The 144179-nt window shown below is 46.4% G+C and overlaps 3 protein-coding genes and 1 non-coding gene across 5 annotated transcripts; 3 read left to right on the top strand and 1 right to left on the bottom strand.

Moving 5' to 3' along the window:
- Nucleotides 1-4178: 4178 nt before the first annotated feature.
- Nucleotides 4179-4312, top strand: LOC118592628. Its single transcript, XR_004946096.1, has one exon. It is a non-coding gene; the product is annotated as a small nucleolar RNA SNORA70 (small nucleolar RNA).
- Nucleotides 4313-27524: 23212 nt separating this feature from the next.
- On the top strand, nucleotides 27525-33325 carry Sod3 (superoxide dismutase 3). The gene is made up of 2 exons (XM_036201012.1): nucleotides 27525-27663; nucleotides 31671-33325. The coding sequence occupies exon 2, from the start codon at nucleotides 31687-31689 to the stop codon at nucleotides 32431-32433; it is 747 nt and encodes a 248-aa protein (XP_036056905.1). The 5' UTR covers nucleotides 27525-27663; nucleotides 31671-31686; the 3' UTR covers nucleotides 32434-33325.
- A 4530-nt stretch (nucleotides 33326-37855) lies between these two features.
- On the bottom strand, nucleotides 37856-128153 carry Ccdc149 (coiled-coil domain containing 149). 2 transcript variants are annotated; one of them, XM_036200501.1, is made up of 13 exons: nucleotides 127803-128153; nucleotides 100069-100230; nucleotides 97046-97084; nucleotides 81636-81743; nucleotides 67920-68036; nucleotides 66958-67130; nucleotides 66248-66320; nucleotides 64832-64916; nucleotides 62155-62299; nucleotides 55717-55793; nucleotides 54214-54246; nucleotides 48974-49090; nucleotides 37856-40180 (listed from the first exon to the last, which is right to left on the bottom strand). In XM_036200501.1, exons 1-13 carry the CDS (start codon nucleotides 127848-127850, stop codon nucleotides 39750-39752), a joined length of 1608 nt encoding a protein of 535 aa, XP_036056394.1. In that variant the 5' UTR covers nucleotides 127851-128153; the 3' UTR covers nucleotides 37856-39749. The 2 variants fall into 2 exon arrangements, with proteins under 2 accessions (XP_036056394.1, XP_036056395.1); XM_036200502.1 differs by lacking the exon at nucleotides 54214-54246.
- Nucleotides 128154-141902: 13749 nt separating this feature from the next.
- LOC118592603 (cytochrome b-c1 complex subunit 6, mitochondrial-like) lies at nucleotides 141903-142204 on the top strand. Its single transcript, XM_036201719.1, has one exon. The coding sequence runs from the start codon at nucleotides 141903-141905 to the stop codon at nucleotides 142173-142175; it is 273 nt and encodes a 90-aa protein (XP_036057612.1). The 3' UTR covers nucleotides 142176-142204.
- Nucleotides 142205-144179: the final 1975 nt, after the last annotated feature.

Here is a 144179-nt window from a genome sequence, read left to right as displayed (position 1 = left end):
AAAGTTGTGAAATGAATCAATTTTCCCTAATGATGTTCTTATATGAATACAGACATGGTCACTTTTATTTCTTCCAAACAATTTCTAACCAAGTATTCACCAAGACTATTTCAAGGCTATTGTCCCACGGAAATATGGAAGTAGTCATAACTTAGACATTGATTTTTGAATTGAAGCAATTAATAAATGGAAGTTGGGCCAGTGTTTGGAAGATACAGACAATATTTGAAAGGAGCTAATAGGGATTTCTGACACCTCCTAGTTTCTCTTTGGGAGTCTTAATAAGTGAGAATTCAGTACTTGGACTCATGATTCTGATGAGGAGTAAGAGTCCAGGGGTCAAAAGCATGGGCCAGATCCTGGTCCCGTCTGTCACAAAACATACCACTGTCACTGAGGTTTAGTAGCTCCATCTCAACATAGAGGATAAAAATCTACCTTGTAGGGTTGGGGAGATGGCTCAGCTGATAAAGTACTCGCTGGGCAAGAATGGTGACCTGACATGGTGGTGTGGCTCTGTCATCCCATTGCTGGGGAGGGAGAGGCAGGAAGAGCACCAAGGCTCATTGGCTAGTCAGTCTAGCTATCGGAATTAGAGCGCTTTGGGCTCAGTGACAGACTCCACCTCAAAAAATAAAGTGGAGAGCAATTGAGGAAGACACCTGAAGTCAACATCTGGTCTATATACACAGAGAGGGAAGGAGGGAAGGAAGCGAGGAAGGAGGGAGGGAGGAAGGGGAGAAAGAGAGAGTACATTTTTAAAAAATTAACTTGCACAATGGTTAAGAGAATGGATGAGATTGTCTGTGATGACCCAGAGCAAATTTTCTGTCAATGGTAAGTTGGCGTCAGGATGGGCAGAACCCACACACAAACGTCAGAACGATTTGTGGGAGTCATGAAACAGTGTCTCCTTGGCCGACTCTCCAGAATAGGCAGGGAATGCAACAGACAAGTTGTGTTGAAAGAAACAAAAGCACTAACCAGATTTAAGAGAGGGGGCGGGGCAGAGGCAGGGTTAGACTGAGCTACGGAGGCTCTGGCTGTAGCGTGAACGGGTTCTCTCCCAGGACCAGAGTGATAGAGCTTTACAGCAGTTACATGAGAACAACTTTGGACTTTGTGGTGCCTTTAAATATGGTTTAAAATTGCAGTACCCAAAGCTGGTGAGGTCGTAATCGATTGCCATGCCTGTAAGCTCGTGGTGGCAAACTATCTTTCTTGTAAATAATTTGGCTATGAGGATTAGAAGTTAAACAAATATTTGTTCTTTTTCGCTTCGTCCTTATTGTCCTTACTGAAGGAAAAGGAAGGAGGTGATCGCTTTTATCACACACATTGGAGAGGAACCCCTCTCTCGAAAGCAGCTGCAGTGACTTAAAGGCTTTTTAAGAAGGCTGTGTAGCAACGTGTCCCAGTTGCTTGGTGCATAAAAAGATTACCTTAAAACATAGCAGCTTGAAGCAATCATTTTGCTTTGTTCACAGGTTTTTTGGTTTTTTTTTGTTTTGTTTTTTTTTTAAGCAGGAACTTAGAAGGAGTTCAAGCTCCTGCTTGGAGTGTGTCAAGGACTGTGTTTATATCTCCAGCATGGCTGTAGTCACTGGGCAGCTTGACCTGTCTCTCTGTCCATGCTGCAGTCATTGGAAGCTTGACCTGGCTGGCTGTCCACGGTGGCTCACAGATGTTTCAGCTGGACAGCTGTCAACTGCAAGCTTAGCTAAGACATGGCCAGAGCTCTTACCTTCAGCCTCTCTGACATGGCAGCTTCTGCTGGTCGCTTACCCAGATTTGGTTGCTCCCAGGGCTGCTGCTTGAAGACTATTATGGCTGTTGTTGATCTCATCTAGAAAGCTGTGTAGCATTATGTTCTTCTGGTCACAAGTGTGTCACTAAGCCTGGCCAAAACTAAAAAAGAGGGTAAACTTCACTGGCCAATGGGAAGACTGGCAAGGCAATGCAAGGCCTTTTCAAACATTGCTTAGGTGGGGCTAGAGGGATGACTCAGTCCTTAAGAGTACTTCCTACTCTTCTTAACCCAGCTCTAGGAGAACTAATGCCTTCTTCTGGCCTTTGTGGGGCACCTGCATACATGTGCACATGCTACATATATGTGTGTGTACATATACATATATGTGTATATACACATAATTAAAGCAAAAATATTATAGTAACACCCTTATACTTCTTATAAGTTTTAATTGAAAACAAAAGAACTTTTCCTTTTTCCTCTTTACTTTTGTATTTGCAGCTCTCTTTTCTATTTTCCAACTTTAGTAGTTTTCTCGTGTGTGTGTGTGTGTGTGTGTGTGTGTGTGTGTGTGTGTGTGTACACAATGTATGTTGTGCATGTGGAGTTCAGAGGACAAGTCAAAGGAGTTAGTTGTCTACATTGACCACGTGGATCCTACGGATCAAAATTAAGCCATCAGACTTGAGGGCCAGCATCTTCACCTACAACCATCTCGTTGGCCCATCTTTTCTCCTTTTACTGTTGGCATCTTCCACGAGCTGCCTGGATACTTCCTTTTAGGGGACCACAGAGTTCATTTGGTACATTTTCTACTTCCCATACTGCAGGTGATACTTTTGTTGAACTTTCTCCCACTGTATAACAAAGATCTCCTTTGCCTACAATTCTTGTAATGTTTCTCCGACTTTCCCAGAAGCTTTCAGCTCTCTCAACCTTTGCCTGCAGTCTGATCTCAAAGATGACGCCATGTGCTTTAATTTTTTTAATTATAGTAACGCTTCATTTGCAGATACCAAAATTCACTTTGGTTATTATCACCATGTGAAAATTTTTCTCCAAGTGTACTGGCTTAAAACAACCATTTTATTTTGCTGGTAATTTTGAGCTTCTGAAATTTGAAAAGGGCTCAGCTGAGCCTCTCTCCATTGAGGTCATTCATGCAGCAGAGGCAAGATGTCAGCTGGGGCTGCAAATATCAGCTGAGTTGACGGGACCGGCAGTGTGAGATGGCCCACTCCTACAGTCAGAATTTTATGCTGGCTGTCAGCTTATGAGCCCGGCAGTCCAGCACTATGCTGGCATGCAGACTCTGTGGCTAGGCGGTCTCAGGACAGTCAGCCTTCTTCTGCAGTGCTGATATCCCCTGAAACTAAGGCCCCAAAAGAACAGGCTGAGACTCGGTGGCATTTTCTGGCCTGCGCTTGAAACGTAAACAGCATCTCTTTGCTGTGTGGTATTGCTTACAGAGTGGTCACAAAGTCATCCCGGCTTCATGGGTACCACTTCTCAAGAATTTGTACAACCAAGGTTAAGGAGAGTAAGCAGAACAGAATCCCATGTATCCTGTGTTGAAATGATAGATACAGATAAAAGGCTGGAGAACAATGGGTGGAAGTACAAACAATGTAATTATTCTGTTGTTATAGATGATTTTTCTCTGCTTGTTTTATAATTTAAAAAAGGAAAGATGGGGGAAATGCATGTCTTAGAGATTCTATATTTCTTATTTATCACCCAGGCTCCATTTTCTGTGCTATCTTTACTGTAACTGTGAGAATCCTTTCAAGCTGGCTTGGGGGATTTAGCATTGGGGTGCCTTGAAACATGGAGAATTCAACTGTTGGGACACGCGGGCAGCTCTGGCCCTAGTGGGGGATGGGCTGCACTGTAGACTGCGGGCTATGCCACACCGCTTCAAGGATCCTCTCCTTCAGGGTCAGGAGGACGCCTAAAGGTGAAATCTATGTCCTCGCAGGAGCAGGACCTCCCAAGCATTGTCACACTCCGCTGCCCTCCAGTCCTGTCTGCTCTATAAAACAATTAACAGGAGAAATAGGTCAAACAATAGAGGTGGACAGGGGGACCAACCTGTCCGAGCAGAATGTGCTTACGTTCAGCCCCGGAGGCAACAAGGAGTCAAAGCCAGCTATGTGTGTCATTATATATGCCAACCCTCACCTACTTTGCTCTCCATACTGTGACATCCAGAGTGCTTTATTGACCTGTTTATAGCAGGCCTTGGGCAGCAGCACAGGACAAGGGCCTATCATGGGCTGCACCGTGGCCCCATATTCACATACTGAAACCTTCATCCTAATGTGACTAATTCAAAGATAATGTGTTTTCAGAGGTCTTCCAGGTTAAGGGTGCTTCTATGCCTGGGCCCTTATCCAATAACCCTGACATTGTTATGAGATGAGGAAGACAGCAGGCCCTTAGACCAGCCAGGTCCCTTTCTTATAGGAGCCCGGAGTGCAGCAGTGGCAAACAGCAGCCTGCTCAGCTGTGTATCCATTCTGCTACTTGTGCAGGTTGTCTCACGTGACCTTGGAGACAGCCTTTCCCAGTGGCTGCTTCCATGTCTGATCTCATGCTGCTCCTAATCTAAGCTCTGGCAGGTATGTGGGGGTGCCTCTGGGATGCTCCAGAGTATAGTGGCCTCTGTTCCCATCATCACATCCACCCACAGCAAGCCATAGAAGAAGGAGCGTGTGACTGAGGCTCCATGTGGGGCCTGTAGAGTTTCCACATCCCAAAGTGAGTTTTACCAGGGATGAATATGCAACCAGGAGGCCTAAGTGGACACAGTGGTGCACACCTGTAACCTCAGCGCTTGGGAAGACAGGTGGACACAGTGGTGCACACCTGTAACCTCAGTGCTTGGGAGGACAGGTGATTTCTGAGTCAGCCTGGAATGAATGATTAGATTCTGTCTGAAAACAAGCAAACAAACAAGCTGAAAAGTGGCTCTGGGATTTCTGTGTTTGTAATCTCACACTGCCCTGGAAAAAGGTAGCCTTGAACTCCTGAGGGACTCCACTGTGCTTCCCATTCCTATCCCCACCAATAATTCCCACTGCTTATACAGACAATTATAAAAAGAGACAGTGTACAGACGGAAGCAAGGCCATGTGAGGACTCTAGAAGGAAGGCATCTACAAGCTGAGGAGAGGGGCAGCAGGAGAAACCAACTCTGCTGACATCTTGTTTGGATTTCCAGCCTCCATTTCTGTGACTAAATAAGTCCCCTGGCCTCCTCTATCCTGTTTGTGTGTTTTGTCAGGGCAGTCTGAGCTCTCCTACTGTCCCTTTGGCATGCCTTCAGCAGCTACTTAGCATTTTCTTTGCTTTCTAGCATAAGCCATTATTGTCACTTAATTCTTTCTTGCCCATGGTAGGCAGACTGGTGATCCTCTCTGAAAAGCTAGCTGCCTTGTAAACCTCCAAACCCATATTGACAGTATTCAGTTCGTCCAGGAATGCCTTCCATGAGTACCAAGAAGAAAGTTTTTGAAAAGACACTTTTGTGTTCTTGCCCATTGAAAGAAGCATTGAAAAGATTCATAATTGAAATTTGAGAAAATGAAGATTTGTTTCTAGGGTGAGAACGGTTTGCTTCTCTCTGTCTCTGCATAGCACAGATAAGCGGGAGTGGTCCAGCGTTGCCATGGATGGGTTTAAAGTGGACAGTAGAGGAATTCCTGGATGTCTGCAGTGAGGCACATGCAGGAGCTGAGGGGATGATGATGCTTATAGCACATTCTCTGATCTCCAAGGTCTGCCACAGAAACAGCTTCTCACCAACATGGAGGGCCAAAGAGATGACCTCAGATATGTAAAGGCATTTTTGTGGTGCTGGCAAATAAATCAGAGGACTGATTTATTAACCCAACTGGTAGTTACATTTGTGTTTTAATTGATTCTTATGTGGATACATAAATGGAGCCCTTACGAATTTGTGTGTGCCATCCTAGGGGGAGGCCATGCTGATGGTCTCTGTATTATTCCATATATATATATATATGATACCAAAGGAATATAAAGACTAGTTTTAAAAGGAGGAAAGAAAAGTGACCCAGAAAGGATGAATCTGATTTAATAATACTTACTCCAAATGGAAGAGATGAAATCCAAAAGGAAAAAGGCAGCAGGGAAGCTGGAAGTCTTAAGAAGCACACCGAGTGGTCTAGGGCCGTCACATCTGTGCTTGCTGACCTTCCTTTCCACATGCACACAATGTCAGCAGGAAGCTGCAGTTGGAGAGCTTGAACACACTGGTGCTGGGCCTGAAGCTGATGCTAGACACTGTAGACCAGACAGCAAGGTAACTGGGAGAGCATTGGACCAAGGGGACCTCCTCCAGGCTTCTTGGGGACTAACTTGTTTCCTATGTGTGCTGGTTGGCCTTGGCTGTCAACTCAGGCTTGGGTTCAGAGGTATTTAGAGTGGTTGGGCCTTACATGAATGTTTGTGGGGACTGACATGTGTGATGGACTGAGAATGGCCCCCATAGGCTCATCTGTCTGAATTCATGGTCCCCAGTTGGTGAAACTGTTTGGGAAGGATTAGAAGATGTGACCTCCTTGTTGGAGGAGATACGTCACTGGGGGGTTGGCTTTGAGGTTTGTGCCATTCCCACTCTCTCTCTCTCCCCCACTTCTCCTTCCCTCCCCCTGCCATGCTTGTGCATCAAGATGCAAGCTCCTAGCTACTGTTCCAGTGCCATGACTGCCTGACTGGTACTACGGTCCCTGACATAATGGTCATGGAGTCTAACCCTAGGAAACCGTAAGCCCTAGATAAACTCTTCCTTCTGTAAGTTGCCTTGGTCATGGTGTCTTATCATGGCAATAGAAAAGTAACTAAGATAACATGTGAGCAAAGGGAGATATTGACCCTGAGCAAGGGTGGCACCATCCAATGGGCTGGAGAAGGAGAAGGCAGTATGAGCCCACACCAGTCCCCTTTCTCCTGTACATGCCTGCAGCAGCTGGCATTGCCCAAAGACTTTAGACTCCAGCTCTGTTTGCTTTTCAACATGGATTCAATACCAGGACCTCTCCAGGGGGTTTCCAAGGGTTTCAGCACTGCATTAGAACTGTTGAGGCAAATGGCTTCTTGGAGTGAGTAGCTGCAGTGATCTCTGTGTCTCCAGCATACACACTGTCACTTTTGGTCTAGCCATCACCCTGTCATGTGAACCAATCTAACAAATCCCTTTTGTAATATACACATGTACTTTATTGGTCTATTCTTCTAAAGAACCCTGTCTAAGGCAACTTGAGAGCCACCAAGCCCTTCCAGCTTAGATTTGTGCTTAACTCACAAGTTCCACATGCCTTTTGCTCTTTTTCAATGTTTCATGATTGGGGTTTCTCAGAACCTTCCAGAAGTCCTGACCACAGTGTTTTGTGTAACAATTAATAGCTAGGGGTTTTATTTAGTTGTTTAGCTACAAGACTTTGAAACTTTGAAGCTATGTGTGCTGAGGTAAGCTATTACCTTTATAGGGCTCAATGGGACTAATCACACACCCTTGTGGTAAGTGGGGCTTAGGAATCATCTACCTAAACCTGGACGATGCCAGGTCTGGGTCTCACTGAATTGATGTCCTGATTTCTGATCCCTTGTGGAAATAGGGATGACGGATGCATCTATGTTTTCAGATTAAATGGTTGTAAGGAGACCAGCACTCCTTTCTTGGAGCTCAGACAGATTTCGGGAGTCAAACCACAGCAGAATGCCACAGCTTGCAGACAGCAAGGTGAATAGGTCCAAGTGACACAATCTGAGCCTTTGAGAGATGTCAGGCACAGGATAGAAATAGTTGGAAATGCTGGCTGTCCTGATGAAGGGCCAGGAATGTAGTCCCTCTGTGACTGTTTAACTTGATGGAACACACATGCAAGGATCACTATGTGATGGCTTAGAGCCCATCCAAAATGGTGTAGCTGGCTCTGGTGCTGAAGCCAAATCCCTTTGTTGATGACCTGGGAAATCTCTGCAGTCTTTTCATAATGGAGAGAAGCAAAAGGTGGCTGTCCATCATTTCCCCAGCACACCACAGAGTCTATCAAATGGCTAAAACTCTTTTTGCCACCAATCTTTCTGAATTCTGAGTCTTGCAGCTGAGGCTTAGTCAAGGCAACAGAGAGAATCATTTTGTATGACCTACTGTGCCAGGAATTAATGTTTTAGCTTCTGGATCCTGGGAAAGTCTGTGAAGTTCCCAAGGGAGATAGAGAGCTGGTGAGAGCAAGGTAGGTTTATGTCAATGAGTGTTTAGCAAGCAGTATGGAAATAGGCCAATGTCTTCCCAAGCCCAGTACCTGGGTGCATGTCGGTCCTCCCTGCACATAACACACCTGCAGTCTGCACAGGTGGCCTCCCTTGTCACTCCTGACAGGATTCAAAAAGAGATCTGTAGCTGGGATGAGAATAGAAGAGTGGCATGTCTCCACTCTTGACCCGCATCCCTCCTGCACGAACAGAGAAGCCAAGTGAAGAGACCCCCACATGCTTGGCCCTTCTCCTTGCATCTGCAAATGAGACAAGTCTCCACACCATGCTCCCTGCCTTAACGACATGACATGCCTTACCTGAAAATAAAAGATTAACTCATTTTTAACTGCAGCCCTTCTGCTTCTGGGCCAGTCTGAATGTGAGTTGATTTGTTAGCTGGCAAAATGAAACTATTTTCATAAACACGGTCCCCTATTCACAGTCTCCACAAACCCACCCATTGCAAACTGAGGCTGACTCAGTCTCTCTCTGATTCTCAGCAGCCCCAGATTCTGCCAACAGCTGCTTCCACAGCTTCAGAGTGGCTTTGAATTCTGAGAACCAGAGTGTCACATGTAGTCACAGTGAGGTCCAGTGGGACTCTTCAGACCTCCCATGCTGTCTCTAGGATCTGGGTCTGTTTACTGGGCTAAGAACTTCAAGTGCACACCTCGGTGGTATCATGGTTATGCCTGCTCATCAACTTGATGTGGTTTAGAATAACCATGGAAACGATCTTCTAGCCATGTCTGTGAGGACGTTTCTGGATCGGGTTGGGGTGGAAAGACCCCCACTGTATCTGAGTGTCATCCTTTCTTGACTTGGCTCCTGGGATGAATAAGGAAAAGGGGAGCTGAGCACTAGCATTCACTTCTCTCTGCTTCCTGAATTTGGGGACAATGTGACCAGCTGCCCCACTTTCCTGCACCATGGCTCAAAAGCCTCCATCCCTAAGCTGTTTTGTGTCAGACATCTTACCACAGCAACCAGAAAAGTGACTAATAGAGATGCTCTCCAGTTCTTCTGTGGTTTGGGATTCAACTCTTCAGGAAACGCAGTCAATGTGATAGACCACAGCATAGAGCAGGGGTGGATTCTAAAGTCAACTTCCATTATTTAGTGAAGGAAGTAAATCCCATTGTTAGGATCATTGACTTTACAGAAGTCACTGCCATAGGAGAGGGGAGGTTAGGCTGCTCTCTCTGTTTTCAATACTATAGAGGTGCTTTTCGAGAAAGGCCAGGAAGATGCTCACTGCCAATCTCTTCGAGGTCTGAATTTGGACCCTGGAGTTTTTCAAGAGGATGAATGGAATTAGATTTTCCTTTATTTCATTAAAAATTACATTACATTCATTCATTCATTCATTCATTCATTCATTCATCTATTTGTTTAGTGTGTGTATGCCTGTGTACCATGGTTCATGTTTGATGGTCAGAGGACAATATGAGGGAGCCAACACTCTTCTTATACCTTGTGGGGATCAAACTTGTGTCTTCAGGCTTGGCACCAGGCCCCTTTCTCTGCTAAGCCATCTTGCAGGCCCAAATTTTCTTAAAGGAATACAGTCACAATTTAAGATCAACCTTCTCCTATCAGTCCTAGTGAATCTTCCTGTACAATCAAAGGTCTCTGCTGCTGACTGAAAAGAGTTGATTATCTTCCAATAAAAGCGTCTACTGGGGTTGGGGATTTAGCTCAGTGGTAGAGTGCTTGCCTAGCAAGCACAAGGCCCTGGGTTCGATCCTCAGCTCCACAAAAAAAAAAAAAAAAAAAAAAAAAAAAAAAAAGGAAAAGTATCTACTTCAGGGGCAATGGAAATTAAAAGAAACGAACAAACAAAACCAACAACAACCTTATCTTCTCATAGTCCTGAATTTTAATGAAGTCTGTGGGATCCAGACACACGTCAATGGCTGCTCCTCAGGAGCAGCTGACATTTTTGGAGAGAGTCTACTTGTAACTAAACAAGAAACATAAGCCCAAGGATCATGCAACTGAACCATCTTTACTCCAGAAAGATGCAGCTGGATTTTCCCAAAGAGTTGCTAAGTTGTGATAATTAATGTCATGTGTTCAGTTAGCTGACCCATGGTACTCAGATGCTTGGCCAGACATTACTCTGAGTGACACTGAAAGAGAGAGAGACAGAGGCACAGGTGTATGCATGCACAGACTTGTACAAAGCCTGGGGAGGGCATCAACAGCCCTCTGTCACTCTCTACCTTATTCTTTGGGACAGAGTTTCTCATGCTTATTGTCCCAGTAATCCTCCTATTTCCTCCTCTCCCTTAGGCCTGGAATCACAGCTGAGAGTAGCCATGCCCCGTTTTTGTTTTTTTGTTTTTTGTTTGTTTTTTTGTTGTTGTTATTGTTTTTTTTTTGTTTTGTTTTGTTTTGTTTTGTTTTGTTTTTTTAATGCAGGTACCAGAGATCTGAACTCAGGTCCTCGTGTTTGCATAGCAAGTGTTCTAACCCACTGAGCCATCTCCCTAGCCCTGACAGATGGCTTTTTTATTTGGACTGCAGCACTGATTCTCACTAGCCCTCTAGCTTGTGAAGGCCCTACTCCGCAAAACGGATTTAGCAGTATCTAATTCCTTAAAATCAATCTCCTTTTATTTATATGCACACATTCCCTTGGCTCTGTTGCCCCAGCTGACCCTGACAGATGTGTGACACTCTGAGGCCTTCCTTGTAATCTTTCCTCAGCCCTGCCTGGACAGTGGACTCTCCACAGCTCTCTGAAACACAGATGCCTGGGCACCTGCTTCTAGATAGCTTGGCTGGATAAATTGTAGCTGTGGGCTAGGGAATTAAGATTTTAAAGGCTTCCTAGATCATTCTCAAGTACAAGCACCATTGAGAAATAATGTCTGGAATTTTAAAATCTGCACAAGAATGGAGCTAAAACACATTAGCCTATTTCCTAATTAGCCAGTCCCTCTGCTGTTGGGTTTTGCCTTGATGTGTCTCTACAGCAGGGCCACAATGTGTCAAGTATGTTTTTTTTTTCCACACTGTTGAACTAGAAAAGCTCTTTAGTTCATCCTGTGTGAACGATGGTACTTTATATTGACACTAATTCCTATCTTCCAGAAGAAAAGCATGCTTTTCTATTTCGTTTCCACATTTGATGACAACCCTTTGATGTTGGCAAGTGGCTAGTTAATTTACATCAGCTTTACTCAGAAGGAAAGTGGGACAGAAACAGTGGCCTGCTCCACACAGCATTCGCTCTAAGAGCCAGAATGTCCAAGGAAAGGAATAAATCACCTTTTAAGAATGTCTTCCCTGGTGACTCTTAAGGTGTCGTGAAGCCTGGTCTACTGCTGTATTTGCACATGAGCAAAATGATACACACATGAGGTTATCCATTAAAGCCTAGTTTGTGGAAGACAAGACTGGAAGCCAGCTAAGTGTCTGCCATCAGGGACAGGTTAAAGAATTATAGTACATCCTAAAGTGGTGTGCTGTGCACTCATAAAAATGAATGAGGCAGTTCCTCCTGCTCAGATATGGAAAGATCTAGCAGTTCACCACAGCCAGCTTGGATCCAGTCACGAGGATATTTTACTAGTGTTTCTTCCTAATGTTGCAATCAGTGGTCTTGCATGGCTTGAAGCCAGCCAGCACTGGGAGTTATCCCAGGGGAATTTGCACCTCACAAAAGAAGGTTGTTAAGCATTTACTAGCACACCACTGGAAAGAACTCTAAACCCCACTGTCAGGTGAGTAAAACAAAGTGTAGTGTGCCCTCAGAGGGGGAATTTATGTGCTGAGACACACGTGAGAACTTGGGGTGTCCATCAGTTGTGGAGCATTCTCTTAGTACTTATGAGGCCCTAGGTTTGGCTCCTAGCACTGCAAAAAAGACAAACACACATGCACACCCCACACCGACTTCTCAATATTTAAACATAAATTAGCATATAACCTAGAAATTCCATTCACAGATATATAATCACGAGAATCACAAGCTTGTAATCACACAGAAAAATTGTTCACAAGTGCTCATAGGAGCATTATCCATAACAGCAATAGGATGGAAATGTCCATCGGTGGATGAGGGAGTAAATAGATTGCGATACATATGCCTAGTAGAATATCAATCATCCCTATAAAGGAATGAAGTGTTAGATGAACAAGCGAGACATGGAAAGACAAATACTGCATGCTCTCACTTAGATGTAGAAGCCAAAGTTTATCGTGAAGACACAGAGACTAGAGCAGTGTTTACCAGAGTCAGGGAAGGTTTTGGAGGAGGCAGGGATGGCGACAGGTGGGCCCAGTTGAATAGAGGAATAGCACCCAATATTCCAGTGCACAGGAGGATGGCTACAGTTGACAACAGTCAATTAAATATTGTAAAGAGATAATAAGGGTTTTGAGTGTTCTCAACACAAAGCAATGGCATGTGTCTGAGGTGATACGTATGCTAATTGTCCTCATCTGATTGTTACACATTGTAGCTATGTCTCAAAATGTCACACTGTACTGCATAAAATGTATAATCACTATGTGTTAATTAGAATATATTAATAAAAATGAGTGAGGTATTGATGAATGCTCCAACTTGAATGACCCTCAAAAACATGTTGAGAACTGTGTTTGGTGCATGCTCATTTATAATCCCAGGTTGAGGTCATCCAACTGCGAATTCAAAGCCTGATGGACTGCACAGTGAGTATGTATCTTGGTGGTTTTATTGGTTTGTTTGTGTTGTTTAATTGTTGAGAAAGAGTCTGGTCATGTAACCCTGACTGGCTTGGACCTCACTATGTAGACCAAGCTTGCCTCCAAGAGATCCACCTGCCTCTGCCTCCCTGGTGCTGGTCAACATGACCAGTAAGAATTTACTTTAAACAAACTAAAATAAAACCAAAACCATCATCAGCAACACACACACACACACACACACACACACACACACACACACACACTTAAACAAACAACAAGTTAACCAAGAAGCATCCCACTCCAAGGAAAGCATGGAATGAAGGAATTTAGACACCAAGGATCACTCATCATAATGCCCCTTGCATACAATGAACCCATAATAGGCAGGCCCGTGGGGAAAGCAAGCAAGGATGGGCAGAAGTGGGGAGGAGGGAGGAACAGGGAGTCGTTACTCAACGGGCAACTTTGCCTTCTGTAGTTTCATTTCCAGGATGATAAAAATGTTTTGATACTAAGAGAGAGGGGTGAGGCAGTGTTATGCAAGCACCAAAGGCCACTGAACTGTATACTTTAGAATGGGGAACTGCGTGTTGCATAAACTTTATCTCAATTAACAAAGCAAACCCCCAAACCTCAGGCAGGCTGTGAATAGAAACCGATAAAGTGTCTCTGGAGAATAGTAGGTACCTAAAAGATGAGGCAAGGGCAACTTTTTTTTTAATACAACTTTTTATTTATTCGAATCTTTAGCCATGTATATAAAAGGGGATATAAAGGTTTATTAAGACCAGACATTTCTTCTATAAAGCCCAAGATAAATGAGTAAAGCATAAGTTAATTGGGTTGGATAGTTGGGTCCATGGGTAAAGTGCTTGCTGCCCAAGCGTAAGGACCGGGGGGGGGGGGCACTGAAGTGTACTTCTGCAACCCCAGTTCTGGGGACTGGCAGATCCTAGGGATTTGCTGGTCAGTCTGTCTAGTTTATTCATGGAATCCAGGGTTAGTAAGAATCTCTGTCTCAAAATATAGTGTGGAGAGGTAGTTGAGGAAGACATCTCAACATCAACCTCTGGATGCCACACGTATACATGTGGGTAAATGCTTCTGTACACCACTGTGCATACACATGGCACACACTAAGGAATGAGTTGAAGGCAACTCACAATTCATTTAGAATCTGTAAATGGAGGCTCTCCTCCACAGACTCTCACTGGCTGGCCCTCTATTGTCTTATTCAATAAGGTGGGTGCATCTTTGGGAGGCTGGATTGACACGGCCCTGTGAGCAGTGGATGCCAGAAAATTTCAAGGATGACTTGGTGGCAGATTCAGCTGAGTTGATCCAGGAGACACTCCAATGTCCTTGGGTAGGCCTGGGCCTTCTCTCTGAAACGGTTTTCCTCTGTAATATGGGGGATGGTCAGACCTATTTCTGAAACTAGTTTGACAATCGACGGGGATAGCATATACATGTGTCCATCACTTGGCAGCCACTCATCAATGTGAAGATACTTTCCAGGACAGAGGTGGGGTGGGGGATTGTGAGACTGCCTGAGTGGGAGGTGCTACCCAATGACATATGGAGGTTTGTTTGGCTGACCGAGTGCTAACAAACGCGCTACAGCTGGATCTTATGGTCCTTCCACTTCTTCTGCTTTTATAAACCCTGACTGTACCACTGAAGTGGAGAAAGAATAAAAAAAGAAAAAGAATTAGACTCTTAGGGGTCACTAAAGCTGTGATTTATTGAGTGCTTATCATGGGCCTCATATTTTAAAGGCATTATTTCCAACTCTTGCAATAGCTCTGGAAGCAATATATTCCAGTGGTCATTTATGGGGGCTCAGAGAGTTGATGGCAGCTACTCAGGGTTTGGGGACTACTGGTAAGTGCTGAAGCAGGGATTTGAACCCAGTGCTGCCTAATATTCTGCTGTATCACACTCCTCTTGTAAATCACCCAAGTCGAGACTGCTGGTTTACATGGACTTAGAACATCCAGGGGATCCAGATGACAGCTGGAAGAGGCACACACATAAGATTGACTCTACCCTCACCTGTAAGGATCCCCCACTTCTGTGTCCCTGCCACTTTGACAGCGAGCTCACCACCTCCTGTGACAGCCCATTCCATTTTTAGATGACTCTAATTACTAAGGAGACTCATAATGTGCTGTTTGCCAATCACGTTCACCTGCTATTTTCATTACAACTTCATATGCCCCGATGAGGCCATCATTAAGAACCCCATTACCTCCAGGACGGGCAATAAGGCCTCTAACACCATCACCAAGCCAAGTCTCAAGCACTGGCAGTGCAGACAGAGCCAGGAAGGGGCTGTTCATGGCACCTTCAAATGAGTCTACGACAGGTGATTATCTCTTCTGAGGGAAGATTAGTCTGGATGGGATGTATTGTCACTCGGGGCAGGGGTATAGAATAGATAGCAGAAGTCTAAAATAATCAGAGTCGTGCACGTCTGCAGCACAATTCCTTGGTTAATTGAAACGCTTAGGAAAAGCAGTGGAGGTTGATTTCAGCTTCCTCCTGGTTTTCAGCCTCTCTGGCAGTTTTCTGTGAAGGACAGTCAGTCCTCAAACAATCCAGCATGAGCTCATGTCGCCAGCTTGCTGCACAGTGAACTTTCTGTCAGATCTAACAACTAATAACGGAGATTAAAAATGGAAAGGGCTGCGAAAGGGGGAACCCAAGGTCTCCCGAATGTGTGAGCCACTCATCTGGTTCTCCTCAGGGGAAACTAACCCTGTCTCTGCGATTGCGTGAACCGCAGGGAACTGAAGGATGCCGGGTCAGAGGAGTGACGGGGCTCTCCCGGGATTTCAGGTGGCAAATAGGATTGAGAATCTTAGCTTTAATGAAGACAACAGAAATCACATAATTAACACGCACTGTTAACACCTCATTAGTCTCCCGGGGCTTAAGTTATGCTAAAAATAATCAACACATTTTGTTTAAATAAGGCTCTGCTACAGGTGGCCACGAAGTCCTCCTTGGCCACAGCAGATCGAGAACATTCCCCTAAATTTACTTCAAAATGCTCCCAGAAGGCTTTGCCTTCAGTCCAAGGAAAGGATTATTAAAAAAAGGATGTGGAAGCATGGAGAAGAAATGAGTGAGTTATCTCGACGTCTTTGTGGCTCTGAGTTTGACTCTGAAGACTTATGCAGCCTGGTTTTACAACCCACGTGTATGAAAGCGGAGCTGCCTCTTCAGTGGCTCCACTGGAGTTTTGATGTGGGTCTTGAGCGAAGCTGGAAAGAGGCAGTTTTGCCCCGTGCATTCTCGATTTTTCTGGGTGGGATTCTCAGCACTGGATCCCACAGCATTTGTTTCTATGCCCCATTCCTCCTCATCTGAGTTTGGCCTCTGATCAAGAGGATTGTAAGGAAATGGAGTGATGCTTCTAGATTTTGAAGTTTGGGTTTTAGTTTTTAGTTTTAGGTTTTAGCCTGAGACCTTTGGAGAACTTTGAACCACTAAGGGAGTCATAGTTCCTGTTGGCCAGACCAGTTCTCAGGAGAGGCCTTGGAGGATAAGAGGGTACATGAGAGAGAGCCACGGCCTCTATTTTTCTGAGGCCAAAGCCTCTAGCCAATAGATACAAGACCAAAGCTACATAAGACCAATGAAGTCCCTGCTAGCCGGAATCTTAAAGCACGAGAAAAAGATGGCTAAAGCTGGTTATTTAGAAGCTGCTAAGCTTGGGGTGAGTGTGGTAAAAAGAAAATTAACCAAGGCACCTCTCCTCTGGCTAGCCCTTCTCTTTGCCCCTTTCACTCACACATGGCCATCTCTTAGGTGCAGAAGGCTTGGCTCACCCCTCCCATAGCTCCTATGTTGAAACCCTAACACCCAACTGAAGGGATTTGGTGGTGAAGGCTGTGAAAAGTTAGTCCTCCCTACCATGGTGGAATGTGCGTCCTTGGATAAAAGGAAAGACAAGTCAGAATTCCCTCTGTCTGTCATTCAATGACTCAGAAAATGGTACCTGTTTTTCCAGAAGGGCCTGTAGTGACACTTCCATCTTGGCGCAGGCTTCCAGAACTTTGAGAAATGAGCATCTAATGCTGACACGGTGTGGCCTGTGGCCTTGTCCTATAATGGACTAACCCAAGACATCACCTCAGTGCATACTTCCAAGCCTTCTGCTAACAGTTTTGGGAAAATTGTGTCTAGGTGTCCACACATTATGATGGAAAGTCTCTTGCACTTCTTGGAAAAGTAAGGCGATTGTTGGGAATGTTGGATGACAGTCCAGACTTTTGGGTCTGAGCTAAGAGAGAAACACAATGTTGTTGTTTTTTTGAATTTTTTCTTGTTCTTGCTTTTTCTCTACATGAAAATAGGGACACCACCTACTCCCATGGCTCGCTGCAAAACCCTGTGCTTCAAGGCTGGCTGTGCTGGTCAAGGGAAAGATGGTCCTAGCTTTGGCCATTGCACGATCCTACAAAGTCATGGCTAGCTCTGAAGAGAATTTCCCAAGTAACCTTCAGCTGAAAAGCATTGTGTTCATGCCCAAACCACAGCTGATACAGAATGCTTCCACTCTTGAGCTGAGAATTGCAGCTTGTTCGGAGAAATTGGCCATATGCCTCGATGGAAGAAAAGGAAAAGGGATCCTTTTGAAGGCACACTGAAGGATGTTTACACAGACCTGAGCAATAGCCTAGCAAAGGTAAAGAGGTATTGTTGGTGAGACTCTTCTTGGAATGCAGAAAACTGGGACTGAATGAATAAATGTGTGCATGTGGGGGTGGGGTGGGTGAATGGATGGGTAGGCAGATAGATGGATGACTGTGATGAGCAGAGAGAATACAATATACCCATGTGTGTGTTTTGTATATGGCTGAGAACAGGAGGAAGTCTGTAAATGCTGAAGAAGAAGGATGACAAGGGATGAGAAGGTCCAGACAAAAACATTTCCTGTAGCTGAGCCTTATTAAGACTTTCTGCAATTTGTCTAGATCAGAAACACACACAATTTGACTTCACTGTTGCTGGTGGCAATGGTTGGAGTTTGGAACCTTTCTGTTCTTGGGTAATTATGAGCACTTTAATTCTGTGAGATAAGCCTGACTATCTCAACTAATCTCGCTGTCTTTATACACTCCCAAATTAGAGAACTCTCAGAGTACATTAAAGTCCTACAGGTAAACATCAGAACCAGTGTGGAAGCCAATGCTCGCCGCTTCCCTCACACTCTCCCTCCTTCATTCTTAGCAAAGGAAACTCCATTTTGTTCTGAGAGGAAAAGGAGGCTTGCCCTGCCAGACTCTTGTTTGTACTGACGCCCTGTGATTAATTCCTGGCCACAAGACATCAAAACATCTGGGGGACAGGATGTTTCCCTTCCTTTATCCTCTCAGAAATGGAATGCCACATCTGGGTGTGTAAAAGAGTGTTCCCCTGAAATTAGGAGGCTACCTGAGAGAGGCCAAAAGTCAATGTGCCGCCAGTGTGAGCCCTGCTGGCCCAACAGGGCTCTCCTACCGGCTCCAGACTTTTTTTAAATGTGACATTCATCAAGTGTCTCAGAAACTTCTTGTCATAGTTTCCATTATTTTCAGCCAAAAGCATTCCTGGCAGACATTCCTGGGTTGATCCTATTGTAAACTGCAGTCTGGGATCTGGTGCCCAGAGTGGGAAAAAGAAAAAGCCTTCTTTATTGAATATTGCCTTTAAAAAGGCCGATTCCTCCCAAGGGTAAGAAAAATTGTATTCTTTTGGGCCGCAAATCCTGGCTGGAACCAAGTTTTTTAATCAAACCACAGAGTAGGAAGTCCAGAGGTTTTTGGTTTTCTGGTTTTTTTTTTTTTTTTTTGGCAAAAATATGCAGAAACATCTGGGCTTCGAAGACCTTCTTCCTTCCCTTCCCCTTCCCAACCATCCTGGGCTACTGCCTTGTGCCAACTGAACTAGATTCCTCAGGGACTTTCCTTGGGGGCTCCCTCTGCCCTGAGCCCTGTGGTGAAATATGGAAGCCTGAATGAAACGTTAGGAAGGAAAGGCTGTCGAGTTCTGCATCTCGCCCATGTTCTATAAATAATCTCCCAAGTGTGAAACGTCTCCAAACGGGATGATGATGACCACCATGGTGATGGCAGTGGGAAGAGTGGAAGCCCGGGACACTTGTTGGCTGCTGTTTGTGAGAAAACAAGGCTTGGTTTCTTTTCCAGTCTCCTGGCATTTAAGTTTCCAAATGAATGGTTGGATTTATTCACCCCCACCCCCAGTCTCATAACAGGAAGCAATTGAAGTGCTTGACGTGACTCAACAACCCATGTGAAGAAATGAAACACGTTAACAAATCCTTCCTTGCTGCCCTTGGAGCCCACCAAGCTACCTTCAGGGCACCTAAGGGCAGTGCTGAGGGAATCCCAAACTCTCACCAAGTGGGAAGAAAGAGACTCGGATCCATGAACTAACAAGACTCAGTCGTGGACTGCCATCACAAATAGCCGCCTTTTCAGTGTGGGACTGATGTTCTTAGGAGTTTTCAGAGCCAGTGCCTCGCTGAGAACAGACATAAAAATGGAGGACAGGGTCATGTGATCATCAGAGCCTCAGATAAACTGGCATATCTCAACAGGACAATGCAAGAGTCTGGCAGGTACTTGGGGACCTGCTGATTTTGGTTCACCCTCAGGAGTGAATTCACCGGGGACGTGCATCTGCTGGCTCGCAAGCCAATCTGGGATTCCATGTCGGATGCATAGAGGACTCAGTCTGCAACGCGTCAGTCACACAGAAGACAGAGCAGAGCAGGCTCGGCCTCTTTCTTTGTGGTGGGCATCGCCATTCCGCCATTCCGCTATCCCCGTGTGATTCCTGTGAAACTGGCCTCACCCACTCCTGGTCACACAGCAAGATTCCCTCCTCAACAATACAAACAGCTTCCAGGAGACTTAGCCTAGGGTTGTCAAAAATGGCGGAAGGCCTAGAGCTATTTAAATAGACGATCCTGGAGTTTTCGATTGTGTGAACCAATGACATCTCCCTTTCTGATGAAGTTGGCTTGAGTTTAGTGTACTATCCCCAGCCGCTTCAGCAGAGCCAGCTAACTAACACAAGAACAAAGGTTCTGGTGCTGAAAAAAGGAAACAGACATCTATACAGAAATTCACCTGTAGGTTGGGGATGGCTCAGCGGGTAACAGAGCTTGCTGTGTAAGCTTGAGGACCTCAGTTTGGTTTCACCAGAACCCAAACATCTGGGCATGGCAGTGCACACTATCCCAGCACTGGGCTTCTCATTTGTTCAGAATTATTAGGAGGATTGTTGTGGACTGCTGGCTGCTAGCCTAGTTCCATATTCAGTGAGATAGCATGTCTCCAGGGAATAAGGAGGAGAGGGATAAGGCCCCCAGTGTCCCCCTGGCCTCCGGGTGTCCGTATTTGCATTCACCAGTTTCTACATCAAGCCTGAGAGCTCTCTTTTCACCAGCCCAATTTATAATTACCGTAAAAGAAAACAGATACCGAAATTACACAATGTGGTGGTTGCTATGTGCTAAGCACTTCCTTTCCTTACATACATTAGCTCATTTAATTATGAAATTCCCTCATTATGTTGGTTAATTCAATTACAATCCAGTGGTGGTTTTTTGTTTTTCTTTTTTTCCTTCTTTTTAAATCCGTGGGAACAATGTGGCTTGGAGTACATATATGAATGCTATGTAAGAAGTGCCAAGTTGGTTACCTGAAGTCAGGAGGAACTCACAGACTTGTTTCAATGAGATGTCCCCAATAAGTCTCTGGCATTTGAAGATTTGGTCCCCAGATGTTGGCTGTTTGGGAAGGATTAAAAGTGAAGTGTTGCCTTTTTGGAAGATATATGCCTACTGCCATGCTCCCTGACATCATGAGGATGGACTCTACCCCTTTGCCCCTGGAACAGTAAGACCCAATAAACCCTTCCTTCTATAACTTGCCTTGGTCATGATGTTTTGTCAGAGAACAGAAAAGTAACTAAGACACTGTGTGTTAATGTATGTGTGTGTTCATGCATGTGTGGGTGTACCTATGTGTTTGGCGTGTGTATTATGTGTACACAGATATGGGGACCAGTGGTTAACCTTAGGTATCATTCCTTAGAATGCTCCCCACCTTGTGTTTTTGAAATTCGAACTCTCTCTGGGACCTAGGACTCACTGATTTGTCTAGGCTGACTGGCCAGCAAGTGCTAGGCATCTAACTGTCCCTGCTTCCCCAAAGCAGGGATTTTAAGCAAGCACCATACCATGTTGGCTTTTTTATGTGGGCTCTGGGAATCAAACTCAGATCCCCATGCTTATATTGCAAGCACCTAAGACTGAGCTGTCTCCACAGTTCCTGATCCCAGACTTTTGAGATCTCCACCAGAGACCTCTGAAGTGTGAGTCCAGCTGACACCCTTGGGAACTGGTTAGGGACTCTCTGCAAGACAGCCATCCCACCAATAAATAAGAAGGCTTTGTTCAGCCTTGAAAGATGTTTCCTCATTGGAAGTGTGATCTCAAATTCTGCAAGACTGAATTGTAAGGACCAATGGCTCATAATACAGAATTCCATTTGACTAAATTGCCTGGAAAGGATTTGAACTTGAGATCATCTTCATACTAATGAGGCCAGCCCAACCTCTGCCTATCTTCCTGTTTGGCTCATGTTTACAAGATGTCCTGCTTTTCAGATTCCCCCCCCCCATTTTTTTTTATTATATTTGTGTTTTAATTTTACACATCAGCCATGGGTTCCCCTGTCTTCCCCCCTCCTGTCCCCATCGCCACCTTTCCCCCAGCCCCTCCCCTCCATTCCCATCTCCTCCAGGGCCAAGACTCCCCTGGGGATTCATTTAAACCTGGTGGATTCAGTCCAGGCAGGTCCAGTCCCCTCCTTCCAGGCTGAGCAAAGTGTCCCTGTGTAAGCCCAAGGTTCCAAACAGTCAGCTCATGCACTAAGGACAGGTCCAGGTCCCACAGCCTGGGTGCCTCCCAAACAGTCCAAGCCACTCAACTGTCTCACTTATCCAGAGGGCCTGATCCAGCTGGGGGCTCCACAGCCTTTGGTTCACAATTCATGTGCTTCCATTCGTCTGGCCTTTTGTCACCATGCTGTTTCCAATCCTGGGCTCAACAATTCACACTCCCACAGTCCCTCCTCCTCGACAACTGGACACACAGAGCTCCACCTGGGGCCTGGCTGAGGATCTCTGCATCCACTTCCATCAGTCACTGGATGAGAGTTCCAGCCTGACCGTCAGGGTGTTTGGCCATCTGATCACCAGACTAGGTCAGATCAGGCTTTCTCTCGACCACTGCCAGCAGTCTACAGAGGATGCATCACTGTGGACCTCAGGGGACCTCTCCAGCACTTTGCCCACTCCTGTTCTCATGTGGTCCTCATCCATCATGGCCTACCATTCCTTGTTCTCCCTTTCTGTTCCTGATCCATCTGGGATCTCCTGCTCCCCTAAGCTTTCTTTCCCTCAGACCTTGCCCTTCATTTCTCCCACTCTCGTCCAGGTTGTTCATGTAGATCTCATCCATTTCTCTGTCATTGGGTGATCCCTGTGTCTTCCCTAGGGTCCTGTTTTCTAGATTTTTTTGAGGTATAATTTATAAGCAGTGACACACATGATCTTTGATGCATAAGCATTCAAAATGTGGGATGGCTCCATATCTCTCTCTCTCTCTCTCTCTCTCTCTCTCTCTCTCTCTCTCTCCATACCCATCCAAGGAAGCCATTACTCTGGTTTTACCAGCAGTTAGCGCAGGTGCTTATCCTCCACCATGATATAAGTGAAAAAGAACTAAGCATTCTGAACTGCAAAGCCATCCCTCAGCCCCCTGCTAAAACCTTTTAATAGTTTTAGCATATAAAATAATACGCTTTCTTTCTCATCTCTTATCAGCCATTTTTATTTTCTCTCTCTTCCTTTAATTAAGCTTACTTGACTTTTTAGCAGTTTTATTAGCCTTTAAAAATCATCTACCGTGGGCTTTTAAAATTATCTATCACGATTTTCTGTTTGGTTTATGTTTTATGTTTCTGTTTGGCTTATTGGTTTATGTGATGTTTGCATCTATGTATATATTCATTTACTGTTGTTCCTTAACAGGTTTCCTACTTTTTAAATATAGGTATACATATTAAAGTTGTGTATCTCCCCCTAAGAACTGTTTTGGGTCCGCCTTGCAGGTTTGGATGTGTTGCTTTCATTATTTTCATGTAGGAATATTTTCTTGTTTCCCTGTGGCTCCTTCTGTTGGAAGGACATCATTTGGTTTCCATGTATTTGGGGATTTCTAGACAGCTCGTTGATTTCTATCTCAGTCTCTTTGCCATAAGGTGACACCTCTTAGGCCTTAATGAAGCTAATGTTTTGGCCTCGCATAGGATCTGGTGTGATGAGCACACTGTAACCTTGAGAACTAACTCCTTATCTCACAATTATTGGGAATATATCCAGTTGTGTGGATGGATAGCTTATTCAGTTCATCTATATTCAGGTTGTTTTTTGTATGAACTACTAAAAGCTTTTTTTTTTTTTCCTTTATGTTCTATTCTGATTTTGGATTTTGTCCTGTCTTTAGTTTTATGGGTTTTCACTTAATATATTCCAAGCTTTATTACTGCGTATCTAAAATGTTGAGTGTTCTGATGCCTTTCTAGTAAGCCAAAGACCGTTTCTCTTCTTCCAAATGGAGTGTTCCGTGCAGTTATTTTGAAGAAACAGGCACAGTCTTAGATATGCGCATACTTTCCCACCCCATTCTGTTCTATTGTTTACAACTGGCAGCACACAAAGAAACAGAGCTCTTGCGCTCTCTCTCTCTCTCTCTCTCTCTCTCTCTCTCTCTCACACACACACACACACACACACACACACACACACACACACACACACGCTACTCAGAACCCACCAGGAACTTAACTTGGAGGGATTTTCATCTCGTGTTCCCTGGTCAAGAAAAGCCTTTCATTTCTGTTCTCCTGTGCATGAGTGTTTCTCCTCGAATGGCCACCATTGGAGGGACAGGTGACATGCTCACAGTGTAAGGGAACTTGCCAGGATATCACATGCACCAGCGTGCAAGCCACCCCTCACCCACAGGCAGTGCTTTTAAGTGTTGCTTAGCCAGTGCCTGGCACTTAAAGGGCGGCTAATAAATGTTAGTTATTATTTTACCTCTATTCAGAAGAATGGGGTTCGTTCCCTTCCTGTCGACCTTGCCAGCAAGGAGCCTCTTTGCCCTCGATTATCCACATGTGGTTAGACCAAATGACAGAGTCCAGGACTGATGTTCAGAGTATCTGTTCAGCTTCTCTTCCTCAGCGGGGATTCTGGGCAAGCTCCAGGCAGGCAGGGATCTCTTGAAGTTTTCTCTGGTGTGTCTGAAGTGCTCGGGTTGGGTAAACTGTCACTGCATACCACCTGCACTTGGAGGGAGGTGATCTGAGCTCCCTGGCTTCCAAGGTTACTGAAACACCACCTGCTGATGAAACTTAGCTCCTAGAGAGGTCCTTTACAGCTGGTATTCCAGCATCCAAGTACAAAGGTCCTGAGCAGAGAGCCCTCTTCTCCAGGGGTGGGAAGGGCGCTTCCTGATGTTTCTAATTCTGAGCCTTACAGCTTGCACGAGACCTGTCCTGTTATATACATTAACAGTCTGAGGGGTCAGGAGTGGTTCGGAGTCGGCTCTGCAGAGCTTACTTACCACTTATTTGTACCTTTTTGCTCATCTCTGCACCAGACTGGTGGTAACCAAATGTAATGATTAAGAGGCCAGGCTTAAGAACCAGGCCAGATCTTGGATTAGGGTTTTTTTGTTTGTTTGTTTGTTTTATTTTTTCTATCTAAAAAAATGACTCTTTTTAATTTTGTTGGGCTAGGACTTGAACCCAGAGCAAACTAGGCAAGCACGCTTTCTCTGTTCTACCTCCCAACCCTTAAGAAAATAACTTTTTGAGAGCTGTGTAACCCAGACTGGCCTAGCATTGCAATTCATCTGTCTCAGTTTCCTGAGTGACTGGGATCATAGGTGTGTGTCACCGGGCCTATTTTATAAATTTAAATCCTGACTTGGCCATTTTCTAGCCTTGTATCTTGAACCCATAGTTTTCCCTTTTATGAACCACAAGTCCTTATCTATAAAGTAGATAGACTAATATCTACATTACAAAATGATGGCAAGCATTAGCCATGATACTCATGATACTTTCTCATACTATGAGAAGGTTCACATAACAAAAGCAGTGCTTCAGGTATGGCTAGAAGCTGGGTTCCACCAGGTCCCTGTTTCACTGTACTTTCATTGTATTTTCTTTCGAATGGGCCTTGTCCTCAGACAGGATCTCCCTTGGTGGAGTACAGTGACCATGGTTTCTTTCCGGTTTCAAGTCAGGAAAGAGAGGAGATATCTCTTTTAAGAGTCTCAAGCAAAGCCAGATGTGATGGTACATGCCTTTAATCCCAGAACTCTGGAGGCAAAGGCAGGCAGACCTCTGCGAGTTCTAGGCCAGCCTCATCTACAAAGACTGTTACACAGGGAAATTCTGTCTCAGGGAGGGGTTGGGGGAGTCTGTATCCCAATCAAGTATCTTGGAGTCTCATTGTCCCAGAATGCATCATGTCTTGACCATGACAAGTGGTGCCCAGGCCATCAGCTTAGCATTGCATCTAGGAGTAAAGTTGGCTGTTAAGAAGGGAATGAGATCATGATATCCAAGGAAAGGGAATGAATGTTACAAGGATGGAGTAAGAAAAGGCAATTTTCTCTTAGAGTGCATAAAAAGAAAGTGAATCGGGACTTTACACTAATCCTAGAATCCCAGAATGAAGGAATGCATCTTAAGCCTTGAAAGAAATAAAATGAGGCTCATGAAAGATAATGCCACTTGAAACAGTAGCTGGGAGCTTATGCAAGAATTACTTCAAGGACTGAATGAAAATAAGGACTTAACAAAGTGAAGGAAAAAGCCATGAAAAGAAGCCAAAATCTGGAAGGGTGGCTATGTGTGGGTAGGTGACTGTGAGTAGTGGGTGGTTGTGGGTGACTCTGGGTGGTGGGTAACTGAGGGTGACTCATGGCTATGGGTGGTGGGTGGCATCTCATACTCTGTAAGATCATTGGTGGAGACCAGCTACTCCCAACAGCAGATGCAGAGCTCAAGACTGAGCTGCTCTTTCCAGACCTATCTGCCTTCAAAAGTAGATGAGGACAGACAGGCCAGAATCCTCAAGTCCCGAGAAGGTCCCTTCTCATCTTTGAGAGTAGCTGCCCCTGGACACAGGCCTTTCCAATGGGTCCTTCAGCAGAGCAGTGATCTCTGAACACAGTAGCCCAGCAGACCCATCTGTATTTAATTAAACCCAGTGCTTCTAGGGGCCTCCACCTGAAGTAGATTCATAAGCTCCGGGTAGAGCCCGGAGGACACGTCACCAAACAACTTTCTGTATCTGTCAGGCACGGCCACTGGAGGTGTGTGAGTGTGTGTGGGGTCCTGTCCCTCTGTCTATATCTGTACCATTGGCACCTCTGTTTTCTAGGGCACGGACTTGTGAACCTCAAGTCTCCAGTGTGGGACCTGGTGAGGGGCACGCACCCACTAACCATTTGTTGAAGGAATTCAGGGAGACAGGCAGCAACAGGGTGACTTTTCCCGTGGTGGGGGTGGGGAGCTTTTCAGGGAAAGAGAGCCATCTGTTCAGAGAAGGAGCATCTGTGCTGGAGAAGAGTTCACGATAACAGAGGAAACAATGACCCTGGGGTTAAAGGCTCCTGACATATCCATTCCACGTACAGTTTTTAAAGGGACTTCTTGGGCTGGGGCTCAGTTGGCAGAGTGTTTGCCTGGCATGCACGAAGGCCTGTGTTTGGTCCCCAACAACACATAAACATGGTGGTGCAGTTCTGTCATCCTAGCAACTGGGAGCTAAAGACAGGAAGGTTAAGAGTTCAAGATCATCCTCCGTTACATAGCAAATTGAGGCTAGCCTGGGACACATATGACCCTGTTTCAAAAACAAACAAACAATCCTCCTCGGTCACTTTAATACAACAGTGACACCAGTCATGTCACTGTTCTGGTCATTATTTGACTCACTAGCGTCATTATGAGAGCTAGACACTGGGTTTACTCTTTTGATTCTCCCGGGGATGGGAGCTATCCATTTCCCAGGCCTATTTCACAGATGCTGAAAGGGAGGTAAAGGGAGCACATGGGGAGCAAATAGCAAGGCTGTGAAGGCACACTCCCATGCCTGCTCCACACCCTGTGTGGTGGCACAGTTCTGGAGAGAGTGTCACACTCAGCTGCCAAGTGCCCATGTCTGTCTTAAACACATACCAGCATCCAGCAGCAGAAGTCAACAGCTGAGGGAGTCGGGGGACCAAGAAAAGGCCCTTCCATAAAGAGACCATTGTACACCTCTCCAAACAAGCTCTTTTCTTTCTCCTTTCTGCTCCCCTGCCGCGTTCTGAAGGTCACTGACTGCGTCCGTCCGCACGAGCCAGGGAAATCACGAAAAGGCGTGCTTGCCAAGGGGAAGCAGCATTGGGAAAGGATCTGGGAGGTGGGGACAAGAAGAAGAAGTGGAGGAGGAGGGGGAGGCAGGAGGAAGAGGAACAGGAGAAGGAAGAGGGGGAAGGAAGGAAGAAGAGGAAGAAAAGGAGAAGGAGGAAGAAGAATAGGACGAGGAAGAGGAGGGGGAGGCGGCAGCAATTTTACCACAAGGGACAGACAGCCAGGCTGCCTGTTCTTGTCTCAGCCAGCCCAATGACCTTCTTCCCTTTTGCTGACCACTCCCCGGGGCTGGCCTCCCTGCTGCTCACAAACAGCCAGCCAGCCAGCTCCGGGGAGGCAACCCACAGGCTCTTCCTCAGGCCCCTAGCTGGGTGCTGCTCCCCCACTTCGCCAGAGGGAAAGCGCTCTTGGAGAGCTTGACAGGTGCGTGCCAAACTGAGCTTAATTTCATTCTTTGAGGAGCGTGCCTCTTAAGAGCTGGAAACCGGGCTGGGGCAGCCGGCACTTGTTGGAAAAGTTCAGTCATGTTCTTGGGAGAGAAACCCAGTCTAGTGATAGGCCTGGCTGCTCTCGAGTGGGGAGAGTAGGGTCATGGGAAGAGGGAGAGGAAGTCGATGGGAAGAAGGCTTTCTCCTTTGGCCTGCAGTGGCTGGTCCAAGAGGCCTTTAATGCTATAAATGTCATGGGATGAAGCCTGTCTTTGGTCACTCCGTGGCTTGGGTATTGGAGTTATGGAGGGTGAGGATGAGCAGGTACCCTCAAGAGTCACTTGCTTTGGAAAATCCTAAGTCCCAGGGTTTTGTCGGCTCCGGCTGACAGCAAAGGCTCCTTCTAAAGAGAAGCTGACGGGTGAAAATACTCAAGGAGAGGAGACCTCATGAACAAGGAGTCCAGGTTTACCTGGGGGTAAGGAAGCATGTTCTTTATTAAAAGAAAATGTCTTTTTAAAATTGTTCACTCTGAGAAAAGCCCACAAACACTCTCTGGTTGGATTTTGCTCTGGGCTTTGAAGGGAGAATTCCTGAAGCGAAGCGTAAGCACAGAACATGCCTGAGTGACAGGCTGCCTCAGAAGAGGATCCCTGTTCGTCCTGGGAGAGCTTAAGGCCAGATGCACAAGGCTGCTCCTGCACTTCTCTACCCACTCCCCAAAGCTTCGAAAGGAATGAGTTTCTAGATGTCACTTTTTCAGTGTCCCCTGAGACCTACCATGCTTACTCCTTCTCAAGCCTTTTCTGGTTACCTCCTCCTTCCTTGGCCTCCACAACATCTCTCAGCCGATGGTCCTCACAGCTCCATCAGCAGCCTTTCTCTGGTAGCCATGTGCTGCCCTTTGCCAAGAACTTGCTCTGTACGAGAGCCCTATTTGAAAACTGGGCAGTGTGGTTCTGAAGTGGGGCCTGAGAGACAACCATTCACTTTCAGATCTTGCCCTGAGCTCTTCAGTGAATGTGTAACCTTGAGAGATAGGCTCAACTCCGTGCCTCTGCTTTCTGCCCATTGTATCCATCTCATAGAGTACCTGCCAGGGTTCAAACCAGGGGACTGAGGGCTCAGTCAGCAAAGCGCTTGCCACATAAGCATGAGGACCTGAGTTCGATCCCCAGCATGCATGAAAAAGCTGGGCACAATGATGGTGGACTGGGGAGCTTGCTGGCCTATCAATCTAATGATCTACACACACACACACACACACACACACACACACACAGAGAGAGAGAGAGAGAGAGAGAGAGAGAGAGAGAGAGAGAGCGCCACACACGCACACACACAGGCATGCGTGCACCATTGTGCACACATACATATGTATGTCTACAATTCACATGTACCAAAGGCTTTTCACAGTGCCTGGCTCAAGGATTCAACTGGAGATTTCAGTCTTCCTTTTGAAGCCTGGTAGGCAGCAAGCTCCCCAGAGGTAGGTATGCCTGTGTCTACTTGCAGATGAGAAATGGGCTCAGAGAGAAAGCAGGGCCATGGACAGTTTGCAGCTCACCACACCGCTCCTGAGCACAGAAACAGCAATGGCAGATAACCTTAGAGTGCGTAAGTGGTAGTCAAGTTTTAGATTCATGGGGCGAGTTCCCGAATCCATTCTTATAATCACCATACTAAATTGTCCTTCCATAACAGCTCTGGAAAGAACCCACAGTCCATTCATTTTTAAATGGCACCTATTCAGGGGTTGAAGAAGGGATCTGAAAGCGCAGATGACCTTCAACTAGCCCCTTGGAGGGATCATTAATCCCTTAGGGCAGGTTTTAAAATGTGAAAGTATCCCCTTTATAAATATCTGCCTTGACCCTCACCATGGCCTTCTGTAGCAGAACTGGCCTTATTTTACAGGTAAGGAGCCGAGGCTATGGACTGTAGCCCTACAAAGTCACAGTACAGTCACCCCCCCCCCCCGACCTTGGGTTGTATACCTCAGACAACCTCAGACAGAAATTATAAAACTTAAAGGGATAAAAGGCCACCCTCTATCTGTAATGAACATGCGCAGGCCTTTCTCCAGGTAACGGCTCTTTACACAGCATTGACCCTGGTGACTGCACTAAGGCATCCAGGCATGTTTTAAAGTGCACAGGACCATCTGAGCTGCTTCTATGCACGAATCTTGCTATCTTACACAAGGGACTTTGGGCATCCATGGATTTTGGAATCCATGAGGCACTTTGAAATCAATCACCCACATATCGAGTGAATTGGCTGTGTTGTAACTGAGGATGATTTCTGTACCTTTCCATTATTTTGGGGCACCGGAATATTTAAACTTTAAAAAAAACCAGAGACCAGTTAAGCCGTTCTGAATTAGAATCTCTTGGGTTGGGGGTGGTTGGGCTTCTTGGTTTTAGAAACCAGAATCCAGGCTGCCCAGGGTAAAGCAAAGATGGGGAGTTTGGATGGGTGTGGTGGTCCACCTGTGATCTCCATGACAGGGAGGAGGAGATAGGGAATCCCTATCTGGTTAGCCAGACTAGCCAGAAGGACGACAGCAAGCCTCAGGCTCAGTGAGAGACTCTGTCTCAATATATAAGGTGGAGAGAAATCGACAAAGATGCCTGATGTCAACCTTGGGCCCCTACACACACACACACACACACACACACACACACTCACACAAAGAGAACCTGAGATTCACTCAACACTAACCCAATCTCCTGGCCTCTTCCAAGTACCAGACCTGAGCTTCCAAACATCTGTCCAGACCCCTGGATGGGGATGTCCCCACCACTGCACACAACGTAGCCCACTTCCTCTTGGGCCTGTTCCCCACATGTTCTCTTTGGGACACCTCAGCCTCTGGCAAGCACTATTCCTCTTTCTCCCTTTTGCCATGGCTACCACACCTATGGCATTCTCTGTTTGCCAATTCCACTTAGTAACAGCTGCCATAGTTTCTGTCTTGGCTTCCTCCAGTGGCCCCCTAACTAGTCCTAAGAAGGCTGTGCCTCTCTGGGTCTGGGTCTGTCTCTGTCCCTAGACTATACCTATTGCCTTTCCCCAGTCCTCAGTGTCCAAAGCCCAGCCCTCATCCTTCCTTATGTTAGATTAGAACTTGAACTTTTTGAAACATATGTATTTGTACATATTTATGGGATGGATGTGATATTTTAGATCTGTATACTAGCCCCACCCCTACTGGGAGTGGACATGGCTTCTTCAGTGTCCCCAGCACGAGGCTTCAACTACCACCTTAGCATTGTGCTGGAGTGGCATGAGGACCCGCCTGTCTTCACCCTTGTCTTCATTCAACAACTAGGCATCCTGCTGCCTGGTGTGGACCTAGGAGATGGACAGGACTAGACAGGCAGTGGGCACAGTCTAGGGGCAGACAGAAACACACAGACCCAGAGACAGACATAGGCCGAGGACCAGTTAGGAGACCATGGCAGGAACTTAAGAGAGAAGCTGTAAAGAAAAAGGAATTGCTACCACCATAAGCTCCAAATCAGCCGAGTGGAGGTGATCAGGGTGCAAACACTTCAGAGAGAGGGTTCAGTTCCAGCAAGAACCAAGATGGCAGGGGCAGTCTCCTGCCTGCCTGCCAGAAGAACTTGGGAAGAGCCTGCCGGGAGATCAGGCAGGGAGGTGAGAGGCGCTAGATCTGGAAAGACAGAGAAGGCCCCGAAGACTCCTAACTTGGCTGTGGAGACAGGACTTGAGAGGATTGTCATTTTGTGTGACTCAGATCTCTGTGAGTTTCTGAACGTAGGGGTTAGGCACCCTGCAAATATAGCCAATAACCCTGTGCCTGGCACCCAGCAAGCCCTGGAGACACGTTTGTAAAAATAAATAAGCATGGGGAAAGTCCCGGGCAGTCCCTTGTGGGGGCTGTGGGCTTAGGATGTGATAATGATGTCTGTGAGACTGGACATTTCAAGTGACTAAGGCTTGCTTTCCCCTTATGTGTATGGGGACGTCCCGCAGGTGCAGAACCTCAGCCATGCTGGCCTTCCTGTTCTGTGGCTTGCTTCTGGCGGCCCGTGGCTCTGTCTCCTGGACCTTGCCGGATCCTGAGGAGTCCAGCTTCGACTTAGCAGAGATCAAACCAGACCTGGCTGAGAAGATAAGCGACACCCACGCCAAAGTGCAGGAGATCTGGTTGGAGCTGGGACGACGGCAGGAGGTGGATGCCAAAGAGATGTACGCAGTCTGCCAGGTGCAGCCATCAGCCTCGCTGGCCACCGATCAGCCGCGGGTCACCGGCCTGGTCCTCTTCCGGCAGCTGTCGCCGGGCGCCAGGCTCGAGGCCTTCTTCGATCTGGAGGGCTTCCCCGCAGAACCGAACGTCTCCAGCCGCGCCATCCACGTGCATCAGTTCGGGGACCTGAGCCAGGGCTGCGAGTCCACCGGGCCGCACTACAACCCTATGGCTGTGCAGCACCCGCAGCACCCGGGCGACTTCGGCAACTTCGCGGTGCGCGACGGCCGCCTCTGGAAGTACCGCACCGGCCTGGCCGCGTCGCTGGCCGGCCCGCACTCGATCTTGGGCCGCGCCGTGGTGGTCCACGCCGGCGAGGATGACCTGGGCCACGGCGGCAACCAGGCCAGCGTGGAGAACGGCAATGCCGGTCGCCGGCTCGCCTGCTGCGTGGTGGGCGCCAGCACCCCCGCGGCCTGGGCTCGCCAGACGCAGGAGCACACCGAGCGCAAGAAGCGGCGGCGGGAGAGCGAGTGCAAGGCCGCTTAAGAGTCACTCCGGGCAGCCCACCCATGCCGTGCCGCTCATAGATGCCTCTGCGCGCTTCAGTCGCCTCCACGCATCCCAGACAGATGCCTTCCAGACATCTCAGGCGCCTCTGAGAGTCTCACATGCTTCCACTCACCCCCCAGGCACTTCTGTATGGCCCCAGATGCCTTCACGAACCTCCCCCTGCCCCCAGTCACCTCTGCACTCCCCAGATGCCCGCCTCCACCCCCCACCTCATCCCATGGCCTAGACACCTAACCCAGGAATCCTTTCATGTCCTAGACATTTCCACAGACCTGGAACTAACTCCTTTGTGCTCCCAGATAGCTCCATATGATGGAGGTTCCCCTCCATGCTGGACACTCTACCTTAAGGGCCCTATGTGTCCAGACAATCACAGATGCTCCTACAATCCCCTTTGAAACAGTCTTTGATTCTGTTTGCTCCCAGAGAATCCCCCCCCACTCCCATCACCTCCAAGATCGCACGTGCTCAGATACTCTCTTTCCACTCTGGGGACTTCCCAGTCAGCACCGTTGAGAATACTCCCCCGCAGGTGTACCGAAATACGCCCCCCCACACACACACACATACACATACACATATACCCTACTTCCTCCAGCCCTTCCTTTCTCTTCTATCCCCTAACACAAGAGACTTCTCTCTTCCCTAGGGACCTCTTCTTTCCTCCTTTTGTTCTTCCTAGGTGCTCTGAGATCACCTTGCCTCACACACACCTAGGGTTCCGCGGCTCAATTCACCTCCTGGGGTGCCCTTGGTTCTGTTTCCAGCTGTTCCCCATATAGTGCCTGCACCCCAAGGAGATCAGCTCCTGGGAGGGTATTTGGCAACCTGTGTGTTGCACATTAAAGCACAGCAATTCAGTCCTTCACTGGCCTTTGGGTATTTTTTTTTTTTTTTTTTTTTTGAGACTAATTGGCTCAGTTCTCCTTCCCCCAAAATATCCCTGAGTCTTTGCAGGTCTTCTCCTGCCTCCCCAGTCCTGCAGGGAGAAGGTTCTATCATCAATTGCTATGCCTTTTGGAGGACTGAGGCTTAACAGCCATTCAAGGACATTTAAATGTGTGTGTGTGTGTGTGTGTGTGTGTGTGTGTGTGTGTGTGTGTCTTCTTTACAAAAAAGATATCGACACAACCCAGAGCCAGAAAATAGAGAGGGAGGGGATAAAGAAAAAACAAAACGAAACAAAACACTTCATGTGCTGTGAAATGAGTCCCAGGCTGGAGCCCCTAGCCTGGTGAGAGTCGGGTAAGTATTGAGGTGCCCAGGCATGCAGCTCCCCAGATGTTAGAGAACTGCCTGAGAATGTCGTCTACCTCTACAAACCCAATCTGAGTGTCTGTGTTAGCCCATCTCCCAGCAGAGGCTTCCCAACCAGGTGCTGCAAGGCCACCTTCACTTCTCCCAGACCTCAGCGCCGAGACAAACTGAACCACAACCAGAAGCCCTTTCCCCTGTGCAGAGCTTGACCCCGTTGTCTCCATATTGCAGGTTGTGCAAATGAGATGCCAGTGACATGGGGACCCACGATGGAGAGGCATGAAGTCCATCTCCAACCACGTGATGGCCAACTCAGAATCCTGGGGGAAGCTAGGCTTGGGATCAGCAGGTGCTTCTCACGGCTTCCCTTCTGTTCCTTCTTGGGTCCCCGAGCACCCTAGCAGACCCAGCCTGTATTTGTTCTGTGCGTTCATGGAGTTCACAACTCTCCTGAGAGCTAAGAAATGCCAGGAAAATCCCAAGCGAGCAAATTGCAGGCCACTGAAAGAGCAAAGGAGTAGCAACAGCATCTAGCTGGCAGTTTGGGCTCCCGTAGAGCTCTGCCACATGTTTCCAAGCTGTATGACCTGAACGAATGCCAGAACCCATGTGAAAACATGGTCAGAAATGCAGGGTTGTTTTGAAGCCTAAATCGGGTGTTGTTCATGAGAGGTGCTTAGCAGAGCATGCATATTTAATACAGATCCAGTTAGTCTATTAACAGCTGCCGATAAAGCCAGACAAAGCTACCCCTAACAATGGATCCAGACACCTTGTGAGGTAGCAAGTGTCATGTAACGAGAAGGATTTCAGTAAATGAGAGGTAGCCACCTGAGGTTTCTAAGAAGCGTTTCTACAGCCAACCAACCAGAGGCCACAGGAGTCAGCTCTGCCTTTTCAGCTTTGGCGGGGAGGGCACTGAAGAAGAGAAGATCGGGAGCGGTGAGGCAGACATCTGGTTCTTGGCACAAACCCCTGTGTGCCACCAAGACCGCCCACTGGACTCTACTTGATCCCTGGCTTCTATTTTTACTCCCCTCATCTTAGAGATCGGGCTTGTGGATCTCTTTATGTTTGCTGTTTTGACTTCCTGGCCGGCTTGCTAATCAGTTTGCCGTTTGACTCACAGGGTTTGCGTCCATTGCTGGGACTTAAACCCACACTTGTTTTGATTTCTCTCTGTAAAATTAGAAGCATTTGATGTAATGGCTGCACCTACCCACAGCTGGTAAAGCAAGAATAATGCTCGATCCGGCATAGCTTACACACAATGTAGACAATAATTAGGGATGCTATCTTTAGATGTTAGGGTAAGCTGTTTTTCAGAATGGCAGGGATGTTTTTAATCCCCCCCCCCTGAGTGGGGCTTATTAATGCATATACACAAAAATACTAAAAAATTTAAGAAAATAGAGCAAATCAGTGAGTGCTCTAGCCAACTTAAAAGCGTGCGGGAAATAAACCAACTGAGTTTAGATCTGCTGTTTGGACAAAATGCATAAAATCTTTACATCCTTTGTAGTTTTCACTACTGCCATATGATCAAAGCATTTCAGGTGGCAGATTGTGAGGAGTAAGTTGCTACAGAATGCTGGAAGCAAAGCCCAGCCTGGCCTTGGCCTTGGGGAAGGTTGGGGGAAGGGTGGTAGAGAGAACTGCAGACCATTAATCCCAAAGTCAGCAAAGAGAACTGTGTGCACGATGGATGTAGGGATGAGGGCATGCACTTGCCGTGATGCATGTGATGTGTGGAGCTCAGAGAACAACTCTGAGGAATCCATTACCCAGGTTCTGGGCACTGAAGTCTGGTTGCCAGGCTTGCACGTCAAGCACCTTTGCCCACTGAGCCATAGAGCTCACCTTCTCTTCCTTTTTCTCCTCCTCCTTCTCTCCACTTCTTCCTTTTACACATATGGTGTGTGTGTGTGTGTGTGTGTGTGTGTGTGTGTGTGTGTGTGTGTGTGTTCCAAACTCTGGAACTCACTGTTTTGGCTAGTATAGCTATCTGGCTCCTCAGAGTCTGTCTGTACCTCCCAAAGGCTTATATGACAGGAGACTGCCACACCCACCCAGATTTTACATGGATGCTGGGCATCCAAACTACAATCCTCAGCTGCACAGCCAGCTCATAACCAGCACTGAACCATCTCCCCAGCCTCCAGGCTTCTTTATTTCAGGTAACTGTGGCACAAGATCGAGTTAAATATGATACATGATGATGGAGGAGCCCAGCTCTCTGTGCAAACAAGTTACTCTTTCATTAAACGAAACTACAAAACAGCAAGTAATTTTATAAAAACAGAACTGTGTACTTAAGGTGATTTAATGTTGTATGTGCACGTCCATGCATGTGTGTGGTCAGAAGACAATCCGAGAGGTTACTCCTTGGGCACAGTCCATTATTTTTATTGTTTTGAGACAGGGTTTTGACAGCCTGGAATCCACCAAACAACTAATGGGGTTGCCCAGTGAGCTCCAGGGACCCACCCATGTCCATCTCAATACACTGGGCTTACCAGTGTGTACCAAAACGCCTGGATTCTTGTGTGTGTGTGTGTGTGTGTGTGTGTGTGTGTGTGTGTGTGTGTGTGTGTATGTGTGTGTGTGTGTGTTTTCTCACTTCCCTGCTGGGGCTCAAACTCAACTCCTGCCTAACAGGCAAGCCCTGTACTCACAGAGCCATCCTGGCCTCAGCTCAGATTCCCTCCCGACACATTCCCAAACTCACACAAGACCGGCCAAAGTGAAACTTCTCAGTGTTATATGCACTTGCCCTCCACACAGCCAAAAGAAAACATTGTCATTTAGTGAGAGGTGTAAATTGCCCCCATGCTGTGTCTTGGTATTTTGTTTTTGTGCAACCAGACTCCAGAGAGCCCCAGCCTTCCTGCTTTTCTTGCTTTTCCCTCTAATTAGACCCTCTCCCCAACTCCTGTTGGCTCTCTCTGATCTTACACTGCTCTGTGTTCCGCTGCTGCCTAGGGCAAAGACTGCATTCAAGTGTGAGTTTGTGGCCACCCTTTGACTTTTGGGCAGCCTACCTGCTGCCTCCGGAGGGAGTGCTCAGAATCAGGAGGGAAGGATGCTTCCAAACACACTTTCCAGAACAGTCCAGCAGAGACCTCTGAAGAGGAGGGTGGTACCCAGGCATTCACAGGGCTACACAGTGAGATATATATAACAAAACAAGAAGGACAAAAAACAAGTTGACACTGTAAAGTGACAGACTTATATTAATGCGAAAGTAAAATGACCCTTTCATGCCAGACAGGGAAGCCGGTACAGGTCATCTCAGGGCAGGACTGTAGTAAGAAGCCACTGTGTCGAACGCCACTAAGAGGGCCCTTACTAGAACCTGGTATTGTGATGGATGATGGGAGTGTGTGAGGAAGCCAAGAAGGAACCTACACTAGATCAGTTGACTTGGGTTCTGTGGGGAGGAGGCTCTAGCAGGGACCTCCTGGCTAGCAGGGGCTCAGAGGGAAAAAAGGCTAGGAAACACAGCAGACCGTAATCAGGGAGGAGGGGAGAGGACATGGTCTTTCCCTTCCAAACAGCTCCATGAAAAAGATATGCAGGAGTCCAGTCTACTTCATTGCTCACTTTGCTGCCTAAGATGGGGTTTTGTTTTGTCAATTTCTCTCTTAGTGTCTTCCTATCTAGGGACAACCCAGAGGGAAGACCTCGGTGAGTCTTTAGCCATCACAATAATAAAAATCCATCCCAGCTAGGTGTTTAGACAGAGGCATGTGATGTTGTGTGACCAGTAAAGTATGACAGAAACCCGTTTTCCTTCTCCTTTGCCATGTAAAACATGTTTATACATTTGTGGGAGAAATATCCTTGTGCCTGAACACAGTGTAATACTAGGTGATGTCTGGAGCTGTCACAACCATGAATGCAAAACAAAACAAGAAAAAAATGAGAGATGGATACCCAGATCCCTGGAAAATTCTTGAACGAAATAGTTCCAAGATGCTCAACATCCAAAGTCTTGGCCTCACGATAGAGTTCATTACCTTATAGTTTAAGTTCCTCTAGTACGAGCTGTTACTGGGAATATCATGATGGACACAAGATGGTGGGGTTGGGGAGAGAATGCCACAGCTAACTCTCTTAAAAAGACCAAAGGAAACCGTAGTTAGTGGCTAGAACTTTCTTTATTGTCTGGAGGAGGAGAATCCTTTTGGGTGGGCACAGCAGAAGTGGCGATCTATGTTGTCAAGGTTACACATGTAACAACATCAGCTTATTGGCTCTGATTCCATCTAATAACACAGGTCCCTCCCAATGGGCTCAAGTTATGGACCCCTGTCATCCTGGTTTCCTAAAGCAGAGACCCTGGGGCTCACTGCAGTTTCTTGCCCTACTAGACTGTGCCAGAGTTTACTATAAACCCCTCTCTCCTGAAACTGATGAATGGCCCCTGTTGGATGTGTGTCCAAGCCAGAGCTTCTGGGAGGTGCAAATGTTTATTTTCTTTTACTGAGTCACATCTGGCTGCATTTCCCTTGGCAGCCCTGGTGTACTATGCAGCAATACTGACCACATGTAGCCAAACACATACCGCCACCTGAGGCCCCTATCCAGCAAAAAAGGCACCTTCGGGACTACTGGCCTGTGTTGAACTCATAGCCTCAGGGCTTCCTCCTCCATGTGGCTGGCCTTCATGGGGAAGGGACAAACTGAAATACAGTGGGATGAATAGAACACTGGGACCCTGTCTAAAGGTATCTCCTTGTCCCTGGGAGTCCCAGGACACAGACAGGTTTTAGGATGAATGGAAACACGTACCATCTCTGAGCTTCCCTTTCTAGCTGGAGTTTCCGAGATCTGGCTCTCAGAGGTGGTGTGAGCTTGGGGATCTCTGCCACCTCACATACCTGGGGAAAGGAACTGAGCCCAGCTCAAAGGACAGTCTGGGCTCAATGGCCCTGCAAATTTCTGTAGCTTATCTTCACTCTGTGAGGAAGTAGCAGGCAGAGTGGTCTACTCCCTCCTCCCCCATTGGACCTTACTCTTGGTGTACAGTGGTCAAGGCTGTAATGAACTCATCTTTGATCCTTCCCTATTAGGCCGCAAGTTCAGAGTCCTGTGTACTGTAGAACTCTAGTACCTGGAGGCCCAGATGCAACATTCTGTTGATGGAGTGAGTGGTTCAGGGTTTCAGGTGGTATGGGGAAATGGGATGAAGCTAAACAGTGAGCTTCTCCCAGAACCAACTATCCCCATTATCCTGTGCAGCTTGGGCGGGATAAAGACAGCTAGTATTTCTAACATTGTGTAAATAACAATAATAACAACAAATCAGAATGCCATTAGGAAGTTCCTTCCCCTGGCAGCTCCTTGTTACCCATCCCTTTAGGCCATCGAAAGCTCCAGACCTAGGCTAGAACCCTTAGATCTGTACTCAGTCAACAAATAGCCTGACTTTCCCAGCCTGCTCTGGTCCCTCCTACCTACCATTGTAAAACACTGGGTGCCAAGAACATCTACTTCTAGGGGATCCTCAGAGACCCCTCCATGACAAAGTGCAGCCATGGCCCCATGAATGCATTTCATTCCATTACATCTTTCTTCCAGCCACCCAGTTATTCCCAAGACTGAGACCCAGGGGGAAAAAAAAAAAAAACCAAACCCTTTCTTTCCCAGCTTGCCCATCACTTTGATGGACAACATTAAATGCTAATAGAAAAACATCTTCTCTCTAATAAAACAAATGCTGACAGGAAGAGATGTGGAAAGGGGAAAGGCAGCCATATGGCAACTACGATTCTTGTGCCTGGCCGTGTTCACAGCAGCACGTCTTTGGCAGACAGAGGTGACACCAAGTAGCTCACAGACCAGCATTTAATAAATCAGACAGAGCTGGCACCATCGGGTGCTCCCAGCTTGTAGCCAGATCAGAGCGTTTTCTCATTTGCAGACAGGAAGGTGTTTTAGGCAAAAGTGGTTGGATGCCTTTTCTGAGCCTTCAGCCTTTCCTCACCATCCCTGGGGCCATCAGTGTGTCACCCAGCCAGTCTCTCTTTCCCTCAGGTTTGCACAGTGCTTCTTGTGTCTCCGCCCTCTGAGAGCCCTCCATTACCATCCACACTGGATGCTTTGGCCTCTGGCTGCATGGAAGGCAAGTGGTCCTGGGGAGTTGTGGTGCACTTTCCCTGGGAGGCCAGGCTAGGTGGGGACAGGCCCGGCTCACACCTCTGTTCTTCCATGGGAGCGTCCCTTGTGACCTCCTCCAGGTCTGCAACCTCCTGTCCATCAGTCAGTTGAATGGCCTCCTTTCCCACTGTGTTTACGTCCTCTGAAGGTATCTGGGGTAACGGAGGATGAGGAGAGCATGAGCTCTGGTTCCTGTTGCCCAGCTGTGTTGGGGAGCTGACAGCAGGCTTCCCAGCATCCTCAGGCACTGTCAACGCCTCAGCAGCTACACAGCTTTCATCTGTCTCCTGCTTCTGAACCTCCCCTGAAAACAGACAGAGGACAGCATCAACCCTCTGGCAGCAGGTTGGCCTCACCTTTCTCTCCTGTCAGCTCCCACCCAGCCACCTGCCTGTGGCCCTTAAGGACCAATAAATAGCCTGTTACTCTTCCCTCTTCCAGGCAGGGCACTGGAGCCCAGGGGGATGAAGGACCCATGTTTAGAAGCCAAGTAAGCACCTTCTTAAAACCTCTGCCTTATTGCCAAGGTACCTCATCTGTCCATGGAAGACTAAATCTGAGGACAAAGGCTGTCTTTTGGAAGCTGAGGAAATACCTAGGTCCTTTAGTGACAAACAGAGATTCCAGCTGCCTTCAGGGCAGGAGGAAAACTTGGGGAGATTTAGTGTCATCCCCATCCTCATTCTCCATCAGCACCTCCCAGTCTGAGGGGAATACACCATGTTTGCCCGGCTTCAGAGAAAAGACTATGTGCAAACAGCTTCTCCCTCCCTCCCTCGGCACCAGACTCTTGGCCTTAAATACCTCTACCAATCGGAAAGTCTAGAGGAGCAGTACGCAGGAGGCAGAATGCAAGGGATGAGCACTGGGTGCTATTACCTTGTCCCCATCTCCCTACTCACTTGCTTTGTGATCACAACTTGTCTGGCCTCGGTTTCTCAGAGAAGTGAATGGGGGGACTCTAATGTCCCTCCTTGACCTAATAAGTAATGGTGGCATTAGGTCACCACTAGGGAAGAGGAAACAGCTCTTAGTACCAGGATATGTGTATTTAATACTAGGCTGTGGGTTTTCCCTAAGCTAGAATGTGCTGGGACCTCAGGAACAGCAGTGATGAAGGGCATGGAAGACGCAAAGCTGGGTGAGTCTGGCATGACTTGGTGCAAACACAAAGGCCCCGGGACTACTTCCTGGTACTCCTGACTGGAACTACACCATAGTTAGGCCTGCTGTTGGACACACACAGGGACGTTCTTGGGCTGACAGCCGGTTGGTGGAAGACTGGCAAGAGGAAGAACACATATTCCTTCCATCTTCCCATGTCACACCTGTTCAGGGAGCCTTGCTGATTCCAGGTTAGTTTTGACACTGCTCACTTTCTTTGCAAGGTCCTACTGGTCAGCTCCTGATGACCTGCTGCCTCCGTTTCCGAGGTTGGCTCACCCACATGTGTCCTTCCAGCCATGTAACACACCTGTGATAGGTTTATTGTCAACTTGTCTGGCTGAAGAGGTAGCTAGGACTTAGGAGATACATCTGTATGTTTGTGGAGCCTTTTTTAGAGAGCATTGATGTATAGGATAGTGACTGGAAAGGAAAGACCTGGCCGGAATGTAAGGGGCACCTTCCAGCTGGCAGCCCAGATAATTAACAGAGCCCGAGGAAGGCAGCATAGTGGGAGTGCAGCTTACATCAGCTGATATCAGGCTTTCCAGCATAGATCAATACTAGCAACTCTCTAGAAGCTTCCAAGCATTACAGCTCCAGCCTGGGACTGCTGAGGCATCCTGCTTTCTGCACCGAGAACCTGGTCTTCTGCCTGTCTGCTGTTGGACTACCAGTTCCTGTAGTCTAGAGGAAAGCCTATCCAATAATCCCTTTTATCATTCATATATGGACCTTTTCTTGGTTTTGCTCCTCTAGAAAGCCCTGACTAAAACAATACCCCTTAGGTCTCTGCACAAACCATTCCGTTTCCTCTAGCTCTAAAGTGCTGGCCAGCTAGGACCTACTGGGTGCCCCTTTCTGCTACGAGCTGCTCTGTACACATGGCATGCTTTATCTTATTGTCAAACTTTGGTCCATGAGATCAGCAGCCTCCACTGACTTGTCCACAGTGTCTGAACATCATCTGAACATTCAAGAATATTTTCAAAACAGAACTTAACTTTTATTTTTGAGTAGAAACGTAACATGTGTGGGGAGAACTGGAGAGGCCTCCTTTACTGTGACAAACACTGAGATAATCATCTTACAAAAAGGGAGAGGCTTTGCATGTGCTGGGGTTGGGGGTGTTAGTGGGAATTGAACCTAGGGCCTTACACAAGCTAGGCAATCTCTCTACCACTGAGCCACATCCCTATCCCTCGGATTTGGGCTCACAGTTTCAGGGGTGCTAACCCATAATAAGCTGTCTGTTGCTTTGTGCTGGCAGCTTGTTGCCATGGAAGCACAAGGTGAAGCAAACTCACCTGGGACCAGGAAGGAAAAAAAGAAACAGTGTGTGTGTGTGTGTGGGGGGGGGGTTCGGGTCCCACTAGCCTCTTCAAGGGTGTGCCCAAACACCTGATGACCTTGCGCTAGGCCCCACTTTGTAATCATTCCACTGATTTCCATTCCCAATTTTGATTAATGTCTTGGGTCTGTCGCCAACCCCTGCCTTGTGAGGTCTGTAGCACTCAGGTCCTAACTTCTCCATTCAGTCCCCCTCTGTCTCTTCTGTGGCATGTGTTTCCACCAGCCACAGCCTCCTCCCTGGCCAGTTCTGCCTGTGGTTTCTACAATAGCCGTTTTCTTCTGGTTCCAGTCCATCCACTTCTAGGTGCACACAGATTACTGGCTTGTTTTGTGGCTTATAATGAATGTCCACCAACTTAGTGGCTTTAAAACACACATCTATTTCCTTATAGCTCTGGGTGTCAGAAATCCTCTGTTGATCTCCTGGGCAGATCAGAAGCGCAGATCCTGGATAACTAGGGCACAATTCATTCCCCACTGACCCCAGAGTTTGGTGGTCTCTTGGTTTGTGGCAGAATTCTTCCAATGGCCATCTCCACAGCCACATCATCTGGCTTGTCTATGTGGGCCATTGCTCTCTCTTGCCTCTGTCTTGTAAGATGATCCCTTTAGGACTCAGCTGTACAATCCAGGATCATCTTCTCACCTCACTACCCACAGATGAATTCCATCTGCCAAGTGCTTTCATCATGGGGGATAAAGCTAATTGGTTCCAGTGGACCCCCCAAATAAACATCCTTTAGCCCTCTCCATACACATCCCCTCCTCCTCATTTCCTTTGTTGACCTGCTGTCTACTCTAGTTCTCTAAGTATACCTTTCTGTGTATCTGTCCTGGTTCCTCTTCCTTCATTCCATCCAGTTATTGGCAATCTAACTCCCGCCCATGAGGACATCCCTCATGCCTGCTCATTACATTTCCCATAGGAGATGTAGACTCATGACTCTAGTGTCCGGTTGGATCCACCCCCATCCCACCCCCACCACCTCCTGGAGAATCTGCTGTTACATTCCAGGAATGGCTTCCCCACTACCACCACCACCACTACACCACACACACATACACACACATGTGTCTCCTCCCAATGGCTGTCTCAGCACTGCCTTGTGATCACATGGACTTCAGGACTTCAGACTTCAAAACCACATAAGTGTTCTTCCTTATCTTCTCCACCATTTGTGAAATGTAAAGTCCCAGCTCTGTCCTTCAGCACGGCAGATGGAACACTGTGTCTCTCCAGATTCGTGGGTGGAAGCCCCCTTCCACATCCCCAATTCAAAAGGGGACATTTGGAGGTCAGACTCTGGGAGAGGTTTAGATGCATCATGGATATGGGTCATTCACCATGGCTTCAGTATCCTCATAAGAGGAGACCAGAGCCTTATCTTTCTCCAGCATGTGAGCCCACAGCCAAGAGGGAAGAATGCCCTGACTAGACACAGAGTGTACTGACACCTTGGTCCTCCAAGCCTTCAAAACTATACACACTGCATAATGCAGCCAGATTGCTCGGCTCTGTTCTACAAACCCGTGAAGACTGAGACTCAGGGACACGCTTCTGGCAGCTCTCACTCTCGCCCTTCCATGGCATCGGTCACAGCTTGGCTGTCTAAGGCCTCCCTGCACCAGCCTCTCTGGTCTATGTCCTCTGGGTTCAGGGAGATGGGTCCCTTGCATCTCAGCAAACAGGTGCATGACACAGGAAACAATTGCAGCCAGACCTGGATTTCAGACAGGGGCCAAGGGTATCCACTGTGTATGAGGCTAAAACACGAATTTGACAGCATTCCTTATGGAAGTTAGATGTGTTATAGATTTTAAAATACAAACCTATATCATTGGATACGTTAGGTAAACTATAACACGAAAAGTGGGTATAATGTGAAAAGGTTGAGTTAAAAATGCAGCTTAGAATTTCTGCAATATGTGATCATTTATTATACCTGTGATCCATTTTTAACACAATGCATGAAAGTATTAATGAGCATAAATGGTAGGGGGTAGGGGTTTTGAATATGTCTATTTAATTAAATAAATATTCATTGGGGAAGCACTTAGCTACCTAGTATACATTCAAAGGTTTAAGAAACTTTGAAATAGCTATAAGGTTGATGGAATCTATCTGTAGATTTCAAAACAGTTGGTGGAGAGGCTTTTGAATGGCCCCGCCACGTACAGTACGGCAAGTATCTGAGGTGGTGAATGTACCAACTGCTCAGATTCGGTCTTTATACATTATGTCCATGTGTGACATGTCACATGGCATCCCATAAGTCATAACTAAGTACAGTTATTATATGCCAGTTTAAAATATTCTTAAAATGTCTGAACTTTGTTAAAGCAGAACTGAAGAACCCCAGAAGAAACTAAACTGAACCAGAAGCTCTACAAGGCTTAAGTGATACCGCCAAGGTGAAGAGGGTGGCTCGCACAGAAGGAAGTGATGCTGTGGGCGGGAAACACTAGAGCTACTGGGAGGAGACGACCGGCTTCACCTGAGCAAGGCAAGCCTTGCCTACCTCTTCCTTCTAGTTCTCCTGATTCAAATTTGACTTTTCACATTTGAAAGGAGCCATCTCATTTTCCACAACCTTGTGGATAACCACAGAGGAACCGCAGGGACAGACTCTTAACCAATTTTGTTTTTTTCTCTCTCATTTTTCAAGTCCGTATTCAGTCATGGACACCTTGCGTCACTCTTTTCCACAGGTCTTATCCTGGAAAACGAACCCAGCACTTGTCTTTATAATAAAACACATGAACACATATATGAGTAAAGCAAGCCTTGAAATGGAAAGACAAAATTGCCTGTTGTGATCTGTTCAGTCACGATAACAGCGTGTACGGTTCCCAATAGGGTCATCCTTTAATCTACACTGCCAAGCCAGGGGCCTCCCTACAGCTTTGCCATTCTGATTGGGTCTATGGGCTTGCACATGGGAGCTTGTTAGAGCTCCAGGGTCTCAGGCTCCACCCCTCATCGACTGGTTTCAGAATGCACATTTTCATAAGATCCCAGGTGATGGAAGGGTGTTCCCATTATAGTGTGAGAAGCACTGTGACCTTGACACACAAGTCTCACTGTGTCTTCCTCTGTGTGGAAAACCTTCAAAGGCTGCAGATTCTGGGGAACAAAGGCTGAGCTCGTCACCTAGTGCTCATGCGTTTATGATCCAACACCCGCTTCTCTTTGTATCTAACATCCCAACTCCTCACCTTGTATCCGTCCAGCCAGCCACGTGGGTCCCTTTGGTTATGGCATCTCTCCTATGGCCATTGTTGATTCCCTTTCTCCCTGGAGCTCTCACTCCCTTCTCCATTCCAAGGGGAGCCTTTGGGGGGCAGCCCAGCCCCCACCTCCTCCATGAAGATTAAATCTGGCCACAAGCCCTATTCCTTGCGACAGGTACCCCACGAGGCGGTCTGGACCTCCTGAAACTTAAGAGCTTTTTTTTTTTTTCCACCTCACTTATATCGAGCTACCTTAAGCACGAAGTCTTGCCTGATTAATTTTTTAACTTTGCCAATGTTTTATGGCAGAGACTCAATAAATATCTTACTAAGTGCTTGAATATATGGACTTATACATGTATTCATGAAAAAGTGAATCTATTAGCATACATCCTAAATACCATACATCACTTTATGAAAGCAACTTAAATTTATAGTATTCGTTTTAGGGTATATTCAGGTGACTACCCCCAAAACTCCTCGAAATGGTACTTTCTGCAAAGAGACAGAGATGTCTAACTCCTACAAATGTTTAGCTACATCCGAGGCAGCTCAGGGAAATAATCCCATCAGTTTTGAAGCAGCAAATGAAAATGCTTACAGCGGTTGTGGAGGGCGGGAGAAACAGAGTCAAAGCCGAGCGCGCTCCACGGAGTGGGGAAGTGTTATTCAAAAGGAGCGAATTATGGGGTTTCCTGCAGCTACATTTTCCACCAGTGTGAGATGAATAAACTCCTTCTGGAAATTACTCTCTTGAAATTACTTCTCCTGAGACAGTTAATAGTATATTCTGGTGCCCCTGAAAAATTAATTAACCTTCCTCAGAACAGTCTCACCCCTAAACCCCTGGCAGTGTGTTTTTACTGTGGGTCAGTCGAGACCTTTGCCACCCTCATTTACATCGAAGGGGAGCTGGTCTAAATTATGCCAGGGCCTTTTGGTTATTGGTGCTTCGCCTTGTGCTATTTCCTTATATGATATTCCAATCCTGTCTAGATGTGTGAATCTTGTCACCATCTATCTTCCCCACCCCACCCCTTCTCTTCCTCTCCTTCCTTCTCCTCCTTCTTTACCCCCTCCTTCTTTAATGAAAAGCCTTTGAGGTTACCAGGGAAACATTTTTTAGTTTAGACTTTTGTTCAGGGGATGAGGAAGATAGTCCCACTGTTATCACTGTAGGCTACGGTGCAGCCACAGGAAAGGGATAATGGACACCCAAAGAGGATGATAGACACCAGAAGGAGATGGTAGACTCCTGAAGAGGATAACAGACACTAGCTGTGGTTCTGTTGTCTGCTCCTATTTACTTGGCTTTTCCTGAGAGAGGCTAGATAGCACATCTTAGGATCAGAACAATACACATTCTGGAAATCGGGATTGTGGGTACAGCAGGCTTTACCAACCCCCTTTCTCCCTGTGTTTCTCTAGAAGGCACCCAAACAGCAGGCTTAAGTCAATTATTAGTACACACAGAAAACTCCTTAAATATGTGACAGCCATCATGCCTTCACTAGGACCTCTGATCCTTTGCTATGGGAACCAAAGCTCTTTGGATGCTAAGATTCTGGGGCATTGATTCAAGCCATCTGTGGGAAGCTTCACTTTTACTTACCGACTCTCAGCGCTGACATCTTCATAAAAGACTTATGAATTAGCCAAAAGTTAGAAAATATTATTGCAAATAATAGTAATTATTCTGGGTTGCTGTCACAAACAGAATTAATTATCATTAATACTTATTAGTCACAATACACACATCAATAAGGATGAGGCAAATGCTTCGTGACAGAGTAGAAAGAAAAATATTGTTTTTTTTTTTCTCTAAAAGATGAAGAAGAAATAGTGTCGTAGAAAAGATTGTTAGTCCCCTAAAAATATGTCCCCCGCTCATAGGCCCAAAGGGGACATTTGTCATCTTTTGTTGGCTGGCTGGCTGGCTGGGCTTTGTTGTCCTCCTGAATGTGGCAGCTTTCAGTAGGAATTAATCAGGCCACAGCAGTGATGAGGCCATTGGGACACTGACAGCCTCTCAGAGAATGTGTCCTTGTTCCCACCCAGAGCTGGCTCAGGACAGACAGAACAATGCCCGCTGATGATGGGACTCTGGAAGCTATCATTTTGAAGCAATCCCTCACTCAGGCTGCCCTTGTGAAGATCAAGACAGCTAGAGCTCATTTCAGTACATCAGGCCCAGGCCACCCAGAAGAGTCAGAGGCTTTGGTGCTGCACGAGGACACAGGCTACCAGCATGCCATGACCACTAGCCACAGTACAAGGCCACAGTACACTGGAGGTCAGTATTACAAGCAGCACTTGCTACAGGCTGTAATGACCCAGTTCTGCCAGGGTAAGGGGCTGTATCCAGCGATTCTCCCATGGGTACCTGAGAATGTTACTTTTGAAAACCTGGTAATGTCTTCTACTTTTACTGCTCTTACCCTGTGATGAGCGATCTTAACAGTTAGAAGATGCTGGGTGAACCTTTGCAGGCTCCAACTCTGGTGGGCAGAACCACCTGTCTATCCCAATGAGTCCTACATTGGTCCACTAATGCTCTAAGTTCTAAGCTGGGAGCTGGTTGGCTTCACAGGATGAACTAAATGATAGAGCTGGTCAGTCTGTCCTGCTAAAAGGTCATCCAATCATCAGGGGAGGAGGGTGGGTCAGTCACACTGTGGAGCTGAGAGTTAGTCAAGACAGCTAAGTGTAACTTGGAAACTCTGAGCAGGGTGAGAACAGGACAGCAAGGTATCACCATGGGTATCATCATCCTACAGCAGACGGATGAACATGGGGACTGAGCAAGGATGGATTGGAAGGTGGGGAGTTCTGGAGAGGAACTTCCAATTTCACAGTGAGTGCCCAGCCTGGGCCACAAGTGGGAGGCCCAAGAAACCCTGCAGAAAGACTTTGACTACAGGTTGGATGTGGATGGAGAAGAGATACTGGTAGGAGTCAATGACTATAAGGTTTCAAGCTTGAGTAACCAAAAAAAAAAAAAAAAGAGGAACCAGGAAGAGTTGGTGATGTCACATCAAAGAAGCCCACAGACTGCTGAGAAAGTTCAGGCTCTGAGAAATAGGAGATTATAGGTGCAGATAGAAGTGCATGCTCATGCTCCTGAGTGTGTGTGTGTGCTTTTGTGTGTGTGTGTGTGTGTGTGCTTTTGTGTGTATGTGTGTGTGTGCTTTTGTGTGTGTGTGTGTGTGTGTGTGTGTGTTTAGGTATAGGGTGAGAATGTCTTCATGGAGTCCCACAGTAGCTAGAGGAGGAGGTGCTACTGGGCTGTGGCATGTGCTCTGTAGAGGGTCCAGACCAGAAAGAAAGAGCAAATGTGAGAGACACTTACCATCCCTGGGGCTCTCCTTGTTCTCAGTGGGCTGTTCCACAAACTTCAACAGTGGGGACCTTGACCTCTGTATAGTGGGAAGAGTCTGGTCACTGAACAGTATAGTGTCCTTGCCCCCTATGAGGAAGATGGGAAAGTTGGCTTGTCATGTCACTGGTTTAGCTGGGTAACATTTACAACCCATCACAGTTTTTATTGTTAACATGAAACACTGTAGAATCACCTGGGAAGAGAGTCTTAGTGAGGGGCTGCCTTGATCAGGTTGGCCTTGGGTACTATTTTGACTACACTGATTGAGGTGGAAACACCAGCTCACTGTGGGTGGGACCATTCCCTAGTCAGGGGATTTGGGGCTGTATAAAAGAAAATGAGCTGAGCAAAAACATGCACACAGTCTCTCTCTGCCCTAACTAGGGATATGACTAGATGCTTCAAGTCCCTGCCATCTCGGCTTCCTACAATCTAGAATGGTAGGCTGAATGCACGCTTTCCCACCTAAGTCGTTTTTGTCAGGGTGTTTTTATCTTAGCCATAGAAAATGAAACTAAGATGTTCCCACACAATGAGCTAGCTCATTGGTTAGGAAACTCCTTCAGCTGTGGGCAGTACAAGTAATGTAGCCAGTAGGTCGTTCCCTAGTGTGTGGATAGAGCATGGCAGTTTCCGTGATGGAAGACCTTGAATCATTCCCCAGTGGCTGCTTGGGAACAGCTGCCCACAAGTGCTACCAGTAAAGGGAAGCTTGTATGGCTGTGAAGGAGTGAGGTGGGGGGGGGGGGGGACAGCAGCAGCAGCAGGAGCTTGGGAGGGACACTATACTAGCTGTGCTCTGGATAGAATCACCTGCTCACCGGGTGACAGCAAGGGTGTCACTTTCCCTCTCTAACCCTTGCATTTCTCATCACGGGTAGTGGTGAAGACAAAACAAAATGGTCAGGAAAAGGCCTTGGGTGTTTAGAGAGCATTTAGCAAATGTCATCTGCTGAAGTCGTCAGCACAGACTCCCCCACACCTGATATCTGTCCTAATTGCATCTGGTCATGTCAACGACGTGACTGTCACAAGGCAGGTGGTGTTGAGTCCTCCACATTATCCTAGCTATATTCCCACTTGGAACATGCGCTCAGCTTAACCTTACTGCTTGTTAGTGTGAGTTTCCCAAAGACAGTAGAGAGATTTGGAGTGGATGAGAGGCCAAGGTAAAAGGCGTCACATTTCCATTGTAGAAGGCAGAGCAGGTCACACAGATGAGAAGCAGGGAGGAACAGCTTTGAACATGAGCATGACTAACAGACACATTGGCACCAAATGCATGGATAAACATGAGCCCATAAGCATGCTATGATGGCAAGTCTTGGCTTGAAAGGCTTAAGGATTCTCTGGTTGGAAACTGTTGGGCCCAAAACATGTTCCCCAGCTTGTGAGTCCAGCTTGGGCTCCAGTCTGGCCTAGAGTAAGATTTTCACTGAAGCTCCATGATTTTACTTGTTCTCCCATTCATCAAAGCTCAGAAGGCCAGTTGGGTAAAAATAGATGTCTATACATCCTTTGGATCATCAGATGAAGCCAAGCACATTTCCTCACTGTGTTCCTCAGTCCCTCTGCTTTTTAGAAAACTGTCTTATTGACTTGATTAACTTGTGTTAGAGAGTTCTCCATACAGTAGGCACTTAGTAAATGCCTGAAAAGGTCTGTGACTGAAGTGTCCAGTGGATGCTGGCACCTGGCATGCTTGGTACATGCTCTTGTCTTGGCCAAATGGCAAGCGATTGGTTCAATGGCCTTTGGGTTCTCTGTCTCCTGAGTGTCGGGCCAGCTGAGAAACTGCTTGGAGCTGACCCTGAGGTACTGCCAGGCCCTTCCACTGTCTCTAGTGGAATAAATCTGGAAACTTTGGTGCTACCATCTGGAAAGGTTTCCCAAAGAGCACTGACGTGGGAAGCCCTCAGAATAACATCCACAGCTAGCGCCCTTCTAGAGTGCAATCTGGAAATGGCTTCCTGGAGTTTTGGTTATTGACTTTAGGAGCTGTAACAGGCTTCATGGTAGACTTGTTTCCCTTATCTCCATCACAGAAACATAGTGTGTCCACAAGTCAAGGTCAGGACTGCATTTCATGCCCCTCTGTCTATAGCAGGTAAACTGCCAGCTTGCTAGCCTTTTAGGGAGGCTCCATCCCCTCTACTTCAAAACAGTCTTCAAACCTCCATCCCGGTGGCCCAAGAATCAGAAGTTGAGATAGGAGTTGAAACCAGCAGTGATCAAAGTAGCATGGAGGGTCCTTTCAATGGAATTCTTTAGGATGGAGTGTTTCCTTGTACCCCCAAACCCTAGGACATCTTCTATCCTACAGTGGCTCCTCACAAAAACAAGAGATGTCTACAAAAATCTGAGTGAAGGGCATGAAGAGAAGGTGAATCAGCCAGCCTTCATCTATGCCAGTCACAGTGGAGTGAGAAGACACACCTCCCCAAACTCTTGCCTGGAGATAGTACCCCCATATTATCAACACACCAAGATCTGGTCACTCTTGCCATGCTTGAAAAATCCAAAGCCTTCTTAGAAGGCTCCTGGTTCAGTTGCTCGTTGAAAGTTTGGAGCCAGCTGTGGCCACTGAACTGCGCTCTAATGGATAGTCTGGTTGCCTACGCTCTCATCCAGCTTCCACTTAGAGGAGAGGGTGTGTCAGGGAGGAAATTCTGCATACTAGGTCAAAGGACCAATGATGCAGAAGGCCATATAGGCTTCTCATTCTGCTGGTGCTCAAGCGGCTGCAAGCTCTGCTGATTCCATATGGCACCAAAGTTCTCATTTCTGCCTCTAAAAACAAACCGAGTACTTTCAACCCCCAGATTTTCCTCCTCAGGCTGATGCCTTGGAGTGCAGACAGACTGAAAATGAAAAGCTCAAATAGCTAGATTATAGCCTCTAGCCAGATTGTTTTCTGGCTTTTAGTATTTCTGTGGATTGCGTCTGTGCATCCTCCTCTCTCTCACGCTCTCTCGCTCTCTTTCTCTCTCTGTGTATGAGAGAGGGAGAGAGGAAGAGGTGGAGGGAGAGAGGGAGAGTTGGGGGGCCAGGGGCATGTGTCAAAGCTCTTAGATGGGAATCAGGACAATCTTGGATATTAGTCCTAGTCTACCACATCATCTGAGACTGGGTCATGAGCTTCCAGAGATTCTGTCTCCCCATCTCATCTGGCCATCAGCACACTGGGATTACAGATGTGTACTAAAAATGCTTGGCTTTATTTGGGTTCAGGGATTCAAACTCAGGTCCTCCTGCTTGCACTTTACCCAAGAGCCACCTTCCAGCACATGGTGTTTCTTTGTAGAATGTGAACATGGCATTCCTCGGAGCTACCTATATGGATTTGAGAAGACCCAAGGGAAGGATGGCAGCCAGTAGGAGTAAAGGGATCAATCCTGGCTAGGGAGTGTGGCCTGCAACACCTACCATCTGGCTTCTTTTCAGTATCCCCTTAGCTTTGTTACTATCAAAGGACAGCCTAAACAGCTTAGAATAGTCTCAGCTATCTAGATGACTTCTCTCTACAGCCTGACATTTGTCACATACATTTACTCTCTAGCAAGATCACAAATTGACTCCAAGTCTAGCAACCACCATCAAGATCTCTATGATGGGGCTGGGGAACCTAACTTATTGGTAGCAAGCTTGTCTAGCACGAGATTGTCCCTGGGTTCAATCCATAGCACTAATGAACATGATGTGATAGTGAACGCCTGTGAATGCTAATGCTTGGGAGATAGAGGAAGGAAGATGTGAAGTTCAAGGTTATCCAGAGCTACTGCAGCAAGTTCAAGGCCAGACTGGGCTCCATAAGATTATCTCATAAAATAAAACTAGATGGTGTTGGTCAGGAGAGTCAAGAGCAGGAAAGAGGAGACTCACAAAGCCTCTGCCTTGTGGATTCTTTCCCACAGCCCACTAGAGTCTCAGAAGACGTTTTTCTGCCTTCCAGATTCCTCCTTCCTGGTCCAGAAACCAGTCTCTCCTTACATCATTTGCCCATGTATCTTGGCTCAGAACTGTGTTCCTTCAGCATCCATAAAAGATGGCATGAAACTTGAAACACACAAATGCCATCTGCTATGACCTATGTGTCACCTAACTCCCTCCCTGTTTCGTGTTCTAATACGAGTACAGCAGACAGCTTAGGAAAGGGGAAAGTGTTCTTCCTCATGTCAGCCCTGACCGGAAGTCGGCCAGAATAGAAGACCACTGCTCCATCAGCAGAGAAAAATGCTGCGATAGATTAGCAATGTCTGTCACTGGTGTGAGAACGGTATATAAACACACACCACGTATTTGTCATCCTGAACCTTCTTGTTCTTGACTGTTCTTCAGAGAGGCATCAGACGCCTCTAACCCATCATCTCTCCACTGCTTCTGTCTTGGTGTCTCATTCAACACTAAGCCCTTAATACTTTGCTATCCCCACAACTGCTTAATAGGGATTCACCTTTCTTCCTGAGGTAGACTACAGGTTTACTGGGGCTGGGGTCAGGCTGCCTGGCATGGTTGGTGCTGTATTCATAAAGCTGAAGCTCAAAATAGGTACCAGCCCATGGATGAGCTGACTGATTGGAGAAGACTTTGCTCATCCCCTTTCAGATGCTGGTAAATAAGACAGTTCTCTGAAGCCAATGGCACTCGGCACGTTCCACTGTGATTTAGCTGTTGCTTGGGGAAAGGACAAGAAAGAAGAAGAAATGGCGGAGGTAAAGGAGGTCTGAGGGGAAGAGAACACATTGCTTCTTGCTTGGCCTGCAGTAGGTTAAATGGAGACACGTGGGGGAATTGATGTGATCCACATAGGAAGTCACCCGACTCCCTGATCCTTCTCTCCAGGACTGCAAACACCCTCAAACAAGGCTACACCCACAGATCCTTCACTCATGCCCCAAAGCCAGGCCGTTGCAATGACAAAGACTATACCCAAAAGGGAAAAGTGCCACTCCCTGTCCTGGGCCCCCATTTGTCGCTGTGTGGTGACCAGAGACTAGAACCCCCATGCCCACAGCATAAAACCCTCAAGCTAACTGTGCTCACAAATGCTTGCTTTGTGCTAATTTAATTCTCTATTTCAATTAAGTTATTCTTTCTAGAAAGTTAACAGAGAGGTGGACAGCAAATTTCTCCTGTTCATAGACATGGATGATAGAATGTGTCCCCGATTTAGCCCCCCTAAAAACCCAAGTATTTCAAAATGAACATACTCCCAAATCCGACTGAAACATTGTAGCTCAGGCCTTCGGCAGCAAAAAGAAGGGAAAAACAGTCATTATTGTAGAGCAGCCTTTTGAAGCCCCACCTGACCAAATAAACAGCAGCCGCAGGAAATTCCCGGCTTTGATTCACCCATTCAACTTCCGTCTTTTTACATAACTCACACAAATGAAGCAGTGAGAAAATTCACCAAGTCATTCTGGGGGGGTGGGGGGTGGGGGGAACCAAAGCTTCGGTACATGCACAAAAACAGCAATTTGACTGCACACATAAATGACAAATGTGTCTGTCTGTGTTGAAATTCAATGCAGTGAAAGAAAGGCCTTCACAGAAGATGAGGCTCCAACATCATCAAAAGCGGCTGGTACAGAAAGCGCCATTCAAATCCCCGGGACGGCACTCGCCACTAATTAGTTCTGTGAGGTCTTTTGACATCCAGTTCAAGGAATCTCTGCGAAAAATTCCAATTTATGAAACACACTCGCAGGCAACCTAAGGCAGCTATTCAGATTTCCACCAAGGAAAACGTGATGTTGTCCACCTCCTCTCCGGTGGTAATTTTCATTTCTCATCCGTACAGCAATGCAGCCCACGGGAGCCGAGGGAAGAGACCGCTCTGCACTGAAAGGGTAAGGCACTAAAAATACCCGGACAATGTTCCTTCCAGGGAACCAGGAGGCGGCAGAAAATGATAAATATAAGTTTCCAAACAGCGTAAAGACAAGGCGAAGAACTGATGGGGTCTCCTGAGAGGGGTATTTTACCGGGATAAACGGGATAAGTATAGCTCATTAGAGAGAATCACCACGGCCTCTCACACATTGGACAACTGTGAGGAGAAAAATCTCCTCAGGAAATTTTTGTTTTCGAGCTACATAAAACTGTTGGGAGGGGGAAGGCAGGAGAAGGTGGCTGTGAAGTACATCTGGGTTGGAGAAATTGTTGGCGCTTCATTTTTAGTGCTGGTGATTAAACTGAGCAAATCTTTGCGTGGTTTTTACATTCCATTTTAGGGCTGATGATTAAATTGCACAAATCTTTGTAAGATCTGATATTCGTTTTTTAGGACTGGTGATTACATTGAACAAATCTTTGTATATTCTCCCATTCGTTTTAGGAGGGTAGGTTACATGGAACAAATCTTGATGATTACCGATAAGAAACGGAACAACTCATGGGCTTTCACACACACACACACACACACACACACAGTGGACAGCTTGAGAAATTAGGCTACATGAACTTCAGTGTGCCGCCACTCACGAGATTTTGAAGATTCATTGTATATTTTTGAGTTTTTCCCTTCCATGGACCTGTCATCAGATGGTTTCCCAATTTGAAACGTTTGTGGGTTGTTTCTCAATAGCCTTCAAATCAAAGGGCCTCAAACAGGCAGAATCTTCTTGCAAATTGTGCCAGACAGTTCTTTTAAAAAGCGAACAGAATCCTAAAGAAGGAGAAAGCCACACCACCGTTCACAAGTTCCTGCTTACCTGGAAGACTCCACAAACCAGAAACTTCCAGAGTTCTTAGTTTCTTCTCCAGCTCTGCCACTCGATTCCCCAGGATTCTGGAAGCGGCAGGAAAATAGTAAGAGGAGACTGAGTCACATGTCAGGGCTTAGGCCTATGTGATAGTGAATTCGGAGGTCGGCACATTTAAAAACAGTGCTAAAAACAGAGCAAGTGTGTACATGTGTACAAGATACACAGTCTATTGAAAGTTCATGTGGAACTTGAAAATAAATAGAAATTAAAGTCTCTCTCTCCCCCCTCTCTCTTCCTTCCCGCCCCCCCTCTCTATCTCTCTCTCTCTCTCTCTCTCACACACACACACACACACACACACACACACACACACACACGTGCACTATTCTATTGAGTTCTGTTCCACAAGGCAATTCCCTAGAGGCTGAACAAATATTTCCTCACTGTCCAAAACATTGCAAGGAAATTTCCATATGAGAATTGTTCATTGCTAAAGATGACAACTGATTTTGAATGCCCTTAGTAGCAGCAGACCCTCATTCTGTGAGAGTAGGTAACATAGAGGGCCACACTTGGACATGTTTCTTCTGAGGCAATAAGGCAATAAGATCAGCTCTCGAAGACCCCACACTAGGTCTTCAATGCCCATGCTCTAAATATCAAGAACAATGTCTGATACAGTGTTGGTGGCCAATAAGTGTGTGTAATTAAACACAGGCTTTTTCTTTTTTTTGTAATCTGCAATCATCTATGGAAAAGGTGAAAAGAATTTCAAGAGTTTTCAGTGGGACTATGTGATGGCTTTGCAGGTAAAGACATCTGCTGGCAAGCTTGACAATCCAAGTTCAATCCCCAGGACCTACACAGTGAAAGTAGAGAACTGACTCTTGCCAGTTTTCCTGTCACCTCCACACACTAGACATGGCACATGTGCACCCTACCCCCAACACATGTAAGTAAATGAATCTTAAAAAGAATTTAAAAAATAATTTTCAATGATTTGGGAATTACTAGGATAATGAGGTTGCTTTCCAAATGGTCATTCGGACTCACTGGGATATCTAAGTTCTGAAACGTGCACTAGAGATGATCAGACTGTGAGCCAGGAGGGCAGGTTTTGTGTGCATGAAAGGTAAACATCTGTTCCTTCGCTCCAGACATTAAACATAGCTGAGACATGACTGACAGTCATCTAAAACCTTGCTTTCCAGTGGTCTAGAATTGGAAATAAGTCTTTATTTTTATTTGGGGGATTTTCTTGGCACTGCTGTGCTGAAATGACACGAAAATCTCCTTAATAGCAAATTCTCGATTCCTTTCAGTGGGGAAAAATTAGAGCAGCAGAATTATTCTCCTACGTCTCTTTCTATTCCAGAGATAGCTGCACACACCCACATACATTCAGCGCCATGAATATGCATATAGCTGTACATATACACAGCTTGGTTCATCCTGATTTTACCTGAATCGACCTGCAGCATCTTAATCTTCCCTGGGAGTTCACAGGGAAACTGGCATTGCTCTACCCAGTTTCCTTCATCTAGTGACTGCAGCCCATCTTTCTCTCTTTTCCTCAAGTCTTACACTCTGCATAGTGCTCATCAACTACTTCCAATTTTGCACCATCTGTTGGGTCTGTTTTGCTTTCACACCCTTGACCCTTCCATAGACACCGTTGTTCCTTACCTGCCTTTAGGTATTTTGTGTAGAGCTTCCCATCCCACCTCCCTTCCTCCCAGTTGATGGGTCTGGCATGCAATCACAACAGTGCTGTGCTTGTTTCTTAATGAGATAAGATCACATGCCTGCAGCTGCCTCTTAGGTCAAAAGCTAAAGCTTCACTCCTCAGTGATGCTGAGGGGTGCCCGAGCTGGGTTTATAGGTAGAGTGCAGGCTTTGCTCATGCTGTTTCTGGATAACGCAGCCATGTCTCCCAGAAATGGGATGAGTGGAGTGGCCGGTACCCCCCGACATTCTATTTCCAGGGATCCTGCTCACGTTTGTCAGTGGTAGCTGTATTCTTTGGTCTGATACCAGCACCTGGATTGTAGGTCTTGGGGTAATAAAGGATCTAGGGAGATGTTGGGGGTATGGTGACAGCAGCCACAGAACCATCAGTAATAGTGACTGCAACTCCTTAAAAATCTATGCTCATAGATCTATGGATATAGCCATAGGAGATATGCAAAATCCAACCCAAGATGCTTTGCATGACTGGAAGGAATCTCCTGCCTGGCCTCACACAGCAACTTAGGCGGGGGTTATAGGAGCTGGTATAAGAGGCTGTGAGAGCCACAGTGGCTGGCAGATCTCAGGATGTAGAGAAGGGTAAGAACAAATATACCTCAGGAAGTTTGACCAACCTGAAACCAGATCTGTGCTACAGGCTGGAGGCAAGACTGAAAGGAGAGGTCCCTACCCCTATTCCTGGAGACCAATAGTCTGTTAGTAGACACACATGTACAACATGTTAGGGAACCTAAGGACAGCTGAGATGTATCCAGCTTTTGTTCCAAGCCAGGCGTTATGCCCTTGAATATATACACTGCCCTAATTTTTGTTGTTGATGTTTTTTTCTGTTTTTGTTTGTTTTTTTGTTTTTTTGTTTGTTTTTCTTCAACATCTGGCTAGGTGGTCCTTGATTTACAGATGAGAAACTTGAAGCTCACAGAAGACAATGACTAACTCAGGGTCACACAGCTGGCAATCAGAGGGACTAAGCCTGAAAACACACAAATCCAATAAACGCTGAGAGCAAAATGGAGGCTCTCTAAGGAGGGGAGAACCAGAGAGGCTGGTAGGGCCTCTGAGGGAGAAGAAGCCTGTGGCTGTGATGAGAACACTCAGATTTTTAGTCTCAAGTTCTGGGAAGCTCCTGAGGTCTTCTAAGCAGCTGAGAGAAGTTTAGGATGTGGTCCTCATATGAAGTTGAGCACAGGCAAGGATTAGAAGCAGAGGCAGACATTCCACTTGGTCAGAAATCATCCAGGAAGGTGAAGATGTGCCCAACAACCAGTGGGGATGCAGGGAAACCAAAGAACAGGGCCTGGGGGAGGGAGAGGGGGAGCTGAGGCAGCATTAAAGATGCATGACCACAGGGCAACTCATGGAATAGACAACCGTCTGAGCATGGGGCCAGGGAGGAGATCTGCTTTTGCCAACGGAGTGAGGCAAGAACCAGAGGCTGGCAAGAAAGGGCTGTGTCAAGGAAAGGAACTGGGACAAGGCAGAGCCTGGAAGCCACTGGGACAGAAGTGCTAATGGGAAGAGTCTGCTCCTTCCAAGAAGTGCATGAAAGATGTGACCTACCCTTCGGAGGGATGGTGTCAGGAGGATGAAGGGAACCCGGTTCCCAAATGAGAAGCTAAGACAGAGAAGCAGACAGGAAGGAGATGGGTGTGCCAGAAGACAGCCAGTAGCACACAGATGCAGCCAGGGCAGGAGCTGGAGGCACACTCTGGCTTGGGAGAGGAGGTTTTGGTGTGAGTAGGGTGTGGAAGGTTTTGTTTTGTTTTGTTTTTTAAGGTAGTTACAAGTCATTTTAAGATATAGTAGAGATTTCGGCACATGCCCCTCACTCCCTGCCCCTTAGTCTAAGAAAATCTTCCAGATGTCAGGCCCCCATACTGACTTCACAGCATGGCTTCTGATAACATTCTTGGGGATAAGGTTAGAAAAGAGAACCCAGGAACTGGCCAGTCTGGTAGAATTCCCAGAGGAGGGTCCAGACAAAGCTCCCCCACCCCCGGGCCTGCAGGGGATTCTGTGGCTCTCTGCACTACCTGGCATGACCCACCTGAGGCCCTTGGAGACTCTGCTGTGATCCAGGACCTCACTGTTACATGAGATTTAGATACAAATTAGTAACAGACCTTTCCTGCTTCCCTAGCTGATGGTAAATGATCAGCTAGGGAAGCAGGAAAGGTCTGTTACTAATTTGCTGCTTGGCAAGGACAGGCAGAACTTTAACAACCATCTCTGCTTGTGGCATCAGCCTGTTAAAAAAGCGAGCCTCCTCCCATCTTTAGTGCTAACCAGGTAATGGCTGATGCATCATCACGAAGCAGAACCAACAAATGGCCAAGCCATTGAGCATCACTCCAACATAAAGTCCCATGGTACTTAGCAGTCATCAAGATGGTCCCCACAGGGCCCTCTGCCTGAAGGGGGCCCTTGTCAAAGAGTGGAAAGCCAGAAGCCAGAGTGTGAGCTTCCAGAATGGAAGGTCGTTAGTCCTGAGGTACTACCTCACCTTAACAAAGCCTTTGTTGTTGTTATAAGACTAAATCATGAGAGTCCCAGGAAGCTGACCAAACTCTCATTCTGTTCTCAGCCCTTCATTTATAGTACAGTTTACTTCTTTATACACCTCTAGGAACTATGAAACTGAAGGCCTTTGTGTACCAATATAATGCTACCTCCACGACCTACTGTTACAGGGGAGAAAGGCAAGCCAAGGAATAAAGGCACCAAGGGTGCTCATCCCTTTTCTGTGAGAAAGAATAGCTGCTTTTTTGTTTTAAAAAAAAATCCATAAGTATATGAATATTTAGGTGAGTTTTCATATACGGTGCCTTTGTTTGCATGATTCAAAGGTCACATGGAACATAAGAAAAGGTGACTTCTCCCAAAGAGGGGGTTTGGACTGCTAAGATGTGTGGAGACCCATGGTTGTTTAACCACAGCTCAAAAAATTATTTTAAAATGAGTAAATGTGCAAAGGAGTGCTCAAAACCAAACCAAAACAACAACAACAACAACAACAAAAAAAAAACCATGAGGAATAGAAATGTCAGCCTCGACACACGGAGAAAGTGGTTTGCATCTGGGTCTATGCCTATTGCAGTGGGGTTCAAAGGAGCCCAGAGCCCCTGGCCAGGTGTCTCTCAGGAGTGAGAAGCAGGCTCACTTCAGGCTTCAGGGGATCCCCGAAGACCATGCTCCCCCATCAGATTCCCACCCCTGCTTCCTGAGAAGTAGCTGCAGTTCAGCATGGCTGTTTCATTTTGCAAGGCTGTTGCAAACGTCTCCTGTCAATAAATTACCCTGTCATCCAGGGAGATTGCCGGCCTCCCTTTGACGCTCTTGCTTTCTCCCACATACATCTTCATCTCTGGTACGGCCCTCTCCGCACTCCATCATTTCCCTTTTCTCTTGTGTTTTTATAACACGCTCAATCATTTTCCTGTGGCCTCTTCCCTGCGTGTCCCTGCCTTGAGCAGCCCCAACTCTCAGGTCCCTCCCCTCTATGCCCAACATCTGTTCTTGCTCCGTTCTTCTGCAGTGCCATTGTGGCTCTGGGTGTGAGTCTTAGGAGCAAGACCACTTACAAATTTCAGGGTTCTGTGCAAGATGAAAACGTACCCTCTCCCCTCCCCTCCCCCCCGTGAAAAAAATCATCATGAACTTCAGGATGGCTGTAACAGCATCTGGCCAAATGCCAAATCCTTCTCGGTGTAGATCACATGCCACAAAGCTGGCCCTGCTGTGATTCAAATGTACTCTTGTGTTAGAAGCTAAATTTCCAAGCTCATAGGTGAATGCTAATCGCCTTTAGTGGGTGGTTAGGATGAGATAATGTCAGGAGGGTGAGGGCCCTACCAGGTAAGCATGCTGGCCATATCTGATCGTGTGGTACCTGGGTCATGTTCAGATGTGGCATGAAGGCCATCACCAGACACAGTGGCATGCTCTTGAACTGGCCTCCTGAGGTGTGAGAAGGGAACTTCTTATTTTTAAAAATATTTATAAATTACCTCCTAGTCTTGGGTACTCAGTTACAGGAACAGAAAATGGACAGGTGTATGCAATATTTATTGCTTTAATTTACTGTTCTTAATCACTATTCTCTGGACATTTTCAACTTGGCTCTGTTGCTTCTGACCACTGTTTTAACCCACCTTAACTTGCTCAATTTGATACAACATAATCAACACTGATTAAAATAAACAGGGTGCTCCATCTTATTGACCTTTCCTTTTCAACATCTTTCCTCGATTACCCAACAGAGTGTCAGGAAGTTCCCCCACAGGGACAGCAGCTCATAGCAGTTGACAATGATTTTCCTGGTCATTAGAGACCCTCAGAGTCAAGTTATGGAGTTGAAGGGACACTGAGGCAGCTCCCACCTCAAAAGGAGAGCTAAAGATGAAGTGAGAGATCTGGCCTTGTCCTGTGTGAACTACCATGAAACTGGTGTTAATAGGGGACATCTCAGAGAACGTGCTCACTAAGAAATCAAGATTCCTGCTCCATTGACTCTGGTGGATAACCTGGATGCCAATGCAAAGTAAAAGCATAGTTCTGGTTTCATGGGTTTTACCACCCCACCCTTCCCAGATTTCAGGGTTCAGGGATGTTACCTTCTTCCCAGAGTGCTTGCGGTTTACCTCTGGGAGCCTCATTCCCATCCTTCTACCCTCAGTCTAAGGACCCACTACATACCTGTTGGTTTGTCTCTGGTGCTGAATGACCATATTTTTCTCATGGATAGTCTCCAGCAGGGCCGTGGCCAGAGACTTCAGGTCAGCAATGGACTGTGGAGTAGCTGGGAGGCTGCACCCGTGATCTTCAGAGAGCAGATCCTGGACTAGGGAAGACACCAAGTTGGCAACTCAGTCATGGATTCTGAAACATGGGACTGCAAACCCATGTCAATTCTTCCTAGACAATGGGAGTCCCGAGCTCAGACATGATACTGTGTTTTACCGAGAGTCTATTTCAACTGCCGCAAGGCAAATGACATAAAACTCAGTGTGGGAGCTGAGTGGGAAAGCCTCAACGAAGTTCGACCCCCTTTTAAAAAGTTTCTTCTTTCCGTCAAGCCGGGATAGAACCCAGGGCTCTCCTGCTACATAAACAGTTGCTTGCTCACTGAACCACACTCACATCCAGCCATCTGCAGCCTGTTCAGAGATTAACAACATTTTCACTTAGAGTGTGTGTAGATATTTTTATGCTAATTCACTGAGACTCTGAACTGGAAGAGAAAAAAAAAAAGACCCCAAACCCAGCAAGTGTTATCGATTTCCATTTTGTTATCAATAAAGCAAGTCTCAGATGGGTTAAAAACACTTGTTCAAGGTCATACTGCCCTGCAAATGACAAAACTTCCCTGCCCTTCAGGCGCTCTGATTTCGACAAAAGTAATATACCACTTTAAAAGGGTAAATCAAGGGGGAGAAAACACAAGTGACCACCAGCTACCCTGGTACTCATCCTGACCACGAAAAAACACTGTGCTCTCTTGAATATTACTTCCTCTGTAACTATATGTATGTATACAAATTCATTCAATATTCTTCTAAAATGGGAAAAATACTACTTTTTCACCTAACAACATTCCATCCCAATAATATCCCCTAGAGCAAAAAGGTGAACCCCCACTTTAATACTCCATCTAGGTTTGTAAAAGATCCTTTAGCTATAGCTAGATATATTTATGTCATTTCCAGTTGAATGTATGAAATTTCTTAGAGCAAAGAGTTCATATGTGTCTAATTTATTTCTTGCTAGTTCCTGCTAGGGGATCTGTTTAGGTTTTTCCTAATGGATTGCCATGCTCCTACCTTTTGATTACCAATCCCAGAGATTGTGTTAGTAAGCTTCTCTCTTAGGTTTTTCTAGAAGACTTGAGTTAGTGGGTAACTCTGCTTGTGGTGTTTGAGTATGGTTGGTACTTGAGACATAAAAGGCAGGACCTGGATCCAGACTCTAAGCTTGTTTCAAGGTATGGTATCCAGAACTAACCATGCATGGGGTTCTCTCTGTCTATTTCTCTCTCTCTCTCTCTCTCTCTCTCTCTCTCTCTCTCTCTCTCTCTCTCTCTCTCTCTCTCTCTCCCTCTCTTTCTCTCTCTCTCTGTTTCTTCTGTTTCTCTCTCTCTATGTGTGTGTTTATGCATGTGTACATGTTCATGTGTGTGCATGCATGTGTGGGTTTATATGGAGGCTGTATGTTGACATCAGTGTTTTCCTTAATCCCTCTCTACTTTTTATTTTTGACTCAAGGTCTCATTATGCAGCCCTGGCTAGCCTAGAACTTGATATGTAGACCAGAATGGCCTTTAATTCCTAGAGATGTCTGCCTGCCACCTCTGCCTCCAGAGTGCTGAGATAAAAGACACCATGCCTGCACAACTTTATTTATTTATTTATTTATTTTTTGAGACAAGGTCTCTCTCTGAGCCTGGAGCTCACCAATTTGGCTATGAGGGGGGCTGGTCAGAAAGCACCAATGATCCTCTTACTTCGTACTCACCAGTGCTAGGATTACTAGTGTGCACCACCACAACCAGTTTTTTACGTGGGTGCTGGGGATCTGAACTCAGATCCTCATGCTTACATGGCAGACACTTCACCTGCTGAGCCACATAAATGGGCTTTTCCACATTTTTATAGGGTATTATAGCTTTCCATTCAAAAACACTTCCAGGATGTTCTTTTCTAGTTGGGTGGGGGAAAAGAAGTTGCTTGGGAAAGAACCCTGATTGTTGAGTCCACTGCAGACATTATGCTTTTTAAAGCCAGTCCTGATTAGGAATGGGCCACAATAGCTGCTGGTCCACACTGTCAGCATCTGAGAAGCCAGCCAGTGTAACCTAGGCTTAAGTCGAGAACTGACTGCAGAATATGAAGTACCAGACTCCAGCTTCCTGCTACTTCTTCCCCCAGACTGCTCCTGGAAGATCATTATTTTTCACTGGAATCGACAGGAAGGGGGAACAAAGCTGCAATCAATAAAAGCTTCTTTGGAAACGGCATGCGTTCCCATGATCCATCGTGCAATGATCTATGCAGCAGGGGGCTTTTCCATTCTGTCTGTGGAGGCCAGGAGAAACACACTTCAGGAGGCTGGGTGTCTGTCTAGAGGCTCTCAGATGGTGATGGGGAAGGAAAAACATTCTCAAGAGGGTCCAGTCATTGAAGAAGCTCTGAGCTTCTTAAAGTGGGGTCCCCCCACTACAGCAGCATGTCCTGGGAACCCTGCAGACTCAGGCAATCCTGCTGCAAGTAGCAGTTGGGTACCACTGTTTTCTGCCCCACAAACCCAGAGGCTTGGATGGGACATGGACTACAGCTCTCTGCTCAGAAATTGGTCCAACCCGGAAATGAACTCCTACCTTGCTTCGCAGACAGGACCCCAGTCAGAGCGCTACTGCTGGACTTGCCTTGGCCCTTGGAGTTCTTCCGTCTCTCCAGAGCATTCTGCAGCAGCAATGGGAAAACCAAAAACCTTGTCAGGAAAGACAGCAATGGAAAAATACTCTGCTGAGGGATACACCCCGTGTACTCACAAGAACACTGGCAGACTCCCAATGTAGCCAAAAACATAGAACTCTCAGTCCTTGGGATTTTAAAAGACTCCATATAGAGAGCTTGTTTGGTTTTTACGTTACTGCAAAGGAGAAAGGCAGTAACTATAGTCCCTTATGTTCAGAGGTGTTTACCTCAAGTTCTTTACATCGGATCTGAGGCAAGAACCCGTCTAACATGTGGAGAGTCTTGTTATGGAAATCATTTTAGAACAGACATGAGATAAAGACTACATTTGCTCTCATGTACCATTGGTGGTATCTGGAAAGATATGACGTTTGGATTGGAAAAGGATCATGGTCAATTAGTGATGTCTGCCTTGGACATGGGAGTAAGTACCCATGCTATGGTCATTCTTAGAATGGTCTCTTGTCTTCACACTGACATATGGTAGTCAGCCATTGTTTCGAATATGAACACAACACATGACACAGGAAAGGATGCATATGGTTATAAATGCGTATACTGAAAAGCACACACTTTCTTCTTCGTGTTTATATACAGATTGATATAAACGAGAGTGTGGCTCCCAACAAATGGAAAGCCATGGTGACCTCTGAGGACAAAGCCAATGTCAACAACCAGGACATTGAGCCAGCTCTCCCTAGCATTCCATTGGCTATAAAACTTCGGCAGCAGGAAGAGCCATCAATCTATTTTCAAAGCAGAGAGACCCAGGAGAGTTTTCCAATTATAACACTTACAACTAACACTGCAGAAATAGATATTATCCAACCAATGGAGCTGGAATTAGACTAAACGACAGTGAGGCAAATTCAAACACTCTACCCTCTCTGTGTGCCTTGAACGTTAGCATTTGGGTTGTGATGTTCCATCATTGCTTCTTCTCCCACAGAAACCATTTTCTTGGAGATAATTATGAGATAAACAGCATCTGAAAACTACACATTTAATAGAAGAAGTGGAGAGGACCCCTGAGGTCAAAGGGCTGAGGCTCTAAGGTGGAAGCACCTAGGTTTTGGAGTTCCCAGGATGCCCTGTCCAGACTATAGACATAGAAGCAGATACTGTGGGTGGATGGCATTGGGAGTTGACTGTTTTGTGGGTTGATTTCACTGGCTATTCCAACTAGGGGTCTTATTGGACTCCATTTGGGAAGACAGGAAAGGGATGAAATGTCTTTGAAACATAAAAGAGAATCAAAACAGGCTGACAGGCAGATGCTGAGGGGAGACTCACAGACTTGGTCTTGATTATGCTACCTTGTATTTGGCAATGTTTGACTTCAGAAGGCTGACCTCCTCATGGAGTTGTTTCAATCTCTCTTGGAGATATCTAGAAAAAAAAAAAGAAAAAACAAAATCCACATAACCAGGATGGGCATGGTGGGGAGGAACGAAGCCCAGGTGTCATTGGCATGTAACAACTTCTTTCTCATCCTGGAGGGCAGGGACAGGGAAATGTGACCTTTTAAACGGATTCGATCAAGGTCAGACATGCCCGAAGCACAGACACCCCGTTTTAAGACAGCCCTCTCGGAGATCCCCTAAGGGACAACAACATCCTTTTCATATAATTCTCATTAAGATGATTCCACCAGGGAGCAAACCAGGAAGAGAAGACGCCAGCCCTAACATGAGTCAGACACAGCCGCACGCTGAATGTGCCTGGGGGGGAAAGACACAGCTAAGGGAATTTCTCAATTTATTTTCTTATTCTTTCTCCTCTCCTTGACAGCACTCACAAACAACTCTTCCTGGCTCTTCACCCTTGTGGCCCAGTCAGAGAAGGTGTGGGAAGCGAGGGAGGCTGGATGAGTGGGCGTCTCTCAGTTCTCTTCTTACTTTTGTAACCAGTCCACGCCATTGCCAATATTTGGGGCCTGTGGCTTGCTTTTTATTCCCAATGCGGCTGTCTCAAGTGCAGGCAGGGCTGCAGGAACCCCCAGACTGCCTCCCTCAGCTGCACGTACCTGTTCTCCATGCACAGAGCATCCACATCAATGATCCGGTTCTCGTGACCACCCAGGATGTGGTTGAGCTCCTGGTTCAGCCTGTCCACTTTGTCCTGGTAGGAAGCCCGCTCTTCCTTAACATCCTGGAGTTCATCCACCGAGGCCTGCAGGTCATGTTCCAAGGACTCGATCTGAAATCCAAGGAGTGTCACAGTGGTCCTCAAACGTGGGCTTTTGGGTCAGGGGTTAGCTTCCACTAGACTGGCTGACTTGGAGAGCTTATGGATACTGATCACGTGCTAGAATCACCCACAATGCATTGCATGCTGGGCAAGGACTGGAGCTAGGGGACACTTTCCACCCAGACACTTAACATGGGTGGGACAGATGAGCCTGAGCTCCAGCCCCTGCACATTGCTCCCATCCACAGGCATGGAAAAGGCAGGCTGATCCTAGAGTCTTACAAATGCTTGCTATTCCAAGCCAATCAAACCTGGGTGTCCTGTGCCCTGTTAGCATGAGAAGAGAAAAGTGAGTCCTTGCTCCTGTAGCTGCTTCCCCAGCAGGGCTCTGCACCCTCTGAAATCCTGCCCACAAAGCATCACTCAGCACCTTAGTGGGAACTCACAAATTAAAGAGCAATTTGTCACTTTTCCTGCCCACTGCCTATGTGAGTGGATGGCGGCAAGTCTCTTGGTGTGCTCGGAACAATGGACAGTCAGTGTTGGTCCCCCTGCTAGGGGTCAGACACTCAGCATGAACCTAGGAAGAACTGAGGAAGTCAAGCCCTCTTGGCATCCCCTGGCCTCCTCTTGGACATGGACACAGAAGCATATGTTCCCTGCTTCCTGTTGTGAGGGGCCAGGGGAGCATGTGTGTCCTACTTCCTGTTGTGAGGGGCCAGGGGAGCACGTGTGCCCTACTTCCTGTTGTGAGGCCACATGCAGGCCTCCCCACCCACAACAGAGCTCAGCAGTCACCTGTTCCTTAGCTCGCTCCAGCTGCTCCACCAAATCCTCCCGCTCATGGGCTGCGAAATGCCTCATGCCAATCTCTTCATCTCCGAGCCTTTGTTTAGCAATTGTCATCCTCAACAGCTGCATTTCCCATTATCAGAACAGAAAGGCAAAGGAAGAGAAGAAGAATATGAATGAGTACATCTCCCCAAACCTCAAGGACCTATATTAGAAATTTCTGGAAGAATAAAACTCTTGCAGGAACTACTGGAAGAAAGTATAGGACAAACAACTTGCCAATATTATGAAGTTTTAAGAAAGGGGAAATTTCTGCAATAATTTGTGCTTGTTAATACACATGTGCACACATCCAGTGTAATGCTTCCAGGGTACCCAAGCTCAACCCTGGAAGGTGGATGTGCTATGGGGCACTGACACAGTGAGGAAGAACTTCTTGAGCCTTCTTTAGACTTAGCAAAGATCCAGAATTACCCTGGACAGCTGTTAGGATCTGTATGGATGGACACACCCCTTATTGAACCCCTAGGCCATGCTATCAAGAACTTTAAAAATGCTATTCAATGCCCAGTAAATGCTTCTGTCAATGTGGTCTGTGAATGATCCCAGATGTGGACTAGCTTCTTGAAAAGATAAGTAGAATGCACTGAAGAACACAAGTCTTGCCTGTAGTATGACCAAGTATGTGCTAAGAACTTATGTGTGAGAGAATGCATGAAGAGACCAAATACATAAAGTACTCAGATAGGTGTGTTTGGGGATGCAGATACTGTGCATACTGTCTCCTAGCTCCCACCTCCCAGGTAAGGCCACAGCAGGAATTATGGGGGAGGTCCCAAGATGAACCCATAGTCTCAGAACATCCATGCCTGCCCATCACAGTGTGTTTATCCTAAAAAGGGTCATCATGCATTGACTTCTCCCTCTGGATGTATGTGGATGGGCTTACAAATGCATGAAGCCCTAGGAACATGTTGCTCCTATCATGTGGGTGCGTGAGCCCAGTGTAGCTCACTGTGAGCATGCTTTCTTGCTTCTGCTTGAGCCTTAGAATGGTGATCAGTACAAGGGCTTAAACTTCAGCATTTGGGATTTGGGTCAGGTGATCGATAGAAAGTTAATTTAAGCCAAGGCAGAACTTGAATGAACTTGAAAAGAAATGAATACTGCAGAAATGCAGACAGGATGCAATGACCCTTCGCCACTCCACTGAATCTCACAGTGCCGTTGTGTGCCATGGGCTACAGCCTGGCAGAGGGTAGAGGATACTCACATGCAGAACTCCATTCTCAATGGAATCTGCTAATTCTTTCCTTGGAGTTCACAGCTCGTGTATGTGTGGATTTTCCTACTCCATACAACTTACTTGTTTTCACCCCCAAATCCATGTTCAAAATCTTCCAGTACCATTGTTGAATATTCACAGAGTGAGAAAAATGTGAGGGCCAGATGAGGACAAGGCTACCTTCTGCCTCCCTGCCTCACACCATGGATGGCTTGTCCATGGCCCGCTTGGTGCTGAGTGCCCACATTTTTATTTTTCTTTGATGATTTTGGTGGTTTTATAAAAGTCACATACTTGTGGGACTCAGTGTGTTGCCTACATACATGTATATGCTGTATGATGGTCATGGCAGGATAGTTAATACAGACTGCCCCTTCCACATTTATCATTTATCATGGAACTCTTGAGAATCTAACTGTTCTGCAATACACAGTGCACAGTGCTAATTAACCATAGTCACCTACTGTACAATAAAGTGTGGAGCTTAATCCTTCCAAAGTGTGACTGTGTCAGGATGCTGACAACTATGCTCTCCCATGTCCACCTCAGTCTCAGAGAAACACTGTTCTCTTTTCTATTCAGTCCTGTTTGCTTTTCTGTCTCTGTGATAAACCACTCTGGCCAAAAGTGACTTGGGGAGGGAAGGGTTGGTCTTGGCTTACACTTCCAGGCCACTGTCCATCACTGAGGGAAAGTGGATCAGAAACTCAAGCAAGAACTGTGGGAAGCAAAACCGGAGCTACTGAGTGCCTTGCTCCTGGCTCATGCTGAGCTAGCTATCTTAGGCAGCCCAGATCCAATTGTCCAGGGATAGTGCTCCCTCCCACCCCCACCCCAGTGGGCTGAGCCCTCCCATATCAATCAAGATAACCTCTCACAGACACAGCCACCGGCCAGTCTGATGGAGGCAATTCTTCAGGCGAGGGTCTCTCTTTCCAGGTGCTTAAAGGTTGTGTCAAGTTGACAATAAAAACTAGATAGTATAACATCTCTGTGAAAACCCCTTTTAAGAGTCTGGATATGAATGTGATCATGTGGTAATTGTCTTTCTGTGCTTTATCTATCTATCTATCTATCTATCTATCTATCTATCTATCTATCTATCTGTTTATTTTGCTAGCTCGATGTTTTCTGGATTTCATTCATTATGAAGACAGAATGGTATCCCACTGGGTACATGTACCATATCTTCTTTATCCAGTCCATTGATAGACACTTAGGTTGACATCATACTATAGTTAGCCTGAGTAGCATATCAAGGAACATGAGCATGTAGGCATCTTTTCAATATACTGATTTTATTCCTTTGAGTCCATACCCAGTAGTGCAACTGCTATAGTTTGATTCACATACATAACATTTTATTTATTTATAATTTGAAGTGCTACCGAATTTCCTCCCATGGCTCTGCTAATCTACACTCCCACTGGCAGTGTGGAAAAGGTCTCCTGACAATGGATTCATGCATGCTGCTGGAATGCTGTCTAGTGTCTCTGAGTGCAAGCAGGAAGGCTGTGATGTGCCTCATTGGGAAAATTTGTGAATCAAGGGAGCTTCCTCTGAGTCTAAGTTAAAGAATGGGTAAGCCTTTTAGTTTAGTGCTGATAAATTAAACATCTCTGTTAAATAAGTTCATGTTAAATGGAAGCATACAGAAAACATAGTTGTGTTGAAGTTTAGCACAGTAGCTGTGCAGAGGCTGGCAGGAGCCTCCCCACTTTTCCAGAGACCAGAGGGCCAGTTCTCTCACACTCAGAGTCAAAGTGGCCTCATGGAATACATGGACAGCAGAAGTGGTTGATTCAAGCAAGAGCTTGAATGTGAAACATCTTTCCTGTCACCTGGTCCTTGGCTTGGGACAACAGGATTCTGAAAAGCACATCCCCAAAGATACACAGTGAAGCTGAGAAGCAGCGTTTGTCAAACTCCAGAGGCTGGATCACAAGCACACAGGCTTTTGGCAGGAGACCACAGGAGACTCAGGCTCTGTCTTGAAAACTTGAGCCTTTCTCTGACATGTAACATGTTAGACAGACAGCCTGAGCTAGATATAAAGAAACCTCAATTTCCAGTCACAACTGGCCTCATTGCACATTTCACTGAAGTGTCATATGATTATGTTTGTTCAATGCCAATTAATTACTACACATGCCTAGTGAGGCCCAACCCCATACAACAGAGCCATCTTCACACTGGATGCTAGTTAAATGTCAATCAACACGTTAGCTATCATTTGGTGTTTAATGTGCAGATAATATTGCTCCCACACTGCAGGGCTGAGCTGGTTGAAACACTTTTAAATGGAAGCTCAAGTTGGGTTGTTAGTTGGGTCTGAAATTTAAATTCAGTCAGCAGAAGGGACCTGATGAGGCTATTGCTGTAGCTACATAGAGCCCAGGGACATCAAGCCTGCCTTCTACAAGGACAGCTCATAGGCTCTGGGGTCACCTGCTTAGGGCTTCCCACATTCACTCCCCAAGAATGAGCTTGCAATTCTCTAGGCCTCTGTATCTCTCTGCTGAGAGCACAGTATGAAATGAGAGAGAGTGGAGTCAAGTCAAGGAACACTGGGTTAGAGGTCATATAGGAATGCAGGATGCAGAAGAAAATAAGTCATTCTAAAAACTGAGTGACTCCCCATATGCGGAGAGCTATTACAATTATGTATTCAATGCTTATATATTCCATTTTCCCAGGTATGTATGCAAAGTTGTAGTGTTTGCATTCATCAATAATGCTACAGTTTGGAAGCATACACACAACTGTTTGCCCTGGACTGTGTGTGAGATTTAAGGAACATCCAGGAAGTCTGAGCTTGCCCCATGTTGATAACAGCTGTGGCCATGAAGAACAAAAGGTGTTCTTCTCTATGACATTAGCTTAGTCCAGGAGCAGAGAAAGTGTGTGACTAACAATAGCTGCTTGAGGGATGGTTATCCTCATCACCATCACCTTCATTACCATCATTGCCATTACGATCATTGCTGTTGCCACTCACCATCACCACCGCCAACATCACATCATCATCATCATCATCATCATCATCATCATCCATTCAAGAGCTCCTAACAACCACCTGGGGAAATTGGCTATCTTCAGAGATGGCTGGAACTGAGCTCCAGACCTAGGCTTACAAGAGAGCATGAGGGGGTGGCTGCCTACCATGGGAAGGGACAATAAACATTGCTCCCCCACTCTTGCTATCCTCAAACAGGGCATCACAATGATACAGCTAGTCTCCCAGTGCCAAGAGGACTAGTGTTCTGCCAGCAAGGGACATCACCACTTGCTGATTTAGAGAGAAATAAATGTTTATGAATGAATTATGGACATGAGTCCTTGGCTGATGCGCAAGGCCCAGCTGCAGCTCAGATGTCGCTGAGGGACAAGGAACAAAACAATGTAGCAGGAAGGGTCCAGGTTCTTTATCAGCTATCCAGGCCCCACCAGGCTTAACCTAGTCCTTGAGTCAGAGAGGCTGAATCCTTGGACCTCTTCCTAGGTTTCCTCTGTCATGGCCTTTAACATCCTCTAACTTATATTGTTTCCATTTACTGGAATTCATTTTGTCCAATGGGCACTGGGAGGCAGCCAGGGTAGGAGCCACTATTATCTGAGTGTTATCTGTGTTAAGATTCTTCTGCTAATCCTAGCTATATGCCCTGACAAAGTCACCTAACCTTGCCACGCCACATGTGATTTGTGAATTTAAAAAACAAAGGTAAGCATGATCTTATAGATACATCAGTGTCTATGCAAAAGAGTTTGTCTGCCGGGCATGGTGGTGCATGCCTTTAATCCAAGTACTCAGGAGGCAGAAGCAAAGCAGGTGGAGTCTGAGTTTGAGGCCAGCCTGGTCAACAGAGTACGTTCCAGGACAGCCAGACTACACAGAGAAACTCTATCTCAATAAACTAAAAAGAAATAAAATGTTTGTCCCTTATAACAAGATGATGGCCTATGCTCCACTCTTGGGTCTCAAGAAACTGTCATCCACATACTAGTGTGTGTATAGCTAATGAGCTCCCTACTTGGGCCGAAAAAGTGATGTGCTCACAGCTTCTTGCCCACAAAAGATGCTCAAAGTGGCTTTCTCCTGCACTGAGATGAGTTCAGAGCCCTTGCTGAGACTGGCTCACATGACCCTCCTTACCTGTCCCAATGCCATCTCCTGCTACCTTATGTCTGCACTTCATCCATCCTGCTTACCTCCTGGTACCCATCCCAGCTGCCTCCTGGTACCCATCCCAGCTGCCTCCTGGTACCCATCCCAGCTGCCTCCTGGTACCCATCCCAGCTGCCTCCTGGTACCCATCCCAGCTGCCTCCTGGTACCCATCCCAGCTGCCTCCTGGTACCCATCCTCTGCCCCACACAGCTAGTCATAGAACTTCCCACAGTCGCTCCTGATGTCCTAGTCAAGGCTCAGATTAGAGACTTCCCCAGACATTTTATCTCAGCTAAAGCCATTCCCTCTCTGGTCCCCTGCTTTCCAATGCCTGTCTCTACACATCTGCGTGTGACACCTGCCATCAGCTCCACAGTAACTTCTGAAAACTTCAGTGTTCACAATCCAGTGTCAGGCTCCCCATGGGGAGCTCCAAATGCTTCTCAGATCAGGGCTGTCCCTCTGCAATGCCCCGCACTGCCCAGAGGCAGATCCTTACACAGAGGCAGGATCAGTCTGGGTTCTGGTCTCCTTGACCCCTGTCCCTGTAGTAGTGCTGTCCAGGGTGCTGAAACATGTTCAAGCAGGGGAAGATCCAGTTGGTGATGATGGTGCCCAGTCAGGTGAGGGCACAGACCAGGAGAAGGTCACTGGCTAAGTCACAAGTCCTAGGAGTTGCTGAAGTGGGGTTGGTCCTGGCTGTCAAGGGCTTGTCCTCTGCTGTGGTACTGTTCCACACCACCCCTGCTCAGACAAAGCACATGCACTTCTGCAGAACCTGTACTAAGCGCTAGTGTGTTTTATAACTTCCCAGTGTAATCCCCAAAACACCCTAGCTCAGTCCTGCCTCAGGACATTTGTACTTCATCTTCTAGATAGATGTCCTCCTTCTTCCAGATCTCTGTGCCCTGGGCACATGAAGGCAGTACTTCCCAAGTACCCATGCCCGGCGTTGCTGACATATCCAGACTGTGTCCTATCCAATACACCTTCAACTCTCTGACCCTAAGTATGGAGCACAGATCACAGCCACACTATCCTACTGATGTGGCAGAGGTGCAATGGTGGAACTCCACTTCCCAGAATCTAGAAAAGGGACTTGTTTGTTTGTTCAGTTGTGGCTCTGCCAAAACTGAAGTCCCATGAAAATAGGGACCTACTGTTTCTTGTGCCATCTCCAGAGCATATGAGTTAAATGAACTGAACCCATAAGCTCATGAGACCCTACCTCAAAACAAAACAAAATGTCTGCTATGCTCCAGAGAGAACGTCTCATTAGGGCGCCCCCTTCTGTAGATTAGTCTAACAGAACCCCTCTGTGAAGCGCCCAGGAACAGCTTGCTCAGACACAGCTTTCCTAGCTCTCATCCAAAACCATGACAAACAACCACAGCTAAACACGCTTTCCTTTAAAATAAATAAATAAATAAATAAATAAATAAATAAATAAACAAAGTATACTTTAATTGGTCACCTGCTTGCTCATTGGCCTGTCTTTATTGGCTGATGGTTTAGACTTCACTGCTCTGCAGATTCATCCAACCACCCTCCACAACCAGCAGTCACAGAAGGGTTCTGTGGTTTTACGGGGCCAAGACCAGATCAAACAGAGGCACTTAGGGCTGCCAGTTGGTGAAATATAAAGCTTATTATTAAAGGCAAAGCCTGCATTTCTCCAGTGTCACAGAGACAGCCAAAAACGCAAGCTTCCTTGCCTCTGCACATGCCATGCTGGTTAGCGGTCTGCTACCAGCCAAGTACTATGATCGTTAATATGAAGCAAAATGAAAAGCATGTAAGAGCCACCACTGCTGTCACTGTCCCAGAGGGTCTGGGGGGTGGCTGCTGTGGGTGCATCTTACAGGTGCTCCTTTAATAGGGTACACAGCACATGAAGAGCTTCCAGAAGCCCTGCATAAAAGTGATGCTTGCTGCTAGCCACACCTGGTTGGTGATGAGAGGGCTGCGCTTGGAGGTCCAGCTGCCACATGGCCGACTTTTCACTTGGACCATGGTCTCTCCTGGGGCACATATTAGGGGCCCTGGAAATAGTGAGACCACAGGCGGGAAGTTTGTGGCTGCTGCTGATACTCTGGTATGAGGGGATTTTCAGGCAACACTGGCCTGTGGCATGTTAAAGCTAACAGTACCCTCCCATTCAGAGAACTTGCCGCACAGTGAGCAGGATGGAGCACATACTCCCTCATTAAATCTCACCAGCCTACTTTCTCATCTTTGCACACTAGACACTGTCTGATGACTTTATGTGTTTTGTTCTGTCTGTCTTCCCAATCAACCTTCACATTCCCTGGTGGGGAAGTTTGCGTTTCTCAGCCTCTTACGCAACGTTAGCTGCTAGAATACAGGAAGTCACCAGGTGTGTGGGGGTGAACACAGAAAGAATCATGGCCACCACTGATGGGCATTTTACAGATGAGGAGACAGAGACCCCAGAAAATGACTCAATTTCTTCAGACCACTCACACACTGGCACACATTTGGGTCTAAGCATGCCCAAAGATGGGGACTCCTGGGTTGTCTCCACTGCTGCTCTTCAGCTAGATCCTTCTGGGAAGCAAATCATTTCAAGATCATAGACATCAGTTTGGTGGTATGTTTTATGTCAACTTGATACAAGTTCTAGTCATGCAAAAGGAAGGAACTTTGAGAAAATGCCTCCATAAGACCAGGCTGTCGGCAAGCCTGTAGAATATTTTCTTAACTAACGATAGATGGGGAAGGGCCTAGGCCATTGTGAGTGGTGCCACCCCTGGTCTGGTGGCCCTGGGTTCTATAGGAAAGGCTTGGCAAACCATGAGCAAGCCAGTAAGCAGCTCCCCTCCCATGGCCTCTGCAGCAGCTCCTGCCTCCAAGTTCCTGCCCTGTTTGAGGTCTGGTCCCGACTTCCTTCAGTGATGAACTGTGATGTGATGGATAAGCTGAGTAACCCTTTCCTCCCCTAGTTGCTTTGGTCATGGTGTTCCTCACAGCAATAGTAACCCTGACTAAAACAGATGCCTGATGTTTGTTATGATGTCAGTCCTTATGCCAAGAAAGCTGGCTGAGTTCCAGAAGCTGGGCTTTCTCTGCCAGAGAGCTGGTGCCAGCTCCCCTCTTAAGACTCAGATAGCCTCTACAAGCTTGCTGTTGAACTTTTAGATCCACAGAGATCCCTTCTTCTGGCACGTTTCACCCCCTTACTCTTCTCTCTATTCCGTGTCTAGAAAAAAAAGACAGGCAAAGACCAGGGGTATTGAGGCCGTTCAGAGCAGGCTCAGTACAGATGGGGGGGGTCCTTCCCACATAACTGGTTCTTTCCTCTCACAGATGAACACAAGGACCCTGCATCACCCTCAGAATTTCCCCAAGGTGATGATGGGTGGAGCCTAGAGTCTTTCTTCCCCCAGGGTCCTCATTGACCTTTAAACACTGAAATTTCTAATCCCGATGCTGAGGAGGTGGAGGCAGGGGGATCCCTGAGCCTTGCTGGCTAGCAAGTTCCAAATTCAGAAAGAGACCCTGTCTCAAAAAAATAAATAAATAAAAGGAAAGGGATTGAGGAAAACACCTGAGATTAATCCCTAGCCTCCACATGTATGCACAAACATGTACAAGCACATGCATGCACTTGCGAGCACGCACACATGGGTGAACACGTTCATACCAACAACAAAACAACAACAAAAACCCTGCAACTCTGAGGAAGGAGCAGCTGCTGGTGGCTTTCAGCTGTCACATCTCTCATCTGGTTTGGGTTGGGAGTCTGTATTTATCTGGGTGCATTCTTGCTCCTCTCCCCAGTTCTTGGGCACCAGTCAGAGGGAGGTCAGGTAGTGGATGAGTTCCAAGTGCTCCACGACATGTCACAAGACGCCGGCCTCTCCCCAGCTTATGCAGATACTAAGCGTCCTAGCCGCTGTAGTTGCAAACCCTCCAGGAGCCATTTGGAAGTGTTTTATGAAGTGTAGGGCACCAAGGCTCTAGCTGAACAAATAGAAAAATCAGTCTCTCTGAAATATCCATGGCAGGCCATTTCCTGTCACTTCAGTGCTCATGTGTGCTTAATACCTACAGCCTGCCTTCTTACGGCATGGTGAAGAGTCATTGTTAAAATGGCAGCTTTAAAATGGAGACACTTCCAAGTGTTCAGGTGCAGGTGTTCAGCAAACACTGTCCTTGGTCCCTGCTTGGTCTGCAAGCAGCAAGTACCCAGGCTTTGAGTATGCTGAGTGGAATGGGGCCGACCATGAGCACGCTTGCACCTATCAGGCCTTCCCAAGGGCTCCCAGCTGGAGTTGCTGTTTGTCCCTTGTTGGGACATTTTGTTCTTCTGGAACTTGTATTTCCATCTCAGAGTTCCTCACACCAAGGGCTGTGGTGATGTGGAGTCCTGTGCTCTGCTCTTGTCTTCTCTCTTACTTGAACTCCCTTGCCCCACTCTCTTGGCTGGTCTTGATCCCAAGATGCTCCCGCCTCTGACTCCCAAGTGCTGGAATTGGTTAGGAGCCACCACGCCAATCCCCTTGCCCTTCCTTTGGGTCCCTGTATCCCTTCCCAGCACTGCTCACCCAGGCAATGCATTCTGCCCCTTCCTGGGAGGTTTACTAAGAAGGATCCTAGACTGAAGCATGGACCCAGCACTCATCTTCACAGCACACACACACACATACACACACACACACACACACACACACACACCCGGGGCGGGGCTACAGGGCCACACAAGTGTCAGTTGGAGAAGCAGAGCCCAACAGTGAGGACATGCAGGACTGACACCTGAGAGCTGGCCAAAATGACATTTAATCCACTATCTGACTGGAAAGGGAGTGGATGGGAAGGGGAGTCAAGGAGAAGGCCCCAGAGTACATAACAGGTGCAAAGATCCCACCACACAAGGCAGCATGGCAGATCGGCTGAAATCTGCATGAAGAAGATGGTATCAGCCAGATTGTGGCTGGAGAAACCAGCAGTGGACAGACCAGGGATGCCTGGCACACCGTGACAAGGACATGGTCTGCATCTGGAAGATGAAAGAAGAGTGGGAGCCCCACATGGCATAATGGATCAAAACAACACAAATAAACAACCATCAAAACCACCATCACCACCACCACAACACACACACACACACACACACACAAAGACCTCAGAGGCTTAACCAGTTCTCTCTCTATCCCACAGCCCCAGCTGTCTTTGAACAGGGCCTTTAGTTTCAAGAAGTCTAGTACCACTGTGGAATGAGCAATCTTATCAAGGCCTGGAGGTGGGTGGCCATGAGCCTCGAAATTGCAGATGCAAAGAACAGAGTGGTGATGCTGGGGCTTGCTGCCATGTCCTTGTTTTTTTGAGAGGAGGAACCAGATACTGAGCAGGGGTTTGGTGAATGAGATAACAGCCTCCAGGTACCTTTCAGCAGACAGATTACTCCATAGGCCACAAATGAGTCACTAAATCCCAAACCTTGAATACAAGCTGACATATGTGCAAATTACAGCATTCAGACAACAACTAGGGGGAAGAAGCCCAGGCATGGACACACACACACACACACACACACACACACACACACACACACACACACAAAACAAAAAAAACAAAAAAACAAAAAACAAAAAACAGTGGGGGAGGGTTGAGGGGAAGGCAAAAGATCAACTGGCAAAGCAGAAAGGTAATTAGAAAAGTTAAAATCAGGGGTAGCTCAGAATAACAAGAGGAAACAGGAAAATAATACACTAACAAAAAAGCACAAATCAGAAATAATCACACTTCCAAACTATTTCAGTGGGTTTATGGGGCCTCCAAAATCTGCTTTGTATTTTTATGAGCTTAAAGAAAACGCCTGCACATTTCATTAGAAAGACAGTGCTCTCTTGTTACTGCTGTAGAAAGGAACCGCCAGAGTTGACCTTTGATCTCTGACCTGTGTGGTGCATCTGCCACATAGGAGCCTGCTGAGGCTCTGGGGTGCTAATGAGAACATTTTTTCTGGCACTCTTCCTCACCCCTGTTTCACAAGCAGGAATAACAGAGCCTAATTTTTCAAATTTATGTTAACTACAGGTTTATTTATTTATCTATTTTATAGTAGGTAGATGGGAAAGAGTGGAAGTATGCCCCTTTAATCCCAGCAGAGGCAGGTGGATCTCTGTGAGACCAAGGTTAGTATAATCTACATACAAATTCCAGGTCAGCCTGAACTCTAGGTGAAATCTTGTCTCAAAAATAGATAAATGAAGACTTGGTACATTTAAAAATATTTGTATTTATCTATTTAATTCATTTAATATAACACTATATGTCAGAACTGTGAGCTAAAATAAAATGTCGATGTGCACTGCTCTCAGAGAATAAAAGAGGGCCTTGGGAATTATTCTCTGTCATGCTCCATGGATTCCTTTTGACATAAGATCTCTCCCTGAACCCAGGGCTCTAGTTTTCTTCACTAGGCTGGAAGCCATCAAGCCCAGAGAACCTCCTGTCTCTGCCCCAACTCAGAACTGGAGTGACAGACACATTTAGGACATCTGGCTCATTAAACAGATGCCAAAATCTAAACTCTGGTTTCGTAATGCCGGGCACAAGTACTCTTAACCGCTGAGTCATTTCTCCAACCTGATCTCCCATTACAATAACAAAACACCAATGGCTGGGTACGTTATAAAGTAAAGAAGTTTTCTTGGCTCACATCTTTAGAGGACTTCTAGTCCTCACGGCTGCAGTATGGTGGATACAGAAGGTGTCAGCAGGACAGGGAGAAAGTGAGGGAGCAGAGAAGGGTCAGCTGCTCCTATGACACTGACTCTTATGCGCAACTAGAAACCTGATTTGCTCCAGTAAACAGGCAGTAAGTAGTCCCCATGTGAGCACACTCACGACCCAGCCTACTAGACCCCATCTCTAAAGGTCCTAGCTCCTTTCAGAACTGTGACTGGAGACTGTGGTGGGCAGTCATGGTTGACAGCTAGACATGACTTAAATCACCATAGAAACAAGTGACCAAGCTCAGCTGTGAGGAACTTCCTAGGTTAGTTTAAATGAAGTGGGAAGGCTGTCTCTAAACATAGGCTATGGGTGCCTACCGGCTGGAGTCTGGAACTAAATAAGAGGAGAAAACTTAGCCAGTACCATCTCTCTCTGCTTCCACTTCCTGTTCCTGCCGCCATACCTTCCTCCATGATGCTTCCCAAGTTGCTTTTATCCTATTATTAACACAGAGGCCAAATTTCCAGTGCACAAACAGGAGTGGGGTGGGGTGGGGTGCAGGGACGACACCATATCCAAACCATCCAGGCTTCCCACCTAGCAATCAGCACTGGCCTTTCTGATCTTTTCTTGTGGAAGAGTCCCCTTTAGGTGACTATCTCCCAGAGGGTACTAAACATGTTTTATAGAAAAAAAAAAAAAGTGAACATCTTTCAAAATGGTGCTTTCTGATAACCAACAACTCCCCACAAAAGAGAAAGCTACCTTCATTTGTCAAGGAATTTGATAACATCTAGAAAATGTCTCCCCAAGAAATCATCCCTAAACACACAGAGACACAATATAGCATTTCCGAGTCGAAATCCAACACCCTTTCTGTTGTAAACATCGCCTCTGGCAGAGAACTGAAAATGAATCTGTCCATGCCGGGCAAAATGGAAAATTATTTGGGGGAACGGAATTTAACTTCGATAGTTTTTCTTCTCTTTTTCAATTGTACTTTTTTGTTCATAGCTTCAGCTGGGAGTGAGTGAGTGCATACATTTAGTTTGGAGTTTATGAGTTCATATTTTATAATTAACGTTGCCAACAGGGGAGTTTGATTAATGCCGAGCAGTGGATTTTGAGCAATGTTCCATACAAATTGCCAAATTTAGCAATAAAGTAAATTGGTGATGTGAACATCATTAGTAGAATGACTACTTAAAATTCAAATCATCGGAGCCACAAATCCATTATTTGTATAGAAGGGAGGAAGTATCGCATTTGGTTTTATTTTCGCCTTCAACCACATGTTGTCTACCACCAAGCTGAATATAATGAAAGTTCTAGAATGAGTTGGAACAATATTTTAGGGCAGCTCAGAAGCACGTGCATGCACGTGTGCACACACAAAGGGGCCACGATAAAGGCAAATGCTAAACTGTGAATTTTCATTATTGCAAATATAAAAATCTATAACAGTTTTTTCAACCAATGCCACAGTGCGTTTCCTGATGTGCTACATACACAGAAACTTCCAGGGCATGCTCACGCCGTGAGCCTTTCCCTGTCGACAGTCACAGTACCTTATTGTCACCCTGGACCTCGCCAAGCCTCTGCCGAAGCTCTTTAATTTCTTCTCCCAGATGTTTATTCCTGTCCTGAGAGTCTCTCAACAGCTGTGCAAGATTAGCCTGGAAGTATGAACACAGCACAAGAGCAGTCAGGATGAAGGTATGAACAAATGTGGGTTTTCCTGACTTATGGATGCCGGCATCCGGCTCAGCTGGATCCCACAGAGCCCAATGCAATGAACGTGTGTGAAAGCAGGAAGCACGGAAGCCTCCCAGTTACAGCTCAAGGAGACGGGGTGAAGTGGGCAGCAAGCCTTCATTATTTAGGGGGGTTCGTCTCCAGAATGGTTCACAAAAATGGACCGGTTACAGAGGAATCAGTTGTGTTTGACTATTTCAAAACATCCCTAAGAGCTTGTCACTAAGATGTCTATCCTGAGGAGGGGGGCTGCTGTGCAAACATGAGGACCTGAGTTCAAATTCCCAACCCCGACATAAAAAGTCAGGTGTGACTGTGTGCACAGATATAACCCTGGTGCTGTCGGGGAGGAGACAGGAAGACCTCTGGGGCTCGCTGGCGGCTAGCCTAGCTCAAAGCTCTGTGAGAGACCCTGTCTGGAGGGAATAAGGTGAAGAGTGATAGCGCAGGACCCCTGATGTCCTCCTCTGACCTCTGCACCCTCACAACCACATACTTGTGTGTATATACCCCCTCCACACAAATACACACAGGTAATAAAATGTCCACTTTCAAATTGGATAGTGTTCAGTTCTCCAATGAGGGCCAGGAATGTAAGAAAGCCTTCATTGTCCCATTTAGATAATTTCTTCTCCTCCTTCAAATGTGTCTTGTTAAATGAGCTCTTCTTGGCTACTTCAGTGCCCAGAATTAGTGTGTACATTTGTGTGTGCATGTGTGTATACATGTGTGTTCACACATGTGGAGGACAGAGGTTGACATCAAATGTCTTTTTCAATTGCTCGCCACCTTATTTTTTTTTAGTCAGTCTTTCACTGAACCTGGAGCCCACCAATTCCATAGGCTGTCTGGCCAGTGACCCCTAAAGTTCCCCCTTGTCTCTGTCTTCCCATCAATGGGATTACACTTATATGCTGCTGTGCCTACCTTTTGCATGTGTGCTGGTGATCAGACTCAGTCCCTATGCTTTTGCAGCAAGCATGTTACCCATGATGCCACCTCCCCAGGCTGAATGCCCAGAACCTTGGATGCCATTCTAAAAGGCAGCCATTTCCAACATCAGGGTCCAGTTGTGATTCCTTAGTCTCCCGGGCTGTCTCCCATCTCATTGTTTCCTGATGGTGGTTCCCATGGTGCCAAAGAGCCCAGGCCATTGCTTTCCACCGCAGTCTTCAGAACACCCCCATCCCACAACCACAAGCTTCTCCTCTCATAAGCTTCCTCTAACTTCTATCTAGACCTGGGGTACAGACCCTGTTGTAGGGGCTCACCTAGCCAGCCAGCTCCATTCCTTTCCCCCAGAACAGCACTGCTGGCACCTTCTGACACACACTCATCTCCTCTTGAGGTTCCCCTGAACTCTTCACACCCCCTACATAGCTTCATGCTTCCCTCCACTCTGTCTTGAGCTTGCCCTTGTCACCTCTTCTGTAGAAACCTGCCCTTATTTTACAAACCAGAGCTTGTTCTGACTCTCACGCGACTGACTGTGTTCTCACCACCTTTAGCAAAGGCACCACCACCGAGCAAGGCAGCCAAGCACACGGGGCTCGTGTGTGCGTGTCTGAAGCCTCGGGATGAAAGGAGGAAGAGAGGAGAAAGCTGATGCCTCACAGCAGTCACTCAAAGGGGCGCACACGGAGATAAGTCCCTAGATTCCATCATGCTGAAGTTGAGGAAACCCAAATCCAGAGGCATAGATGGACAATCCACCTCTAGTGGCCACATCTCCAAGGCCTTCGATGCTACACTTCAGGGAATGATTATGTTGGGTAGGAAGAGGCAGCAAAGGAGAGAATGTAAAGATGAAATTTTCACCCGTTCTCAATTCCCCTTCCCCCTCCATCGGGCCTCCACAGCCCACTGGTTGGGACTGCCTTCTGTCCAATTCCTCCTAGGTACCTGACCTCCATCCATTCTCACTCCTTCTTCCTCCACGCTAGGGCTGATTCCATCTTGGTGCCCAAATCCTCTGTCAACTCCTTCAGGCTTTTGCATAGAGGTCACTGGTCCCCACAGGAGGCGCCCACCCCCCCCCCCACCATTGGATTTAGCACGGCCACCCTCCCCTTTGCTCCTGGCCACCCTCCCCTTTGCTCCTGGCCACCCTCCCCTTTGCTCCTGTGCCTTTTGTCTGAGGCACGTGCCATCCCCTAACATACCACATCATTTTCTTCATGGTTTAATGCTCACTGTTTATTTCCTGACTCCCTGTCCCCGCTAAAGTGTAAGTTCCATGAAGGGCGAGGAACTTGGTTCTCTCTCCTCCCCTCTCCCCTAACACAGCTAAAAGGGGAGATGAGACGCTGAGCTGGAGGTTCCAGCCTTGGCAAGGGGAGTAAGAACACCAAGGACTGAAATCAGTGCCTAGCATGCAAACCTGCCTGGGACAAATCCTCAGCCCCTTGGGTTCCAGGCTCCTTTCCCTAATACAATCTAAATCTTCAGCCCCATATTTGCATGGCTCATAGCTTATAATTTCTTGCTTCCCACTCTCCCAGAATTCTGCTCTCATGAGATAGAAAGTTGATGGTGGATGAGGAAAGTTAGACTCCCTTTTGTAGACAGAGAAATAAGGAACCATTGGTCCCAACCAACTGTGGGGAGTTCCCTGGTGGGTGACTTCCCAGTTTGGTCACTAGCTGTATGGGGGATTTTTCTCCCTCTGCAGAAGGGAACTAACACTGAACTTTCCATGTGGTGACCTGAAAGGTACACAGTAAACACAGAATACTGAACCCCAAGGCTGGGCACCCAGGGGCTGCTACTTAAAGATGCTCCCCCATGGCTGTAACTCAAATACCCTGAAGACAAAAGTTGTGGAGATACAGCAGGTCCCTCTTTGGCCATAGCTGGTTCTTTATGATTCTGTACCTATATTTTTCACTGTTTACTCATTTATTTACACAAATGATTATTGGGCATTTGCTTTGTGCTGGGCACTGTCTTAGGTCTAGGGATGCAGCAATGATCAAATCAGATAAAACTCTGTGCTCTCGTGAACTCACATGTAACTGATTACACGCTATATGACACGGTACAGGAGAGTGGCTCACTAGGTTAGGTATTATGCTTCTGGGGAAAATGAAGTACAGGAAACAGACTGTGCAGAGGAGGTGGTAGGCCTTGTGGGTACCCTGGGGGCAAGGATCCAGGCAGGAAAGGGGCATTCCTTGCCTCACATCTCAGAGTTCTTTTGGAGGAGGAGGAGAGGGAGCAGTTCAAAGGCGCAGGACAGGCTGGGTCCTGTAGTTAGAGGCCTGGGCTACAGCCAGTGGTGGTGGCGCACACTGGTAGGATTTGCTGAAGGAGGCAGAGGCAGGAGCTGGGTGGTGGTGGTGCACACCTTTAATCCCAGCACTCGGGAGGCAGAGCCTGTTCTATAGAGAGATATCCACAGCAGGGTCCAGGTAGGGAAAGGAAAAGATGTTCTTGATTGACATTTCCCGGTTCCTTCCCTGTGCCTTGCTCCCACTGAACTTCAGAAAGTTCCCTGACGTTAGCTAGCTCATGGTTCTTAGGGAGTTAGCAGCAGCATCCTCCCAGATGGAAGGACAGGTACCAGGCAGGAAGGATGGTCTCAGGGGAGGAGCCATGGCAGCCTGCACCTTTCCATGAGCAGCAATCAAAACTTACAAGGAAACCAAAGCACAAATATGGCCACACCCTCAAACTTCCCTTTTTAATCAATCAACAATGGCTTGATCCCCTGGTGGGGAGGGGAGACCCTGAGAGTCAAGGACCACTGTCACTGAATTAGCAAACTCAAGAGAGCAGCATTCCTCAGTCCATCCCTGATCAATGAATGCTTTTGTGAGATGCAGCCAACATGAATTACTAGGAAAATAAATTTAATAAACCCTGTGTTTCAAAGCCATGCCCATAAGATGGCTCTAAAAAGCCTCTGAAAGCCTGCTCCCAATTTCCCTGTCTGTCTTGTCACAAACCAGGAACAATTAGGATGCAGCATGACTCCAGACATAGGGCCCCACTCTAATAAGTGCTGACCCTGGTGCTCCTGGACATTTGGACATAGAGCAGGACAGAAACCCAGGATAAACACCTACGACCTCCAAGAACACTAGGGTAGAGGCTTGGGCTGCAACAGGGAAGGCATTCAGAGAACCAGAGCCATGGTCATCAAACCTTATTTTAGTCTGTAGCCCCACTGAAAAGAATGCAACCACAATAGCCCGGCATCCCACCATCACCCACAATGCCATGGTGGTGGTCCATTGGAACCACAATACCTTTGGGACTGTGAGTTCACAGTACATCTACCCCAGCCTTGAACTTGACCTCAGGAGTAGCAGTAGAAGGGAGGGGCACCCTTGCCTTAAAGCAAGTGGCTATAATTTTATTCTATACTTATCAGGTAAGGTTGTCAGCACGCAGTCCTTCTCTATTCAAGCCTTCCACCTTCTCAACTCTGAAACACTAACTAAAAACCAGAAAAATGACTATTCTGCTAGGGTACCCAATTCCTCGAGAAACACCTTAAAGCAGAGGGGTGGGGGTCGGGGGGGCACATTTTCAAGAGCTTGGAATAGAGGAGCAAAGTTCACACAATTCTCCTGACCAAAAATAACACCCATGACTCACTCACTTGCTCTAACAATCCATCAAGCGAGCAGGTGGTGCCTGCTTATAAGTTATCCGCTCTGCAGAGTGCTTTGTCTTCCTGTTATTGAGAAGGACTCCGTGCCCATCAGTTTGGAATAGCACTTTGTGAAGGAAATGTCAGGGAGAGTGTTGCAATGAGCTAGCATTTCCGAGGGAAAGGAGACAGGCCTGGGAGGGTGCTTCTTTCCATCTCCAGGGCAGGTGGTGGCCCAGGAGAAAAGCTCAAAAAGATATGCAAAGAAGCCGCTTTTAAACATTCAGCTCAAGCTGGAAAAGGCTGGCATATTCTCCTTGGTAATAGAATCCTATTCAGCATGCTGAATACAGTGGGCAAGATATAGACTACTTACCCTTAAGTCACTCTAGCGGTCTGGGAGTTTGTCTACTAAAGTTGTGACTGCGTACCAGTGAGCTGGCTCAACCAGGGAAAGTGCCTGCTGAGACTCACATGAGTTCAATCCCTGGGACCCACGTGGTGAAAGGAAAGAGCTAACTCTCCGCAAAGCTGTCCTTTGACCTCCACATGTGTGCTGTGGCACACATGCACACACAGAGATAAGTAAATAAGATATAATAAAAAATTGTAATTGTGATGGAGGAGGGAAGAGAGAGTTGATAGAATCAAATAGGAACAGAGGGTGATGAGATGGCTTTTTGATTAGGAGCACTTGCTGCTCTTCCAAAGATCCATAGCTTTCAACTGCTTATATCACCAGCTCCAGGCGCTCAGACATACCTTTCTTATCCCATGAATACCCTTACACACATGCCCATTCACACGTAGACGCAAACATACACATGACATATAACCTTAGTAACAAGTAGGGAGAGGTGAGGCTCAAAGGCTACTGGCACACTCCATTCTGGAGACCGTTTCCTTTAACAAGGGGAAGCTCAGGGACCAGCACAGGATGGATGGACAAGGCATGGATGATGCACACTGTACTGGCTAACTTTTAATGCCAACCTGACACAAGCTAGGGTCACCTGAGAAGGAAGAATCTTAGTTGAGAAAAAAACCCGCCTCTCTAGGACTGGTCTGTGGGCAAGTCTGGGGTGCATTTTCTTGAATGATGATTGATGTAGGGGGGCCCAGTTCATTGTGGTTAGTGCCATCCCTGGGCTGGTAGTCTTGGCTATAAGAAGGCAAGCACAAGCTAAGCCAGCAAGGAAGTAGGTCTCCTCCATGGCCTCTGCATCAGTTACTACCTTCAGGTTCCTGCCTTGAGTCCCTACCCTGACTTTCCTTGATGATGAACTTGTACACTGTAAGGTGAAATAAACCCTTTCCCTCAAAGTAGCTTTTGGTCATAGTGTTTTATCACAGCAATAGAAACCCCAACTAAGACAACTGTGTACCTGAGCATCTCCCCAAGCCTAATGTGAGAACAGTATGCCCTGGGAATGTTCTGCTCAGGGCAATTGTCACACCATTTGATGGCTAATATGAAGACATCATGGAGCCAGCACCTCTCACCCAAACCTCATGGCCACCTTTTGGTAGGAATTCTCACTGGGAAAGCTTATTCTCCCTTCTGCAAGTCTTCTGGAATCTATTAGATACACATCGTCTTAGTCATCAAGCCATGGAAAGGTTAGTCGACATCATGATATAAAATGATAGGGCTTGGGCTGGAGAGATGACTCAATCTTAGCCTGAGTCTTAGCAGTTATGACTGTGTATTGTCCTTCCAGAGGACCTGAGTTCAGTTCTCAGTACCCATATCAAGGAACTCATAACTGCCTGCAACACCAGCTTCAGGAGGAATCAACACCTCTTGCCTCCTCAGGTACCCACACTCATATGTGCACACACACACACACACACACACACACACACACACACACACGATACATTAAATAAGTGATGTATACTAGGAAGCCTTATAACATACATCTCAATTTACAGACCTGTCAGAAGAGGAAATCAAAAACAAAATGAAAATAAGATGAGAGAAGCAAATCCTTGACTTTCTCAAGAAAGGAGAGAAAGAGTGGAGACCAGACTCAGAGAACACTGTGGAGTTGCATTGCACTGAAAACTTTAAATCCTGGGCCTCTGGAATCCACAGCTTCTGTGGGGCATAGTACAAGATAAAGCAAAAACACATTTTAAAAATATACATACAGTGTTCTTAAGGTCTATAATGGATGGCAAATTTAATTGCAGTGTCCACGATGCTGTCTTGGTCCAGCGGTAGCGCCTATGTTCACAGTAATTGAGCAAAACTTGCTTAGCAAAAGGCCCCTGCTTATAGAGACTGCCAGAGCAATAACCTCCACCACTCAGGCAGCACCCTTACTTATAAACACCAGCTACAGAGAGTGTGTGCATACTATCCATATTCAGGGCAGCGCAGCAGGCTCCCCCTACCTCAGTCTCCACCACCCTCACAGATGAACGTCTTTCAAGGCGAACCTGTTGAGTGACTTCAGGGAAGGCACAGCTTAACTAAATATTTGCCTGATCTAAGCCATTATGACTTTGCTTCTGCTTGCTAGTGGCTCCCAGAGTAACTAACTCCCACGTGCTTTAGAGTGAGCCTATGAATCAGGGGCACACCCACACTCCACGTCAAATCAAGTTAGGAGAATTTGCAGGCTGTGATAGCCAGGATGGAGCCGCAGCAGTCCTGGTGGGGAGGGCCCGGAGCAGCTGGACCTGGGTTGCCTCCTAGCGTCCCTAGTGCAACTGTTAAGTCACTCCTTTCAAAGTGTTCAGAAAGAACACCTCAAAGCCCTTGAAGTCTTTGAAGGAAGTTTTAGGTTCCGTGCATCAAACCAGGATTCATGTACAAAGTCATTCTGAATTGTGGGCCCTGGGGACTAAAGTAAGCTTGACCAAGAAGCCTTTGCTGAGATAAAAGCCCCCCTCCTTTCCTGCACAGGGCCACTCTACACTCCGTGTTCTCCAGAGCTGTCATCTTGCACATCTTGCACATGTCACTGTATAAATAAGCCATTCCTTTTTAGAGGCAAGAAAGCCAAGGCTCCCTGGTGGGCCAGGGGAGATGCCTCCCAGGGTACTTGTGCTTGAAATCAAACAACCAAAGACAAAGATATTAAAGATGTGTTTGACTATCTGTTCAAGGAGGAGTTTGGGGAAGAGGAGTGTGCCGCCGTGACCAAAAAGAAATCCCATCACCTAAGAAGATTAACCCAAGATCATCTCAATTCCCCTTTGTCTCCTTCATGGGAAGTGCTTGTTTAGCAAAAGAAAAATATTTAAAGGGTCGTTTGAGATCTTCCCATGATCTCTCCACGCAGTGCAAAGGGGCGCACTGTGTACAGTTCTGCCTGGAGTAATGCAAAGATGTTTTCATTTCACCATCCCACGAGAAGCTATTAGTGCAATCGCTCTTGTCTTGGTTTCTTCACAGCTTCTTTAACGGGTGATTTGCCACTGGAAATTGAGTTGTTTGAAAAAGAATTCCAAGGTCCAAAAGGAAGGCATGACAACTATATTCCTAGAATTTACAAGCATGAAGTTCAAGTCTGTGTTTTAAGGAGATTACGAAAGAAGGAAAAGAAGACAGACAAAATTATGGTCAGTGGCTGGTGGCCACCAGAAAGAAGACTAGCTTATGTAACAGGTTCCCAAACCTTGGCACAACTGACGCCATAATGGAACTACCATTCAGACCATAAAACTCAGCATGTAGACAGTACCACCTGCCAAAACAAGAACAAAGACCTAATCCATCAAAGTCCATAGCTCTGGGAAAGTCTCTAAATGTACTAACCTTGCTTTGTAGTTCTGTTTTTGGCTAACTGTTCTTACTGCCTGAAGCCAGTCAACCCAGGATATTGTTTTTGTGCTTAAACATTCACTCTAAAAGAGGCTTGGGACTGAGATTCTCAAACACCCAGTATCATCTCCAGTCAGATACTACAGACTTTCTATTGGCTTAAACCCATGTCCAAGCATCCTCTGGTGGATTCTCCACAACAGCGTAGTGTAAAAACCCTACCTCCACTTCTGGTTCTCCACCACTGCTTGGCAGAGGGCTCTGAACAGGACTTCCAAAATGGGATGGGCTAATGGTGCTGACTTACTCAAGCAGTCTACAAACAAAATGTAGAACCAAAACCCTGAACCAAATCATCACCACATACAGAGTCATCTAGAATCTAGGCTTGCTCTGTGACTCTGCTGTGTGGCCTTGGATAATCCCAAGAAAATTATGCAAGACTTGGCATTCACCAAGCAATCACCAACTACTAGGCAAAGCACATGGAGTAGTTATTCTTGGTTGCCAACTTGACCACATCTGGAATTGACTAAACCTCAAGTGGCTGGGAAAACCCATAAGGGATTTTTCTTCATTCTATCATTTGACGTGAGAAGACCCACCTTTACTAAGGATTATTTGAGGTAGGAAGGTCCACCTCTTATCTGGGCCACACCCTCTGCTAGCAGCCTATATAAAAGACTTGGAAGAAGGAAGCTTGCCCTTGCTCTTGCTGGCAAGTTATTTCCTTCTCTAGCATTACAGCCTACTTTGGGATTCCAGCATACAATTGAAGACCAGCTGAGACATCCAGCCTCGTGGATTCTTGGACTTTCCATTGGTAGACAGCCATTGTTAGACTAGCTGGGCCACAGCCTGTAAGCCAATCTAATAAATCATATATATATATGCCTGATCTGGGACATTGTGATTTTGTTTCTGCTTGGTAGTGGCTCCCAGAATAACTCCCAAGTATTTTGATTATAAATTATTAATATATAGATTCATTCGATATATTCTGTTCCTATGGAGAACCCTGACTAATACAGCACATTAGACGCCTTCCTACAGAAGTTGCTCAAAAAACTTCATGAATATGTCTCATTAGTAACTCCATTTTGATGAGGAAGCAATGGAGGCTCAGAGAGGTTATTCAGCTTGCCTAGGGTCAGCCAGTCAATGAGCAAAAGATTATACTTGAATTCACTGGACTGGGAAATATCATCTAAGCCCACAACATTTCCTTTATGAAAGTTGCACCTCACCAACATGACCTGAGGTCATAGCAGGACTTATTACACATATCAACATGAACATCTCTATGGTCTCTTAGAAAACACACAGCACTACAACAACTGAGGACATATTACTATTTTCTATCAAATTACGAGGAGAACCCCCAATACATTTACAACTCCTAACATGCAGCCTGTGGAATGCCAAGGACCCACAGGTAGGCTGCAGAGGATCTATGACTCTGTGAAATGGTAGGTAAGTTTTTGTGACAAGTACATGGGCTTCTTCTAGAGTGAGGGCCCATGGCTTTGGACATGTTTATAGATATCTGATTACCAAAAGGATGAGATGCACTGGTTCTAAGGAATGAAAAAATGGAGAAGGTATGACGAGGTATGGTCACAGCATCTCTCTTCCAAGAAATGAATAGGCAGGGGCTTAGAGAAGTTCTTCCAAGTCAGAGATGGCCAATGCAGACACAAGGACCATGGGATAGCAAGAACCAAATTGGGCCTCTTCTTTTGCAGTGTGCACATCTTGTGACCTCCATGTTACCTGTTAACTTGGCGGTTGGGTCTGGTTCAGTGCTATCTGTTCTTGCCAGGTGTGTTCACTTTGTGGCTGGAGGGGTAAATACTACACCTTCTGGCTCACATCTGGGATCAATTTGCTATGCAGGCTAGATGGTACCATGTCAGGAGTGTGCCCCCCCCACTTCCTGTTCATGAAGCATTTAAGAAAATGAGCATGCCTCCTCTTACAAACACATGTACTATCTGTTTGGGGCTAAATGGAAAATCTCCTTGGAACCAGGGTCTAAAAAGCAACTACATGTTCTTCCCCATTCTGAATGGTTTGATATAGGACACTTTAAAAAGACCAGTCAATTGGACTCCTGGAGCTCCACCTGGGGCCTGGCTGAGAATTGTCAAGAAAGAGGAGGGACTGTAAGAGTGTGAATTGTTGAGACCAAGATTGGAGAGGCACAGGGACAAATAGCCAAACTAATGGAAGCACATGAATTATGAACCAAAGGCTGTGGAGCCCCCAGCTGTATCAGGCCCTCTGGATAAATGTGAAAATTGAATAGCTTGAACTGTTTGGGAGGCACCCAGGCTGTGGGACCAGGACCTGTCCTTAGTGCATGAGCTGGCTGTTTGGAACCTTGGGCTTACACAGGGACACTTTGCTCAGCCTGGAAGGAGGGGACTGGACCTGCCTGTACTGAATCCACCAGGTTGAATTGAATCCCCAGGGGAGTCTTGGCCCTGGAGGAGATGGGAATGGAGGGGTGAAGATGGGGGGAAGGTGGGGCTGGGGGTGGGGGCGGGAGGGGGGAGGACAGGGGAACCCATGGCTGATGTATAAAATTAAAACACAAATATAATAATAATAATAATAATAATAATAATAATAATAATAAAAGTTGAGCAAGGGGAAAAAAAAAAAAGACCAGTCAAACCTATTCACTGGTCTAAGAATAGGAACAAATATTTTAAATATGGGGAAAGAGGCTTCTTCCTAATGCTAAGACTATTGCCCCAATTTACTCAGCCAGAACACACCTTTCTGCCACAGTTTTCTCTCCTTTGCACAATTACTGTCTACCATCCTATAGTTAATGACTTTGTTTACCGGCTTATTCACAGTATCACCATTAGAATTACTAATGACTGCATTGTTGGTCATTCATGCCAAGATACTTTGGGAAGTGAGGGGCTGACGCCAGGACAAGAGGTGAGATTAAGGAGTGGTGGCTTTGACAAGTTCACTTGGCAAGCACTAAGTTCAACAAACTCAAGGGCTTAGCTCTGGCTCTTTCACCCCAAATCCTTCCTGTCAAAAGAAGCACTGGGCACGTACGAAGTGCTCACTAAGGTCTTCCTGAGACCCAGAAGGCAGCACCGGCAGCTGGAATGCATGGTGGAGCTCAAGCTCTACTTCCTCACCAGCTAGTCACATGACATCTACATCCCATGTATGTGTAACTTCCTGAACCTCCATAAGCTTCCAGTTCCACCCTGATCAGACATTGCTGACTGTAACTGTGACCTGCGTCACTTGACTGGGCAGGAATTAATGAGGTCACCCACAGGGCCCAAAACAGTGAGAATGGGCGAACAGTAAGGTTGGCTATGTTTAATATATGTTACTCCTAGATCATTTCAATAAGGTCCATAAAGCAGGTGACCATGACACTGTATACCAACATCCATCTCATGGGCTCAGTGGGAGCCACCTCACCTCTGTAGAAAGCCTAACCCAGTCTGTCTAACCCTGAAATGGGCCCTAACCTAATCCTGCCCTATACTCTTCCCTGAGACCCAGGAAACTGCCTTTTTATCAAGGCTAAAGAGGTGGGATCCATAGTTCCAATGTCATTAGTGGCCACATTTCCTACTCTGAGGAGAAAGCAGGGCCACTAAGAGAAAGGATGATAAACAAGAGAGTTGACCTGGAAGACAGATCTGGGGCCACTCAAGCTGGTCTCCCTAGTCCCCAGGCCAGCTGTATTTTTGTCTCCCATGAGGACTGGATGAATAATTCTGATGAGGATCCTATAAACCAGGAACCATTTCTTCAGCCAAAGCAACTTTGAACTCCAAGTGTAATCAAAAGGTTCCCAAGAAGGACATCATGTTCTATAGAGAGCTAGGAGCCATGGACAGGTAGCATCCTAGGAGAGAATGACTTTTATTTAAAGAGAGGAGGAAGAGAGAAAAACAGAAGAGGTACAGAAGGAAAAAGAGGAGGAGGGAGAAGAGAAGAAAAAGCAGAAAGAGGGAGAGGAGAAGCAGGGGAAGGAGAGACCTTCACTAAAGCTCACCTGTGCCAGGCTCTGAGCTGAGCACTCTGCTTGCACCATATCATCTGTCCTGCTGTGGACACTCCACACAATGGGCATCATATTTATCCTGTCTTATGGAGGAGAATGATGAGGTAGCTAGAGGTGCCTTTGTGAGGCAATGCATCTGGAGCACATCATTGCTGACCGCTAATGGCTCTTCCATCCCAGATGACCAACCCAGGCCAAGATTGTAATAACCCTCAGGCTTTAGACCAAGAATGGGAACATAACCTTCATGGGCCGACCTAAAGGAAAGAGCTCGACCTTTGGGCATCCTGTCCCTCCTGCTCAGGAGATACAGCCATAGAAGGAAGCTGACCACAAGAGGAAATGGCCTTGACAGTTGCCACAAAAATGGAGTTCTCAGGTAAGCTGAGTTTGAACTCCAGGTAAACGATGACTTACACTTTGGTATGTGCATCTGCAACATTGTGTGGCATGGATTTTTATCCTAAGTAAGTATTCACTGGCTGTCTGACTTCAAGTCTACCTGGGTACCCTGCCTTTGTACTTGCTAAAGATGCCTCAGAGGAGAGAAAAAGGCAACCTCGGGAGACTCCTGACCACACAGCCCTCAGCCTACACCGTCTCAGAGCCTCTGGTTCCACAAGGCTATCACATCCTTGACCAGGGGCACAGTTCAGAATTCTCTTACTTGCACCCCATCCTGTATCTCCTGGGGCTAGTCAGTGACTTCCAAGCCAGGCAGAAAGGATGCTCAGCCCAAGCTTCAGCATCATGTTAATTCCCAAAGGGTTGGGGACTGAGCACCCATATTAAAAACTACCGTGCTTGCGTTTGGCACCTTGAACTTGTATTTTTAGAACGGTAAGGATGCGGCTCGACAGACTTACTGGAATTCATCGGATTCTCTTCAGTCAATGTAAATGTGTCATTATAAAGTCACAGAATTCGAATGCACTTAGAACTGGAAGCCTCCTTCATGAATACTAACAAACTCTGAAATCACAGGGAAGATGACTACCGGCAGCTATCGAAAACACCCAGCAAGCCGAGATTAAGGATTCCAGTTTTTAAACAGTAATGATAAACTCCCATGTAATTTTGTTTAGAAAAAAACATCAATTAGCCACCCAGAAAAATTAGACTTTAGATCAAACATGGAGCATTATAAGCTAGTCACATAGAGCGGGAAGGAGTATGCGAGGGAGCGCCTGGACAGGTGGATGTGGACCGCGGTGCTATTTAAAGATAAAAGGGTGTGTGTGTCTGTGTGTGTGTGTGTGTGTGTGTGTGTGTGTGTGTGTGTTTGACACTGTTCGCCAGCATCAGATATCTCAAGATCTTGAACCTATACATTTTATATGCAATACCTTGTGCATTAACAATCAACTGTGTTCCCCAACACCCGTCAGCTCTGAACACAGGACGTTGGGGTAACTCTTATAGCTGAGGACAGATGCTTGCCGTATCTTGGTCTATACCCACCAGTCTGAAGTTCTGCTCTAGTGAAGGGGCCTGCCATAACAGGACGTACCACCATTAACATCACCACCATGGGGGCACATAAAACCTCTAACACACAGTCTGAGGCAAATCAGAAAAATTACAGAGTGAAGGGGAGTCTAAGAAAGCTGTCTTGGGGAAAAGATCGCTGTTTTTCACACACGAGGAGTGAGTTCAAATTAATCCATAAATTAACAGATTTAATCAATTTACTGTTAACCAGCATTTTAAAAAGAATTTGTAAAGAAATTAAATTGAGATACCCTTTTTTTGTCATCTAGCAAATTTAGAAGCTCACTTTCAGCAGTTTAATGAAACAATTTTCACAAATTTCCAATAGGATCTGTGTGAGAACAAGAAGGCTTGATAAAACATTTCTCAGTTTTATCTAAAAAAGAAAGAAAGAAAGAAAGAAAGAAAGAAAGGAAGGAAGGAGGGAAGGAAGGAAGGAAGGAAGGAAGGAAGGAAGGAAGGAAGGAAGGAAGGAAGGAAGGAAGGAAAGAAAATGTGAAACGTGAGCAGAAGGAACTCAGGCAAAAGGACGGACCAACAGACATGAAAAGCACAGCAAGGCCGAACAATTAGAATCGGGTAGGACAGTCGCAGACCTGTTACCGGAAGCAACATGGAGCAAAGCGGGATGTTCGGGAACAGTCACGTGATACGCGAGGAAGTAAGAAAGGGGGCTGACCACTAAACAGGGCTGGCTGCCGAGCAGAGAAAACTAAGAAGACAGCTTGGGAGCTTTAACAGAAGACACGTTTAAAAGTCTGAAGGGGAAGAGCGCAACGGCAGAGCAGCAGCCTCCTCCACTGAGCACCCAGGTCCCAGCCTCCCGAGGGAATTCCCCAGAGGCCTCGGGTTCAGTCAGCTGGTGTCTCCCACACCTTGTTGGGCGGTGCTCAGTACCCCTCTGTGCTCAGTGTCCCTCTGTGCTCAGTACCCCTCTGTGCTCAGTACCCCTCTGTGCTCAGTACCCCTCTGTGCTCGGTGACCCTCTGTGCTCAGTACCCCTCTGTGCTCAGTACCCCTCTGTGCTCAGTGTCCCTCTGTGCTCAGTGTCCCTCTGTGCTCAGTGTCTCTCTGTGCTCAGTACCCCTCTGTGCCCAGTACCCCTCTGTGCTCAGTACCCCTCTGTGCTTGGTGACCCTCTGTGCTCGGTGACCCTCTGTGCTCAGTGTCCCTCTTACAGCCACATCCCCCAGCATCTTACAAGGTTCCAGGAAGTTTTCTCTAGACAGCTGGGGATTCCCAATTCTTAGAACTGTGTCAAGGTAACAGTCACCCCAATGTGAGAGTTGCCCAGAAGAAACCTTACCTGCTTCCTCTTTTCAGGGGGAAGAGATGGATCTCCGTCCTGCGAGGAAACAAATACGAAATTTCACTTCCTAAGAATAAACCCAAACTCACCACAGAATCTCAACCCTCAGTTGGACCAAACTGTGACTCTAAATTCAGACCAATCCCCATCAGCCGTGCAGCTAGTAAGGTGAGGAGGCAGGGTCGGCAACTCTTTAAAAAATAACTACCACTTGATAGGGGATCCCAGAGAATTGGCTCCAATCAAGACCAAACATGTACTTTCCAAAATGACGCTTCTAAAAGAGAAATCTAGATGGGTCAAAATTACTTTTGAGCAGAACATAAACTAAAATAGTTAGTGTTTCATTTGGTTGAAGTTCTTTGAAATAGAATAAAAAGAATAGTGACTGACATGAACACAGATAAACACATGCACACACATGCACATGTGCACACACATGTATACATACATAAACATGCATCCATATGTACATATACAGGAATTCATACATACATATACAGGCACACATGTGTACAAATACACATGTACACACATACAAATGCATACATATACACACAGGTATACATGCATAAACATGTTGCATATGCACACATGTCACATGTACACACATGCACAAACACACATATACACATAAACATGCACACATATACACACAGGCGCACACACACATAGGCACACACATGAAAACACACATACATTTACACACATACACATACATGTAAACACACATGCACAAGAACACACAGGGACATATATTCTAACACACATACACACTCATAAATGCACACATGCACATACACAAACACACACATTATATGCACATATGCATACACACCTGCATATTACTTATGGGCAGAATAATCAAGGGAGAGAAATCTGACTTGCTCAGATAAATACTACTGTGAATCTTTAGTTCTACTGGGAATTTTGACTTATAAAAGTTGAGTCCTTCTCCCAGTTTTTGCCTTTGGGAACATAACTATCTCAAGAGAACAAACAAATGCTCACCAAATGAGCACCCTTTTATTATTATTACAGTTTTAACAAGACTCTGTGTAGCCCAGGTTGGCCCAAACTTCCCATTCTCCCACTTCAGCCTGCCAAGTGCTGGGATTACAGGTATGTGCCACCATAAGTGAGTTCTCTTGCAAAGACACCAGTCCCTTATCTACCCAAGTTTTCTGAACTTGAAGAATATTTCTATTTCTACTTCAGGACAGTTCAGTGATCCCAGGCAAATGATGAAATGTTAACAATAGAGCCTACACTTAGTAGACACTGGGCGCATACCTGCAATCCCAGGACTTGGGAAATGAACATAAGAAGACCACAGGTTGAAGGACAGTATGAACCACATAATGAGTTCTAGACCAGTCTGGGACAATGCAACAGTGTGTTGACAGAGGAGAGGGTTCACATTGACAGGAGAAGGAAGCTGGGGTGTGAAGCTGCATTGCTCCTCTACTTCTGTCTAATTCACATCCTTCAAAAAATCCATAAGAACCCAAAAGAAAACTGAATCACCAAGAACAAGGGGAGGTCATAACTATAACGGATGTGTCCCTACAATGAGGACTATGCCAAGGCTCCAGAGGTGATGTGATGGTTGTCCTTGTTGTCAACTTGACTACATCTGGAAGTAACTAAAACCCAATAGCTAGGCACACATGGGAGGGGTCGTTTTTTTCTTTTAAAATTATTTGACATGAGAAGACCCACTCCTTATCCAGATCTTTAAGGCGAGAAGATGCACCTTTAATCTGGACCGCACCTTCAGTTGGCAACCTAAATAAAGAACTTGGAAGAAGGAAGCTTGCTCTCTCTTTGCCTGCTTATTCATGTTCTCACTCCCACTGCCAAGTCCACTCCTTCACTGGTGTTGGAGCCTACTTCTTTGGGATTCCGAGACATCCAGCTGTGTGGACTGAATGACTACTGGATTCATGGACCTTCCCTTGGTAGACAGACATTGTTGGACTAGCTGGACCACAGCCTGTAAGCCACTCTAATGAACCTCCTCTCTCCCTCTCTCCCTCTCCCTCTCTCCCTCTCCCTCTCCTCTCCCTCTCCCTCTCCCTCTCTCTCTTTCTCTCTCTGTCTGTCACACACACACACACACACACACACACACACACACACACACTCACAAACACATACTTTCTTTCTCTGTATGTGTGTGGGTGGGTGTGAGTATGTGTATGTATATGTGTATTCATTCTATAAGTTCTGTTCCTCTGCAGAACCCTGACTAACATAGGTGACTTCAGCCTGGGTATAAGGTCTAGGGAGCCCTCACTGTAAAGTGCTGGGTAAAGAGAGCATATTTTAGACAGCATTGGCACATGCTGTCCAGCAGAACTCCATGATGAGGCGGAAAAGAACAGCAGCCACCGTGGGAGCTCTCCACCCTCATCATACCACAGCCATCCGACACTTGTGGGGTTTGAGCCCATGGAATGTGACAGGGCCATGGGGAACTGGGTTTCTCATTTTCTTTAATGCCAATTAACTTAGTTAAGTTGGACAGCCATGTGCAGCTGGCAGCCTCTCTGTATTAGCACAGATTTAAGATAATAACACTCTTTAAAATCTCAAGGAAAGTTCATATCAACAAACTAATAGGGAAACAGCCACAGTAAACACATGTGGATGTGAGTATTTTAGATCCAGCAGCCTGGAAGTGCACGCATATGGAGCGGGTTATAGAGGAAACATGTGGTATGTACACTTCTACTTTTAAACTTTGGTTTGGTTTGATTTGGGTTTTTTGCTTGCTTGCTTGCTTGCTTGCTTGCTTGCTTGTGACAGGTTATCAAGCCTCTGACCCACTATGTAGCCAAGGAAGGCCTTGAATTCCTGATCCCCCTGACTCCACCTCCCAAGCTAGGGTTACAGGCGTATACCTGGCTCCCTGGTGAACTGTTGAAAAGGGGTCACTTTTGAAGAGAGCACATCATCACATCCCTTTTCCCCATCTTTAGAGAGGGGACCAGCTGCCTCTCCAGTGTGAGACTTACAATCAGCTCTCGATACTTCTTCTTCAGAGACTGATGTCGTTCTCGCAGCTGGTTGGCCATGAGTTTGTACTGGTCCCTCTCTTGTTGGCAGGTGCCCAGCTCCTTGGAGAGGATCAGCAGGGCCTCCTTCTTGCTCTCCAGCTTCCGTTTACATACCAGGTACTGTAGAACAAAGGACCACTGGTCAGAAACGGCAAGTGAGCTTCTACAACCCCAGTGCACTGTGCTCCACATTCCCTCCTTCTCCATGGTTAGGAATCACTCACTTTTAGACATTTACCAATAGCATACAGACAGAAAGATTGCCACATTGCCTGGCACGTGGTTTTCTCAAGACAGAGCCAAACCTTAACTGTCTGTGAACTTGCACACACTGGGGCAGATATAATAATTTATTTGCAAATAAGTTAAAAGGTAGAACTATAAGCCAGCAAGATGGCTTAGGGGGGCAAAGTACTTGCCATCAAATGCTGATGGCCTAAATCTGATCACCTGAGCTCAGAATGCAAGGAGAGAACCAATTCTCATCTTCATCCTCTGATCTCTACACATGTTCTGTGGCACACACACCATACATATGCATATAATAATAAAAAAGTAGGACTATTTTAAAAATTACATATAAGGATAAATAGATGTCTGGATTTCAGATTTATCTAATATGGCATATATGTATATATAATATTACATACAATTTTATTAAAATTTCACAAAGTGATACACATAAAGATATATAATGAAAAATTTATAAATATTGATAGGAATCATGTCTCTTGCTAGTAATTTCTTTTCCTCAAGTTTTAAAACTTTTCCTTATGCTCTTTTGTGTTTTCTAAATTTTTGAGGGTAAGTCCATATGCTGTTGATCATAAAAATAAGCCCAAATATTGTGAAAACTATATTCCTTTGAGCCTCGATCATTCCCACCCATGAAACCAAGCAGCTGTTTTCCCCTGGAGAATTTGTTCACTAACTCGGCTCTGATGGGTAAACCCTCTTCTAGGATCAAACACAGGCACCCATCCATCACCAGAGAGTAAGTATTTTTGCCACTCTCTGAATTCTCCCAACAGCCAGGCCACTGACTGGGACCCCTGCCTTCAAGTGAAAGTATTTTGTATCTCTGCATCTCCCTCCTGCATCAGGAACTAAGCTCAGCCAACAGTCCCACCACAGCGGCCCATGTGAGCCTGGAGAAGCTTCTACTTTGACTGGATATATTACACTGCCTGGCGTTATTCACATATGTGAAATGTGGCACTAAATACCTTTTGAATTTTCCCCATAAAAGACCAAATTCAGAGCATTCATGAAAACAATTTATAGTTTCATTATACACCCTGACATGAGCGCTTTGTCATTGTGGGCGCTCGCACAAAGCCGAGCAAGAACCGGCACTCCCCTACCATTTGAGCCGATGCTCTTTACGGACAAAAAGCATTACTCATATATAGTGCTTGCTCAGAACTGACTTTGTTAAGTTCAATTTCAAATAAATGAAAGAGGGGAAAAAAGAGAGTCTTGAGCATTAGCACATTTTTTTCCCTTAAAAAAAGTAATTGCTTAGTTTCAAAAACAAAGGGGAAAGAAAAGGCGTTCTGAGGCAGATTTGAGTTCTGAGAAAGGACACTTCACCTTGGTGGAATTTTATTCCCCACAGTAATGAGGTTGGAATCCTGCCTTAAAACGCTCTAGGTTTTGAGACTCTGACATTGCCTGCGTGACGCAAAGTGGTCCTGTTGCCACAGTGATTTCTCAAGAGTCAAGTCCCCAACAAGTAAGTATCAGAGGTGAGTGGCTTGAAACCCTGAACTGTGGCGTTCTGAGGGAGGCATTGAGATTTCACAGTGGAAAGCATCATGCTACCACTTAACCCATCTGCCCTTGTCCTTGTCTTTCCCCAGTCAACCACCCCAGTTGCCAGGACTTTGGGTGTCAGTGATACCAAGCCTCCATTTACGGGATTCATACCGGAGGCCCCAAAGATGTCCAGGGTCTTTGGCTTTAGGGAAGAGGATCTCAATTGTATCAAGACTGTTCAGCAGGAAAGCTTGCCTAGCACACCCATCTCATGAAGGGTACAGTATAGACTACCAAGTACTGAGAAAGCAGAAATTCAGGTTCCCCACCCTTGAGTGATCCAAGAGCACCTCTCTCCTAAGGCACAATCCAAGTTGGAAGCTGTGAGAGGCAGTAGAAAAACTCCAGCTTCTGACTCGATGGAACCTGGTTGAAGCCAGCCATGGAGACCTTGATAAGCCAAGGTGGCCCAGAGTTTGAGATGTTGAGTTCTACAGGTTCATCCCGAAGCGCATGGCAGAGGTGACAGTTAAAGCTCCATCCTGAAGCAAGGCTCAGCAAACATCACCGCAGAGGGGGGCAGAAAGAGCCGGCTGATGGGGAGGAGCAGGAGCACTGGGGAAAGGCTGGCCTGACTGCGGCACTCACAATTCAGCACAGCCAGGGCTAGCCAGGAGCTAGCCCAACAGATCCATAGACACTCCATAAGGCAGCGCTAACTGGACACAGTGGGATACAAAAGAGAAAAAAGAGGCCATGAAGGCAGGGACGTGAGAAGGGGACATGTTGGGGAGGCTCTGGGGCTGACAGAGGAGTTGGGGTAGATGGGATTTTTATTACAAAGCATATACATATATATATATATATATATAGTATACATATGCATCATACACATACACATACATACACACATATATATTCAAAGAAAGCAGAGGCGGTCTGCACAGAAAACGAAGCCACACTGAGAAAAGGGTGGTCCTAGAAAGTGATCGCTCAGCCGCTGTAGTCTAGAGACCTAGTTGTCAAAAACTTTAGCCCAACACTATTTGCTTTTATCAGTAGGACAAACCCTGGGCTGAAGCCTCACTTACAAAGCAGTCCAAAGTGGATCTGAGTGCAGAGCTGACAGCCACCTGCATCCACAAGCATCATCGAGGATCCAGGAACAAAATGGCAGCGCTTCTAAGATGCAAAGGTTTAATTGGTGTGGGAAGACCCAGGGGAGTGTTTCCGTGGACAGCAGAGGCTGCCCAGAAGCAGAGGAGAATTTGTTGTCCTCTTTTTCAGACTGCAGAAGCTCCTCCTGCCTTGACTTCCCCAGCATGATGGACTATGCCTTGAACTGCAGTCTAGAATTGACACTTCCTCCCCTAAGTTGCTTTTGTGGGAGCATTTCATCACAGCAACAGAGAAGATAAGCCAGTGGCTTTGTCTGATTTTTCTGTCCTTTCTGTGTTATGACTTGGTCTAGAGCTGTGCTGGGTCTTAGAGAGTGGTTACTTTCAGCATCTCCTCTGTGACAGTAGAGACTTCATCTTATTCTTTCCAGATTCCCAGTGCTGAGAAAAATACACGGTAAACAGCAGGTGATCAATACATGTGCATGTGCATATACATGTATAAGGTATAATGCTGCAAATGACATAATGTATAAATTTTCTCCTTTATCCTACTATATGCACATATATAACACATATAGCATGAATATGAAAATAATGTACATACATAGACGTTATTCACATCAACGGATGAGGACCCTTCACATGTTATCTAGAATTTCATCAGACCTTGTGGCATGTGCAGTAATGCCCCCATTCTACAGATTCCCTGACTCTGAATTGCCTAGACCAGTGTACAGATGAGGAAATGGACTCAGCGTGGTGAAGCTGGCTAGCCAAAGCTAGTCAAACTGGGTATTTGTCTCACTCCAAGTTCAAGGCTCTTTCTGGATAGCAAATGACTTCAAGTTCTTGACAAGTAAGGGGAAAAAAAGGAAGAAAGATCATGAATTCAGAATAATGCCTGAAGGTTTTGTTATGATAACAGTGGGCATGTAATGATGATGAAGTGAGAATATATTATTAACTACTAGTTACTCACTACTGTACCCTGGACATTACTAAGGGAGATAAAAGCTTCCTTCCAAGGGACCACACAGGATACAATCATGGTAGAAATCACAGCAGAAGGAGCCAGCACGCCTCAGCTCCAGTCTTAGCATTTCTACTTCCTAGCTCTGTGACCAGCCAGTTAACCACTCTGCGCCCCAGCCTCCCTGCTTTTCAAATAAAGATGGAGACAGCACCTTCCCAGGGTTGGCATTTTAAAAGTTAGCATCTGTGAAACATCTAATGCATTAACTGTAATCGCAATGACTTCCTCATTGGCTTGGGGTGAGACAAGCGGGGAAATCTTGGAAGTGAAGGTGTTCACTGGAGGAGGGGAGTGACATGTGATGCAGGTCAGGGAGAGGGGGGTCAGAGGTTTCTACAGGGTCAGAAGTTACTATGACAGGCAACAGGAAGCAAACAGAGCTCTATCAGAGAAGCAAAGGTGTGGGGCCTCCTAAAGACACCAGGGTTGCACCGTGAGCGGCAGGGGTGGGATTGGCTGGGGGCTGTTTGAGGTGAAGGTAGAGAGGCACATATGGACTAAGGGTGCAGATTTGGCTGAGCAGTTCAGGCTCTCTTCTCCCAGGAATGAGGAACCCGGGGTCTCTAACCAGAGGAAGATCATTCAGAATCTTTTCATGGGGAAAAATGCTATCCTGTCATCCAAGGGGGTAAATCATATTGGCCTGCACAGCATGGGCACAATTTGCCATGCAGCCCACAGTGGGAGGGAAAGACACTGGGGCTCAGGACACCAACATCATTGCACTCTGCAGTGTGATCTGCCCCAGCAGGCCTCCGGAGAACACTCTGGCTCAGCTATTTCTTAATGTGGTCTGTCCTCACCTTGTCTAAAACAATATGGTTAGACAGGGTGGTCCCCAAACAACCAGACACACAAGGAATTGGCCTCAGCCACAGAACCTGATAAAGGGATCATACTGGTGGGCCACTGAGTCACATGACTGCCACCACCACACTACAAAGGCTGTGGGCAGGACAAACCCAGGAAAATGCTCCACTCTCTAGCCCTTTGGGTGGGGTCAGGGGATTCACCTTTATTCTCCTTATTCCTTTGCTATTGCTCTTTAGTCAAGTAATAACTCTGTTGGCCAAGTTCATAGATAGAATAGGAATGGTGGATTTTTCACCCTCTTTCCAATTTTGAGACAGGAGACACTCAATTTATTTTCAAGAAAGAAGCAGGAGCAAAGACATTGGTTGTTGAATGTTTGCCATGTGTCCAGCATCCCTAGAAGTAATAAGGACTTTATTTGATTGTAATAGTAACAGTAGCCACCACTATGGCAAGCTCATCATTTCCCATTCTATGCTGAGTGCTGTATTTGTTCCCCGTGGTTGGCCTCTGTAATGGGCAGTGAGATTAACCCCTTTTTTGGAATGGAAGATTCTGAGCCCAAAGAGGTCAATCATCTAATGATTGCAAAGGTAGGAGGTGGCAGGGATGCACTGTTACCTGCACTCGGAAATTAGAATGCTCCAGTGGGTGTGTGGGGGGGGGGACGGTCACAGTGACAGACACTCTAACATAGGAATGTACTAGAAGAATATTGGCACTTGTAGATTTGGCTAGTGAAGAGAGACAGATTATGGGGAGGGGAGGTATAGAGGGAACTGTAGACACTGAGGGCAAGACCCAGAGCACCCACCACCAGGTATCATTACAGGAGAGTTTGGATTAGAAATTGCCAAAAGGGTGAGCTGAGCTCCAAGTATTCGAATCTTTTCTGTCTGCAGAGCTCTTGTCCACAGTCCTGTGGTAGACAGACTGGCCAATGACAATAGTCTCCCAATAAAGGATCTCTGAGAAAGAGACATGAATACTGGGAATTGAGAAAATGGCCAACTCAGGGAAGATCCATTTTACTGACCATTTCTGAACCTTGCTAATATTCTGGAACTTTCTGGTGGCTCATGATTAAAGGCTGAAAAATAAATGATGGCTATTTGCCAGCAATCCATTTTATTTTCATTGACCTCTGAGCTGCTATTGATCAGGTGCAAAAACATGTGTCACCCGATGACAGTTGTGGGTTGTTGGGACTCCTGCAGCTGCAGGTGGGTACATACCTACCAGCTGGAGAGAGGAAAATGCCATCCACCAAGTAGACCAGGCAATCCAGGAAAAGCGAATGGAATGAACTCCGTAAAATATGCCCCGTTTCTGGCATGTATACTAGATATCGTGAAATATTTTTATTATCCACTCAAAAATAGATTTCTTTTGAATTGCATTTCAATTACTTTTTTGAAGCTGAACTCGTAACTCATGTGTGATGTTAATTCACGCCCACAAGTGAAGGTAGTCGTACTCGTCACCTTAAGAACCCAATCCCACAGTTTGGGCTATTGAGTGGCTTTTATCTACCCATTCCCAGTTATCTGCAATAAAGCAAATCATAATTGCTACAAGGAAGACCATAATAATTAAACGACTATCTGACATACTACATTAGGATCTGGACAGCTTTATGACTGGCTAACTGCGGCCGAGAGAGGAGGTAGCTCAGTGTCAGGGAAGGATGTCTGCCAAGTGACCCTTTCCACCAAAGAGTGACTCTTGGTTGGTCCTTATGATTTTTAGTGAAGGAATCCAGCTGGTTTTCCTCCACCCTGCACGAGCATGCCTGCTACCCCAAGAAAGACTCACAGACAGAGGATAGCACACAGAGCTGAGTGTCAAGAGCAGGGATAGTCCCCAAATTTGTTAACTGAAAACTCACTATGCTTGGAGGTACTTTGTCCCCTAGAGCTATAGTTTAGATCTTAAATGTCCCCCCAAAGGCCTATGTGCTGCCTTCCTGTCTTAGCAATATTCGAAGGCTGTGGATCCTTTTAGAGGCAGAGCCTCGTAGGAGGTCTTGGGTCATGGGGACATACAGTTTGAAGAGACGGTGTAGGGCAAGATGCTCTTTTGAGCATCTTGAGGTGAGCATGAGGTGAGCCATAAGGTGAGCAGCTTTGTTCCAACCTACTCCCCACTATCATCATCCTAAAGCTGAAATGCAATGGAGGCAACTGTCCACGGATGCAGTCTTCAAAATGCCAAGACCCTTCTCTCTTGATAAGATATTTAATCTCTTGTTTATCTCTCTCGATAAGTATTTACTACAGTTACAGGAAGCTGACCACACCAGGTCACCCTCTCCTTTCCATTCTGTTCTTAGTGACCTCTTTCCCCCCTGCCCCATCTCCCTTCAGTCACCCCTCCTTCCTATCCAACAAGAAGCACTTCATAAACAGCACTCAACAATCAACACACCTTCTCCAACTCCAAAAAGCCACCTCTTTGTTCTGAAACTTCTGTGTGGCTCTGCCCTGTCTGGGCAGACTCTTACCACAGCCTCTTCTGCATTCCCTACCTGTCCAGTCCACATTCTTTGAAAAGCATAAATCAGGCCCTGCCACTCGTTTTTTTAATTAATCATTCACTCATTTCATCTATTCAGAGAAAGAGAGATTGTGCACACATCAGAGGACAATGTTCGGCTGTCTCCTTCTACCATGTAGGACCCAGGGATCAGGCTAGATCATCAGTCTTTACAGCAAGCAACTCTACCCACAAAGCCATCTTGATGGCCCTCCTACTATTCCAAAAACAAAGAAAAGGGGTTGGGGATTTAGCTCAGTGGTGGAACGCTTACCTAGCAAGCACAGGGCCCTGGGTTCGGTCCTCAGCTCCGGCAAAAAAAAAAAAAAAAAGAAAGAAAGAAAGAAAAAGAAAAAGAAAAACACCAAAAGGCAAAACAAAACAAAACTCTGAATGTTAAAGCAACTGTCCTGCCAAAGCCCCCTCAGTATTTGGCTAGAGCCTGCCTCTAACGTGACTGCAGCTGCTCTTCACCTGCTTTACTTGCTAAGGCCTCCTGCCACTGCCCACCCCACCCAACTCACTCCTGGTGGCTGTGCAGAATTCTGACTGCACCTCAATGAGAGATGAAGTGGGAACGGATGGGGTGTGTGCATGCATGCGCACGCCACACATGCACGTGCTGCATGCAACACAGTGCCTGCCCAGCTGCCTGTTCTAGGCCTCTGGCCTCTGCTACCAGGCCTTCCAGCAACAATATTGAATCCCCAAAGACAAGCACAGGCTCTAGACCACAGTGAGAGCCCAGAACATACTAAATAATAGAGATGTGACTTCAGTCCCCAGTAAGGGACTGTACCCATGCTTTGATATGTAAATACATACATTTAGTGTTAATTTACATATTTTAGTGAGACAGTCATCGATTTGATAGTCTGCCTAACTCTCTAACAGCTGTGTCCAACCCATGGTCCAAACACGGCTACAAATGCTGCCCAACACAAATCACAAACTAGGGATTTTATGGGAATTATTGTACAGGAATGTTTTGTGATTTATTTTTTATTTTTTTGCTTGTAACACGATTGTTCTATTCTGGAAAGTGAACTCTGCAGATGACAGTCTCACACTGCAAGGTCAAGAGGCGACAAACTCCTGAAGATTTTCATGTTGGGATGGTGGGGGGATGTACAGTTCTACAAGCAACAGTGTATCCATGGAGAGAATGTGGGCAAATTCCTCCAGTCATCAAAACAGGATTAGCGTTTTGACCTTTTGGCACTTAACACAGTCCCTTCCCCCACGTCTGTCCTTCTACGCCCTGCACATTTGCCAAATGGGGACCCAGGACTGTCCCTTAGAGAGACACATACATGTCCTTAACTTCTTAAAGATATGAGTTGGACATCCAGAGTAAAACACCATGCAGGGCAGCCGCAGTATCCTGCCTTTTACTGAAATCTCTCCCTGTAGAATCCCAGCCTCCCACATACCTCCCTCAAGCCTTAGGTCCAAGCTCGTCCTGCCCACCTAAGCCCATCCTCCATGGGCGCATCTCCCAGTGCGTGGGCCCTTTGCTATGTTGGTGTTCGCCTCTGTAACTTCTAGCTAACGACCAGGCAATGCTAAGCCAGTGGCTAACGCTAATGCCACCCTGGAAGATGACTGTTTTTATGATCCATCTTCTTCAGACTCACCATCACATCCCGCCCCCCCTCCCTGGGATACTTTCAACAGGCAAACTTTGATGATCTGAATGCCCCCGGGGGATGTGCTGGAATTTAAGTTAAGTGAGATTTCAGGTAATTGGAAAAGTTTATAACGTGAGCTGTGATAGCTGAGAGGGATGTGAAATTCCCTGACAGTCTTGGTTAACTGAAGTGGTGAATAACGAGGTGTGCCTGCAGATCTGTTTCAATCCTTCTCTCCTTACCGCTTCTCTTTCCTCCCACCATCTCACCTCCTCTCCTGGCCCCTCCTCCTTCCTTCGGCCCCTGTAAGAGGTGAGGAAGAAGGCCAGGGAAGGAGACTGCCTATCCTTCTGCTGGCCACAGTGAGCCAGGGCATCCTTCTTCCTTTGCTGAAGACGGCACATTTTTGTCAAACTCACTGCCTCCCCAGAGTGATGCTGCTGTCACCAGTGTGAGGATAATCCGACCTTGCCTGGAGCCAAGATGCTGCCTGCCAGTGAGTGTGCGGCTCCAGTTGGTTAGAGATCAAAAATGTTCAGGAGGCGCCACTGCCGTCACCCAGGCAGCTGCAGAGGCTCTCCCAGTCCCATCCAGGTTGCTGAGTGAGTGGGTTCCTCGGGCACACTGGATTCAAGCACAGCCTGTGCATAGACCCTCATGGATCTATTTGCATACTATATTATGCAAGAGTCACACACAGACTAGAAGAGGGAATTTTCTGCCCATCTCCACATGGGAGAAAGATTCAATTCAGCTCTTCAGGGTTGAGCGGCAGAACCCTTGGCACGCGTTAGTCAGGCTGACTTCAAAAGCTGGGAACCGACAGTGGTTCAGCTTCCCCTGGAATGGCAAAGAAATAATAAAAAGCCCCTAGGCCAGGGTTATTGGTGCATGCCTGTAGTTACAGCACTCGGAAAGCTGAGCAGAATAGGATTTTGAGTAAGAGGCCAACTTGGGTGACAGAGAAAGACTGTACTTTTCCAGACAGGGTTAGAAGTCTGTGTTGTAGCTCAGTGGTAGAGTATATGTCTAGCAAATGAATAAACAAACAAAAAAATACAGAAACTGTTACGAAGACCCTACACTTCTGCTGGCAGGACTAAAGTACCCCCTTTGAAAAATATCAGCTCCTAACTTCTCAGACCTTCTCCCTACAGGGCAAACCAAAGGGGAGCCAGGGCTATTCTCTGCCTTAGAGGGGAAGTTCCCACTTCCTCGGAAAGCTGAAACATGGCCTCTTTAGGACTCACTCGGCCTCCCAGGCAGCTGCCAACAAAGAGAACCCAGGAGGAACCAGCATCAAGGCGTCATCTGTGGCTGCCAAGTTGGCTTTGGGGTTTGGGGTCACCGTGTGGATTTCATGGCCATCACCCACCCAGGAAACACAAGGAGCTGCTCTCCAACCAGCACTTGGAGGTTTTTCCCTCCTGCACATAATTCATATGGTCATCATGACTCTGGAGCCTGGCACCCACATATGACACAGTTCTTTGCATCCATCATTGATCAAATTTCCATCCCAAAGGAGACTGGACTACTATCCCCTCTACAGAGGCAGGGAAAAAAAAAAAAAAAAGGTCTGCAAGGGGTTTGCTCTTAAGGAACCCAAAACACCAGCAAATCATTACAGTTTGTCCAAAGCAAAAGTGGGATTTGAATACAGGCCCGGCCCGTGGCTCTTGGGCCACACGACCCTACCTCACTCACAGGAGGGTGGCAAGGATTCCATGAAACAGTTCACCTATTGAAACTCTAACACCACCAGCCATTTTCCCTTGATAGTGCTGGGGATCCAGCTGCTGACTTCCACGTGCTAAATAGGCAAAGGGCACTTCAGCACCTGAGTCACATCCACGACTCCCGATGATACACATTCTATCATCATAGCAATCAAGAGAATTGTGTCTGGACCACCAAAAGGAAGAAAAGTCTCCCTGCTCGGGTTTGACAGCAGGCTTCACCTTTCTGCATCTCCTGCTGGACTGATCGGTCCCACAAGTGGACCAGAGAACTGGAGACAGAGCCTGCGTGGGAACAGCATCCGCCCCCATCCGCTCATACCGGTGCCAGGTGCATATCCTCTAAAGCAAGGAGGTGCTCCATCCCAGTCCGCCCCACACGCGGGCATCCGCAGCCTCGAGATCCTTCAAATCAACCATGCAAATCCTTACCGCTTTAATTACCCAAGTAAGTAGAGCTCTTTCCACCATCTGCCAGGATTCCAACCAATCGTCATCATTACAGTCGTTTTCTCTGGATGAGAACCTCATAGACATCCCTAAAGGGCCACTTGGGCCCTGAATTTCCGCCTGCAGGATGAAGGTGTCCCCAGCCACAGCCTGAGGTGGGGAGCTGTTTGCTCCCTCACTCTGCTCCCCGCTCATCTCTTCCAGAGCAGTGCTAATTTGCTCTCCCGCTTCATCTTCGCTGTGCTTATTTTCTTTCCACCATCTCCAGGCATGACTGATGAGGGAGAAATTTTCCTCAACGAGGGCTGTCAGTTCAGAACCAGCCCGCAGCAAAAATTCAGGTGGAGACTCATTCCGGAATGCCGGGAGGGGGGTTCAGATCTTCACCACCCAGATCTATTTCTCTGCCTGTCGACCATGCACACCGGTTGGTTATGTCAACAAAGGGTCCCCGTGGGTGGCCTGAGACTATGACTTTTCAGAGAGATGGAAAATCCTCAAAGCACAGAACTGTTCTTGGAATGTGTTTTCCTGTTCCTCCCAGGTGGAGTGGATAGGAGTGAGTTTTACTTCAGATGTTGTTATTCATATGCCTTATGGGAAAACATGTTTTTGCCAGTGTAGCTTGTCTTTGTGACTGTATACTTTTCTCAGATGATTCTTCTTAGCCCTCAGAGTATAAATTGTCTGATGCTCTGAATAAAGTTGGATGTTGCACGAGCCTGAGTCTGTCTCATTTTTAGGCCCCCCCGCCCGCTCTCCCAGGTTCACACTGCCAACTAGAGCAGTAAACAGGTGGCCACGTGGATGCATACTTATGTTAAAAAATTCATTGATCTTTCCACATACAATGTGTGCTTTCACTCCCTGCATGTTAGTCTCTATAAAGATACAAAGATAAAACAGCATGTACTACAAGCTCATTTTGTAGAAATAATAACATGAGAAATGACAGATCACACTTATATGTTAATAGCAGTTAGGCCAGAGTAGAATATAGGTATTTTTCTATCCTTAAACACATCCATATTTTTGTAAATTTGAAACTTACAGAGAATTTATATTACTCAATATTAAAGTCAAAACCCATCATTACCTAAGATATTTATCATGCCTATATAATAGCTTTAGCCATTTACTTTTCTTCCCAAATCCTTTCTGATTCGAAAATCTAGGCCAAGCCTTCTCTGTTGCCTGAGGACACTCTACATGGTCAGGGAGAGGCAAATTCAGGGTAGGGAAGTAAACCCTGAGAATGATTAGGTCATCTGGTATACCTGCTTCCAGCCCGCACCGGTAGAGAAGGTGTTCTGATGACCCCTTTAGGTTGCAGTCACAACTACAGGACTTCTGAGCTGTTGCTAGCCTATGTGGAGCCCAGGTTTGAGCCAAACTCAAGAGTCTTGCTTTTTAACTCAATGTTTGGGATGTTGGCTAAGTGAGATGGGAGCCAACATGAGGAAAGATATTTTCCAGAGGTCTGAAAGTAAGGATAGAGGGGCCTGAACACAAGGCTTCCAGCACAAAACCACTTGTTTCATGGAAAAACACGTGATTTGAAATTAACATAAAGTTCCCTGCTCCCAGTTCTTGCTGAGTAACCACCAATAGGGGCTCTGAACTTCTAAGTGCTTCATAAACACTTGGAATTCCCATTTCTTTCTCTATAAAGCACTACCTGCTCAGTCTAACCATCAATGTGGTGCTAGGGAGAGTGTCCTTTTGGACTGTGCACTCCAATTTTTGGCAAAGTACCTAGGACACAGTTAACACCTTTAGGCATGAAGAATTATTTTGCTAATGTTTTTCATTATGAGAAGATGACCACAGTGACCAAACACATTGTGTGACTGGGGCTAAAGAGACATCTCAGGAGTTAGGAACACTTGCTGTTCTTCTGGAGGACCCAAATTCAATCCCTAGCATTCATATCAAGTGACTCATAACCATCTGCAAATCCAGCTCCAGGTAGGGGATCTGACACTCTCTTCTAGCCTCCTCAGGCTTGTGTGTGTGTGTGTGTGTGTGTGTGTGTGTGTGTGTGTGTGTGTGTGTGTGTGTTTTCAGGCGTGTGTACACACTCAAAAAGAAAACAAAAAATAAATCTTTTTAAAAAAAGAAATTGTGGAACTTCATTGCAAAAGAGTTAAGCCTAGGTGGCAAATGATCTTTGGAGCAAGCTAATTCCAGTCAAGAGCAGAATAAAAGCCTGGTGAGCACTCAGGGGCAGGTCAGATCCCATTATAGAAATAGCTCTTTATAAGCAAATGATTTCCCACCCACAGCCTCTGCCTGCCTTTTCCTAGCAATATCTCTGATACAGGAAAATTCCAGCATGGAAAGAATGGGGGGAAAGAAATGGGGAGGAAGCAAATGAGTTATAGTAAACTCATAAATCCTAGGAGCTTATCAAAAGGTGCCTTGACTTGCCACCTCTGAGAGATCACGATCTGTACTTTGAAAGTCAGAAGCTCTGTGGGATGAAAATTGATAGAAAAAGACTTTGAGGGGGGAAAAAAACCCAGATGATTGTGTTGTTCTCATAAAAAAAAAAAAATATGATGTCCTTAGTTTGATTCAGTAGTCTTTCTATTCAAATGTTAACGACAAACCATTGAGATTGCCATCTCTTCTGAAGTTGCTCACTGCTGGGGGGTGGGGGATGCACTTCGGGAGGCCCAGTGGAGATTTGATGATGAATCAGCCTTGTCTTGCCTGCAGCAACTCCAGACTGAAAACAAGGCAAGAACAATCCCAGCTTAGGCGCCACAGGGATATTTGGCCAGAGTGAGTTTGGCTGCACAAATGCTGTGGGATGTCAGGCAGGAAGACAGCTGTAGTGGTGGGCCAAGGCCCTGATGGCTAAGCCTTGAAATGCAAGTAAGGAAAAGGAGCTGTGCAAGAGTTCTGGGCAGAAGGCAGAGCCTATGGAAGGTCGGGTGTGCAGAACCAGTCCACATAGAACCAGAAGGGTTCTGCTTGCCAGGAGTGTTAGATGCACGCAACACGAAACACAACATAGAGTTGGTCCATTTGGTTTGGATGAAAGTAAGAAATATCTTAACTGACAGCAAAGTCTGGGCCCAAGTGAGAGCCAATAGCAACTGCAGAGGCTCTTTGAGCAAGGAAAAGTTATGCTCAGTCCTTATTCTGACACTTGAGCTGGCAGTCATGGCTGGGACAGAAAGGTGGCAGATACTGGGGTGCAGGAAGGGTGATAGCATGTCTAACACAATCCTGGAAGAGGTTGCTGTTAGTTCTCTGTGAGTAGGTGCTGGGTCTTTTTCCTAAGCTCTAAACTTGACTTTACTCAACAAAGCCGGAAATCAGAGTGGTCGGCAGATGTTCTCAAGACCAGATGGGGTTTGGAGTGGAGAGGGGCAGAACAGTGTGGGCTTGAGATGAGATGATGCTCAGGGACAATGAAGGGGCTGCAAAGCTGGAAGTTAGGGGGTTCTCAGAAGAAGTCATAAACTAGAAGTTGCCTAGAATATCCAGAGTAGCCAGCAAGCACATTTGCAAGGTCTAGAAGAACTGTGAAAGATGACAGGCTGACCCCAGCATACACACCAGGCTAGAACCAATTAGAAAGCAAATTGGAAGAGGCTACAGAAAGGGAGTCCCCCACCCCACCCCACCACCTCCAATATTGCCTTCATCGTGGATTTACAGATGGCAGAGCAAGCAGGCACGTCAATCTGTGCCCCATCAGCATGAATTTTCGATGGCATTGTGTTGACAGCTGTAGCTGACACATCGCCTCCATTTGCAGAGACATCTCTAAAGCCCCGGGGAAGGACTTTCCTACAGCCTGACAAAGATGAGCACTCTATACGGGAGTGGGGCCTGGAAGCACACTTTTATACATCTTTTCACTTCCTCTTCTTTCCTGGGAGACACCAGGCAGGTACTGTTCCTCTTTTTAAAAATCCAGAGGAAATAAGGTGTCCACGACATGACGAGATTTACCCAAGTCCAGGTAGCACCAAGCAGCAGCCCTTGATGACTTAAGTGGGCCTGGTGATCTGAACAAGGAAACAGGCCAGGACCAGCGGGTGTGCACTAGGACTGTTTGGGCCAAGAAGGAGTGGGAGACAAACTCAAGTGGACTGAAAGTATGTGTGAGCAAGGCTCAGGCACAGGAACGGATGGGCTCCTGCGTCTGCCTAGTCCTTGTGCCCGCCAGGCTCTGAGCCCATCAGCATGCCTGGCAGAGCAGCCATCTACAGCAGCTTCTTCTGCCCAAATGACAGATCACACCATCATTCACCTCCAGAGTGAAAGCCACACTCCTGACCCTGCTACCTTCTCATACTACTGCCAGGGCACTCGAACTCCGAGTGTCCCCACCTGAAGCCAATGAGCTGAGATCTTGCCAAGGGAGCCTGTTTTCTGCTAGCTCTGCAATGTCTCTGTCTCTATCTCCCTCTGCCCAAAACACCCTTCCTCTGTAGCCCCACATGATGGTTAGTGCTGTCCACTTGACAGGGTCTAGAATCACCTAGATGACAAACAGGAAGGGTTATTTAGCAGAGGTTAGCCTTGGAGGGATGAGCTAGACTGTTCATTGAGTAACAAAGACCCACCCACAAGGAGGACGGCACCATTCCTAGACTGCATTAGAAGGGGAAGCAAGCTGATGAGGACAGTTCATCAGCTTCTGTGGGTGCAGCGTGAACAGCTGCTTTAAGCTCCTGGTACCTTGACATCCCCACATGATGGACTATATCCTGAACTGTGAGCCAAAAAAGACCTATCCCTCCCTCCCTCTCTCCCTCCCTTCCTCCCTTCTTTTCTTTCTTCCTTCCTTCCCTCCCTCCCTCCCTCCCTTCCTCCCTTTCTTCCTTCCTTCCTTCCTTCCTTCCTTCCTTCCTTCCTTCCTTCCTAAGTTCCTTCTGTCAGGGTATTTTATACAGCAACAGAAAACCAACTGAAACCCCACATGCTGAAATTCTGCCCATCCCTCCTGCCCCAGGAGCCACCTCCACCCAGAACTTTGCTCCTTCCCCTGTTAAAATGTCCCACTACCACCAAAGCATTTGTCCTAATGCATCTAGTGGTCAGAACCTCATGTTTGGTCACCATGGACACCTGATGGCAGCTATGCCACGGAAGAGGCTCTGCACCAGAGTATGCCCTGAAGGATGGCCTTTCCCTGTGACCCAGCCTGTCCCACAAACACTGTGCGGGTGGACCTCCCCATTCCTTTGCACCAACCATTCCTACAAGGATCAACCGGGAGATGAATCCCAACATTGCTGAGCCCTACCTGTGTGGCTCCAATTAATCAAACTAGGGGTCGATGGGCAGGGGCATCCATGCTTCATTTTCCATAAATGAGGATGTGAAACAAATGGTTCAGAATGGGTCAGTCCTGTCAGGGTCCTGCCTCAGCCTGTGCTCCCAAGAAGTCACCTCAGAAAAGGCTTCAGCATTCTGAAACTTATCTCCTGGCTCTCCATACGCAGTCATGTCCCATCTCTGAAGAGCTCACTAACCCTGCAAAAGCTCACTCATGTATACACAGAAGTTCCATTCTTTCTCAGGCTGCAGGCAAGTGCTGGCAGAATAGTCTTTTCAGATAAGACTCACAAAGAAGGAGGAGTGCCAGCTTCCAGATCAATGATCATGATGATCTCAGGAAGCATCTTAGTCAGTGTGCTACTGCTGTGCAGAGACACCATGACCACGGCAACTCTTACAAGAGAAAGCATTTCAGTGGGGGCTTGCCAACAGTTTCAGAGGCTTAGTCCATTATCATCATGGCAGGGAGCATGGCAGCATGCAGGCTGGAGAAGTAAGGGAGAGCTACGTCCATAAGCAGAGAGAGAGAGACTGACTCTGGGTTTGGCTTGGGCTTCTGAAACCTCAGAGCTCACCCCTAGAGACACACTTCCTCCAACAAAATGCCTGATATAAACAACTTGAAAGGAAGAAGGGTTCTTGGTTTCAAGGTAAGGTTGGTTGGGTCCCCTGCCTTCAGGCCTGTGTCAAGGCAGAAGCATCATGCAGGACCAGCATGGTAGAGTGCAGCAGCTTACCTCATAGCCTACAGGAAGCAGAGGAGGAAGAGGAAGACTCTGGGGCCATTCATATACTTTCTTAACTGGCCTAGTTCCTCCAAGAGAGCCCTCCTCCCAGTTCTCATCACTTCTGAATAACACCATTAAAGTATGAATCTATCCACTGATTCATTCATGGATGGGGTCAGAGCTTTCATGATCCGCCTCCTCTCAATGATGAATTAAACATTTGATACATGAACTTTGTGTGAGGAATACTTCTTACCCAAACCATAATAATTTGTGTTCCCTAGGAACGGGTTAATCCCAACATGTGGTGCCATTTTGTCTGAGGCCCCCAAGATAGGAGCAGACCCTTCACTAAGCCCAGTTTCTTGCAATGAGGCAGCCAAACCCAGCACTGTGTAGCACTATCTTCCAATTTGAAACATTCCTTCCTGGAGGGAAGCAGGAAGCCGAGGAAAAGTCACAAGGCTTGGAGAAGTTCAGAAAGTCACCAAGGCCTAAAAGCTCAGAAAATCACAAGACCCAAGAGGCCCCTCTCTGTAGTGATGTAAGCAGTGAACCATCGCCAGGGAACTGTCTGCAAGAGGAACTGTCTGCAAGAGCTCTGTGGATACGGGTTTTCATGAATTGTCATCATTCCAGGGCAGGTTTTTTGGGTGAAAAGCTGCTCACTAGTCACCCATGCTCCTGTAAGTGACTCCCAGGACACTTGCTGTATCACCAAGATAGAATGGAATCTTTTCTTTGGTCTATCAACAGTGCCTGATGTGGGTAAACAGACAATGGCTTAAGCCTCCCCAGAAAAAGGTCAGCCAACAGCCCCAGTTTGGTGTGCTTGATGGGAAAGAGGCTGTGTGTAAGAAATATCATTTACCCTGGTCATTTTCATTGAGAGACTAGCCACAACCCTCTTCCAGTCTTCAGACAATGTGTTTTATTCGATGTGAAACTCAGTTAATTTTTCAACATAATAAGAGTAGAAATTGTCAAATTTAGAAGTACATATGTGAATTTCTCCGCATAGGAGAGAACATGAATCCTATTAGTTAAAAATAGCACTTGTGCTCATCCCCCCCACATGCTAATTTTAATAAACTTACTCTGAAATTAGCCTGCCACTACAAAGATAGCTGCTCATCAGAAGCATTCCCAGTGAGCACTCAGCTCTCCTCACAAGAGTTCAAGGACTCCCAGGAAGCTGAACAATGCAGAGTTCAAAATAGAACTGAACCCTCCTTACCAAGCTCTGTGGCCCCCACTCCTTTCATCCCCAGTACGTTGATGCTCAAGTTACCCATCGATTCAATGTGAGACTCAGTTAATTTCAGCCATCATTGCACCCCATCTGCCCCATCCAGCTTGCTGTGAATCCCACATGGGTCTCCTTTGGAAATGTTTCCCAGTGTCATTGTGTTCAGTGTCCACTAATTCTGCATTTCCTTATCTCTCATTCTTTCCAACATTGACCCTATATTATAGTCTACACCTATGACTATGCTCCTCTACAATGGACAAGTCCGGTTCTAAGTGCTAGGGTTACAAATTGAAAACTTAGAGTTACTTATTCTCAAGAAGTTCAACACTTTGGGGGCCAGTAGAGAGATAGACAACCACAGAATAACTAGGATTCATTGATGTCATGTACGTTCTATTGGTCAATTGTTGTTTGCTGTTCAAGCTCACTGAGAAGCTGAGTCTAGAAAGGGAACACACACACACACACACACACACACACACACACACACACACACATACTTTAGACCCAAGCACGTTTATGTTAAGTGTCTTCTAGAACCCTCTGTCCTGGGTCAGACTTGCCCAGATCTCTCTAATGTAGAGAGGGGATAACAGCAAGTAGCTAAAACCTCATATGCTTGAGAACAGCTAGAAAGTAAACAACTTCCAACTGTGGTTACTATTGTTTATCCCCTAGAACAAGACAGCCTGCTGTTCAGCCATGGAAAGCTCATCTATGGAGAGGATGGAGAGGACCCGCCACCAGCTGACTGTCCCTGCTTCCCCACTCTGCCCTGGTAGATGTTTAATGATGCCCTCTCCACCTCTCCACCTGCTGCTATTTCTTTCACTTGGAGATCTAGCTGAGGGGACACTTTGCTTGGCCCAGGACTCTGGAGAGAGAACTCCAACTGGCTGTGCCTCTGTGAGACTTCCCCACTTGATTTTCTGCTGGATGTCTGTAAGCTCCAGATTTGATGGTATCTCCTTCATTTGTTCTCTCAGTTGTGCTCCTCCAGTCAAGTCTGCTAAATGTTGTCAACTCCCAGCTTAGTGTTTTACTGTCTAGCTGCACTTCTCTCTATCTTCTAATTGCTGTTGGTTTTTTTCTTACTGACTGTATACTTAATAAACTCATTTATTGAAAACCAGAAATCTGGCTAACATAGACCTTTCTCCAGACCACACAAAACAGCTGAGAAGGTTGATACTGGCAGAAAAGATGAGATCAGTGGTAGCTCACCCTCACCTGTCCCTCTCCGATTCCATTCCCACTGCCTGGCACCATGCCCTGCAGATGATTGAAGTTCTGTGACAAGTGAGTTCAATGGAAACAAACCGACCCCAAGCACTTTCATCAACTTGGACTTTAGCTGAACAAGCTTTCAGTGCCTTTCTGTTCTAGCTACATCAGAGCACATCCTGCTGCCTGGGCTCCGAATCCCTTTGTCACCTGATCTACCCTGGTGATCTAACCACGATGCATGCTATTCCCCAAGCGAGTAGTTTCTGCCCCTTGGAATGTTTCTTCTCAGAGCAAACACCAGCTCAGGCTCACACCCATCTTTGCTCATGATATTCTTTGCCCTGTTTAACTAAAGGGAAGAGACTGTTCACATTTCACTTCCTCTAAGTCTGCTCCTCTGGCCAGCTCGAGTATTATTGCACATAGTCCTTTTATTAAATAAAAATATTATCGAATGGGAGTGAATGCTTCAGAACATTAACAGGATAGGCCTGTCTTCCCACCTCACCTCCATTTCCTATGGTCACTGCCATTTCTCTCTGTGTGTGCCTGTCTCTTTTTTGAGAGGCCAGACATTCTGTCTTTTCATCAGTGAAGGAGAAGCCCAGCAAAACCCAGGTAACAAAGTGATGGGCTTTTCCATTTTCAACGCTTTGCCCTCATGATGCCAAGGCATAAATGGCTCCCCAGTAGCTCCCTCCACCAAGATCTCTCAAAGATAAGAAAGTATACTCTACATCAAGGGCAGAGCAGAGTCAGAGTATGAAGGAGGACTTGGTCTTTGGTATCTTAGAAGGAATGCTGAGCCTTACCTGATGAGTGTTGGGGGAGAGAGAGGGCTGGGGAGGGAATGTGCATGGCTAATTTAGATACAAACTGGTCAGGTTGAAGAATTACAGAGACACAGAGTAAGGCTGTCAATAGCAATGGCTGTCTTTAATATCTGCTGCTTCCTCTTCAAAAGAAAATATATTTACCATAGTATTCACATGTAATTTACACAAGGAAAACCATCTTTGTAAAGTTTGAAGTTCTATAAACTTTAATAAACTTATAGTTATCAAATCCTCAGTACCCACATAAATAGGCAGCTGTTGACATGGCACATGCCTGTAACCCCAGCAGTAACCCCAGCAAATGTGGGGAGGGAGGATCCAGGAAGATCTCTGGGGCTAGCTGGCTGCCACTCTAGCTCTAGAGTCAATAAGAGACCCTGTCTCAGGGGAATGTGGCTGAGAGTGATAGAGCAGAACACTGGATATCCTCCACTGGCCTCTGTGCGTACACACACACACACACACACACACACAAACAAACACACAGACAGACACAGACAGACACAGACATACACACACGTACACTAACACACAGACACACACATAGACACACACACACATAGACACACACACAAGCACACAGACATACATACATACACACACACACACAAAAACACACAGACACAGACATACACACACGTACACTAAAACACACACACAAACACACAGACAGACACAGACATACACACACGTACACTAACACACAGACACACACATAGACACACACACACAGACACACACACACACACACACACACACACTTTCAGAAGTGACTACCACGGTCTATTCCTTCCAGCACTGGAGACTCCAGTGGCTCTGCACCCTGTCAATTCTTTATTAGTTTGTTTGCTGATTTTCCATTCTAATAGGAGTGTTGTGGTTTCTCCCTGTGGTTCCAATTTCCATTTCCCTAGTGACTGATGATGCTGAACATCTGTGCAGGTGCTTACTTGCTGTCCTTATCTCATCTGCAGAGCAGCATGTATTTAACATTGCCCATTTGGAAAATTAGATTGCTTATTTTCTTATTTAGTTATAAGAATTGTTTATATATTCTAGATATGAGATGTATATTCTGCACATACCTTCTCCCAACCCATGGCTTGTTTTGCATTTATCATGCAAGTTTTTCAGAGGCAAATTACTTTCAATTTTGATAAAATTCAATTTATCTACCACTTTCTTTGATGATTTTCCTTTCCGTGTCTGTAGACACTCTCTTCCTTTTACTCCAGTCTTCCTAAATACAAGTTGGGTACATCTACATAAAGATTATATTTTCTCTCTATCCTTTCAGTCAGTAGTGGCCATGTAACAATGTTCAAACCAATGGTTTATGACCGAAGTAATGCAAAAAGCTCTCCATTCATCCCTCAGTCAAGAAAAGCCCCATGCTCTGAACTCCCCCTCCCATCTCCCTCTCTCCTCTTCCCATGGGCCGGGATATGAAGGTAGCAGCATCCGGGTTCAACTACCAACTGATGACCATGACTCAAATCATGGTAGAGCAACAAGATGGAAGGAGCCTGGGTTCCAAACTGATTCACAGAGCAGAGTGTAGGCCCACCTGGGCTGCAGCCCTATAACATGGGAGACACATTGATATCTATCTTATTTAAAATACCACATTTAGAGAGTAGGTATCTTGGATTTTTAACAGATATACCCATTTTTCTTAGAATGTACAGTTCCTTAGACCCAAGTTTTGTGTTCACCAAAATTGAAATCCTAGAGTTTATGCTCATTTTTCTAAATTTACTTGCCAAGAACAAGGTAAGCACAAGTAGGTATTAGTAGGTTTTTATCTTCACAACACTTAAGGGAGTCAAGCATGGTGGTGCATGCTTTAATCTCAGCACTCAGGAGGCAAAGGCAAGTGGATCTCTGTGAGTTTAAGGTCAGCCTGGTGTACATAGATAGTTCCAGGATAGCCTCAAAAAAATGAGTATTTTATTGTCATCTTAAGGGTGAGAGAAAGAAAACAAGGAGTTCACAGGAGTTTCATGGTAATTCTTCCCTTCTTTGGAGAGTTCCCTAGTTTCACTTGGAGATCTTTTTGGCTCCTATTCTCAGTCTATGGAGCCTTAATACACTTAAGTGTACAAATCCAGGCCTAAAACCATCAGCTCACTACATTGCTGAGCAATCCCTACATGGCAAGAAGGTGACCTCTAGAGGGGTTTGAAGGCCAGGCATAATGGCTAATGTCTATAACCCCAACATGGTGGGGGGTGAGACAAGAGGATTACCATGAGTTCAAGGCCAGCCTGGGCCACATAGTGACCCCAAAGACAACCTATGCTGCAGACTAGGATGTTGTCTAAAAAAATGGAATAGAATAAAGGAGTTTGGAGTGTCCTGGGGTTTTATGGGACATTAGATTACTGCTTTGACGTCCTCTCTAGACTTGAGCTTGAGAGGATGGGAGGCTGACTAAATCCAGGAAACAAGTAGGCCTAAATATGGAGGGGAATAAACCTTTTGTGTACCAAATCAGCAACACAAAAAGTCCTATCCTATCACAGTTACTAGACATGTTAGGTAGAGCTTACCATAACACTGCCATATACTCAGTGGGGCACACCAACAGAAATCAATGTTCTCAATGTCCTGAATGATAGAAATCCAAATCAATGTGTCATCAGGTCTGTGTTTTTTAATATATCTCTGAGGGAAGGCTTATTGTTGCCTTGACTAGCTTCCAGTGGCAGTGACAAGCCTTAGTGTTCCTTCACTTGACGCTAACTTCAAATTCTACTTAGGTCACCAGCTAGCCATCTTTCTTCTGTGTCTTCATTATGTCCTACTTCTGGGTATCTCTATGTCCAAATGTCCCTCTTCTTATAAGGACACTAGGCATGGGATTAGTGTCCAAGTAGAAGGACCACATCCTGACTTTACTGCATCTGCACAGACCCTACTTCAGAATAAAGACACGTTCACAGGCATAGAGAGGTTCAGTTGGACATATATTCTAGGGGACACAATTTAATCCACAGCATCGGCCAAGAAAATTCCTTCTGCGTTTAGCCATTTTAGCTCAAGGTTTTGATCATTTGTACCAAGCAAAAGGCAGAGCCAAGACTTGTCCCTAAGTATCTTAATTTCTTCAGAGTCTAAGTCAACACTAAAATTAAAAGCTAGGTCTTCCACTTCATTGGCCATAGGCCCGAACTTTAGTGGCTTGGAGCTGAGATGGAGAGTTCACCATCTTTTGTCTGCCTCACAGCCACTGGATACCACATGTCCAAATTAACCAACAAAATTTTGAGCAGTGGTTAGGCTAAGAGATGATTGTCAACTTGACTGTCTTTAGAATCACTGAGAAGGGTGCAGGGGGGAGGGCACTGCTACAGACACAGGGAAGAAAAATAGAAGGGAGAAGACCCACCCTGAATCTGGGCAGAACCATCCCATACCAGGGGCCCGGACTGATAAAAGGGAAAGTGACAGAGAAAGCCAACAGGGGCTGGAATTCTCTTCTCTCTGTTTCTTAACCATCAGCATGCTCTGATTCACCGACATTGCATCATTTACTGGAGGAACCTGCTTCTAGCTGTGGTATGGCTCAGCCCTAGCACACACCTTTAATCCAAGGCTTTCTGCTTGAAAAATGCAAACAGGATTAAATAAAATCAACCATAGGTCGAGAGCAGAGCAAGCAACCAGTTGATAAGAGAAACCATAAAGAGTTGGAGGAAGTCAGGAGGATGGATAGAGAGACACACAAGAAGTAGAAGGGAGGGACATCTGGTTGGTTGAGTTTTTGTTTCAGACAGTGTAGGGAAAAGCTCTCTTTCTGGGACAGCAGCAAAGGAGGAAGCAGCTGGGTGCTTTCTCTGCCTTTCTGAGCTGGCAGGTTTTCACCCCAGCATCTGGCTCTTGAGTCTTTACTGATAAAATAGATCCATAGAGACTTAGGTAAAAACAACAGCCCAGGGCTCCAGGCAGGAAGGGAAATGGTGTTGGAACCCAGATGGGACAGAAATTGGGACTTCTGCAGAAAGAGATGGTATCCCCTTAGTAAGTCCATTTGGCCCTGGTCCCCAAATCTCTTGGTAATGCCACTAGCCATACTGTCTTGAATTCTACATGACTAAGTACCAGGCCCAATCTACAAAAAGGGGATCCTGCTGGTTAAATAAGTAGGCAGGTAGTTTCCTGGGCACCTAAGATTTCAAGAAAGGCAGACTTGGGGCCGCATCTCTCAACATATATCGTTCAGCACTTTGAAGCAGGAAGTGGATTTGGTCCTGTGGCCAATGCAACAAATTGACACCAACTGGGACATAAAACAACAAAACTTACTGTCCCAGTCAGGGAGGCCGTGTGTCCAGAATCAGTGTGCCAGTGGGCACTCCTTGGCTTGTGGCTGCACCCCCTCTGATCTCTGGCCGTTGTCACATGCTTTTTGTCTCTGTGTCTGTCTTCCTAGAGCCTTCTCACCATGTCTCTGTGTCTTGTGAATCCCCTCTTTCACTCCTTTCTGAAAGTCATTAGACACTAGTCATTAGATTGAGTGCTCACCCTAAATGTAAGATGAACTCACTGCAAGGCTCTCAACTTGACAATATCCACAAAGACTTGTTGTGGGATAATCATTTTGCACGTTGTGAAGATGTGTCTCTGCTTAAGGCACCTTCTGATTCATTTAATAAAGAGGTGAATGGCCAATAGCTAGGCAGGAGAGAACAGACGGGACTTCCGGGAAGAGAGAGGAACTTGGGAAGAATCTGAGGCAGCAAGATGTAGAAGGAATCAGATAATATAGTATGGAGGAGAGGTAATGACCCATGTGGCGGAAGGTAGATTAGTATAAATGGGTTAATTTAAATTATAAGAGCTAGTTGGGAACATGCCCAAGTTTTGGCCAAGCACTCATAATTAATAGGAAGTCTCCTTGTCGTTATTTGGGAGTTGGGGGTACAAAGACAGACTGACTACAGAGAACTTCCAAATACAAACAGATAAGCAGCTGCAGCTTGGAAATACCTATGGTGTTTAGGAAGCACAACTCCACCCGCTGAGGTAGATTGGAGACCCAGAAATTTGCACTTTTATGGGCATCCAAAAGGACTCTGATTTGTAGGCCTTACTTTGAAAAAGCTCATTTATTTGTTGCATATTCAAAGATAGATTAGGTATGGTCCCTTGTCTTGGGAGACATACCATTTAATGAGAGATGTAGACAGATTACATAAAGCACTGCTTCATAATGCCAAGCGAGAACCCCAAGGCAAGCGTACCAGAGTTCAAATTATGCTCCCTCTTGTTACAAGCTGTAAGACTCAGAGCATGTTCCTTGGCTTGCGTGAGCCCTGATTTCCATACTGTTTAAGAAGTGACTCCTACATATGTTGTTGTCAAATGAGGCTCAGACAGTGAAGGGAAATATGACTTCCTGTACAATGACTGACATAAAGGGCAGAGTCAAGAGACAGGCATTAGTTACTACCAAGGCAGAAGGCAAATTCTGCTTATACTCACACTGCAGGTTTTTTAATATACATCTGTGCAAAGGAAATTCCATTAGTCTACAGCATGTTGCTCATGATATAAATATAGCCACAAAATTATGAACTTACTTAAAACATGAAAATTTCACTTTTTTTTTTTTTAACTCACTTGCATCATTCTTGTATGCTATACTATCAATGAGGTGAAACTCATTTGGGATGGATGAGACAATTTTTAAAAGACCCATTCCAGAATCTGTGGGCTTATTCAGCAAGCATTTATCAATCACCTTCCGTATATGGAGCTCAAAGTGTAGGCATTGGCGAGCCAATTAGAAAACACAGAGCAGCCAGGTTACCACTATCATGCAATGTGATCAGTACAAAATAAGCAGCTGCCATTGGGAGGCACCCTCAAGGGACACCTGGTACAATTTAGCACTTGATTATACTTCCTTTCTTTGTTTATTGAGTGACTTTCTCCCCAGACTACACCAGTAAACCTCATGTGTTCTTTGAAGGCAGGAGGTTCTGAGGTGTCTTCTGAATGGGTGACCACTGAATTCTAAGCCCGGAAGAGTGGATCTAACTTCTTGTTTGTTGTTTATTTGTTTGGGGGAGGATAGGGTCTTGTGTAGAGCTTTGAACTCGCTGTGTAGCTGAGGATGGCATTGGACCCCTGATCCTACTGCCTCTACCTCTCCCAAGTATTAGGATCACAGGTGTGCATCCCCATTGCCAGCTAAGGTGTTTGACTTCTAAGCACTCTCAACACACATTTGCTAGAACAGGGAATATTGTACTTTGTATCACAGCCCAGCACTGGGTTTCCATGGAGAAGCCCCTCTAGCCTCCTTTACTGTTATGGATGATTCTTGATGGGCCAGGGACAGTTTCCCAGTAGATCTATCCCTTGACAGATGGAGGAGATAGAGATGGGCTGAGATAGAACGTGTCATCATCCTACTGGAGGTTCGTCTTTTCCAATACTAGACCAACACTAAATGAACTAAACTACAGCAGAGGCCCTAAGTACTGGCTATCGCTCTACACACACTGGGCGTCCAGATGGTGGAGGTGAATGGTAGCTTGCTTGGGACAGGGAGACATTACTATCCCTCTCTCCCGAAGAAGCCATCAGCCTAAGCTGGGCAAACAAACACCTCTGGGTGGATTAAAAAGGAGGCCGCCTAAGAGTCTGCAAGCTCACTCCTGGGACTGTTTCTGGCACACTCGCTGGGGAGGGTGTGGTGTTGTCTCTTTCCACGGGTTAAATCACCTCTGCACCTGTCTCATTCCTTGGAGAAATGAATGACTCCACCACCTCACACACAGTAGGCACAGGAAACAGGAGTTGAATGAATGGAGTAACAATGCATGAACCAACCGTTGCAAGGACTCCAAACTCATCTACCCAAACGACGGTTCCAAGCCATGCCGCTTGGCCCAGTTGTTACCCAAGGGCCCGGATTGTCCCCCAGGCGTCACCTTTCCAGCACCAGGAATCATCCAATCGCTTGCTTCCAAAACAGTGGTGACTAGGCAGGCAGGTGGGGCTTGTCTTTCCCCTCCCGGATCCCAGGGCTGTTGAGTCTCTCCTATCCTAGGCCAAACCCTGGCGGGCTAAAAGGCCCCTCCCCAGAGCCTGGCACCAGATGGCGCGGCAGAACGCGGCGCCCCCGCAGGCTTGAAAGTGCGGGATGGACCGCGCACCTGCAGGTCCTGCGGGGGCCACCTGGTACCCGGCCTGCCGGGGGTTGCGGACCCGCTGCAGCCGCTCCGGAGGCCGGCACGGAGCCCCGGCCTCACCTCGCTCACCAGCCCCTGCCAGTCGCTCTCGGTCCGATCGCCGTCCATGTCCCCTCCTGCGTGCGCCGGCCGGCTGCACAGACGCCTCCTTTCTCTTCCTCCGGCTCCTGTCGCCGCCTCCACCCCGGCCCCGCGCAGCCCGGAGAGGGCCGGGCACCACCGAGCCTCCGCGCCGCCGCCGCCCGCGCGGCTGCCTCCACGTCAGCCTCCGCGGAGGAAGGGGAGGAGGAGCCGGGCCCCAACCACTGCCCTGCAGCAGCCCCGGGCCGGCGCCCGCCGCGGCGCCCCGAGGACCCCAGGCCACCAGCCGCTTCTCCTAGGGAAGGGAGCCGGCCTGTGAACCTGCACACAATCCCAGACCCCATCATTCCCAGGCCTGCGGTGAGGGAGGGAGGCTGGCGAACAGGTGGGTGTCACCCCAACTCTGAGAAGCCTAACTCCCCCATCCAGCCATCCGCTGCCAAGTCAGGCCTCCACCATTGGCATCGAAGCTCCTTCAAGGAAGAGCCTTCCTTTTCACAGAGGAAGGTGTAGAGCGGTGTTTGCACGCAGCAGGTGCTCTACAGATTTTCTGTTAAGCACACAAATGAGCCCCCTCCATACTGTACACTGGTGCTGTTTTTTAAAGCGACCAACATTTGCCCTTTTTGTTTTAAATACCAGATGTCATATTAAGAACGCAAATGCAAAGATTGAAAATAAAATTTCAAATTCTGAATAGGGCCAAAAAGCTCAATGGTGGGACTCGGCACGAGTTCAAGACTGTGCCATCCAGGGTTCTATGTAGAAGGGGTAGCAGAAAGAGCCTAAGAGTCAGAGAGGGTGGACGACTTCAAGGAAGCAGCGTTTCGGAAGCACAACAGGGCTGATGTACATATGATCTCTCAAAACCTATGCAAGCTCAAACCAGATGAGAAGAAAAGCAGCCACAGAGTCCCACCCCTAACCAGGAAGCTATTTGCAATTGATAGCTGCTGGGAGAGGGAAAAATCGGTTTTCTTAAGCAGAGTGACATTTCAACCACACTCCAGGGCAGCCCACCCCCACTGCAGGAGTAGTTGGCCAATGCAAATAGAACGCCATGATTTCCCCCATGCTTTTGTTTGTTTGTTTTTCAGAGAGAAAGAGAACATGAAGTTGGGTAGAGGGAAGAAGGGATCTGGGAGGACTTAGGGGAGAGGAAGGAATATAATAATATTTTGTATGAAATTCTAAAAAAAAAAAAAAAACAAATAAAAACATCTTTATAAAGATAATTCCACTGAACTTTCGTTAGAGGGCAGACTGGAAGAGAATTGCAGTCGGAAGGGGACCTCAGGTGGGTGCTATGTGACCCCCTCATATTTACCAATCAAACGCTTTCCATACTTGGGGAAACACACAATTTTCGCAAATGAGTAGGTGGTCTCAGAAGCTGTAAATCCATTTGACAACTGCTGAAGCCTCACAGCCAACACATTTTTACATTTTCAGTTCCAACTGATAGTGGGTCACTCCTGTGATGTTATCCCATTTATCAGTTAAAGAAACTCAGTGCTGAACTGTGGAGAAACGGCTTTGGGCCCCAGCCTGCCATTAACCTAAAGATGAAATATCATGCCTGAGAATGGGAGACACTGAGCTCTGTTCTTGGCTTTTTTCCTGGCGTAGTAGACTGTTTCCAAGATGGCAGCCTTTCTGTCTCTTCCATTAGCTCTCATACTGTGCTCAGTCATTTGACCGGCCTTACCCAAGCAATGTTTGCAAATGTATTATAATAATCAAGTCACTGAGCACCTTTGGGATGGGGCTTAGTTTTGCATAGTACTCCTGGGAACCTAGGAGCACCTCCATGAAAACAAGTCCAGAATGGCTTAGTGGTTATCACATGACTCCCTGGAATGGCCAACCACCAACCAACCAGTGCATGTGCGAGGTCTCCATCTGACACAGGTGCATGGGTGAGCCCAGCTAAAATGGCAGAAGAGCCACCCAGCTGAGCTTTGCCCAAGCTGACGACCCACAGACTCATGCAGTGAATAAGCAACGCTTAAGCCACTGTGTTTGGAGCTGATTTGCAGTGTACCAGCATATAACTGGTATGGATGATGGTAGCACAATGGATGGTAGAAGCCCGAATGGCTGAGCTCTCCCTATCAGACCTTAAAGGAGTATCTATCTGTGCCTGACATCACAGCCTATTGAGTTCTCATCCACAAAAGCTTTTACAACACACTGACAGGGAAGCAGCTATGAGAAGAAGCCGGCCTACCTGTGAGTTCTTTGGGTTTGTGCCTGAACTCATCGTGGGAAGGATGAAAAGCCCTGAGCCCATGATCTCTGTCCTGGAGATTTGCAAATCAATGCTCTAGAGAACAAGACAAAAGAAAAGAAAAATAGAAAGAAAGAAAAAAAGGAAATGAACTAGTATACTGCTAAATCCTTTTGTCTTCTCTCCATTCCACACTGCCTAGCTCATTCCCTTTGCAATCCAAGCAGGTGGAAAGAGGTCATCCCTCAGTAGAACTGCTAGGGTTAATTAACTCGATGCCAAGCACTTACTCCTAACAGTCTGTCTCTTACCTGAAAAGCAAGGTACTGCCTGCCAATATATTGCCCTCTGGCAAACCATCTGCTTCTCTTCTGACCTGTCGATAAAATAGACTGTCGGGAGAGTGGGCAGATCTGGGGCCATCTGCCTTGCTCTCTGCTGGCCTTCAGGTGGGAAAGCCCCTTCTGCATCCCTGGTTTAGCTGAGTCTTTAAGCTCAGCTGCTGCATGGAGCCATCACAGATATTTTAGGCAGCAGGATGGGTGATCAATGAACTGCTAAGAGCCAAGGAGCCTTCGTTTGGAAAGCATGGACCTTTAAGACGACTCCCTGTGATATGCTTTATTTTCCCCCCAGGCAATAACAGACAGCGATCAAAGTATTTAAAGGTAAAATTGGGGAGGAAATCAAAATGTATCAGGCCTCTCCCACACCCCCTCCCCCAGCAGGCTGAGAAACCTTCCATGAATTTGAAGAGCACCATCCTAAGCTGCTGGGGGGTTCCTGGAGATTTCATGTGCCAGCTCCCACCAGCTCAGCCAGTAAGACGTGAAGGAATCACGGAGAGAGACAGCGGAGATGCAAGCCATTCTTTTTATCTCTTTTCATTTATGTAGCCTGACATTGAGTAATAATAATAATTAAATCCAGTTTAAGCTTTTAGGAACCTAGACCAGAAGGCCTCTAGACACCTCATCAACAGCAGCCCTGGCTGGTGCAAACAAAGCTAATTATATTGTGGTTAACTGTTCTCAAAGAAAAAAAAAATAAAATAAAACCACTTACAAGTGTCTTCACCTCAGACAAAAGCAATCCATTAAATGTTCTACCCAGTGCCGGTGCACACAGGGCCAGTTTAAAACAGGTGACCTTCCGTTCAACTTACCACCCTGGCACAAAAGACAGAAACACTGGCTTTACCTCTTGTTTTCATATCCCCTTAGCTTTCCGAAAAATCATCTCTCGAGACCCAATTTCTTCATAGGTATTCATAGCCCCAAGACCAATTTAATTGATTTATCTCTACACAACTAAGGTAGCTAGAGTGCTTAGAAGCCTTTGAAGGATGCTTCTCACTTTTCAGAGTCTGAGAGGGGCTTAGATGTGGAAACTCCAAAATAGTTCAATCTAAGAAATTAAACCAGTAAATATTAATAAAAACAAAAACAACACCCCCCCAAAAAAAATCCTGGGGGAGACTGGGGAAGAAAAGGCACATGGAGCTGACTGTCAGAATGAGTTCTCTGGGGAGCAAGATCACCTGGCCCTGTTCCAACCGCTTCAGACACGTGGGCAAAACCCCAGAGCTTTGGATACTTCCACAGTATTGTCGGTATGGAATCTAGCTGCCTATGCGGAAAAATGCCAGAGTTCTCAACAAATGAAAGGAGGTTGTTCTCCTGGAGAGATGTTTGGACCCTCCCCTTCTGAGCTGTGGAGGCCCTCACTAATCAGGGGTAGTTCTCTCCCCTCATTGCCTTTCTCCTGCCTGAGTTAAGGCCTGGGCCACCACGTGAGTTCCAGGAAAGGCGCAAGGCTACACAGAGAAACCCTGTCTCAAAAAAACAAAACAAAACAAAACAAAACAACAACAAAAAGAAAAAAGAAAAAGAAAAAGAAAAAAAGAAAGAAAAATAAAAATTAAAAAAACAGGGGTTGGGGGGTAGGAGGGGAATGATTCTTAATGGTTGTGGTTTATGAGGAGTGGGGAATGCACACGCCCATATGTTTAATTGGCTCTGTGGAACTTAAAGATTGCGGGTATCTCTTGTTCATAAAGAAAGGCTCATTTTGACTCGCCCTACCAGGAGCCTCCATGGGCTGGCTGCTCCTGATTTTAGCTTGAGACAGAGAACTAATAGGTCTTTATGTTCCTTGCAAGAGCTTCCTGAAGAGCCTTAAGACCTGAGGTCCCCTGGGCCATTGGCCTCAGTTCTGTGGAAAAACAAGGCTCTGTCTCTTCCCCGGCTTAGGGACACTCTGTGAGGGACCTCATTCATCATTTCCCTGCAGAGGGCTAGAGGAGGGATTCAGGCCGCTTCCTCAGTCTCAGCATGCTGTGTGTGTTAGCCGGTGGAGTTCCTGGGGCCTCCCTAAACCCTCCTTGCCCAGCAGCAATCATGCACGCTCACGATCCGCCTCCAGCCCGGCTGGCTGCCAATCAGCCCGGCAACAGGGGGTGGAAGGAAGTTCCACTTCCCGCTGAACCGCGCCGAGGTGCTCCGAGCCACTGAGTGGGGCTGATGGCCGCCTGGCAGGCTCCCGGAGCAGTCGCACGCCTGGGCTGATTGGCTAGGGCGTTGCGGGAGGCAGTGGCAGGGAGAAGGGGAGGCGGAAGAAGGGAGGTTTGGAGAAGGGGACTGAGATGCCAGGGCGAGAAGGGAAGAGCTGGGAAATGAGCTGGAGGAGGCGAGGGACCCAGGAAAAGGCAGGACCTGCGCGCCTGCTGAAAGGCCAGAGAGGAAAGAACCTCAGGAGGAGAGCCGAAAACCTCGGGCGCCGGGGAAAATTCAACCTCAAGCCCTGTGGGAAAGGAAGAGAGCCCCAGCCACAGAAGGAGTTAAACAGAAAAGTCAGACAAAGTCACTTGGCGCTCAGATCACTCAAATATGTTGTACTTATTGATAATGTGTTTCATCTATTCTGCGGGGGCTGGGGGCCGTGATTCAGCACAAATTTGATGTAAATTTATGGAAATAGAAATGCAGAGAAGCCGCAAGCTCCAAGCTGCAGGCGGGTTGGCTGCATGGCCCTCAGCGAGGGGAGGTGACTGCTCTCTGTACTTGGGGAGCTGAAAATAGAAACGTATGACTTGGGGGCCACTGGCCTTTCCTGCAGGCCAGGAACAGGACTGACCCTGTCGCTCTGGAAAACTTCGGGGGGAAAAAAAGTTTAAAAGCTGATGACTGTCCAAAATAGGATCACCTCCATTGGCCTTCTGTCTCGTTTCTGTCTGAGGGTGGGGGAGCAGTTTTTACCCAGTGGTTATGGACAGACAGGCTTATGTGAACAGGAAGGGGAGGGAGGGAAGAGAATTGTCATTCTCAAGAACCTACTGTGTGCGGAGAATTAGCTGGTGAAGTGACGGGCATATTTTTCCTTCTGCACTGTGGGAGAATCATTTGACAAGGAGGGTGAAAGGTGCTATTCCATAGAATTGTCTGGAGCTGGTAAAAGGTTTACTGCCCATTAGGCTGTCCTTTATAACCGCAGATGGGAGATTTCGGCCCCCACCCCTCATAGCAGGTCATGACATTTGTCTATTCGTGTGGCTCTCCCAAGTCAATAGCACTCTCTCTGGCCTGGCTGCGGCCAAACACTGCGGGCAAGCTTTCACAGTCTAGGAATTGCTTCTCTGGGCCAGACAGACCTTGCTCTGTAGTTTGCAATTGAATTCAAATGGGAGAATCAACACACCAAGGGCAGGTAAATATCTCAGTGACAGAATGCTTACCCAGCATATATGAGCCTCGGGTGTCATCCCCAATACTGAAGGAAAAAAAAAAAAAGACACCAAGATACAGCCCCAGGCCAAAGGGTGTCACTTTCCCTTCATCCCTTATTGTTTAAAATACATATTTTTTTTTATGTGTCTTAGTGTTTGCCTACATGTATGTAAGCACATTGTGCAATGTCTTGTGCCTGTGGAGGCCAAAAGGGATGTTGCATCCTCCGGAACTGAAGTCAGTAAGCCATTATGTGGGTTGCTGGGAACCAAATCCTGGCCCTGTACTCTTAACCTCTAAGCCAGTGGTTGTCAACCTGTGGGTGGTGACCATTGGAAAACACGTATTTCTGATGGTCTTAGGAACTGAAATATCCCTCAGTAGCAAATTTACAGTTATGAAGTAGCAAGGAAAATAATTTTATGGTTGGGGTCACCACAACATGAGGAACTGCATTCAAGGTCACAGCATTAGGAAGGTTGAGAACCACTGTTCTAACCATCCCTCCAGCCCTCCCACATTCCAGCACGGACCCTGCCATCTGGCAAAGCTACATTCCTTTTTCAACGCACAAGGAAGGCCTTCTGGAAGCTTGAGTTTCCAGGGTTGGTTTGGTCTGGATGTGGACAAAGAGGAGGTTATCTGAAGTCCAAGATCATGGCTTGTAGGGATGGTGAGGTAGATGTTTAATAGGCTGAGTATGATCCCATCACATATGATCCCAACACTTGTAAAGCAAAAATTGTCAGTTCTTGGTGACATTTCAGATACTACTTCAAGCTCATTGGGTTGAGAGTTTTTTGTTCTCTAGTAGGACAAAAAGTGGTGAGCATTATTTCTACATGGAGCAGGCCAGCAAGGATGCCTGCCAGCTTGTAATTTTCTCTGATATTGCAGCAAATGTCTTATCTTAGAGAAGGAAGTACATGGATGAACTTTCTGTATCTTCACATAGCACAGTGGTTGCTACTTATTAAGCTGCTTTCTTCCCATGAGATAGAAATAAAATGACATTAAGATGGTGTGCTGGCTAGTTTTTATGTCATCCTGACACAGGCTACAGTCATTTGGTGGAAAAGAACCTCAGTTGAGAAAATTCCCTCAAAAGATTGATTGCCCTGTGGACCATTTTCTTGATTAATGATTGAAGTGAGTGAGCCCATCACACAGATAACAGTGCAACTCCTAAATGGGATAAGAAAGCAGGCTGAGCAAGCCATGAGTAGCAAGCCAGTAAACAGCACTCCTCCATGGCCTCTGTATCAGTTCCTGCCTTGAGGTCCTGCCCTGACTTCCCTGGATGATGGACCAAAAACCCTAAATAAATCCTTTCCTCTCTGAGTTACTTTTGGTCATGGTATTTATTACAGCAATGGAAAACTAATTAAGACAGCTGATACAAGAGCCTTGGTGGTGTCTCCTTTGACAAACGGACATTAATTCATTCAACTAGGGTTTCTTGAGCACGTCTTAGGTGCTAGGACCCAGTGCTGTAGCCTCAAACCTCTTGGAGGGTAATAAGTAGATCTCCAGCAGCATAACACTGAGCACTGAGAACACTTGAAGACTGGATGCCGCAGATACATGACGTACAACCTGCCTCTCCAGCAAATCAATTTGATATACTTAAGGGTAAAAATGGGGAATGGGGACATTCAGTGAGTAAAGTGTTTGTCTTGTGAGCATGGGGACCGCAGTTCAATCCCCAGACCCAGTGTTAAAAATACTTTTGAGCCAGTCGTTGGTGGCACTTGCCTTTAATCCCAGCACTCAGGAGGCAGAGGCAGATGGATCTTTGTGAGTTTGAGGCCAGCCTGGTCTCCAAAGGGAGTTCCAGGAAAGGCACAAAGCTACACAGAGAAACCCTGTCTCAAAAAAAAAAAAAAAAACCACAACAACAACAACAACAAAAAACTTTTTAAATACATATTTCTCACATGCTTGGGAGCCTACAGAGATGGCTCAGCAGTTAAGAGCACTTCCCTTTCTTCCCTGGGATCTGAATTCAATTCTCAGTGCTCCCACCAAGCAGCTGAAAACCACCTATGACTCCATGTCCAGCAGCTCCAACTCCATCTTCTGACCTCTGTAAGTATTTACGCACAAATAGCACACACAGACACACAGACACAGACAGACAGACAGACAGACACACACACACACACACACACACACACACACACACTGAAATCTTTAAAAAAAAAAAAAAAAGTGTATGATGGTGCGTGTTTGTATCCCAGTTCTGAGGAGGAGATCCCTGGGGCTTGTTGGCAAGCCAGCCTAGTCTGCTTGACAAGTCCCAGCTGTGAGAGACCCTGTCTTAGAAAAACAAAGTGGGTGACTCCTGAGGAACAACAGCTGAGATCATCCTCTGGCCTCCATGTGTGTGGACACAGACGTGCACTTACACACACATGGGTACTCGCACACATATTTTTAAAAGGGTAAATTTTACACTTGTTGTATGTCTATGATTTTTTAGACTTTGGAGAAAAATGTTTAAAAACAGAAAACCAGGCACATTTCAAGGTGAAGGGAAGGGAAGATGGAAGACTATGAAGACACAGCAAGCATGAAGTAGGAAAATCTACTCAGCAAACCCTGGAACCTTTAAAGGAGGGAGCACTGACCCTTGTGAAAGATGTGACGCAGTAATGAGACAAAACATAAGAGAAACAAACAAACGAGGCCAGTTGGTTGGACAGTGAGAGGAGGAGCCTGGGCAGCATAGACTTTCTGTGCTTGGTCTCCTCATCTCTACAATGAGTAGGTTCAACCAGATGATCTGGAAGTCCTAAGGCTCACTGGGCCTCTGTACAAAGCCTAGAGAAGGTGCTGTAACTGTCTTCCAAAGGAAGATTCTAGAACCTCACTCTCTTAATTAATTTTTGTGGTAATATTGTGTTCCCCAAAATATTGTGTGCCCTAATAAACTTATCTGGGGTCAGAGAACAGAACAGCCACTAGATATAGAGGCCAGAAAATGGTGGCACACATGCCTTTAATCCTTTAATTCCAGAGGCAGAGATCTGTCTGGATTTCTGTGAGTTCAAAGCCACACTAGAAATAGCCAGGCTGTGGTAACAAGAGCCTTAAATCCCAGGAAGTGATGGCAGGAAGCAGAAAGGTATTTAAGGCGTGAGGACCAGGAATGAGAGCTGGTTAAGCTTTCAGGCTTTTGAGCAGCAGTTCAGCTGAGATCCATCTGTATGAGGACTCAGAGGCTTCCAGTCTGAGGAAACAGGATCAGCTGAGGAATTGGCAAGGTGAGAAAGCTGTGGCTTGTTCTGCTTCTCTGATATTCCAGCATTCACCCCAGTACCTGGCTCCAGGTTTGTTTTTATTAATAAGAACTTTTAAGGTTCGTGCTACAATTTTTCTGTTGCTGTGGTAAAAAGCCAAGATGTCTTGGTCACTGTTCTACTGCTGTGCAAAGACACCATGATCATGGCAACTCTTATAAAGAAAGCATTTCATTGGAGGCTTGCCTATAGTTTTAAAGGGTTAATCTATTATCATCATTGTGGGAAGCAGACAGGCATGGGGCTGGAACAGTAGCTGAGTGCTTTACATCCTGACCCACACGCAGAGAGAAAAAAGAGTGGTACTGGGCCTGGTATGGGCTTTTGAAGCCTCAAAACCCCCATGGCACACCTCCTCCAACAAGGTCACAGCTCTTAATCTTTCCCAAACAGTCCCACCAACTGGGCACCAAGCATTCAAACATCTGAACCTATGGAGGGGAGTGGCTTTCCCCTTAAAACTACCCCAGCAACTTATAGAATGAAGAATTTATTTGGGCTTTTGGTTCCAGAAGGATAAGAGTCCATCACCATCATGCTAGGGAAGTATGAAAGCCAGCAGGCATGGTGGATGGAGCAGCAGTTGAGAGCTCACATCTTAAACCACAAACATGAAGCAGAAAGACTGAACTGGAATGGTACATGACCTTGAAACCTCAAAGCTTGCCACCATGAGCTTTTACAACACTTGGCAGGTGTCCTCTCACTGAACCTTTGGAAAACTATCTCATAGTAATGATCCCAGGCCTCATATTCAGAGGGAATGTTAGTTGACGTCCTAGTTCCTATGATCAGATATCTGAAACAATTTAAGGGAATAAAGACCTGCATTGGCTCAGAGTCTGAGAGGTTTGAGTCCATGGTTAGCTGACTCTACTGTTTCTAGACTGTGGTGAGGCAGAATATCCTGTCAGAAGGATAAGGCTCTTTATTCCAAAGTTGTTACCCATTTGTGGCAGGAAGCAAAGAGTCAGAGGGAGGGAACTGGAATAAGATATAACTCACAAAAACAACCCCTCCCCCCAAAGTTTACTACCTCCAACTAGACCCCACCTCTGGATGTTTCCATCACTTCCCAATAATGCCATCAAGTTATGAAGCTACCTATGGATAAATCCATTGATGAAGACTGAGACATTGTCTTCATGATTGGAACCACCAGCTTTCATGATATGAACCTGTGGGTGACACTTCCTTTCCAAACTACAAAGGTAGATGTCCCGGCTAGTTTTATGTCAACTTGACACAAGCTAGAGTCATCAGAGAGGAGGAAGCCTCTATCAAAAAAATGTTTCCATAAGATCAGGCTATAGTCAAACCTGTGGGTGTTTTCTTAATTAGTGATTGATGTGGGTGGGCTCAACTAATTGTGGGTGGGTGGTCCTGGGTTCTCTAAGAAAGCAGGTTGAGGAAGCCATGTGAAGCAAGCCAGAAGTTCCTACCCTATTTGAGTCCCTGCCCTGACTTCCTTCAGTGATGAACAGTGATATGGAAGTGTAAACAAATAAATCTTTTCTTCCCCAAGTTGTTCCATGGTGTTTCATTGCAGTTATAGTAATCCTAGCTAAGACAATAGATTAAAGCTGGAAGGCTCTGTTGGCTAGAGAAATGTCCAAGCACTTCCATAGATGTTAGTAAATAACAATGGTCTACTACCCTCCAGGAAGTCCCTCCCCTCATTCCTGTCTCCAATGAGCATTTCTGCCCAGGGGAGACCCAAGTGGGCACTACCAAGGACCTCCTCTCCTAAGAGCTCTCTATGGAGCTTTCCCCTAAGTGCCCCCCTCCACATGGTTTCTACAGCTTGAGCTGCCAGGGTCCTGAAGAGGGAGAAAGGGCCCTGGTGCAGGTGGTGTTAGGACCTCAGCAAGTCAATGTTTTACCACCCAGTCTTACCACCCAGCACCCATGCTGGGTCCTCAGGAGCTATTGTACCTGCTGCTGCTGGCCTGTGGCCCTATGGGGATAGCAGCTTCTGCCAGGCACCTGTGGACTGTTGAAGACTTGGTGACCTATCTGCATTCAGAAGAAGAAAGCAAGGATTCTAAAGAGTTTCAGGTGACTTCACCAACAACACACAGCTGGTGAGAAGTGGGTCTGCGCACCTCGCCACTGGATTAAGCGAGGGTATTAATTCACCAGAGATGGTGTGACCCTCAGCTGGGTGGTTTTAACAGACAATTTGGTTGTCCATCGGTTCTAAATGCATGAAGTTCAAAGTGTTGGCAGGGTCAGTTCACTCAGTGGCCTCTTTCCATGGCTTGTTGTCCATCTCTACAATCTGTCTTTTCACATCATCCTGTATCTAAATTTCCCTTTTTTTTATAGAGACTCAGGCCATATTGTACAGGTGCCCACCCTACTCTAGTGTGACCTCATTTTAACTAATTACATCACCAATGACCTTATTGCCAAAGTACTCCCTTTAGAGTACTAACATCAGGACAATTCAGCAAATGAATTGGGAAGGGTGTCACAACCCAACCCATAATACCTTCTACATTTTCAATGTGATGTCTCCCTGTCTCTCTGTATCTATTGTGTTCTGATGAATGCTCAATCATTCCCAAGGCTTCCCCTTGACCTCAGCCAGAAGAAGTCCTAGTGGGTAAACTGCACAGTATTTATTTGTCCTCACCCTGTGCAACCTACTTCCGTTTGTTCTAGCAACCCATCTGACACTTGATTGAAGGCTGTGAAATGGGCATTTTGGACTAGTTTGTTATTGTTGTTGTGTTTTTCATGCTTTTCTGATGTCCTCAAGCTCACTATTGGTCCTACAATCAATGCCTTTGTCCCCGTAGTCATTTACTGAATGGAGGTTTGCAAGATCCTGAGTTGCCACTCACCTCTGAAGATTCCCTTCCTAGCTCCAAGGAGTCCCTTCAAAGACTCTCTCTGCCAAGTGCTGTAGGAGGACTCTACCTCCAGAACTTATCTTTCACCGGGGCTCAGGCTCCGTCTGTGTCTGAGAGATAACTGTCTGCTGTCCTGAACACCTGTGAAACGCAGTCACCTTGGTCTTGGATGCAGCGTCCTCAGACTTAGAAACTCATTGGACCAAAAATGTCTACAACTTATTTTTTCCCCTTAGATTTTCTTTTTGTATTGATTTTCCATTTTTAGCACAAGATTGATCACCAGCAAAATACCAATTTACATACAGATTCTGCTAAACTCAGCACCCTACATACTTGGAACTTTTTCATCCATAAACCAATTTTTTAAAGAGAGAGCTTCTATTATCAGAAGCATCTCTGGGGGACACTCAGGTCTCTAGGGAACAGACCTAGGAGGAGCACAGCCAGGTGGGGAGAGCCCAGCTGACTTGTGTGCATGGTAAGTCAAGAGCCAGGGATGCATATGAGCAGGTTAAGATGTTACCTAGCTCAATGGGTAACATGAAACTGACAAACCTTGGTCAGCTATCTTAGAAGGTCATTCAGCAGAAAAGGTAGTGGTTCACACCTTTAATCCCATCACTTGGGAAGCAGAGGCTGAGGGATCTCTGTGAGTTCAAAGCCAGCCTGGTCTACAGAGTGATTTCCAAGACAGCCAGGGCTACACAAAGAAACCTGTCTCGAAAAACCAAAGACAGACAGACAGAGAGAGAGAGAGGGGGGGGGGGGGGGAGATCCAACAAACACTTTGTGAGTGTCTACTATGAGATAGACATTGTTTATTTCCTAGGAATAGGGCAAGGTACAAGGACCCAGGTCATGTCTAGGTGATGGCTACAGGACAGTGGGGTGGTGCATTTCAAACAACTGTGTAAATCATTGTTTAACCATCCAAGAGGTAAGTCCATCAAAAAAGCATAGAGGGTTATTATGATAGTGTATAATATAGAAAACTTAAGTCATTGAGAGGAAGACCCAAGAATATGTGAAGTTGGCTAGCAAGAAGCTGGGCTGAGGAGAGGCTCGACCAGGACAGAGAATGGATGGGAATAAAGGGATGGAGTGAAAACACGTGACCAGAGGACAGACGGTAGGGAAGGAAGTGCCAACACACTGGGTGGGAGGGAGGACCAGGGCCTAAGCCAGGATAAGGACTTAGAGATCTACCAAACAACCCCAAGAGCCTATGAACAGTGTATTGGGATTGAAACCAGACCCTAGTACAAAGAGACCCACATACACCAAGAGAATTAAACTCATACGCAAGGCTGCTGTGTTTGAGGACAGCCATGTGAGCAGGGCATAAGCAGAGCTCCGTTCAGTAGATCTAGTCTTTGTGTGCTTGCAGACCTGGTATCAAGCATGGGAAAGACAGAGCCTTCCAATGATGCCAGTCTCAGCCACCAAATCTTCCCACCTGTGGCCCCAAGGAACATGGAGCCAAGTATGTCCATCCTACTGTGCCCTTGATGGATTCTTGATTACAGAATGTATGGCTACAGTAAGGCGATCCACCCCATGGGTTCTGAGATGTCTCGTGCAGCAACAGAACTGGATCCCTGGATGTGCTTTTGACTTAATACTTGTCAGAGCAGAGTTTGGTCTAACAGGCTTCCTTCTTAACTACAAAGTCTCAGAAAGCTGATCTCATCACCCTAGGGCTCAAAAGCCTTTGGATCAGACAGAGGCTGTTGCCATCACTGTAAATGTGTCTTCTTATTAGGGGGATGAGGTCATCCTAGAGAGCATATTTCCCAGGCTCCTTTGCAGTGGCTTAAAGCCATGTGACTAAGTTTACAAAGTGTCATGACGGCTCAAGAATAGTCATGTCAATACTGCTCAGGTCAATACTGCTTATGAGTCCTGGAGTAGTTAAGTTACTGTTGTTTCTCCTGGTGTTGAATCCAGAGCAGCGTCGGGACATGGGACTAGAGGATGAACGAAAGATGCTTACCGGATCCGGAGACTCCAAAGGGGAAGAAGAGGAGGAAGAATTAGTGGACCCCCTAACAACAGTGAGAGAGCAATGTGAGCAGTTGGAGGAGTGTGCAAAGGCCCAGGAGCAACTAGAGCTTTGTGATAAGCGTGTGTCTTCCCGATCACAGACAGAGGAGGATTGTACAGAGGAGCTCTTTGACCTCTTGCATGCACGAGATCACTGTGTGGCCCACAAACTCTTTAAAAGCTTGAAGTGAATACGCAGATTCATCCGCCTCAGCCTTGTCACAGGGCATCAGGAGAAGTTCCTTGTGGTTTTGAACCATTTGTTTCTAATGTGTATCATAAGTTCTTGAGAACCTTATCGATTATGGCAAGTAGCCTCTCTTGCATGTAATAGCAATGATTCCATCTTAATAAACTGATCGGCGGAAGAAAAAAGAGAATGACAAATACTAATCAAACCGCAGAAAATGCATTACCTTGTGTGGTGGCTATATCCCTGGAAGTCAGGTGGTTCCATTTCCACCACATTGGGGGAATTATGAAGCAGTCAAAAGCTTGCCTTGACTCCAACTTTTGGTGAGAGTGATATTGAGGTGATGTCTTGGAGGAGCTTGGGGATGGAAAAGTCATCACAGTCAGCTTAGCAGAATATATTCTGCCCAAGAGCCACACTCACTGGCCACAGTACCCACCACACATGCAAAATGAGTCCCTTTCTCTTCAAGAATACACAGCATCTCATCCTATAACCAGACCCTCATCCTTTAAACATTGTCCAAGCTGGGGTAGGGCTCCTTGAATACATTTTTTAAAAGATTAACACCCTTAAGTATCATTCATCTTGATCCTTATATCCATAGCTGAGAGAGACATGTCTTGGCCCCTGTACAAGCATCACACATTAGAGGACAAGCTCTAGATAACTTTTGTCAACCTTCCTCAAACACAGGACAGGAGAAGGCATCCATGGGATCTAGAATGGCACTCTGTCCTGCTCTCTAGGCATCTTTTTTTTTTTTTTTTTTTTCCAGCGGTTGGTCCTGCCCTTTGAGGTATCATTCTTTTCCCATAAAACACGGACTATCCACATACTGGGCTGAATTGTTCAGTACGCTTCTTGCCCTTCCCAGTCTGGGGGTCAAAAAGCTTCTTTGGATATTGATTTTCAATTTTTCCCTCTAAGTCAAAGCTGACATATTCCTTGTAAAAAACACTGGGGTTTGGTTTTGTTTTGTTGTAAGATAGAGGATAGAGCCCTGGATCCTTTTGAGAGCCAAGCAAGAGATCACACAGCTTTTCCTGAGTATTGTTGGGGACTTGCTTCTAAACTCTGGAGCCTTTTCTGCCTTGGTACACTAGCCATTTGGAAACGTAAGAAATCATCCTTTATCTCACTTCTCTCATACTGTTTTAGGCAGCTGGAAGTTGGGCAACACCCTCAACCCTCTGCCTGGATACCAAGTTTGATGGACACATTCTGTGTTACCCATCCTCACAGAAGCAGCTCTGCTGAGCTTCCTCCCACTGCATAAGAACGATGCTCCTTCTGTCAGTATCTGATCATGTTTTCCTCTTTCCATTAAAGCTTCAACAATCTCAGTGAAGCACACCCTCTCACCTCTTCTGTTCTCACAGTGATCTTCTAGAACATGTCTGCCTTGGATCGCAAAGCCAATGATCCCTACTTCAGTTTCCTGCTATAATCATCTCCCACTTCCAGATTCTGAATTTGTTCCACATTCTCTGTTTCTGTGGCTGCACAATCTATTCCTATGATTTCTAACATTGGCACAAAGTAGCCACTGTACTATACACAGAGATTATGTGGGTCAAGCTTGTATCTGTCCCAAGTCTTGGCTGGAAATACTTGAAGGCTAGAAGTGACTTCAGATAGGGAGCTTGGATCATTGAAAGGCCTCTTCAATTAAACATTTGGCACTCAAGCAGGAAGAGCTCAAAAACCAGAGGTGGAGTTCCAACATGGGGTCACTCCAGCCACCCAGCTCCTAACAGCATGGCTGCCTCCACACAGCCAAGCTTCTTGTACAACAGCATGACTCCAGTGTGAATATTCTAGGGGGCAGGCAGAAACAGCATGGCCCCTAAGACTCGGACTCAGAAACCCTGCATGGTCCCTTCTGCTGGGATTGTTTGGTTGCAAGAAGCTCTAAGGGAGATGGACTCTAGAGGAAGGGACAGAGACTAGCCCTCTGCAGCAGCTGGACACATGACACAGGACTTGACAATTAACCCAA

This window comes from Onychomys torridus, chromosome 10 (assembly GCF_903995425.1).
Source record: "Onychomys torridus chromosome 10, mOncTor1.1, whole genome shotgun sequence".
NCBI classification, from domain to species: Eukaryota; Metazoa; Chordata; class Mammalia; order Rodentia; family Cricetidae; genus Onychomys; species Onychomys torridus.
Note: the sequence above shows the minus strand (reverse complement) of the source record. Positions and strands in the feature narration are given on the sequence as shown.

Excerpts from the sequence above, each read along its gene's own strand:
- LOC118592603 (XM_036201719.1), top strand. The coding sequence starts at position 141,903 with ATGGGACTAGAGGATGAACGAAAGATGCTTACCGGATCCGGAGACTCC.
- Ccdc149 (XM_036200501.1), bottom strand. The coding sequence starts at position 127,850 with ATGGACGGCGATCGGACCGAGAGCGACTGGCAGGGGCTGGTGAGCGAG. Across the intron at positions 64,917-66,247 it reads CAAACATTGCCAAATACAAG|AATGCTCTGGAGAGACGGAA; the intron begins GTAGCATAATCA and ends TTGCTGCTGCAG. Across the intron at positions 55,794-62,154 it reads CACCAGAGACAAACCAACAG|AATCCTGGGGAATCGAGTGG; the intron begins GTATGTAGTGGG and ends TGCCGCTTCCAG.
- Sod3 (XM_036201012.1), top strand. The coding sequence starts at position 31,687 with ATGCTGGCCTTCCTGTTCTGTGGCTTGCTTCTGGCGGCCCGTGGCTCT.